Source organism: Drosophila simulans, chromosome 3L, assembly GCF_016746395.2.
Source record: "Drosophila simulans strain w501 chromosome 3L, Prin_Dsim_3.1, whole genome shotgun sequence".
Classification (NCBI taxonomy): domain Eukaryota; kingdom Metazoa; phylum Arthropoda; class Insecta; order Diptera; family Drosophilidae; genus Drosophila; species Drosophila simulans.
The window spans coordinates 10,393,003-10,529,398 of record NC_052522.2 but is presented as its reverse complement, the minus strand read 5'-3'; the positions used below and the strand labels follow the sequence as shown (position 1 = coordinate 10,529,398).

General features: G+C 40.2%; 22 protein-coding genes and 1 long non-coding RNA gene across 29 annotated transcripts; 11 read left to right on the top strand and 12 right to left on the bottom strand.

Moving 5' to 3' along the window:
- Positions 1 to 18,840: 18,840 nt before the first annotated feature.
- On the top strand, positions 18,841 to 19,252 carry LOC120284767. The gene is made up of 2 exons (XM_039293535.2): positions 18,841 to 19,090; positions 19,160 to 19,252. The coding sequence occupies exons 1-2, from the start codon at positions 18,841 to 18,843 to the stop codon at positions 19,228 to 19,230; spliced, it is 321 nt and encodes a 106-aa protein (XP_039149469.1). The 3' UTR covers positions 19,231 to 19,252.
- A 123-nt stretch (positions 19,253 to 19,375) lies between these two features.
- On the bottom strand, positions 19,376 to 26,461 carry LOC120284768. The gene is made up of 3 exons (XR_005544003.2): positions 26,193 to 26,461; positions 20,631 to 22,186; positions 19,376 to 20,330 (listed from the first exon to the last, which is right to left on the bottom strand). It is a non-coding gene; the product is annotated as an uncharacterized LOC120284768 (long non-coding RNA).
- A 12,628-nt stretch (positions 26,462 to 39,089) lies between these two features.
- LOC6737572 (ninjurin-A) lies at positions 39,090 to 41,514 on the top strand. 2 transcript variants are annotated; one of them, XM_016169795.3, is made up of 4 exons: positions 39,090 to 39,405; positions 40,247 to 40,322; positions 40,578 to 40,927; positions 41,153 to 41,514. In XM_016169795.3, exons 1-4 carry the CDS (start codon positions 39,340 to 39,342, stop codon positions 41,351 to 41,353), a joined length of 693 nt encoding a protein of 230 aa, XP_016031360.1. In that variant the 5' UTR covers positions 39,090 to 39,339; the 3' UTR covers positions 41,354 to 41,514. The 2 variants fall into 2 exon arrangements, with proteins under 2 accessions (XP_016031360.1, XP_002084405.1); XM_002084369.4 differs by having other exon boundaries at positions 40,530 to 40,927.
- A 174-nt stretch (positions 41,515 to 41,688) lies between these two features.
- Positions 41,689 to 42,714, top strand: LOC6737571 (NADH dehydrogenase [ubiquinone] 1 alpha subcomplex subunit 5). Its single transcript, XM_002084368.4, has 3 exons — positions 41,689 to 41,843; positions 41,974 to 42,135; positions 42,427 to 42,714. Exons 1-3 carry the CDS (start codon positions 41,823 to 41,825, stop codon positions 42,616 to 42,618), a joined length of 375 nt encoding a protein of 124 aa, XP_002084404.1. The 5' UTR covers positions 41,689 to 41,822; the 3' UTR covers positions 42,619 to 42,714.
- Positions 42,715 to 42,825: 111 nt separating this feature from the next.
- LOC6737570 lies at positions 42,826 to 43,354 on the top strand. Its single transcript, XM_016169798.3, has 2 exons — positions 42,826 to 43,060; positions 43,141 to 43,354. The coding sequence occupies exons 1-2, from the start codon at positions 42,826 to 42,828 to the stop codon at positions 43,188 to 43,190; spliced, it is 285 nt and encodes a 94-aa protein (XP_016031359.1). The 3' UTR covers positions 43,191 to 43,354.
- LOC27206291 (guanylate kinase) lies at positions 43,350 to 44,936 on the bottom strand. The gene has a single exon (XM_016171284.3). It carries the CDS (start codon positions 44,775 to 44,777, stop codon positions 44,058 to 44,060), a length of 720 nt encoding a protein of 239 aa, XP_016031358.1. The 5' UTR covers positions 44,778 to 44,936; the 3' UTR covers positions 43,350 to 44,057.
- A 1,611-nt stretch (positions 44,937 to 46,547) lies between these two features.
- On the bottom strand, positions 46,548 to 70,881 carry LOC6737568 (dual specificity protein kinase splA). Of its 2 annotated transcripts, none has more exons than XM_016171283.3 (9): positions 70,248 to 70,881; positions 49,997 to 50,875; positions 49,644 to 49,935; positions 48,747 to 48,857; positions 48,578 to 48,679; positions 48,315 to 48,513; positions 47,320 to 48,252; positions 47,151 to 47,252; positions 46,548 to 47,005 (listed from the first exon to the last, which is right to left on the bottom strand). In XM_016171283.3, exons 2-9 carry the CDS (start codon positions 50,833 to 50,835, stop codon positions 46,821 to 46,823), a joined length of 2,763 nt encoding a protein of 920 aa, XP_016031357.1. In that variant the 5' UTR covers positions 50,836 to 50,875; positions 70,248 to 70,881; the 3' UTR covers positions 46,548 to 46,820. The 2 variants fall into 2 exon arrangements, with proteins under 2 accessions (XP_016031357.1, XP_016031356.1); XM_016171282.3 differs by having other exon boundaries at positions 48,747 to 48,833; positions 70,248 to 70,880.
- A 288-nt stretch (positions 70,882 to 71,169) lies between these two features.
- LOC6737567 (1,2-dihydroxy-3-keto-5-methylthiopentene dioxygenase) lies at positions 71,170 to 72,255 on the bottom strand. The gene is made up of 5 exons (XM_002084364.4): positions 72,035 to 72,255; positions 71,876 to 71,953; positions 71,686 to 71,813; positions 71,438 to 71,531; positions 71,170 to 71,378 (listed from the first exon to the last, which is right to left on the bottom strand). The coding sequence occupies exons 1-5, from the start codon at positions 72,155 to 72,157 to the stop codon at positions 71,241 to 71,243; spliced, it is 561 nt and encodes a 186-aa protein (XP_002084400.1). The 5' UTR covers positions 72,158 to 72,255; the 3' UTR covers positions 71,170 to 71,240.
- Positions 72,256 to 72,620: 365 nt separating this feature from the next.
- LOC6737566 (ankyrin repeat and MYND domain-containing protein 2) lies at positions 72,621 to 74,153 on the bottom strand. Its single transcript, XM_002084363.4, has 3 exons — positions 73,818 to 74,153; positions 72,971 to 73,744; positions 72,621 to 72,910 (listed from the first exon to the last, which is right to left on the bottom strand). The coding sequence occupies exons 1-3, from the start codon at positions 74,022 to 74,024 to the stop codon at positions 72,668 to 72,670; spliced, it is 1,224 nt and encodes a 407-aa protein (XP_002084399.1). The 5' UTR covers positions 74,025 to 74,153; the 3' UTR covers positions 72,621 to 72,667.
- Positions 74,154 to 74,623: 470 nt separating this feature from the next.
- LOC6737563 (CYFIP-related Rac1 interactor B) lies at positions 74,624 to 95,335 on the top strand. Its single transcript, XM_016169799.3, has 5 exons — positions 74,624 to 74,874; positions 75,974 to 76,275; positions 88,596 to 88,859; positions 93,846 to 94,108; positions 94,169 to 95,335. The coding sequence occupies exons 2-5, from the start codon at positions 76,093 to 76,095 to the stop codon at positions 94,431 to 94,433; spliced, it is 975 nt and encodes a 324-aa protein (XP_016031353.1). The 5' UTR covers positions 74,624 to 74,874; positions 75,974 to 76,092; the 3' UTR covers positions 94,434 to 95,335.
- On the bottom strand, positions 91,121 to 92,181 carry LOC6737565. Its single transcript, XM_002084362.4, has 2 exons — positions 92,021 to 92,181; positions 91,121 to 91,954 (listed from the first exon to the last, which is right to left on the bottom strand). Exons 1-2 carry the CDS (start codon positions 92,177 to 92,179, stop codon positions 91,307 to 91,309), a joined length of 807 nt encoding a protein of 268 aa, XP_002084398.4. The 5' UTR covers positions 92,180 to 92,181; the 3' UTR covers positions 91,121 to 91,306.
- LOC6737564 (putative uncharacterized protein DDB_G0271982) lies at positions 92,596 to 93,827 on the bottom strand. Of its 2 annotated transcripts, XM_016171281.3 has the most exons (4): positions 93,676 to 93,827; positions 93,490 to 93,608; positions 93,050 to 93,459; positions 92,596 to 92,914 (listed from the first exon to the last, which is right to left on the bottom strand). In XM_016171281.3, the coding sequence occupies exons 1-4, from the start codon at positions 93,741 to 93,743 to the stop codon at positions 92,741 to 92,743; spliced, it is 771 nt and encodes a 256-aa protein (XP_016031355.1). In that variant the 5' UTR covers positions 93,744 to 93,827; the 3' UTR covers positions 92,596 to 92,740. The 2 variants fall into 2 exon arrangements, with proteins under 2 accessions (XP_016031355.1, XP_016031354.1); XM_016171280.3 differs by having other exon boundaries at positions 93,050 to 93,608; positions 93,676 to 93,826.
- Positions 95,336 to 95,449: 114 nt separating the features above from the next.
- On the bottom strand, positions 95,450 to 95,886 carry LOC6737561. Its single transcript, XM_002084358.4, has 2 exons — positions 95,736 to 95,886; positions 95,450 to 95,672 (listed from the first exon to the last, which is right to left on the bottom strand). Exons 1-2 carry the CDS (start codon positions 95,791 to 95,793, stop codon positions 95,539 to 95,541), a joined length of 192 nt encoding a protein of 63 aa, XP_002084394.1. The 5' UTR covers positions 95,794 to 95,886; the 3' UTR covers positions 95,450 to 95,538.
- A 70-nt stretch (positions 95,887 to 95,956) lies between these two features.
- Positions 95,957 to 97,451, bottom strand: LOC27207739 (nuclear envelope phosphatase-regulatory subunit 1 homolog). 2 transcript variants are annotated; one of them, XM_016183416.3, is made up of 4 exons: positions 97,248 to 97,451; positions 97,079 to 97,150; positions 96,873 to 97,019; positions 95,957 to 96,382 (listed from the first exon to the last, which is right to left on the bottom strand). In XM_016183416.3, the coding sequence occupies exons 1-4, from the start codon at positions 97,267 to 97,269 to the stop codon at positions 96,228 to 96,230; spliced, it is 396 nt and encodes a 131-aa protein (XP_016031351.1). In that variant the 5' UTR covers positions 97,270 to 97,451; the 3' UTR covers positions 95,957 to 96,227. The 2 variants fall into 2 exon arrangements, with proteins under 2 accessions (XP_016031351.1, XP_016031352.1); XM_016183417.3 differs by having other exon boundaries at positions 96,873 to 97,007; positions 97,248 to 97,450.
- Positions 97,452 to 97,635: 184 nt separating this feature from the next.
- LOC6737560 (histone-lysine N-methyltransferase E(z)) lies at positions 97,636 to 100,981 on the top strand. 2 transcript variants are annotated; one of them, XM_016169801.3, is made up of 8 exons: positions 97,636 to 97,900; positions 97,974 to 98,705; positions 98,767 to 98,927; positions 99,118 to 99,132; positions 99,463 to 99,560; positions 99,619 to 99,808; positions 99,871 to 100,440; positions 100,508 to 100,981. In XM_016169801.3, the coding sequence occupies exons 1-8, from the start codon at positions 97,779 to 97,781 to the stop codon at positions 100,915 to 100,917; spliced, it is 2,298 nt and encodes a 765-aa protein (XP_016031350.1). In that variant the 5' UTR covers positions 97,636 to 97,778; the 3' UTR covers positions 100,918 to 100,981. The 2 variants fall into 2 exon arrangements, with proteins under 2 accessions (XP_016031350.1, XP_016031349.1); XM_016169800.3 differs by lacking the exon at positions 99,118 to 99,132.
- On the bottom strand, positions 100,947 to 104,503 carry LOC6737559 (chromosome transmission fidelity protein 8 homolog). The gene is made up of 3 exons (XM_016171279.3): positions 104,357 to 104,503; positions 101,353 to 101,476; positions 100,947 to 101,288 (listed from the first exon to the last, which is right to left on the bottom strand). The coding sequence occupies exons 1-3, from the start codon at positions 104,374 to 104,376 to the stop codon at positions 100,983 to 100,985; spliced, it is 450 nt and encodes a 149-aa protein (XP_016031348.1). The 5' UTR covers positions 104,377 to 104,503; the 3' UTR covers positions 100,947 to 100,982.
- On the bottom strand, positions 101,560 to 104,249 carry LOC6737558 (general transcription and DNA repair factor IIH helicase subunit XPB). Its single transcript, XM_002084355.4, has 3 exons — positions 104,093 to 104,249; positions 102,222 to 104,032; positions 101,560 to 102,164 (listed from the first exon to the last, which is right to left on the bottom strand). The coding sequence occupies exons 1-3, from the start codon at positions 104,142 to 104,144 to the stop codon at positions 101,619 to 101,621; spliced, it is 2,409 nt and encodes an 802-aa protein (XP_002084391.2). The 5' UTR covers positions 104,145 to 104,249; the 3' UTR covers positions 101,560 to 101,618.
- A 107-nt stretch (positions 104,504 to 104,610) lies between the features above and the next one.
- On the top strand, positions 104,611 to 105,556 carry LOC27207050. The gene is made up of 5 exons (XM_016182802.3): positions 104,611 to 104,867; positions 104,929 to 105,012; positions 105,070 to 105,217; positions 105,275 to 105,355; positions 105,409 to 105,556. The coding sequence occupies exons 1-5, from the start codon at positions 104,676 to 104,678 to the stop codon at positions 105,468 to 105,470; spliced, it is 567 nt and encodes a 188-aa protein (XP_016031347.1). The 5' UTR covers positions 104,611 to 104,675; the 3' UTR covers positions 105,471 to 105,556.
- Positions 105,557 to 105,584: 28 nt separating this feature from the next.
- On the top strand, positions 105,585 to 106,471 carry LOC27207551. Its single transcript, XM_016183237.2, has 5 exons — positions 105,585 to 105,720; positions 105,779 to 105,862; positions 105,920 to 106,067; positions 106,121 to 106,219; positions 106,270 to 106,471. Exons 1-5 carry the CDS (start codon positions 105,589 to 105,591, stop codon positions 106,359 to 106,361), a joined length of 555 nt encoding a protein of 184 aa, XP_016031346.1. The 5' UTR covers positions 105,585 to 105,588; the 3' UTR covers positions 106,362 to 106,471.
- Positions 106,472 to 107,114: 643 nt separating this feature from the next.
- Positions 107,115 to 107,934, top strand: LOC6737557. Its single transcript, XM_002084354.4, has 3 exons — positions 107,115 to 107,275; positions 107,336 to 107,567; positions 107,624 to 107,934. The coding sequence occupies exons 1-3, from the start codon at positions 107,162 to 107,164 to the stop codon at positions 107,866 to 107,868; spliced, it is 591 nt and encodes a 196-aa protein (XP_002084390.1). The 5' UTR covers positions 107,115 to 107,161; the 3' UTR covers positions 107,869 to 107,934.
- Positions 107,935 to 108,195: 261 nt separating this feature from the next.
- On the bottom strand, positions 108,196 to 109,097 carry LOC6737556. The gene is made up of 4 exons (XM_016171278.3): positions 108,923 to 109,097; positions 108,773 to 108,856; positions 108,560 to 108,707; positions 108,196 to 108,504 (listed from the first exon to the last, which is right to left on the bottom strand). Exons 1-4 carry the CDS (start codon positions 109,049 to 109,051, stop codon positions 108,227 to 108,229), a joined length of 639 nt encoding a protein of 212 aa, XP_016031345.1. The 5' UTR covers positions 109,052 to 109,097; the 3' UTR covers positions 108,196 to 108,226.
- A 796-nt stretch (positions 109,098 to 109,893) lies between these two features.
- Positions 109,894 to 110,810, top strand: LOC6737555. Of its 2 annotated transcripts, none has more exons than XM_016169802.2 (4): positions 109,894 to 110,169; positions 110,229 to 110,347; positions 110,413 to 110,563; positions 110,625 to 110,810. In XM_016169802.2, exons 1-4 carry the CDS (start codon positions 110,001 to 110,003, stop codon positions 110,756 to 110,758), a joined length of 573 nt encoding a protein of 190 aa, XP_016031343.1. In that variant the 5' UTR covers positions 109,894 to 110,000; the 3' UTR covers positions 110,759 to 110,810. The 2 variants fall into 2 exon arrangements, with proteins under 2 accessions (XP_016031343.1, XP_044778879.1); XM_044922944.1 differs by having other exon boundaries at positions 110,032 to 110,169; positions 110,242 to 110,347.
- An 873-nt stretch (positions 110,811 to 111,683) lies between these two features.
- LOC27207621 (uncharacterized PE-PGRS family protein PE_PGRS20) lies at positions 111,684 to 112,530 on the top strand. The gene is made up of 2 exons (XM_016183299.3): positions 111,684 to 112,074; positions 112,129 to 112,530. The coding sequence occupies exons 1-2, from the start codon at positions 112,020 to 112,022 to the stop codon at positions 112,443 to 112,445; spliced, it is 372 nt and encodes a 123-aa protein (XP_016031342.1). The 5' UTR covers positions 111,684 to 112,019; the 3' UTR covers positions 112,446 to 112,530.
- The last annotated feature ends 23,866 nt before the right edge of the window (positions 112,531 to 136,396 follow it).

Below are 136,396 nucleotides of genomic sequence, written 5' to 3'. Positions count from 1 at the left end.
CTTTTCCATTTAAAGGCAAAACTATTATTAGTTATAACGATTTGGTAAGCTATATATCCTAACTGTGGACTTGCTGGCATAATCTGCAATGGATATCATAAGTAACGATAACATTAGCCCAAATAGACCCATTTCCCAGACACAAACTCGTATAGAACAACCGAGGAAGTAGAAAGAGAGCGAACCACTTGTGTGTGTGTGCTCGACTTTTCAAAGCACAAAACCGCGCCAGGCTCCATTAAACACCCAAAGAGTGGGTGAGAAAATGTGGGTGGTGTGGGAAAAGTGTGGAAAATGGGTTATGTGGGTGCGATGGGTTGATGTTGGGTGAGTTTCGGGTCGCCAAGTATAAAAGTGTCAAAACTTTCTGTCGGATTTTTGTTCTTGTTGTATCCTTTTGTTATTTGTACACACACATTTGCATATTCCAAAGTGCACTGAGAAAAAAGTGTATTGATCAAATGAGATTTCTAAATTAATTGAGTTTAGAAAATTGACTATTTAACAAAAAGAGTTAACTTAGAATGTCATATATATTTTATTCTTGTTCTCATCAAAATGCAATCATTTTTTTCAGTGCACAGAACAAAAACATAGTTATAAGTAGGAGGAGAAACACCGCCCAAAGGAACAACTAAGGCAAAAAGCATAAGCTTTTTCACTTCTGTTCGGGTTAGAAAAGCAGGATAGAAACAGAACAGGTGTGAAAGAGAGGCCACGCTCTTCGTGCGAAAGAGAACGAGAGTTAGGAATGAAAGAGCGCGCAATAATGGTGTGGTGGGGGGAGGGAAAGTCAAACAAGTGTCGCCCCACTTTCCCATCCCTCATTATATGGCACACATTTTTATTTATAGCGCTTCTTCTTTTTTCGCCGTATATGTAGGATACACATACATAAAGGATATACACGGGAAATGCCTTAACACAATTACAATAACTTTGACACGAAAAGTGGAACAATAAACCAAACCGAACTCGACTCAACTCGTTGGAATGGAATTGAATTGAATTGAATCGAAAGCGGGAGTTGACACCGCGTGAGGCAATGGCGGTTAGTCCCCTTCCTTTGCTCTTCCTCTTGCCACTTTGCACGCGCTGCTCACTTCCGCTTCCGCTCATGCCCGCTCATGTGTGTGTGTATGGGTGTGTGTTTGTTTGAAATGAAGCGACAGCCGGCGGCAAATGTTTCCATAAACAACAAGAATAAACGCAACAACAACTACAATGAGGGCGCAACATTTATTAAATGGAAAAAGTAAACAGTACACGGATAAGTAGCGAAAACCACGAAGGCTGCCAATGCGCTTCGATTGCCTATTTAATAATTTTAAACTATCCTAATAATTAATATCTAATTTTTTAAATATAAATATGGGTCATCTAAAAATCATTAACATACATTATAATAAATTAAGTATATAAAATATTAAGTTTAAACGCATAAAACTAAAGTATGGAAATCAATAAAGGTAAATTATTAAAGGTAAAATAAATCTTTTAAACGTTTTTGTACTTTTCAGATGATGATTATCTGTGAAATAAATTTTTTTGTCTTAAAAATAAGGTGAAATAATAAAATTTTATATTATTTATCTTAATATATATTTTTAATATATTTTTTAGAAATCAAACAACTCTAAGACCAAAAAGTTAGAGCAATAACAGCTGGAACAACTTATGGTTATGCCTCCAGCTGAGTTCTAAGCACGCAACACCAGCCCCTCCACATCGGTTCACCCCTTGCCACCACCCACCGCTTTTATTAATTTAGGTTAGTGACTTAAGTTTAGCATTTGCCGCAATTAACTTAATTAGAAATGCATTTTGTGGTTGGGCCAAAGGAGCAGCCAAAGTCAACGCGTGGATCAATGAGTGTGTGTGCGATTAAGTGGGAATATGACGGTGAGTGAGTGTTTGAGTGTACTATTCGTGGGTGGGAGGATGAAGGGGCTTAGTATGCCCATAAAACATTTTCTGCTGTGTGTGTCATTTGCTCAATTCATTGAGTTACACAAAAAGAAACGAAAACTATTTCAAGAAACCGCTGCAAATATTTCTGAAATTGATATCAAACATGTTGTAATCCTAACTGGATGATTTAAATTGCTTGTAAAATAATTTTTAAACACTTTACCCCCATCACATTTTATGTAAGTTTTTTAAGGTCATACCATTTTGTACCAAACTAGTAATAATTTTTTCCGTGCAGACAAATAATGAATGAACGAGAGTGAATACAAATGTGAGTGCTGCGATGGCCGAATGAGTATGCTTTATTGCCCATTATGGCAATAGCCAATATATATACACACACGTGCTTGTGAAAAGGCCTCCGCTTCGATTCGATTAACTAAATGCGTAATTTTGCTCTATTTTCTGCGGCAACATGGCGTATACGTCATGCTGGAAGGCAAACTTGGGCGGAAGTGAACAAAAAAATTGATATTGGGGGCTGGGGGCTGGGCGCACTGAGTGACACATGGCCCTGTGGCGGGTGTAAATGCGTTGAGCATCCAAGCGAAAACTAATCCAAATCAAGCGAAACAAAACCCCCAAAAAAATAGCAAACCAAAAAAAAATCACACAATATAAAGTTTCAATCCGGTTTCCATGGCAAGCTTTTATATTCGCTGGACTTTTTTTTTCGAGCAGAAATAACTGAATTTTTTCGGTGCTATCCCACGCATGATCCAACGCCCTGCACCACCCCCTTCCTCCAATCCATCATGGGCAACACGTTTCGCTTCAACTTGTCAAAGACTTTTCGATTTTTTCCTCTATATATTTATATATTTCTTTTTTTTCAAAATTTTTTGCCTGCCTGTCTTTTTTATAATCATTTATTTTTATTTGATTTTATTTCTTCCTCCGCATATTTTTGCGGTCGCTCGCTTTGTGGTATTGCCAAAAACCAAATAAAGCAGCGATAAAAAATTAGCGGTATCTGTATAAATCTTTTTAAACCGCATATTGCCGAGAGATTCGAGTGCGAGCAACAATCGTTGTGCAATCGGAATTTTGCCTTTGATCGCAATGTGTCAGAAATGGGCCAAAGATTATGGCAAGAAAAATGACAGAGTTATGGAAGTTTGAAGGATTGGTTTACAATAAAGATTTGGAAATTTTTAAGATTTAAATTAGGTAAAGAAAATGTTGTTAAGTAATATACTTTTAAACGTAATGTGACCACATTGTAAAATTGTTACTAAAATTCAACTTATTCCTTTGTAAACATGAGTTCATCTACATATGTTAAAACATTAATGGTTGTATCACTCAAACAGCCTGATTTGATCCCATTTACAGCTTTCACTTAAGGTATTCATTACCATACCGCGCGCATTACCAAATATCCCATAATTCGGCCACGGATTCCGACACGCCGCCTTCGAGTTTTGAGCATGTCTGATACTCGAGTTTCGGGCCCTCGAGCTTCTTCATCATCCGTTAATTGTAACTATATCTCCGAAAAGTGAAGACTGGGTCACACACACGGCGGCCAACTGAAGTGACTTGAATAGAAGTCAAGTGGAGCCGAACAATGGCGAAGATGAAACTGAAGACTCCCCCGCAGAGAAGCAGCCGAAGGTCGTGGAGCAGCGGGGCGAGGGGGTGGTCGTAGGTGGCTCAACAAATTAGCATAACTTGTCATAAGTTGAAAAATCTCATTAGGCTAAAGATTTGCCTCTTCTTTTGTTATTGCTTATGCACAGAGAAAGAAATCTTACAAGATTTTTAAATTAAGTTAACAATTTACGCTCTATTATTTAATTTAACGATTTGATACACATGTATTTATATTGCGGTAATATCACATTTTCTAAAATTGACGTGCTCAATAAAAATAAAATCTTGTAAAAAGCCAATAAAATGTCCATTAGTTAATTGGATTTTAGGGCATATTAGGAATAATTTTCTCTGTAAATACTCTTCAAATTCTATTGTTTTGGCAGCGTTGAAGGCTGATCAGGGCATTCGATCATTAAGAAATTAACATTTAACATTTATGGGGGGTGAGGAATACCGAAGTTGGGGGTTCCGCTCATTCGATTCCCTTCACTTCTCGAATGCCAATCGAGGCAATTAATTTGCATAACTAAACAATCCGATGATCTATTTCTGTCTCCAACAAATTTAATGTTTCATTTTCATTTACACATTTTCTTTGGTTTGAGAAAAGGCGGGGCGTGGTTTCATAAACCCCTTATGATATCGATTAATTTGCATTTCCCTTCGCAGCTTCCGAGGCAGCGTAACTTTTCCGTTGTAATTAAAACGCCAAAAGGTGCCACACCCAAGTTTTACCCCCCAGTTTCGATATTTTATATACTTGAGCAGGACTCGGATGTTTTAATGTCTGGAAAAAGTTGGCGCAACAGCAAAAAAAAAAAAACACACAAAAAAAAGAGGCAAGCTGGGAAAATAAAGAGAGCAGAAAAGTAGAAGAAAGGAAAGTCAATGGCTGAAGAGGAGGACAAACTTTTATGGAGCCCAAAAGTAATAGGCAAAGACGTTGGTGGAGTCTGGGTCTTTGGGAGGGTGAGAATTTTCCTGCGCCAGTCGTAAGTAGCATTTAACAGCCAACTTATGGCCGAGGAAAAGCGTAAAGAGGCTGAACGCAAGTCAGCCATGAAACCCCATGAAAAGTTATACACGAAAACACTGCCAAACATTTTCATCCCACCGAAACGAGTGGAAAATATCATTCTGGGTAAATCAAAGCCGATTTGCAGTTGATCGGTGAGAGCGGGGCAATTGCATGCCACAAATGAACATGGGCATTATATCTTCAGCAGATCCTTTTTTTCCGGGCACTGAAAATTTCATTTAGTTTCTTTTTTAGTTGGAGAAGGAAGAGAGGTTTTCGAAAACTTTTTTGCAGCCCTTAAATTTGTCTGGCTTTTCTTTCTTCCCCCACCTTTTCCACTTTCCGTATTGCAATCTCGCTTTGGGTGGAAAAACTTTGTCTGCATTTTTGGCTCCTTCTTGCAAGAACGAAAAACTTTTGCCTTTGCTTTTTGTCATATTAACAGCAGAAAATCCTAGGAACCGGTGGGGGTGGTGGGGCAGAGGGGCTAGAGAGATGGTTATCAGACACAGAATGGCGACTGCTAAAAATAATTTCTTGCTACGAGTTTTCTGAAGTTTTCCACCCAACAGTTTCCCTGACCACTGACCTGACTTCATCATCATCATCGTCGTCATCATTGGCAACGCAATCTTTGGTCACTTTAACTTTCTATAGACATATATAATATGTTAAAATCTGTGTACATATAGCTTTGTATGCAGGGAAGCCACAACCACAGGAATCGGAAAGAAATCGCTCAGCAATCAAAAGGGGATGAAAGAATGAAACATTCCCAGCGATTCAAAATGCCGAGCGGTTGACCTCTGCTCTAAAAAATACACTTTCTCAAATGGCGTGCAATGCAGCCAGCTGGAAAACTTATTTAGCATAAATTAAATCAATTTCTTAATAAAATAATGCTGACGGATCTACTTTTTGCTTTTAAATTCAAAATAATTGAAGTGTTTTGCAGACCACATTGAATAAATATTGCAAATGGCAAGCAACTTTTAGAGAAGAATCTCTGTATCACACAGTTAAGGTGAATTTACCATATTTGCAAATCATTTTGTTTAAAGGTTAAACTAACAAAGTTCGTTAGAAAATACTTTTACTTAAATAAGATTTCTAAAAAAAAGAAATTTAAATTTATTTAATAGTCTACATACCATCTTACACTCTTTTTCGCCTTAAAATATTAAACATTTTTCCTATAAGTATTTATTTACACAAGAATATAGATTAAACTTATCATTTCCTTATCATTTTGATTACAAAGAGCATCGATATTGTTTTCTTAAGTTGCTTTCACCAAAATTTATGAAGAGTATTTCCCAGTCAGTGTCTCAGTTTTCTTGTCACTTCTTCAGTCCGTCTTGCTACATCCTTGCCTGAGTGCATTGGCGTCTGTTGTCCTTGCCAGCGCACACACACTCACACACATACAAACTGACACGCACAGTGAAAGAAGATTTTCGCACACATACGCATATCCAGTTTTTGCAGGCAGTGCATTGGCAGCTTCCTTTTGGCTTCCTTCACCCATTTTCTTGCACTCCGAAGATTTCTCCGCCATATATACGTTTTTTTTTCATCATTTTTTCCTTCTTGTTGCCGCTTTCTGGCATGTGAATGTACTTGAAGCATTTCCGGTGCACATTACAGTAAAGAACAGCTCGGAACGACGACGACAACATCGCCCATTGTTGGCACATACCACCCACTCCCACCAGCCACTCCCCCTGCCCCTCCTGTTCTATTTCGCCATCCTAGAAGAGTCAACTTTTTCTGCGCTTTCCTCGCTTTATTTCATAGTGTACTGAAAGAAATTGTACAATAAATCTAGTAAAGGTAAATGCTAACCAACAATACAATTATATACTCTAAACTTCACAGATCATGTAGATAGATAGATAGTTTATTAACAAAATAAATTGTAATAATCTTTGCAAGAGAATAAAAATGTATTAAGATCATTAGGCTATACCATTAAGCTATAACAATATATTAAAAAAATTGATTTATTAATATATAAATGAAATAATAAAATCAATATTGGTATCTAACAATTATTAATTATGCCTAGGTAGCATGCACATTAACTCTGATTTTTATGTTATGTTAACAATATACACTGATTTATGTAAATATAAAATATTTAACGAAAAAAAGGTGAATTGCCAATGGGCAAATAATTTTATTGCTTTTTCCCGTGCTGCAGTAGAAGCAGTTGAGGGAACAAAAACGGGAAAAAATTATCAATTTAATTTTGTAACTCAACTTCCTTGCGCTGGCTTGGTTTGATACCCCCACCGCCCCCTGCCACGCACCTGCTCACTCCATTCAGCAAAAAAACCCCACCTCCCCCCACCACTGGTCTGCTCACTTAGTTGAACTGTTTTCCTTTCTTTACTCTCCACACACACACACTCATTTTTTATACAACTCGTTTTTTTCTGCTCGCTTTTTCCGCCTTGCACACTGTTGACACTGCCTTAACCCCCGGCCACCCACACGCCCAGCCACGCCACGCCCCCTTTTGCACACTTGTGGGTTACATAAGCCAGGAGTGTTTGCCTGCTGCATTTCTTGCTGCGCTGCCAACTTGCCGGCTAAATAGCGAAATGCAGCGAATACGCAATATGCGCAAATTACGTATACGTCGTGTGGGCAAATATGTGTTTTCTTCCCATCACACACATGCACAAGAGTATATATACTTAGTTATGCTATGGCTATATAATGTACGGCTTAAAAATTCATGGAAGCGCAGGGGAATATGGCGAAGTGCATACTATTCTGAAAAACTTGGTGTTAGTTCACTGTCTACATATTTTTCCTAGAATTTGATTGCAAAAATTCTGACTTGTTAAGAATTTTCTGGGAAGCGAGTGAACATTTAATGACTTACTCTGAATATAACTATTCTTGAGTTCTGGTTTTGTTCTAATAATAACTATGAAGTTAAGTTTGAGAGATTTAGCAATGATCAAAGCGCAGTTATGAATCGATTGCTAAAATATCATTCAATGTACTAAGACCCAAATGAAATGCTCAAATATTACTATAAAAACTGCATTAAAACCAAAAAGTTTGGTAACATCGAAATATAAAATTAATGCCAAGTTTAGAGTTCATGATTATAACTTTTTATGAGTCTTAACCATCCAAGCTTTCGTGAAGTACTAAATAAAGGTTATAAAAATATTCAACGTTTATCTAGAGCTTTCTTTCGTGTGATAAACTCCACTTTATGCAGCCATCAAGTGAATAGCTCCCTTATTTGAAGTAACTGAATCTATTCACTTGAATTTCACCAGATTTCATGAGCTATTGGGCTGGGTTTTTCGCAGATTTCGTTCACCAGAGACAAATTTCATTTCTCATTTATGGCGTTTCTTTCTTCTTTTTTTTGGGTGATGTTCTCTGAGGAGGGGGCTGAAAAATTTAACTGCTGGCAATTTTCGAACATTTCGCCATTTTCTAGTTTGCTTTTACCAATTTTCCTTTATTTTGCACGCTGCCATTGTTGTTCTTGCTGTTGTTCCTGCTGCCTTTTGGCTTGGTTTTATGCGTTTGCCAGGTGAGCAGGGTGGAGAAAAGCGGAGCAAGTGGGTGGGAGCGGGCGGTGAAACCACAATAGCAACAACACGCAACGCAGGATTTTCGAAAACCCACAGCATAAAACATCAGTTACCTCCCCCATCACCGCACCGCCCCCCTCCTTTCACCCACTCACTTGGGGATTGCCTGAACAAACCCGGGACGGTGCTCCTGTTCCTCCTCCGCCCGCCGCCCCTTCCGCTCCTCGCTCTCTACTTTACGAGCTCTGAATACAAAATGGGTTTTCTGTGGCTCTCCTACATTTCACCGCCCCTCCTCAGTTCCGCTTTTCATCCCGTTTAGAGTGTGGAAGCTTGCCGCGTGAAATTGCCACTTGCTGCACACGCTTCTCGCCTGTTCAACTTGGCCTCCGCCACGGCATCGATGTCGACGATTGCCCGTCCCTACCGTAGGAGCTCTCCAAACAACCCCACGTACTGTCCACTGATCAACAAATTATTTTCTAGCTTTAAATTATATATTTATAAGGTATAACTTTTACTTAAGTAACAAGACTTTTTATCATAATCATTTCCAATTTTGTTTCATATATCAATAAATATTAAAATGTCATACACAAATATTTTATATAGTTTAATAAATTTGTAGTTTACTTACATTTTAAATATTCAGGTTGGAAAACTTGCTTAGAAAGAATATAAAGTTTAAATATAGTTCTTATTCTTATTCTTGTTAATTTTTTTCGGTGCATTTCGCATCCTCATCTACCCATAAAGTTTATTTCATTTTCGCGCACATTGCGTTCCCGTTGTCACAGCCACTCTCTTCCCCACACCCTCTACACCAACTCTTCTGCCCTGCCTCTTTTCTTCCTCCCCACCTTCCCCAACCTCCGCATCGCCTGTGGAAAACAAAAGTGAGCGAAATGGCAGCGTCATCGTCATCGAAGTAGAAGAGTGGAGAATGTGGTGGGACGGGGGAATAGGGTATAAATGGGTGGGGGGAAAACAGTAGAATAAAGAGAGAAAACCCGAAAATCATTTTCACCAGCAAAACTGCAGCCCCCTATTGTGTGCAACTGTATGTGTGTGGTTGTGTGTGTGTGCGTGTGCACCAAAACGCCTCCCAAAAGAGGAGAACTCGTTTTTGTAGCATACTTTTATGGGCAAGCAGCAAGAGAAAAAACAAACAAGAGAATTTCACTTTATCTTCGCCAGATCAGGCTTCTTCCCTCCAGCTCTCCGCAATATTTAACCCACAAAGAATGAAGCAACAAAATTAAAGCAAAAAAAAAAATATTAAATCCAAGTAGAACATACGCAAATAAAAAACAAGGCAAAAAATAAAAGCAGCACACAATCAGCGGGTGTAAAGAACAACGCAAACAAAGAGTGGAAAAACAAAGCAAAAATGCTGTAACAAACACACCCACTCACAAGCAGGCGGACAGAGGCTATAGATAGCAAGAAAAAAGGAGAAAAAGCGGGAAAGGGAGAAGGGGAGGAGAGGCAGCCCAAAGACAGCGACAGAAAACGCAATCAACGCAGCTATAAGCAAAAGAAAGCAAGTAAAAAACACAAACAGAGTATGCAAAAGATGTCGAGAAAAGTCATTTAATAAGTTAGCTGAAAGACTCTTTTGATCGGCCATAAGAATGCTCTTTTAGAAAATGTAATTTATAAATTAAATTTTAACTATTTATACATAAGTATTAAGAATATTAAATGAATATAACTACCAACTTTATATACAAAGAATAAATATATATGGATCTTGAGATTTCCATCGATGAAGATTACATGTCATTCAAGTGAATAAATAAATATCTGTTTCCATTTCATACTTTCCATCAACTTTCTTACATCAGCTCCTTTCCAATGCTCTAGTAAAAGTCATTTCTCATTTTTCGTTCTATTTTCAAAAAATAGTTTACATACCTACAATGCCACCTTCAACTATCCCCTCTCCATCCTTTAACCATTTGCAGCCTTTCAAAACGAAAGGCAAAAGAAGCTGAAGGAATATAGGATCTCGTTTGCTGGCTAAAAAGAAAAAAAGAGAAGCAACAGCAGCAAAAGTTGCAAAAAATAAAAGGAGCAAGGAAAAGCGGAGAAGCCAAAGCCAAGAGCAGAGCGAAGGGGCGATAAAGTGGGTGGGCGAGGAAAACTGGCAAGAAATGTTGATTTTCTTTTTTTTGTTGTATTCATTTTTGTATATATTGTGCCACACTGGGGCATTATAACGTTATCCTTCTGGTTATGTTTCCGCTTGCCAGTCAAGCCCAAGCGATGACACGAACCAAGGGAAATGCGGGGGGTGGGAAAATGTGGGTGGCGAAATTGTGGGGCCGAGGGGGCAGTGGGGCTGGCGCTGGCGAAGAAGGCAGCAGCAACAATGGCTGACTGACTGACTGCCAAGAGACACCCACACACACACACACATATACAGTTGGAAAACCCAAACGCACACAAGCAAAGCGAGAAAAGTTCTCTTATTTTTATAGCAAAAACGGGCGGTAAAAGTGGGTGGTGGTGAGAATCGTGGCACGAGTGCAACTTATTTTTATGAGCCACACACACATATACACGCACACATACAGTAACACAGACACAGCATCGCTGCCAGTGGCAAGCTCATAAAATTTATAACACAACGTCCTTGCCGCCTCCTGACTCCTTGTGGCTTTAGCTACCACAGCAACAGCACCCAACCACCCACAATCACACCACCCCCCCTCAACCGCCCACAGAATGTTTGCCTCCTATCTCTTGTGTGCCTGTGAGTGTGTATATGTGTGTGTGCTTGTGCGACTTATGTTTGAGTTTCACTATGTGTGCGTGCGTTTGTCGGCGGCTTCGTTTGCTTTTTCATAGCATTTTATGCTTTTTGTGTTGTCGGTGGCTCTTGTTAAAGAAGATTTGCCCAAAATGTCAGAGGGGGTGGCGCCACGAGATGAGAATGCCGCCCACTTAAACGCTAAGTGGTGCAACTTTTCCACGAGAACGGAAATGGCATTGGGATGAGTTGGGTTTGAGTTTTCAGGTGGTTAGCGTGCGGGGAAAGTGGGAAAATGGCAGGTTCTAAAAGTCGCTGTGGCACCTGTCATGTATGCAAAAGAAAGTGGGTGTGGGTGGGCAATACTTAATAATGCAGATATACACACATACGCTAAGATATCTATGTATTGCCACGTGCCATAAAGCCAATGTTCAAGAAGTTAAGAGAGATTGAACATAACTATAGAGCCTCAAGCGAATTTCTTGGATTCTTAGAAAATCACTTATTCAATTAAAGTAGCAGAGATGGATATAGATTTCTAATTATATATGTATGTTACAAAACACTTTTGACCTATAAAAATACGTTTGTGAAACTAGGATATAACATATTTGTATTCTGATAATTCTAAATTACTTTATTCCTCATACAAACCGGAATCAAGTTGGTTTTCCAAAACATCTGTAATAAAACCCAGCTGAAACTCCTTCACCTAATCATTTCATCATGGATATGCCCAAGCAATAGCTTAACACATGAATCCAGCCACTCACCAGATCCTTGCCCACATTATACCCATTTCATAATCACCAACAAAACGTAAACATCTCATTGCGAGTTGGCCCCAGAGAATGAAATAATATCCTTGTTGGGCCCCCATATTCCCCAGCCATTCGACATGACAACACAAACAAATGTGCCACACACACTAGCAGCCGCACACGCACACGGACACACACACACACACATAGAAGAACAATTTTTTCCGAGAAAAGAAAAAGTTAAAAATTTTTGCTTACAAACTGCCAGGCGAACAGCAAACGAGGCAAGCAAACTCAAAACTGGGGACAAGAGAAGTGAGGACACGTGCAGGACTATCAAACAGGTCAGACTGATGTACATATGTATCATCCACGAGCCAACACTCGATTGCGATGCCCCCATTTTGCCCACACTCCCCACTTTCATTCACTTTAACCCCAGAGAATTTTGTGTGCTAGCGTTTCATTCGATGAGAAGTGAAAGAGGAAAAATACGAAATGGAATTCTCTTGGAGAAACTGGCAAATGCAGTTGTACACGAATCTCTGTCAAAGGTCAACGAAGATTGGAAGGTTGAAAATAATTTAAATTCCATAACATACAATAAATAAATAATAAATATGTTTTCATTATTGACTGATTTAAAGAAAGATTATATAAGTTTTTTTCCCATTGAAAATTCTATTGAAATTAATAAAGACAACAGCAATTGGTAACAAGGCAAACATTAAACAGCAAACCTCCTCTCGATTGTCTGCATTTGCATGGCAAATGTTTACAGGGTCCTGCAAGGGGGAAGGGGGGACTTTCAGCAAATGCATTGTCAATGTCTGTTTTACATAGTATGTGCATAAAATGGGGGATAAAAGGGGGGCTTCTGAGATCAACATTTATATAGACAACACTCGACACTTGCCCGAAAAAGGGAGCAAAGGATATTGCGAAAGCGACTATGCGCACACATGGATACGAGCAAATTGTAACTGTTCTGTCCGCCGCATATGTGTGGATGTGGGTGTGTGTGCGTGTGTGGGTACTACTGTCCCTATCTACTCATGGTATCCCTATCTACTCGTCCCCATTCTCTCTTTATTTTCTGGGAAAAGCCATCAACCTGCAAAAATGTTTTGAGCCAGACAATGTGTGCTGCCTTACGTGCCCATATCTCTCCTAGCTCCCCTCCCTTTCTCTTTCTCCATATTTTCCCCACGTCACTCTTTCTCCCTCTCACTCTCTCTCTCCTCCATATCCCTTGCTCCCCACTTGCAGCTGTATGGGTTTGCATAAATAGACAATGAGCAAACAGCTTGCGCACTGAATGATAACGCTGGAGCAACTGAAACGGAGACCCAGCCACAGTCAAACCAGCAAAAGCCAGCTACGGAGCTCCTTCGGCTTCTGCTTCTTCTTCTCTGCATTGTGCCATGTGGCAGGCAAAATGACAGCAACAACAACAATACAGTCACACTCTCATACACACACAAGGATGTCACCAAAAAGTTGCCCGGCCTCGCAAACACACACACACACACACGCGTGCATAATATTCGCATCCAATTCAGAGTCCTTCTCCTTCAGTCGAGCCACTAAAACTTTTGCAGCCTTCAACGATGACATATAAAACTATCACAACGAAGATAAGATGTCCTCAATACTAAAGAAATCGAAAGGAGTATATATGGAAAAAATCTTTATACAATTCCTTCCTTTTTTAATTGCAAAAGTAATCAAGCTCAGCACGCTGAGTTGTCATAATTTAATGAAGGTATTTTTAATATTATATATATAATAATGTGGTATATCTCTTATTTATAAACAAAAAATAATCTTGAATATATTTTATACTTATATATATATTAATATTATTATACATTTATTATGGTAATTCTTTGAAGACAGCCCCATTTTTAATACAGAAAAGAGTTATAATAAATATAGACTTAAGAAACTTTATTTTCCATTCTTCTACGCCAAATATAACTACATTTTCCATACCCTAACTCAGAGCAACATCTGCATCACAGCCCAAATACAGTCCAAGACCCCAATTCTCCATCCCCAAAATAAAAAAAAAACCGTTTTGCTTTAATTTTCATTTTCATAGATTTTTCTTGTTTTCTTGTTGCTCGGCTTTTTTCCTCTTTGTCTTCGTTTTTGGGTGTGCGAAACTTTTTGGCATTTTTGCCGCTCTGCTTAAACTTTTATGCGCTCCGTTCGTATGTGTGTGTGTGTGCATATGTATATGTTTGCGTGGCTGAGTGTGTATTTCCGTGCGAAATTTTGTATAAATGTTTTTTGGCAGCCTCTCTAAACGGCAGCGCAGGAAGCATCACCAGCAGCAGCACCACCAACACCATTTACCACCTAAAAAAAAAGGGCAACAAAGGAAATAAAAACAAACAGAGAAAAAGAGAAGCAAGGGAACTCCAAAAAAGCCTGGCACAATTTGCGCCTTTCCAAGTATGTGTTTGTGTGTGTGTGTGTGTGTGTGTAGCTGTGGGTAGTGGTGAGGGACGAGGGGTCCGGGAAATGGGGCGTTGAGCTGCCTGTGTGCGCAACGGCCTTCGTACAATGTGGCGTATGCGTAATAATTAATACGCTTGAATTCATTAGTTGAGCAGATTTTGCATGCCACAACAAAAACGATGAGTACATATGTACTTGTATGGGTGAAAGGTGGTTGATGTGCACGTGTGTGTGTGACTGAACAGCGGATAAGAATAAATTACTGTGCAATTATTAAAGGGAATTGAAAGTTCTTTGAAATTTAATATCAATTTAATTTATTGGGTAAATATTAAGTATAATTTAATATGTAATATGTTTGTTAGAGTTAATTGTTTTTATCGATAATAGTTATAAGTTTGTTTATATTTATTGAACATATATAAATAAGTTTTTAATCAAAATTAATTTCTACTAGCATTCTTGTTTAAAGAAAGTACCAAAATTCAAATCTTACATACGTATTAATATTTTTACATTTGTATTTTTCATATTTAACTAAATGTTAAGTTTTTATGTACGTAATTCGCAACACCAAACCATTCTAATTAATAAATAGATTCGACTTCCGGCACTTTTACTCGCTTCCTAAAATTATTACGTATACGCATATAACGACGAATTTAAATACATTTTGCCATTGCTCAAAGAGCAAACAACATTTCACTCATTAGCCCTTTTTCTGCTCTTTTGTGTTGCCACACCCACTACCCACCGCCCACCACCCCCTGGCACTACATTAACCCCTTGACGGGCCCCACGGCCATCAGCAAAGGCGTTTTGCAATGAAATTATTATTTAAATGAAAACAGCAATGGAAAAGTGAGGCGTTGGCAAAAGGACGATGACAACAATTGCAATAACAACTAAGTGGAGGGTACGACTGGATTGCCGGAGGTGGGCGGCGGTGGGATGTGGGGGCGTGGCAAGGACGATAATGTCGACGGAGTGACAATGCCAACAGCGAACATAACAGCGAAAATGTTAATAATTACATAAATAACAACAACGGCGGCAGGAGCGAAACAAAGATGGCAAATGGAGAAGGTTTTCAAGGGGTTGGGGTTCATTTCCACAGAAAATGGGTACTCCCGTTTGAATATATATATGTGTTGGAATATATTTATATGTATGTATGGTATATGCAGAGCTATAAATGAAACCGGGGCAGAAGAGGTGGAGAATTGTGTCCTGGGTTTTTTGTCATTGTTCGAGGCAGCGGGAGCGCCAAAAGTGACAGCGCACAATATGTAATTATGTTCCCGACACAAACGCACACACACACAGCCACTCGAGTACATATATACAAACACACTCACACAGAGAAAGTGTGCGGCAGGATGGTGGGGTGCACCAAGAAATATGGAAAAAGGATGCAAAAACGTTGGCAATTTGTGTCGCGCCAAGAAGAAAAAGCAGCAAGTGCGACTGGAGTGGAGGTAGCTGATGCTAATACACTGAAAAAAATGGATACTAAGATTTCAATCAAGAATTTCATAGCTTGTAAATATTTGCTTGAAGCTTGAATATTAAAAACCATTTAAATGTGTTTAAGAACTTTTATAAAGCCATTCAATTATTATAATTTTAATTTTCCTGAAAAAGAATAAATTAATGATCTAATTACTTTTGGAACACATTTTTTACACTATAAAAAAGAATACATTAATTTAAGATTTATACCAAGTAGGAGTAATTTTAATACAAGCCAAGGGTGTTAAATCTCTTCAATATTTTTCCCCCGTGTGCGGGAATCAGAACGGGTGTGTAGGGATCCTTTAAAGGGGTGTCCTTGTGCATTGTGAACTGCTGGCATTGGTGGGGGCCGTCCTTTAATGTAAAAGGCAATAGAGCCCCGAAGGCTAACAAAGGTGAACTGCGTGCGACTTTTATTGCTCGGCAAAGAACGGTCCTGAAGGGTTGCAGATTTTCCAGGTGGGGTAAGGGAAAGGGTACGGGTATGGACTGGCATTCGGTGGTTTTGGGGTAGCGCAAAATTGGCGACAGGTGCTGCATGTGTTGACATAGCCGGCAGGCGTAAAAATTCCATATATGCGGGGGTTGATCTCCGATACCCCAGAAAGTATGCTATAAAAAGCTAACTTCGTTAAATGGCACCACCCACCCACCAACCCTTGATAAACAATACGGCTCGAGCTTGTCTCGCTTTGCCGGTTTGCTAATTAGCAAACGCAGAACGATAGAAATTTTAATTTAAAAGCCGCCACCTGCTGCCTCTTTCCACGGAAAATGCGAAAATGTGAATTGAGCAATCTTCAACCTTCCCAACGGAGTGTGCAACTCGCACCCATTTTCGAATGCAAATTGGTTGAACTTTTTAATGGAGCACAGTTTTAGATAATATATTTTGTGCAAAAATAAGTCTATACTGATTTACAAAACAGCTAAGTATTATTTTAATAAATAAAGCACGTTTTTAAATAAGTTCTTAATTAAAATATCATACATTTACCTTAAAATTCTGTTTTGATTTTAAACATACTAAAGATTAGCAAGGTTTAGCCTTTCAATAAATTACTGCATGTATTAAAGATGTTTTTCTTTATTTTCTGGAAATTAAATTATGCTACAGTCATCTCCATTCCCTTTTAAACGTTCAAAAACGTGTAAAAATGTTTAAGATTTATAAATATCTTCAAATGCTTTCATTTCCAGGCAACCGTGGTTAAATTCAAAGACAATTTGTGTGGGTGAGTGAGAAATGCCATTGGCAACCAATTTCAGCGTTATGAAAAAGAAGTAGGTAGTCGTTACGTCATTGTACCCAAAACCGTGACGTCATTAGGGATAGCTTTTTTTAATATATAAATAGAAGCTTAGATGTACCAAAAGCAAGTGGAAAGAAAATGGAAAACAAATTTTGCCTTTGCTGTGTGTGTTTGTTTTTGTCACGTATATTTATTAACCTTCAACTGCCGCAAGGATGGCGCGCCAGCTTATTGTTAACCTTCGTCAGTTCGCCACCCCCTTTGGAGGCGCCTCACAAGCCCGCGACCTGCGACCTACAATCCAGCGCCCTTCCCTCCTTTCACCATTCCTCCCCTTCCCGCGGATCCTTTTCTCTGGCTGTGTTAGAAGCGGTGGATTCATAAGGAAAATATGTGTGTGCGCGGGCTGAAACAGAGGACAGATATACATAGTACACCCAACATGGGGCAATAACAAGCCACCCACAGCCCGACGAGAACCGTTAGAGTGAAACGACCTCGCCCACCTAGCTGGGCCAACCATTAAACGCCTCCGCCCGCCGGTGGCAACCTTCGCTCTCTTTTAACGGTCTCCGAGTAGCCTCGACCCATAAATACGATAAACTTGCAACCGTCTGTGTGCCTGCCGCCGTGGATGTGTGCGGATTTACTATTCATATACAGAAGTCCATTTGCCAGGGAGCTGCGAAATAACATTTTATTGGGCTGTCCATATTAAAGAAGGGGCAGCAAAGTTACCATCCTAACTCTTGTAAAACTTTTCCGACAGCCAAGTTAGGATTGTGTATAAATATAAGGAATGTCTAGTGATTTTATTGCATTAAACAAATAATTAATTACCTCGAAACTTATAACGTACAAATACGTGTTGAAATGCATAAGTTAGAACTTAGTTTCAAGAGCATTAAAGGGCATTAAAATATCAGTTAATTTAATGGTTTACATGAAGTTCAAATGGTAAATCTACGGTTAACGTTAAGTAAGTTCATTTCCTAGTTCCATTTTGTTTTCTTTCCCAGTTCACAGTCGCATCATAATTTATTAAACTAGAAAACTAATGAGTACTATAAACATACCCAACGACAACGGTGCATATCTAAATGTTCATTATTAAAACTCGCACAGTTCGCTTATCGAATCAGAAGCGCACCAAATCCAATATAGCAGCAAATAGCAGCGATGGATGTACATATCTCTAGACCTGGTCGCTACATATAACAAATGCTAAGCAATATTAAAACCAGTCCGATAACTGTTCATAGCCGATTAACCAAAGCGGCACGCAACACGCCGACCGAACCTGAACGCCATGAGATTTACTCGTCGAGAACTGTGAGATCTTTGAGAAACGCAGAGAACTGAGAGACAAGTATGGGAATCAAGAATTTGTGCCGACAGGTGATGGGCAGTATCGAGATATGTCGCAATGTTTACTTTCGATTCGCACTTAATCCCATCAGTTTTTACTTAAGATAAGCCAATGCTCGAATAGGATTTGCTAAAATTTATCCCAAGGCCGTATAATATTTTATGAGATAATAAAATAAAGGAAATTTAACAAGAATAATAAAAACGTATTAATTTGATTTATTTTTAAATGTATTAATATATAAAATGTACTGGCGCTTAAAGGTTTATTCAAAAAATAACAGTTTATAATTTTTTATAAATAAATAGTAATTGAATAATAATACAAATAATAATTGAATAAAAGAGTAACTTATAACAAGGCCATAAAACCCGAATAATATTTACATTAACACAAAAATCTAAATAAATATTTAAAATATTTTTTTTACTTATATAAAATATTTTTTAAACTTATATAAAATAATTATGGGAATATCCTAAAGTATTAAATAATTTAAATATTTTATGGCTAGCATTCGTAGTTTGCCATCTCTAGACAGATTCAACAGTTGTCGCTGCTCGAATGCCCAATGTTTTTGATGGGCGTGAAACACAACAAAGTCAAGAGCAGCAACAAGTGGTAAAGAGGGCGTGGCACGGAGGGCGTCAAGGGGGCGGAACGGGCGGCGACAGTTGGTCCGAAGGTGACCAAAAGCCACCAAGCCACGAACATCGAACACCGGGACACATGGACACCGGTCGTCGTTGGCCGGTGGTCAGTGGTCACTGGTCGCTGGTCAGTGGTCAGTGGTTCGCTCTGCGGTCCGAGCTCTGTGAGTTCTGGCGTCCAGTTCTTAGCCGCTGACAAAACGATCGTAAATAATTTTTATTTCAACTTCAAGATACCAAACTAGTCTGTCCGGGCAGCGCTGCCGGCGTCGACTGCGAACAGCAGAAGCCGCTGCAAAAATGAATTTTTTAAGAAAGTTTTGCACAAACAAAAGGCGATGATGCATAAGGAAATAAGCGACTAGAACGATTTGGGGAAAAGTCAAGTGCCGACTAAGAAATACGCTGTAAATAATGAATTTTGGGAAAATGATAAAATAAATTATATATACAAATTCTTTGAGTTTTAACATTAAAAAAAGCTGCTTTAAATAAAATCGAAGAAATTATCAAGAGAAATTATTCCAAATATATGGATAAACAGCAAGTACCTATTAGTTTTTCTCCTATAAAAGAAATGTGAAATAACATTGCGTATGACTTCTCTTGTTATCCTTTGCAGGGTATTTGGTTTCCTTATGACCAGCAGACGAAATAAAAAGCCGAAACAGTTTTGGCCCGAGGCTTATGGACTAATGATAGCCTTGATGGGGTTTCTCAGGGGTCTCGATCCGCAGATCTTATTTTGAAAGGCCCCGAACCGGAGGACAACCAGCCAAAGGGGATCAGAAATGTGTCTGTGTGTGTGTGTGGAGAGAGCACAGGTGACTGTTGGCCGAAAACTCTTTGCATACATAGATCATCCCGCCAAGTGACGTTTTGTGTACCTGCCTGCCTGCATGGGGATCAGATCAGAGATCCGTAAACCTTCCACCCTCCCCCTGCTATTGACGGGTTGGCCTTGCCCGGAACGTGTGACCCGAGAGGAACCCGAGCGCTCCGAGCTGTCTTCTGTGTTCTGGTTCTGGCCCTGGGTCTTCGGGATCCCAGTCATCTCCGTGTGTGTATGTGTGTTTGTTGTGTGTCAATGGCCGCAGAAGACTGGGCATCAGAAATGGACATGGAGCCATGGACGGAAGGGGCATTGGAGTGGAATGGCGAGGAGGCTCAATCCTGGGAGCCGTCGCGCAATTGAAATGAAAATATTCGCAAATTGGCTGCGCCCCCTCCTCTGATGAGGCACACTCCCCCTCCCCGCAAGCACCAGCCCCCTACAGCCCTTCATTGCCACAAATCCGTTCTCTTCATTCTGCCTTCCTTTGGGATCTCTCTTTTTAGCCGTTCAGTGTGTGTTTGAGCCACGCAAATCGTCAGGCAGCAGGCAAAATTTTCATGGATCGTTGGCTATAACAGAGGGTAGCATAAGGTATATAAGTTGGGTTTTCAAGAAGAATAATTCGAATTTAAATAAAAGGCTTAAACAAAACATAAGCGTAATACAAGGTGTTTGTTTATATGGACAACATAAAAAAAATATTTATTATCTTATATGGTTTAAACTTTATAAAAATAATAATAAAAATGCTTTATAATGCATGCAATATTAATCAATATTAAATTGTTTAAACAATTTTAAATGTCACATAGAGTATTGTTAGCTTTGAAATGCTTTGATTTTAACAACCGGATAAATTTTAAGCTCACCGTTTTGTCTTGCATTTTCCAGGGTATTCCGCTAGTCGATTCTGTTAAATTCACTCCCCTCTAAACTGATCGTTCCTGCTTATCGTTGTTGTGACTCCACTATGGCCCCACCTCCTGCTCCCCTATTCGATCCCTGCCCCAACCTCTGTAGTTGCTGTTGTTATTGTCTCGTGTGTTCTGTGAATGTTTTCATTTCCAGGCGACCATGTCGATTTATTTGAATTTAATCTCTGCCTTTAACATGTTTCGGGACTCCAACTGGAGCTGAAACTGTGGCTGGACATGGACATGGAGCTGGGAGCCGCAAAACTGGGAGTCTTCATTCGCCGTCTTGGTAGCCGTTTGCATTTGGTTTCGACTCGGCGCTCGTTCTGCTGCCGATCTTCATGCGGCATTCCTCAAGTTTATTATATGGCCTAGGACATCGACATCCACCACATTCACATCCACATCGATCGACACTTGGTGCCATTGGCCAGTAGGTGGGATCTCGGGAGGCGGCACAGGAGGGTCCAAGGAGGTGGTTCTGCTGAGTGGGGTCAAGCTGAAAAGCCAAGAGGCTTTTTTTTAGAGCCATCTAGTCAGGATCCCCGTTTTAAGAGCACCGTGATGAGGCAGTGGGAATTTGGTTCCTCTCTTTCACATTTATAGAGTAGTAATCCCAAAAATGATGTTTTAATTCACAATGGAGATTGACTTTATAAGTCTATATTTAAACTTGAAAGTTAATATTTAATAATATTAAATATTGAAACTCAAACGCATGCATTACAGAGCATTAGTTTATAATATTATTAAATTAATTTAATCTTTATGTATAAATACTAAGCAATAATTACAGTTTAGCTTTGTGGCAGCACTCTATTCATCCTTGGGCGAAAAATGCTCATACGTCTAGTCGACGACCGCTCAGGAATTTGATTTATTTTATTTGGCGTTAAAACAGCAAAGCTGAACAACAATCATGTTTGGTGATCATCGTCGGGCGATAGAACTGCAACTGGGTAGTATGGGTACTAGTACGGCTATGTTGTATGTAAGTATGTATGTATCTGGAGTTGGAGTTGCAGTTTGCAGTTGGCAATTGGACACGGATAGCTCAATAGCCGTTGCTCCGGCCGCAGATTCAGCAGAAGCTCGCCTTGGTCTTTGGAGTTGGCTTATTAGATGAAGGCATATAATAAAAGTGTTGCGGCTGCTGTGTCAGCCTTGGATGGTTGCTTGCAGCGGGGGTAGGTGGGGGGTTAGGTGGTGGTGGGTGAGCCTGGCTTAGGAGAGTGGCCTGAAACCAGTTGGTAAAAGTTGAAAAAGCAAAAGAAGCTAGGCAGCAAGAAAAAAAATAATAAAAAAAAAAAACAAGGAAAGAAAAGCAAAAAAAAAAGCGGCTTAGATGCATTTTTACAGTCAACTCTCAGTCGCTGCATCTCACTCTTTCTTCGGCGGGCAGGTTTGACTGCCATCTCTTTCCCCCTTCTGGCCCTTGCTTCCTCGTTCGTTGGCTTTAATTTTTCCATTTGTTTTGGCATTTAAAAATGCGCTTCCTTGTGAGAGGTGCACTAAGAAAAAAAAAGGATCTCATTAGTCAAAGTAAAGCATAAAAAAGCTGTATAAAAAAAGGGGCAGATTAATGCCATCAGCAAACTTTTAAACCAGTTCGAAAGTATAAAATTATACCTATAAAATTATAATTTTAATATATATAATATTCCTCTTTTTTAAAAAAACATATAAATACAAACAAATCAACTTTACCATTTATAGCCAGCTAAAAATGTTTGTAAATGTTAATTTCATTTAACAAAAAATAACTTTTCTTTCAAATATGTAACTCACTTATTTTCTTGCGGTGTATCGATGGGAGGCTTTGCAAGAGGGGTGGTACGTTCTTTCAGCTTCTGCTTTGGACCAACTTGCCTTGGCCTTAGCTCTTTTCGGCCTGAGCCACAACAAATGCAAAGAACCCATTGAATTCCTTGGGATACTATTGACCCCAAAGTCGTACGATTTTCTCCTCTCTAATAATGAAGTTGTTTTTGCGCCGCTCTTATCTCTCTGTCTCATTTCGAATTTATTAAATTATATGCAAGTCGAGTTCGAGACAGTGAATGAAAGCTACATGTGCACATGTATTTCATTTTTAAGGCAGCAATGTGATATTTCCAAGAATTTTTTAGCAGCTGCTTCCTGTTGTTTCTTGTCTCCTTTTGTGTTGTTGGCACTTTTTGGCCACTCGACACACGCACATTCCTCTTCCTCATCCTCACTTCCATTTCTGCAGCATGTAAAGCTTGCCACAAAAGATACAAAAGGCCACTCAAGAGATACAAAACAAAAGCAAAGATATGAAATGCAATGTGTCCCAACAAAAAAAAACGAAAAAAAAATTAACATGACGCAGCGATAAAGATGATAAAGCCAAAAATTAATAATGAGTTTGTGAATGAAAGGAATTCGTATGATAATTTTTTGACATTGACGATTGTGTATTTAATTGAGTGATGATCTGAATGATTTAATCAAATTCAATTATAATCCATTAAGCAGATATGAATATTATGTGTGGTAATCTAAAGGAAAATATGTATGTGAATGTAACTAGATACAAATTTGTATCAGATAAATAAATAACATTATATTGCAGATAAATGTCGTGCAATGAGGTGAGATAGTTAAATTCAGTTTACATGTTATTAATCGTTTGCAATTTGTAAAAAGAATATAATTATATGCTATTTAAATAGCTTAATTGTATTTCATGTTTTGTTGAACAATTTTTAGTTTAAAAGCTTCTTTTTTATAATCCCTTATCTTAAATTCCAAGTCATTCATCTGATTATAACCCCGCGTTGATCAGCTGCCCATTGCACCTGAACAATTTGTTTTGTACATAAACAATATTAAATGAATAAAAATATGCATGAGACCCTGGCATTGTGCCTGTTGTTATGCCCTTTTTAACTTGTTGAGCTCTTTTGTTGGATGCATTTTGAGGGCATTTAATGACCGATGCCAGGTGAAATACACCAACAGTTGCCAATTCAAAACCGAAACCGAAACGGAGTCAAAGTCGAAGTTCCAGACGGACGACGACGACGACAGGTCAGTCCAAAAAAAAAAACAAAAAAAAATGAAAAATAAAAAACAGAACCCAAGGAAAATATTAACCATGTGCAGAGTGTGTTTGGGTCTTGACCACGGCTTCGAGGATGCGGTCAGAAAAAAGGAAAAGATGGAGGAGTCGCAAGTGGAGGTGGGGGCGAGCGATCGGCAGGAATGTTGCAGATGCAGGAGCGCAACGGGTGGATGGAAGGAGACTTTGTTTTAAATATTTAAACTTGCAGCAGGATCTGCTGCTGAAATGGCGGGGAACGACCAGAGGATATGGTCGCTTCTGGCAGACGGATCTTTGATGTTTTCCTGTGTGCAGCAGCGCAGCCGATTAAAAAAATTTATAATGAGCGACGACGACGACGGCGACGACTGGCAATGGATCGAAGATGAGAAGATCGAGGGACTTATGGGATCTCCAAAGGGGGGGTTATCGAGAGGAACAAGTGGTAGAGGGAGGACAGACGTTGAAGGCGGCACTCGTATCTTATATATACATACATATATGCGTATACATATGCCCTACCTCTTGATATCTCGTTTCGATTTCGCATTTAGTCCCAAAAGTCCCTTTATACTGCACAGCAAAATAAATAATAATTTGCACAGATAACAAAAAATTAAACGTTTAAAAGATAAATACTACATATGTGAGCAAATTAAATTAGATTTTAATGCGATGGCCAAATAAGTTAGTAAGACCATTTAACCAATTGCTGAGTTGCTAGCATCTTCGTATATATACTTTGCATTTTAGTTATGCCACAGATTTTCTTCCGGTGTATCCCTCTTATCCCTCTCTTCACCATTTTGGCACTTAGTCAGTCATTTAGTCATTGGCCCGTCGTCATCATCGTCTCGGTCTCCTTTTGGATTGCGTCTGTTATTATATTATTTTATGTGCTTTTCCTTTGTCTTCTGCACCAATTTCTGCAAAAATTTACTTACACGCATACGACAGAAGAGAAAAGAGGAGCATCTTGCCAGTTGCATTCCCATACATATATGTATATAAACGTATATATGTATTTATATATAAGATATATCCTCCGCTTGTCTGCTCCTCTCATAATCCCCTTTAATTTGTCTTTTTGCTGCCTTTGGCCGCTTTTTCCATTTTTTTTTTTTTTTGTTGGTTTCTCCTCGGTCGGTCGCTTGGTTTGTTTGTTTGCTGCCAACTTCTGTTGTTGTCGCTTCTTGGCCAAGAATTTTAATTGAAACGAGTTTGAGCAGCGGCTCCGCAGCCACGGCCAAACATCCAACCCAGAGCATTGCAATCCGCTTCACTCCACTCCACTTCACTCCAGCCTCTATTTCAATGCAGTTCGGCTTGTCTAGACCTGGGTCAAGTTTTTTTCGGGCAATAGAAAAGAATCTCCAATAGCCCCGAAATGCAAACATCGCAAAATTGGAAGGAAGTTCCAAAACACCTTTAAAAGTTCAAGATATTATGAACTCTTTTTTTTCCTAAGATCTTAGTAGCGATAACTCATACAATCTTATCTATCTTAACTTATTTTTCGCATTAGGAATTTACTTTTTACAATCAAAGTTTTGTTTATAAAATAGAATAGAATAGAATGTGTTATGCAATTTAAAATTAAGTCAAAACCTTTTTTACATATTTTACCATACTTTTATTCACGTGTAAGACCCTAGCTTGCATTATAGATAATGGACCATCTTTGACACAGGAAATCAAAGCAAAAACCCCTGATACTGGCCAGATATGGGATCCTCCCCCTAACAGCTCATGGTCGTAGAAACAAATCCCAGCATTCTCTGCCAGCCGATCACGACATGGCCGGTCGAACAACTTCTGTCTGCAGTGAGGCGGAAAAATCGAAACGCAAATATATCTGACAAAATACACGACACCTGATGGCATCCACACACAGGCACACACACACATGAACAAGTGGTGCACATGTGGAGAGCAAACAGGAACAGGTAAGAGGAGTTGGCCACTGGTAAGCCGCAACCGAATCCGAAGCCTGGTCAATTTGTCTAGAGGGCAGCCCACAGAAAACTGGTCGAGTGCACGTGCTTGGGATCGAACCTGATGTTGGTCTTCGCGTTGGCCCTCAGCTGCAGACACCGAGATTCTCGACAATTGACCTCAAACTGGGTGAGAAGCGGGCTGTTGGTGGTGGACGACATCATCTACCTTCCAGCTTCCTTTCACATACCCACCTTTTTGCTGCTGCATTTTGACTAATTGAATTCCAATGCCAACAATATTTTGGCTTATTATGTTATTACCAGAAAGACTGCCCTTCACTTCGCCTGCCACTGCCACTTAGACACGGCAATTGGGGCGAACTTTCTTTCGGCATCTGTCTGATCCTCTCGCCCAGACCTTTTTTGCTCGTATCATTAAATTCACACCCAAGGGAGCCGGAGAGGGTGGGCGGGGCAATTGGAAATTATGTTGTAATGCGTTGTGGTAATTACAATTTGCGGCCAGGTTAATGCGCATGTGCAACAAACACGTCAACAGCGCCGCTCACGCATAACCCGAAACAGGAGCAAGGAAACGATCAAGAAACAGTTGCTAAACGAGAAGCGACGACGAGGGAGCCGTGGTGCCAAACAGGACTGAAATTTGAAACTGGCCAAGCCATGTAAAGCGGCCCAAACATGCGCCGCACTGGCCACCAAAAAGCGACAGTCGGTCGAGGCGATCGGGCGACAGTTTTGTAAAGAAATTTTTCGGTTTTGGTAAGCAGGTGCGGAATGGAGGTTCATAATTGGCGCCCAAGGTTTTTTTTTTATTTTATACATTAAGGCAGAAGGGAATTAAATGGCGCCCAACGTTGGGTCTATTTTACTCTTATCAGATTTAATAACAATTCATGTTAATAATCTTGACCAAAATTATTAACAGAACATATCTAAAACATGAAAAATATGAACGTTATTTTTTTAATTAAAATTTTTGTAGCCCTTTCACTCACAGCGCCCAACTCTGGTAAATCTTTGGAGCCGCTCATTGGCATCGGGCTGGTTGTCTGGACAAGCTTAAGAGCTGCAAACGAGCAGCTGCAGCGGTAGCGGATCCAACTTGGACTCACGCAGGTGCTGAAAACTTAATTATTGTATAACACACAACGACGCGCCACCGCCGCAGCCACCACCCCTCCATCGAACCAATCCTGGCCCACCTGCTGCAGTGCCAACGGAAGCAAGTTACTCAAAGCGGTTCGAGTTAATTAATATTTCTCGCTGGCTCCAGATACTCGCACAAATGTTTTATTAATTCTGTTAATTAATATTACCAATGAGCTGGGCTTAAATGTCAGCGATAGTTACAACGCTGTCCTGCTCTCTTCGAACATATATTACTATCTCTTTTCTTTAGCTCATTTCTCCAACAAGAAAGAAAGAGAGAGAAGGCGATTGGGAAACCAGTTTTTTAGTAGCAGGCGCCAAAGTGCATGTAAAACTAATTGAAGTAACTGGGAGAACAGGTGGAGAAAAAGAGAAGACACTGTGACAATTAGCACGGGCGCCTAATTAACTTCTCTTCACCGCTCAATAGTCTTTTTTTTCTGTAGCTTTCGAATGATATCTCTCTTTTTCGCGATCTATTGAATGGCTATCGATAACTCTCGATCATATTTTCACATAGCTGTCGACGACTGTAACTATTTACGACTCTAAATTGTCTCCGCTTGCGTTGAAGAATGCGGTTAAGAAACTTGTTTTTTTTTTTCGCTGTGCTCACCATCGAATGATTGGTTGCTGGACTGATTGATGATTGAAGGTCGCGGAGTCTCTTAAGTGACTCGCTGACAAGTGCGATGGGAGTTTCCTTTGTGGTGTTAATTACACGTCCACGCCCTCCGCCCTCCAGCATTGACATTTATTATGCACAAAACGCAACATCAGAAATTACAAAATACAAATGCAAATCGATGTTTTAGCTCTTTGCCGAAATGCAATTAATTTGTAACGGCAACAATACTGTGTCTCTTTCACTCCCATTCCCGCCTGTGTGCGGTTTAACTCCCTCTCTATCTCGTCTACCGCCCACATAAAAACGAAGGCAATAAACTGCAAATTTCATGGCTGTAAAATGCTATCTCAATGTTTGCAGAGGGTGGTCTTCTGGGTATATCAGTGAAGACATTCAATTGAAATCAAAAGTAATGTGATATGTTATACAACTAATGAGGTTAGTGGCGCCCAACGTGGTACGTTGTAACCCCATTTTTGTATTTATTGAATTTTAAGACGTGTATGATTTTAAAAAGCATTGTTTTTCTGTGTTATTTTCTATACTTAATATGATTAAGATGAATTATTTATTTAAATATTAAACAGGATATGGCAAAAGTACTATCAGTGTTAATACTAAAGTATTTCTCACTTGTTTTACGTCTGCCACTGATAAAAGCATTTCCACATATCAGGCCCCGGCACACCCACACACACACACGCAAACACCACGAGTGATGTACTCTCATTCCACTATAAATATACTCAGGCACACACAAACCGAAAAACACATACATATATGAGCTCGCATATCCAAACACACCCACACAAGGACACGGACACGTAGTTATCCTGACACCGACACGCAGTCAAATGTAAAATGCAAACAGAAATTTCATGATTCTCCTCAGCTGCTGTTGCAACCTGCCCCCCCCCGTGCCACGCCTCCATTTCCACAACGCCCCCTTATGTGCCCACTCTACTGTTTACTTGCATGCTGTGTATAAATACGAATTTTATGTTATTTACACAAACGTTGCATCCTCACCTGCCGCATATATCTTTCGCATCCACTCTCCGCTCCCCCGCTCCTCATTCCATCTCGCTCTTAATGCACGAGTGTGTGTGTGCATCCTGCAAACTTTGTCATTTGCATAACCTTTTTTGGAAACGAGGGCGGAACGGGCGTTAAGCTTTTCTCTTTATTTTAAAGCAATTTAAAATATTTAGTTACAATTACATGTCAACAAATATACTGCACAGAGGCAGCAGGGACGGCAAAGGACACGCACGTACGGACAGGACACACTTATTTGTTTGCTCCGCAAGGTGGTACTGCAAGGATAACTGAAGTTTGGGGCAGCCATTGCAATGGCTCAATTCGAACATTTGCTGCCCTTTGAACATCGTTGCCGAACGAAAGGCACAAAAGTTTTGCCAATTTTTATGCTGCACAACGATGCGTATGATTAATTTAAGTTTACAGCAGACAAATATTAAGTATGCGACATGGAGGGTCTGGCTTAAATTTTTAGTATGGGCGCAGCCAGGCTATCAACCCAATAGACAGAAGTCTAGACAATGACAATGGCGGCGAGTAGAAAAGGACCGCTTAAACAAAATTAAAAAGAGTGGGCGGGCATACATTTAGATACGCTTTAGAGATGTGATCGTGAAAATATTGATTCCAGTCTGTGGATTAGCATAACTTATAAAGAATGTAAATTTTAGGTATTTAACTGGTTTAAAATTTTTAAATTTAACTTTTATATGAAAGGGCCTTCCAAATAACCAGTGAACTAAAGAAGTTTTTTATATATTTTATATATATACAAAATATTCGTACTGATCTGATAATCTTAAAACAAACTATTCAAAGTGGAACAAAAATAAGTATTTAAATTTTTAATATGAATTGTAATATTTTATACCAAGTAAATTGGTTTTTTATTTAAATTAATACGTTTACAAAGAAAATTAAATTAAAAGCTAGTGACAAAATGGACACCAATCGGATTTTCTTTCGCGTTTTGCTTCTGGATATTTTAAGCACTTTAACCGTTTTTACCTGATGATCACGGCTCATCTCTAAGCCGCAAGGAGTGGCAAGGAAGATTTAATGGAAAAGTTGCAGCTCCGGCTGTTGTACTCTGTGGGCCAGAATGCTGGCTGACTGGCGTGGCAAGCAACAAACAACCAAACCGAACCCAAAACCGAAGCACAAAGGGGGGCAACAAATAAACGCCAAGCGAGCATCGTTGAGCACCTTTAGCAGCCATCCCAACAACCTACCAATCGTGCCATCCTTTCACCGGTGTCCTGTCTGTTGTCTGCCACATAGAACGAAAACGCAATAATGAAAGGGACTGTAAGGAAATCGAGGAGGAGTAGCAGAGTAGCACGAGTCCTTCATGTTGCATATGCATGCTGTAGACAACTCCTTTGTATATAGTACCGCCCCTCCCCGCCCCCTTCCTCACCCCCAACATGCGCAAAAACACTTACATATAGGACCCAGGTCCTAGGCCCCAACATTTACTTAATACTCGACTGGCGGAGACGAGAGGAGCGGAGGCCGATGGTGGTGCAGAATCCCGGGTTAAAAGGGATCCTGGACCCTGCGTGTATGTGTGTCCTGCCAAATGGCAGGTAACATTCAACGCAATTTCGCTGCCAACACAAGAAGCTGGCTGAAAGAAAGTGGAAAGCGGCAGCAACAGCCGTAGAATGGGATAGATCCGTCTGCAGCGGGAAGTGGAAAGTCCTGCGGAGTTTGTGTTGTAGTTTATTGCAGTTTGCTTTCGCTGCTCTTGTAATTGTTATTGCGATACTATTGTGTGCTTTAAGGCGGCTAACAATAAGTTTTCATACATAGAAGTGTCTGGAAATGTGATAAGTTGCTGTTTCTAAATAAAGCATCATTTTTTTATGTTTTAGAAATATTATTGCCTTTCAAAAGAAATCAAAAACATTTGTTAAAACACAACTAGGATAAACATTTGCTTTGTTCATAACGCAACTGTCAGATATTTTGGCTAACCAACTGTGATTACACATTTAAACAGTATGTTATTTTAATTTATAGCCGAGTAATTTACAATAAACCAATAAACAATAAGCAGCAGCGACACAAAAATGGCTAGAAGGATCAACAAAAACAGCCGCCAGATGGCGTACGGCCATAATAATGCATATGATGATAATATAGGAAGCGCAGAGCCAAAATCCAGAAATATTTCACAATTATTTGCCATATTTGAAACCGCAGTCAAAACAGGAGTTGCGGAGCAGCGGAGGAGCAGGGATAATGACCCACCAAATTGTATATCCCTGGATGATATCCCTGTCATACGCTTTTCCTGTTGCCGTTTTTGCTTTTGATTGTTGTTGTTTTTGTCGCGAATCAACGTTAACAACAGCAACCTGAACAGCAACAACAACAACAACAGCAACAACAACAACAACAACAACAACTGTCGAAAGAGCAGCAACAACACAAGCATCCGCAAACCACAGGAAACCCGACACGGGCGCCAGGACGAAGTACTTATTATGTGAATTTATATGCCCGAGCAAACCTATATGTAAGCACAGTCGTGCTCAAAATAATATATATCAGTAAGTAATTATTATACATGATACATTTTAAAAATATATAGCTTAATTATGATGATTATATTTGTAATAAATAAATCAGAAACTAATCAATAGGTAATAATATTTCGTGGTCTTTTAAAATAAACAATATACAACAGAACAACATCCTTCAGATTTTTTAATCAAGATGCTAGTATTCTGCGCACAATTGTTTGTGTGTGTGAAATGCGGGGGCGTGGTCGTTGCCCCCGCCCTGTGGTCCCTGGCAAAAATGTTATGCAAATTTGCATCATCCGCACACACGTGTGTAAATTGTTGTATGCATTGTTACCTTATAAAAACAGCGTAATTTTTTAAATGGGTTTTATTTACACTCGAACCCACACCCAAAATGTTCGCTGCTTTTATACGAGGCCAGCTCGCTGGCAAAAAGTGATTTTCCATACAAATTAACAAATAAAAGCACACGCAAAAAAGGAGCAAACAGCACAGAAACATTCGCAGGACACTCCACTTACTTATACAGAGACATACACATGACACACAGGACTGACAAATATATATGCATATACACATACATACATACATATATGTACTTCTTTTGTATATATGGTGTGTGGCATTTTATTTATGCGATGGCTGTGCAAAAGATTCGGGAAAAATGTTGAATTTTTAATGCAAATATAAAGCAGAAAATTGTATTTCTCTTACCCGACGATCTATGCGAGAGATTTATTCGGGTGGAACGCATTTGTATCTTAGATACGTTTTGTATCTCGGAGTTATCAACTTAAAAAATTTTAAAGGATTTTATGCTGAATAATTATTAGATAGAAGGCAATTTAATGAAATTGACCTCAATAGACTTAAAAATGTTTAAAGAACAAATAATATTAAAAATATGAAAAAAAGCTAAGCGGTTGTTTTTCTTTTTTACAAATACTATATTATGAAAATCAAAAAGAATCTGCTTATTATTAAGTAATTTCAACATTTGGAAATTTTTTCTAAATAAGAAAATATAAAAATCAAAGAGCACACATACCCTGTTACATCAAAGAGCATACAATTTATTTAAATTCTGCACTTTATTTTTGCTTTTTGGCATAAAGTTGTGCAGCAGATTGCCAATTGGCCAGTGACACACTACACACACAATAACACATTGTAAACACAGATACTCACACGCACAAGCATTTACCGGTATCATTTTTATTTGTTGGTCCTTCACGCCGAGTCCATTCCATGGTCGAGAAACGTTTATTTAAACAAGTGAAATGTAATTATTTTGGAATTTATTATTAAATTAATTTTAATTGTAATAATGTGCATGTTAAAATGGCTCCCTGCCACACAGACAAGCGTACATACATATGTGTGTGCTTTTGTGGTTTTTATTGATTTTAATTTATTTATTTAACCATTTTTTTTTTTTTGGGTTTTATTCATTTTGGTTTCAGTCGTTTGGCCCTTTTTTGTGCGGCCACTGTCGGCCGGGTTATTATGAAAATGTACAAGAGTTTTACAGCGTTAATCAATTTCATTTTCACTCTGGCGAGCAGAAAGCGAAGCAAATTAAATGAAATTAAAAATGCATTTTCATACCTTGCCACACCGCTTACCGTTAGGCCCCGTGTAAGCCAACAAGTAAACAAAAACCCGACCACAATTTACGCCACATCTAATTGGGAAAGGAATGGAATGGCAAGGGGCAAGGGGCAAGGGCGAGGGGTTGTCATTGCAACAATTTCATTTTATTTGCTTGCATATTTTAATTAACCCAAAAAGCCACACAAAACTCTCAACAATTTTCCGAGCATCGGAAGGGCGAAAGGGACGTGCTAAATCCTTGCTCAATTGTTATTAGGTGTGATTTGTAAACATAATACATACAGCACACAATACAACTTCAATGTGCACGCGTGTTTGTGTGTGTGTTTGGGGGCAGTACTTAATGCATATATCCTTTCAAAGGGTTTCATAAGCCTTTTGAAGTGCTTTATACGCTTTCAGAGCTTATAAAATTTGTTAATGAATATATATAAGCTTGTTTGTATTTTAATGAACTTGAGTTATGTTAATTGTATGTTTATTTAAAAGGAAAATAAATTCACTAATACATACATTATTGTTAAAAGCTATTCTTGCTGTGTAAGCTTTAAAATTCCTTTTTCATGTTAATTGAACTTAATGAGAATCGGATTGTTAGAGTATTTTGAATCATTGAATAATCATTACCGATTTGCTTTTGGCCAAGATATTGCACTGTACGCACAAGCAGCTACAATTTGTTGCCTACTTTCGGGCGCTCCATATCCTTGCAACTTGCTCTCTCGCTCACTTTTCGCCTGTCCCACTTGCCATCTCGCTCGGGGCCTGGAAATGGGGCTCGTTAGGCATGAAACGGACGTGCTTAAAATTTCATAGACGCACACACACACACGCGCAGGCACACACTGCCACACACGTCTGCATATCAAATGAACATGTGTGCGTATCCTTTATGGATTTAATCCGCATGCCTGCGGTCGGCCACAAGATCAACTGTTGGCAGAAGTGTGTCAACAAGAAGGCTCGGCCTCCATGTCCGTTTTTGGGGGCGTGGAACTGGGCTTGCAAGTGGGCGTGACAGTGGGCAGGTGGGCAGGGTGGCATGTGGATGTGAATGTGTTGCCTCACAAGTGGGCATAATGGCCCACCCGTCCACCTCTATTCCACTTGCTCATCCCCTCTGTTGTGCTAATAATGACGCTTTAAGTGCGTGTGTGTGTGTGAGTGAACTTGTTTTAGGTTGCTTGTGTCTTCACTGCAACAAATTATTAGCATTCAATAATTAATAATTACGTATAACTAACTATATTTCATATATGTATGTAGTTTCCCATATTTATTTTAATATTTATGAACCTCGAATCACAAGCATTTATTTCCATAAAAATGCCAGAAGATTAACCATTTTACATAAATCACTTTTATAATTGACCATATACAACATTTAAATACATATAAAAAGCAAGTATCCTTTTAAATTAAAATCAAAGCTGTGATAATTAAAATGAAAATAAATGCAGAAGTGTGCATTAATCTTTTTTTCTAAATATAAAATATTGAAATATTATTCCTAATATAGCATGAGTTTATCCATAAGTTCATTAATTATTTTTTTTAATTTGTACAAAATATTTTCAAGTGTTGTGCTTCAAATGTTTCCACAGCAAGGATGCTAGCCGCAATCGAAGTGTTTCGTTGATGGAGTGAATGATGGAGTTGAGGCCAAGTATCAGTCAGTTGCACTCGTCGATACTTTAAGCCTTGTGAATGTGGAAAAGCAACTCCTTTTGCCCGCCTAACCACACATTGTTTTGGCAGGTATCTTCCCACGCCTGAGCCCCATCAGAAAACTCAAGCAAAATGCTTGTTATCAAGCAACTATCAATTTATTTCATTTCCAATCAAGTTAAGATGGCAAATTTGTTGATGACCCGAGAGAGAAATGTTGTTTTACATGGGCAGGTGGGAAAATTAAATATTTGTGATTGCAATAAATCGGCGGGGAAAGGGAAAATCGATTAACAAAGGCAAAGGATAAGTTTATAATTCAATTCAGATACTGTTTGAAGGCTTACTCGCAAGCATTATGCAATTGAATTTGTTTTTGATTTATATTTCTTGCAATTCCAGCTTAAATGTTGAGTGCTGACTAAAATTCGATTAATAATCCTTTGCACATTAAGTTCAATTGATAATAGGAATTGTGGCAATACATTTTAAGCAGACAATATCGGCTGACTATTGTAGAAACACGAATTATTTGAAGCTTATAGTGTGGCTAACTAAAATTCGATGAGTAAAGCTAAAGCCAATATCTCCATTTGGTTATGCAACAAACGGCATTGAAAATGTATGAATCACTGACATAAAATTTAGTTGGTATCTGCCATCTAATTCAACAATCAACAAAGCAACGGGATACCCACAAATACCAAGTCATCCGCCCACACACACACACACACATGAACAGATAAATTCTGGGATTCCCCCTGCCATCGCAGGCAAATACATTTTGTATACAGATCCATTGGGGCGTGCTACTGTGTGTGTGCGAGTGTGGCTGAGTGTGTGTAACGGCAATCATTATTGAGGCAATGATGTGCATTTCATGAATTATACACGGCAAGATGATGCGTTGCGATGTCGAACATCTGCGTGTGTGTGAGTATGTCCATTTCCTGCTCAAGGACTCGTCCTGTGCTATCCTGAACCACCTACTCCTGTTCCAACAATCCCGATCCGAGCATGGTTGGTTGGGCAATGCGCCGAGGTAAGTAATAAACTTATTGGCCCCATGCCTGTCCATTGATTGTCCGTTTGTAATACAGAATATGCGAGGATGTGCCACATGGGGCGGCAAATATCAGGGATGGCCCAGCGTATATGGCTACTCATTTCATTTAAGGAATAATCTAGTTAAAGTGCTTCCAGTTTGACTTAATGCATTGCATTACATTATTAGGAACTATTTTGTAAGTTAGAAAAATTAGTTTAATCTCTTTCCTTAATAAAAATAATTTCTTTGTTGAACTAAATCAAACTATATTTTTGGCTTATCACTTCTAAAACGTTAGAAGAATATTTAAATAGGCAACTGATATTTTAGGATACTTATAAAAGGTAATGAACGAAAGGTATTCTCAACAATTACAAACACTTATATTAAGGTGAACAAAATAATTTTGCGTTTTCAAATTTTTAGCACTGTTTTTCAATAGATTGCGAAATAAGCAACAGAATTTACATATCTATTGATTCACACAAAGTTTTATTGTTTTTGTATTCCTTAGATTTCATAGAGCATTTTACTCCGAAATTTACTTTTTGCTCAAGCCATTTGCGCTTGAAATAAGCCCATTAAAACGAAACCTAACTTACCATTTCCATTAAAACTTTGCTGAATTTGACCATCTCTAGCAGTCGGATTGGCGTAAGGGAATTACGGGAAGTGGGAGGCATACGAGCCATTCTGAGCCGCCCACTCAAATGTGGCCATATCATGACGAGCTGGCAGTGCCAGCGGACGTTTCATCGTTAAATGTGGAACTGTTAAACAGATAATGACCAACCACACCACACCGGTGGACGGCCCACAAAGGCCAGCACCACCCATTCGGAACCCCATCCAACCCAGACCCAATCCCATGCCCAATCCCAACCCAGTGAACTGACCGACCGCAGAACAGCAAGGACTTTCGAGGGGCAGTGCTCAGTGGGTGGCTGTGTGGCATGTGGACGTGAGCTGACCAGGAGGCCTTTGTTATGCTCCCCGGCTTTCATAACTGTATCAATGGCGTTGACGATGACGATGATGCTCCAGCTCCTGCTCCTGCTCCTGCTCCATCTCCAGCTGCTCCAGCTGCTGCTCTTCCTGCCAACGACGATAAACCAATGATGGTGATGATGATGATGATGCTGGTGCTGGTGTTGTTATTATTCACCATTTGTTGTTGTCCGGCGGAAACCAGACAACTGTCGTGCTGAAATTCTGATGCATTGAAATATAATTATTGGGAAATGTGCGATTGTCGTTGGATTTCCGTTTACGTGCTCGCCATTTCGGTTTGGGGCTGTCCGATTATGCATGCATACGGATGCTGGAGTATGGGAACAAGTGTAGGACATGATTGTTTGTCCTTGTAGATACGAGCACAGCAGGGTCCGCAATAATGGGTTGTGGAATATTGGGATTCCGATTAATGCATGTGAAAGGGGGCTTACTAGTAACAATAATTGGGAATTTCTGCTCTCAGCCAAAACTTTATTAAAGAATTATAAACTTCTCTAGCACAACGTTATATAGACTCATTAATATCATAGTGAGTACAAGTAAGCCATCTTAATTCCCAAATATATATAGTTTTCTTATACATATGTTAAATATTTGATGGCAAAAATGCAGCCTTCGCTGTTTCGCTTACATATTTGTATCGATTTGGGCCAAAGGACTTGATGCACACCCACCTGACATTACGCTTATCACACACACACGCACACCCCGCCAACCCACAATCATAATTTATGCAAGCCCAATGACATAACAGTTGCCGGATTATAGCCATGCATTCTCCACTTGTACGCTGATGTATAGTTTCGAATTTCCGTATGCACATTCAATTACCATATTAACCGAAACGACTAATTAACTAAAGTTGTGTATGACTGGAAAGCCTGAATTGAAACCTTAAATAAAGACAGTGAATGTCTTTGAAAGGAGATTTTAAGACAGAAAATGTTAATTTGTGGTGCGGATTACGCTTTCATTTATAAACCGCATTTCACTTCACTTTTTACATTGCTTGTTTGAACTTATTGTTTTCACCACACAACTTTCGCGGGAAAATCAATTGGTGTTCAACAATGTATTTTATGGTTTGAGTCCGCGATAAAAGTCACCACAACCTTTGAACTGCGCAAAAATCGTTAAAAAAAAACGCTTCAAACATTTTTTAATAAAATGGTTTCATTTAACAAATATATATTTGAGAAAAATACATAATAAAGATATTTGTATGTTGATTAATTATATGTATGTGTTGTATTCGAAAATGTAACTCAACATGCCTGAAAAGGACGCAAATTTGAGAGACAGTGCTGTAAAGTGTGCAACCAACAAGCCCGCCATAATTTAAAATTATTCTACAAAATAAAAGTTAATTTACTTTTCGGTTTACTTGTTTGTTTGATATTTGATGTTACTATTAATTACTTGGGAAACACAGTGTTTATTGCATTCATAAGTAAACCATATTTAAAGCTTTAGACCAACTCAGTTTAATTAGTTTTTAATACATTGATCATTTTAGGTGATTTAAATTGTTTGTACTACAATTTAAGTGAAAAATACAATAATATAATAAATAATCTTTGCTTATTATTGACATCAAAATTCTAGCATGACACCCAAAACGCATGTCCATTTAAACAAAGTCAAAAATCCCATTTGCCAAAAATAAATACAAGAAATATTTAATGCCATTTGGTGTCGGTCCCTACAGATTCCCATCGGGAATTTCATACAGATGCTCAGAGTAAAAACTCTTGAAATGTATGTAAATATGTATGTGTACATATATGGTAGCATCTCTCCTCAACCGGTTTTCTTATTCTCAATTTTTTTTATGCTCGATAAGCCAAAAGAACTTGATTGCGATTGTTCTTCAGTTGTGAAAGTCCTCATTGAATTGCCTTCTCTCACTTGATGACTAATTTTAATCGAGGGAAACGTAAATATTCCCCGTGACATTTTCCGGCTAGCTCATTTGGGCATTTTCCAAGAACTCGCGTTTTTTCAAAACGGTAGCAAAAAAAGAGCAGCCCATCTAGTCTATGTATATACTATACTATAAACATATATTAGTGCTCTGGGTTATCGCGCTGAGTGCAGTGACGTATAAGCATTAATTGTGAGCCGAATGCATTTTAATGCGAACGAGGAACTTAGCGTGCTAGACTGCGGAAATAATTCACTAGCAGAAAGAGAGGGGCATATAACATTAGACAGAGAGAAAGCTGAAGGGGAAAAAGAGATGGAGAGGCTTTAGCTTCAAACACCTTGTTCATACAGTTAGAAAAATAAGGAGCTTAAGTCAAATATTTCCTTAATTTGAACTATTTTATAAATATATTTTATTATATCTTTTCCTTATTTATATATATATCTATATTTTCCTAATTTATGTTTTATTTTATAATTTTAATATGATTAGAATATTAATGAAATATTTGTATAGATTTTAAGCATATTTTATAACTGTTATAATTTATAAAGTGTTAAATAATAAATCCAATTTTTTTTAATTTAATGACTCTTTCTGTGTACATATATCAACTCCCATTGTGCTCAGAAAATCTTCATATTACATCAACAAAAAACTTGTTGTAACTCTGTAGAATGAGAACGTGAAATCCCCAATGGCTGATTGTTTGGGGAAACAACCGGCCAAACAAGTGGAGCCAAGAGAATATTCGCCATATCAATGGTGTCTCTGGTCAGTTGTCCGAGAAATAGCGTGCTGAGCGGTCGCAAATCGCGCACGAGTATTAAAAACACAAGCCGAAAAAATAATAATAAATAAGCAACAGAGTGATTTGCACGAGAAGATCTAGATAAAGAGATACAACATAAGAACAAACAAAGAAATTCTTAGAGTATCTTTGCATTGAATTCCTCACTTGTAATTGCCCAAACACATATTAATTGCAATTAATTAATTAATTAATTAATCGTAAAATGAGTAACTTAGAGCATATTACGCTGGAAATGGATAAAGTGCCACTGGGAGATGATAAAACTTTGGTGAGAAATACAGTGAGCTAAAGCTTCATTATCATTAAACTGGGGGAAGGTAAACAAATTCCTAAAAACCGGTGATTTATTTACTTTACGGATAGATCGTTAAAATGTGTATTTACCTGTTCAAAAAACATATATATAGTTTCGCACTGCTTGTTAATTTTTGTGTAAACTACGGAGGGTATTCCCACAATTTTTCGGGAAAATTAAAAGCTGAGGCGGAAAAAATAAAATAAAAAAAAAATAAATAAATTTATGAACTACATTTTTTAAGAGATACGATTTTAAAATTCATATTAAATTGCTGAAGTATGAGTATTTTGACTTGCCTAAAGTTACTAAGTTTTTAAGCAAACAATCATAGCTGGAGTAGCTTAATGTTTGCTGTCTAATTTTTTAGATAAAGAAAAGAGAAATCTCACAAATCCCTCGTTTTGCTGCAGGGGAAATCTATTTTTGTGACTCATAGCTACAGGCAGACTTAAAAAAATCTTTCAATTAGAGCATGATCATAAAAAATAGCTTATTTACATTCTTATCTTTTAAAATACTATTTTATTTATGAAAAATACATGTTTGTCGCAATTTTCAAAGCATTTCTGTCCTTGTGGCTTATCGTTTTTTGTGTTCAAACTTACTGAACAGTTCTGAAACATATTGCAGCTGCATAATCCTACAGATAAATACTACTTAGCATATAATTGCATTAATCAAAACTTGCAAGTTTATCAAAGCTGGCGTACAGAAGCTGTGCTGTTTGGCAAAATGAATTTGCATTTTGAGACAATGGACTTGCAGGCAAAGTTGTTTATATTCCGGAAACGATTTTATTGAAATCTTACAGGAAAACAACAGCAAACACAGCTATGGCGGTGCAATCGACGGACGGACACGTAATGCTCTTCGAGTGCCCAGAGCAGGTTCGTATGCCAACTTACTCGTTTATCTCCGAAAACAAAAAGTTCCATCCTTTTTCTGTGCTTGTCTATATGTTAATTGTGCTTGTGACTAATGCTGCATAAAACCCCGCTCTTTAAACAATTTGCGTAAACCACAATTATGGTGTAAGTAGCTTAAGCAGTTGGTGATCAATTTCAAGTGACTTCAATAATTCGCTTCATTTGTAGTTCCCGAAACCGATGATGATGACAACGACGATCGTCCCTTTGTTAAAGATGGCAGTGACAATCCCGGCGTGGATGACGGTCTTTTTTCAACCGGTGGAGGCCACGGAGGCCACGGAGGCAACGGTAATGTGAATGTAAACGGTTCCAACGGAGGAAGGCGACCCAGTTTCTCCTTTCCGGGATACAATGGATCCGGTTTCGTGACGATCAACGGCGTGGAAACACCCATACCCGATGTGAATGCGTATCAGCACAAGAAGACCCTGGCTCAGGGAATGATGGACCTGGCACTCCTCTCCGCGAATGCAAATCAGTTGCGTTATGTGCTGGAGACGAGCTCCCAACATCCTTACTTTTATCCCAGTCTGCTCTTCATCTCACTCAGCATTATATTCCAGGTAAATTCAGATATTTGTATTAATTCTATACTTCTTTGTATTAAAACTATCAGAATTTTATTAAGATGATAAGAATATTCATTAAAAACAAATATATACAAAGTTATCAAAGTTTTAGCCCATTTAGTATAAAAGCAAAGTAGTTTATTATAGCCAGATTTCACTGTTTTGGTCAATACCCATATTTTCGATGACACACACTCATAATTTCTTTTCCATTTCCAGATTGCTGTGGGCGTGGGTCTGATATTGAATGGCCAGTATAACATCAAAAACGGTCACGATATCTGCCGGGCGAACAGGATCAACAATTATACAGTGATCGGCATTTTTATAGTCACGGTGGTCAATGTTCTGATATCAGCCTTTACAGTGGATAGAGACGATATAGCTACTGCTGCCGCTTTACCTGCCAATACCACATAGTTTAACTTGTATTTTAAGTAGACTTTAGTATTATGAACACACGCATCTTTAGATAATACTCACATTGTTCAGTCCTTGTTAAAGTTCACTCATTTTTCTAAAACCAACAATGAAATGTGATAAATAAAATCCCACGAGCATTTCTCGCCCTATTGAAATTACTTAAATGCTGTTTTTCTTGCTTTTGGGTGTTTTAAGTAACACATTTAAAAACGTCAATACTAATATAAAGTTCTTAATTCTTAATTCTTATTGGGTATTGTTCGTTATTAATATTAAATCCTATCAACTCAAATGCAATTTGAATAATTTCTTGCCGCCAAACTATCGTTTAGCTGCAATAGTTTACGATGTAGTATTTGACAACACTGTGCTATAGCTTCAACACTTCACAGCACTAGGCAACAGCTGTTACAAAATAAAGTCGTGCGGAAAATTAAGCATTTTCGGCTAAAAGTCTATTGCAAACATGGCCAAGATCATTAAGGCGGTAAGTGCGAGGAACTCAAGTGAAGCACCTGCCTGGATATCTACAAAAGGGGAATGACCGACTAATCCCCGCTTGAGTTTCGCTTTCTTTTCTCCAATTGTTATTGTTATGTCATCGCTTCCTTCTACAGTCCACAGGTTTGACCGGACTCGCCGTGTCCACCAATCCCCACCACACGCTTTGTGCCCTCTATGGCAAGATCCTGCGGGCGGTGTCCAAGATGCCACAGGATGCCAGCTACCGCAAGTACACGGAGCAACTGGTTAAGCAGCGCGCCGATTCCGTGGCCCAAGTAAGATTACTCGGAAACTTTGCTAGTTTTGGTTGCCCTAGTGGATGGTACCTTCATTAAACCATATGTACCACCTATATAAGCCATGCAACCAAGATACAGATCCCTACACTTGTTTTTTGGTTTAAAGCTTGTTATTTTCTGTCTCATCCTCCCATTTCCTTTGTATCTTATTCTTTTTTTACACCAAAAACAATTGTGAATATAGTGCAGAAAGAAGCGAATTATTATAGAATAGTATATCTTAAAGTATCTACATTTCAATACAATCTCGATCATTATTACCCGCAGCACAAGGACATCACTGCCCTGGAGAAGGCCGTCGGTTGCGGTCAAGTGGAGGAGCTGATTGTCCAGGCCGAGAACGAGCTGATCCTGGCGCGCAAAATGCTCGGCTGGAAGCCCTGGGAGAAGTTGGTCCAAGCCGCGCCTGCCAAGCAGTGGGACTGGCCACCAGCCCAGATCATGGAGCCCAAGGTTTAGATTCACACTTAGTACTAATTAATCTACAGCAAATCGAAATGAGAAGAGAGCAATAAATCCGTTGATAAGCCAGTCGCTTTATCAGCTAAAAAATAATTGAGCTTTAAAATATAGCGATTTTAATCGAATGAATAAACCTGGAACAGCACCACAAGATCAGCCATATTCAAACAATCGATCCCCAGACGATCTCAGTTCGTTTTCAACATGCGTGCGCTTCAGTACCTTCTGCTACTGCTCGTCATCTCCGTCGGCTTGGCGGCAGCGGTGCCTCGCCAGCGTCGTCAGATCGATCTCACGGTTTCGGCGGAGCACGACGACAACGATGAGGAGACGGAACTGGCTCTGGAGGCCATCGCCGGGCTGTGGAGCAGTGCGGACAGTCGGACGAAGATCGATGGCTCTGCCAGCCTGGTGCATCGCACACATGGAACACAATCGGGTACGGGCAGCACCAGATACCAGGCCAAACTGCATCTCCACCATGACTATAAGACCAATGCGTATCCCTCGTAATCCAAGGTTCGGAGCAGGACTTTCGCGTGGGCGTGCGTATTACATTCGACAAATAGAGCCGGGCATTCCAGACATCAGCAGGAGGGCGGCCGCGGACAAAATCGAGCGATTGCGTGTGGAGACGGCCACTGTATAAACAATCCCACTGACGATAGATAACATTTTGACCTTCTCGGGTTTGGCTTTGTTGGAAATATATAGAAACTTTGTGAAAATACAATATACCCGCATACTGTTCGCTTTATTGATTCTACTTTAATCGCCCTCTCCGGTTTTCTCGACCGTGAAGCGGCGCAACAAATTTCAGCTTAAAATTACAACTAGAACAACGAATTTGCACAACAGTGATGAGGTGGACAGGAGGAGAGTATAATAAATACAAGCCATTTCTTAAGTATAAATGCCATTAGTCAACGTGGTTTGCAGGGTGGGCGCTCCAGGAATCGGGGTCACGAAAAGTAATCTATGGTCCACTTTCATTGGAAACATTGGGTCAAGTTCGCTGGTTGGCATTTGGCGGTATTTCCAGCAATTGTTTACTAACAATATTCTGCTGCTGACAAAGTATTTTTCACAATATAAGCAAAGTTTGTCCTAGAATTCAAAAATAGTCTGCTTCTATATAAAACTAAAATTTTGATATTGCTCTTATATATGCGATTATTAAATGGAGAGTATTATTTCTATTTTATTTAAGAAGACTATTAGTTAAAACGTGGAATTTGCTATTCTGTATCTTCGGAAAGTTTCTGAGTTTCTCTTATATATTAAAATCTTTACAATATATATAAAGAGTACCTGGTTTTCCTATAGTTTCCTGCGGTTTCCAATGATAAGTTTTCTATAATTTACTTTCCCTGTCGTCGATCCCCCACCCCATTGAGGTTAATATCATTCCACATTCGCCCGCAAAATGCTTCGCCTTACTTCAAGTTAACTGATACTCCCTGCTTCTGCTGCTCCTCGAGTTCCTGGACGACAAAGTTGCGGAACTCCTCGTAGGCCACATCGATGTCCACGTTGTTGATGATCTTGTGGAAGTTGCCGGGCGTCAAACCATAATCGATCTCCACCTGGGCGGCATTGAGGCGCTTGCTCAGCGACTCCTCCGTTTCGGAGCCACGTTTGCGAAGTCGTCGCTCCAGCTCCTTGATGCTCGGTGGATTGTTGAAGATCAGTATGGGATTGAGATCAGTACGACGGATCTGCTCAACTCCCTTCTGTTCGATGTCCAGTATGCAGACCCGTCCCTGTGCCTGGATCTCCCTAACCGCCGCCTTGCTCGTTCCATACAGATTGCCCGTAAACTCGGCCGTCTCGATGAACTCGTCGCCGGCGATGGCTGCCTCCATTTCCGGCCGTTCCACAAAGTAGTAGTGCACCCCATGCTCCTCGCCCTCACGCGGCTTCCGCGTGGTGTGCGATATGCTGAAGCCAAAGGTGCTGGGGAATTCGGCGAACAGCCTCTTGAGCAGCGTACTCTTTCCGGATCCCGAGGGACCGCACAGGACAAGGGGGCGTGGGCCGGGGGCGGTCATCTTCTTGTTCGTTAAGGATGCCGCTGCACTGCTGATGCTGCTGCTGCCGCTGCTACTGCTGCTGCTGCTGAGCGCCCGATTTACAATGAACAGAAAGCTTATCATCGCGTGGCCTTTTATTCGCACAGAACAGTACCAACAACACAAATGGGGGCCAAAAAAGCTGGTTTAGTTCTTTTTTCTATTTGGCTTTGGCTAAATTAAGAGAAGTGGGCGTGTGTGTGTGTGCCCCAGGGGTGGGCGAAAGTCGATACATATCGATAGGCCAAGCAGTGCGATAAGTCTTGTGGTCACCCCTATTTTCAAAATTTGTATTGAAATCAAGCTTCCTTTAAAATCAATTTAAATATATGATAATAATGAATAAATAAGTTGAATATCTAATTTAACATTTAAAATTAAGTTACATTAAAGCTGAATAATCTAAAAAGAATTTTAGAAAAAGCTGGAACAGACTTATTAATTTATTTAAACCCCAGTTATTAGCGATTCGAGCCTCCCAAATAAACAATCAATTTAAACATCAGTCGATTTTGGTTTAAAAACTGTTATATTCTTATACTGTTTTACATTTAGCATAGAATTTCAAACACACATACACACTGAAACTGATGCCGACTGAATTACAATGCATTTGTAGTTATTTTTTTTATTTTTATTTGTATTTAGCTTACAATAATTGTGAATTTCTCATCTGCTTGTTTCCGTTTAATTGTTTTCTCATTATTCTCGTTTTCTTACGTTTTTGTAATTTCATATTTTTTGATCACATTTTGATTTCGCATGCCCAAAGTGAATTTGGTTTGTGTTCCGAATGATTCGCCTGAATGTAAACCTACTTTACTGCCGTCCGATAAATCAAAAATATATATATATATATATTATTTTACCTCGTATGTTTAGGGATTTATGCAAGCCTCTGCTTCTGCTAGATTCCTACTAATCTGTGTATATGCTAATATTCAGTCAATATTATATTCATATCTTCAATGGAGGATCGAAAACCTGAAGTTCTGCTCTGCTCTGTTCTGTTCTGTTCTAATGGGAAGAGTATATAGATTTCGGTTTACCGAAGATGAATACCTCATCTGTCAAATATATGTACAAATTATCATACGGTTTTAGCTTTAGTTTTCGATGTTTCTCTGTTACTTTGCATTTGAAGTGGAACAAAATCAAACAGTCCTAGGCGACGATCGTGGTATCATATGGTATAATGATATATGGTATATGGTATAAGGTTGCTGGATTCCTCGCGGTCTCAACTAAATAACAGTACTAACTTCGTATCGGAGCTGTAACATGGATAAGGCATGTGGAGGATTTGATATCGGAAATGAGTGATGAAACGTGAATTTAATTATGTGTTAAGTTTGTGGCTGGCTCTCTGGCAATGCAAGAATTGGTTTAATTGTTTTCTGTAATTTATTGTACCCTAAAAATTTGTTTACAACTAATACTATGCATATGCTTAAAATTGATTAAAAAATATAATATTTATATTTATAGATTTATTCACGATGCTAAGAACTAAACGAATTGTACGACAAAATTGTTGAATAAGACCAAAAAAGGGAGCCATGCAGTTCAGCAATCCCAATCGGGACTCCCAAAAAAGGTTAACAATTAGTTAAAAAAAGGTTTTTAGGGCGGGTAGGGGGGTGGTGGTTGAATGGTTTGTGTGTGTGTGTGTGTGTGTGCCCCTAGAAAAACGGGGCAATCTTCTTACTGGCTAGGATTCAATATTATTCATATTTAATATTCAATTACTAGGAGCTTAAAAGTTTCCATTCATTTATCGGCTGCTATATTCTGGCTGGCAAATTAATTAAAATATGTAATGCAGTGGTTAACAAAAAGGAAAACTACTAACAATTATGTTTAGATCGGCTCTGTTTTGCTTTCATCCGTTTTGTATAATTATGTATAATTATTGTTTACAAGTAGCATAATTAATAGTTACGTGTATATTTGATGTTGGTTTCTTATAAATTGTTTGTTTTTTTTTTTTTTTTGTTGCTTCCGTTTTGTTAAAATTATAAAATTACCTAATCAAGAAAACCATCATAATAATAGTTGTTACTGCTGCTGTTCTGTTTGTTTTACGTTTCTGCCTGTCAATTGTAATCTACGTTAGTTGGATGCCTTTTAGGCCTTCCAGTTGTTCTGCCGACTGCCGCTGGCCCCACTTTGCTGCTGGGGCGGAATCATCTCCAGTAGATACTGGCGCTGCAGCTCCGCCGCCCGCTGAACTTCCGCCATGCTGTTCGAGCTGCTCGAATTCTTCGCCGATCCGGAGGATGAGCTGCTCTTCTTGTTGTTATTGTTGAAGGCTAGCGGAAAAGGAATGGAAAGAGCATTACATTAGTATGGAATCCGCTACGATTATTTGAAAATTATTGGAGATCCACCGACTGACTGAGCCGCATTCCTGGTAGCCAGTTATGAATTTCCCAGTTAAGGCCATTGACATCTCACCTGCCACTTGTGCCGCCTGCGCCATGGCCATTTGGTAAGAGTACAAAAGCGGTGCGAACTGCATCATATGTTGCGGATTGCCACCAAGTCCTTGTCCCAGAGCTGAAAATAAGTATATACAGATAAGTTAAATGTTACCCAAAGCTAAATGAAAAATATAATAACCCACCTCTAAAGAGCTGCTGCTGGAACGCCTGCATGGCTGCCGCCGTGGCAGCTGGCGAGGAACCGCTCAGTCCTGCCGCCGGATTAGCCGAACCCGTCGATGCTCCGCCAAAGTTACCCAATCCTCCCAGCGCAGCCAGATTGCCCAGCTGGCTGAGGTTGCCCAGATTGCCAAGGTTGCCTAGACTGGCCAAGCTATTGATGTTCAATCCGCCCATGCCGCCAAGGGCACTCAGATGAGCAGCCGCCGCCAGCGTGGCCGCCGAGTATTTGTCGTAGTTTTGGGCCTGCTGTTGCGACTGCTGGTCCCGCTGCTGCTGATCCCTTTCCCGCTGATCGCGCTGCTGTTGCTGCTGCGACTGGTGGTGATGATCGAGTCGATCGTTGCGGGAGGATCTCGAGGATGTAGTCGGCTCATGGTGATGCGCTGGCGACGGCCCAGGACTAAGGATACCCGCCTGCTGAGCGGCAATAGCTGCTGCAGCGGCGGTGGCTGCCGCTCGCGAGGATCGCGATCCCCCAGATGACGGCGGTGGTGTGGCTTGACTTTGTGGTGGCGGTGGCGTTGGACGCGGTGTCGCTGGTGTCGGCGTCTGGCATTTGGTGGGTATCACCGTCACCGACGGCGGCAGATTGACCAGTGCAGCAGCCGCCGATGCATGCGACGCCTGCAGCTGTTCCCGTTCCCGCTGCATATGCGACGACGAGGAATTGCTAGACACCGCGGAGACGGACAGCGAATTGCCGCCACCACTCGATCCATGGTTGTCCACCGGCGAGGGACTGCTCTGGCTGGCCAAACGCTGTTCGATCTCCTGCTCCTGCTGCAGCGCCTTAACGAAGGCCTGTTTCAGTCGGTTGGTGTGCTCCGCCTTGAGAGCCTTCTTCACATTCGAGGTGACGCACTGCTCGCAAATCACCTTGGGATCTTTGTTGGCTGGAAGTAAATGGGTTCGTTAGATTGCTTATCACAATTATTAAAATGCAGTGCACACTTACTCTGCTTCTCCCACTTCCACACGGGTGTAAAATCAATCTTGCACTGGGCACAACGGAATGGTGCTGCCACAGCATTGGCCTTCTTGTTGACGGTCAGATAATCCACAACGGTTTCCAAACCAAGAAGATACACAAAGTCCGTGTTGCTGGGATTGGGAATGAAGTGCATCTCTGGCGGTGGTGGCTTTGGTGGCGGAATCTGCAACAGATACTCCAGTATAAAACCAAAATATCTTAATTTTCCTAAGCACTTTTCCACTCACCTGAAGCAGCGTCTTTTCCAGCTGCTTGCGTAGCGCCATTTTAGCCGCCGCCTGTCTTTGAGCTGGTGTCTGGGCATCTTCTCTTGGCGTGGAGCGATCATTCTGCCAAGAAATAAGTTTATTAATCTTTCCGTGAATGCATTTTCTTGTTGTTTTCAGAAGGACTAACCTTCTGATCGTTGTGCTGATTCTGATGCGATTGGGACAGTGGTAGCGCCGGCGTGATGGAAACAGAATTGCTTATGGTCCCAGGTACCTTCGAATTATCCGAAATATTAGGCTGCATGTTTCAACGATTTGGTTGGGTTTGGTTTTTATTTTTTAACAGGATAGCAAATACGAATACAGAGCAAAGTTGAGTTTTTAGTAGTCGGGTGATTAGTTCGACGAGAGAAATGAAAGAATATTTAGTGCCACTTGCACGAAGTCACCTCGGTTTTTGATAAATCCTCATACAGAGGCCGACTTCGGTTTATTTTGACAGGTGAGTAGTGTTGGGTAGCAATGTTTGAAGTGTTGTAAAATTGTTTGTGTTGGATAGTGTTAGGCAGCTGGATTTATCGAATACCTTTTCCAATTAGAAGTTAAATTTTTATATACAAAAAGCTTTTGAGGTATTAATGGAAGTCTTTTAAATGTTTTAAAAAATTTCTGACGCCATGAAATGATTAGCTACAATTTTATTGCGTTCTGCAATGTATATTAAATAAATAAGACATTTTTACTTAGTAATTTTTCTGCAGGTAATTTAAAATCGAATGTCACAACAATGCATTAATCGAATATGAATTTAACTAGTACCTTTTTAATTAAACTATATTTTAAAATACAAACATTTAGTGCTGCTTTAATGTGTTGACCATTGTTAGTATGTTAGTTTTAAATGTGTATTGTATTGGTAAGCGTGAGTTTTTGTGTTCTTCAAGTGTTTGGAATACATGTTTGGTTGTCGAAAATGTTTGTTTGCTTTGGTGGATAGTGAGTTTGCAGTGTCTTTGGTGCTTTTGGGCAAAAGGTGAGAGAAAAACTCGGCGCTTACGGCAACGATTACATTACAATAACTCACATTGCGTGGTTTCAGACTGGAGGGCGGCGCCGATGTGGGCGTGATGGTCACCGATGGCGTGATGGTGAGATTCGGCAGGTTGGTGCGCGGCGGCAAATTGCTCGAGCGGTGCGATGAGGAGGTGGCGGGCGTGATGGTGGTGCCGGCGGCCAAGGTGGCACCAGCGGGCAGCGATGATCGTGGCGGCGGCAATATGGAGTTGCTGCCGCTGCGATGTTGGCCGCTCAAGGCGGCCGCTGCAATGGCCGAAGCAGCCGCTGAACTCGAGCTGCCCGTTCGACTGTTGGTGGCGCTGCGGATTGGATATCATGTTATTAGTAAGATGAGGAACATGCTCCAAAGTATATACGAACCTTATGCTCACTGCCGGTCCGCCGCTGCCGCTCAAGCTGCTCCTGCTGCCTTTGCTGTGGGCAGGCAGGGGTACCGCCGACGTGGGCGTCACACTCAGCGATCCCTTCGAGGTGAGGGCGGCGGGTATCGCCGACAGCGGATTGTTGGGCGATACGCTGGTCGGCGTCACCACCAGATTCTCCTTCATCACCTGCTGCGATTGCTTGAGTTTCTTGAGCAGCATCAGTTTGGTCTCCTCATTGCGCAGATCCTGCCGCAGCTTCCTCAGACTCTTCTCGCGCTCCTTGAGCTCCGCATGGCTCAGCTCCTTGATGGGCACATACGGGGGCATCTCCTCATCATCCGTCTCCGAATCGATGTTCCCGTTCTGCTGACGGCCATTGGTGCGAGCGGGTAGTAACACAATGTCCGGTGCCTCGGCATAGGATTTGGGTTCGGTTCGTGGTCGCAGTACTCTACGCTGAACCTTGTTCTCATCCTGACCGCCGCCTATGGATCCACCTGTCGCACCTGTGACACCTTCACTGGCGTTAATGCTGTTGTTGTTGTTGTTATTGTTGTTTGTGCTGGAGCTATTGGTGTTACTGCTACTGTTGTTGTTGGTGGTGGTGGTGCTGCTGCTGTTGGAGTTGGTGTTACTGCTATTGGAGGTGGTGCCATTATTGGTCGCCGGCGATGCTGACGGAGTGATGGTCAGACCAGCATTGTTGGCCGTCAGCGCACGCAGATCCCGATTACTGAGCGCCGCCGGAGGCGGAGCCGGCGTTATGGTCAACGCCGGGTCACGACCGGACCCCAAACTCAAGTCGACCACATCGTCGACCTCCATTTTGGCCATTTTCGCTCGTCGCGTCGTCGTGATTCTGTATGTTGATCAACTGCAAGGAGCCAGGAAATAAAAACTTATTAGTTAGGTTCAGATGTGTAAACATTTGTTCTTGGAAAACTTTAATTTAGTTTTGTGTGCTTAAAAAATAAAAAGGATATATATGCAAAAAAAAATGTTTTCCCCTTTCTAGTAACAAGCAGAAGAAGGAGCTGTGTTTAAATAGGGGTTAGGGGGGCGTGGCCGGAAAAGAGAATTTTGTGGCCGGCCTTCGTGTCTTGCCAAGGGTTGAATTCGGGTTTCCTTTTCAGTGTTTTTATTTTTATTCCCGTTTTGTTTTCCTTTCGCCATAACGACACTTTGAAAGCGGAAGTACGAATGTCTAACCCCTAAATGTGTATCTGTATCACCTTTTCTCCCTTTTCCGTGCTGGTAAATAATAAAGATATCCTGATTTCAATTTATTAAGGCGACGACCTTGTTGGGGAAACCGATACAACCATCCATTCTCGAGCCAAAGATAATGAAAAATGAAAAGAGGGGAGAAAGCTGCACTAAATCACAAATCAAATCGGATTTGATCGCAGATATCCCAAGTGTAAGTGGATTTGGGGCGCTTGTGTGAGTGTGAGAGCAGTAAAGCGAAAAATTTCTTTCGATTCGGACATTTTATCTTCCACAAACAAGTCACGTTTTCGATTTAACAAATTTTCGCATACAAAGCCGCTGGTTTTGCGGCTGCAAGAAAATTTACATGAAAACTGAGCTAGTCGGTGGGCGGAGAAACGTGTAGCAGTCGCCGATCGCTAAGAGGAACCCTGAACTATCGGTAAGTCACTAAAACTAACTAGCTTAATTCCGATTAGTTCGTTCACTCAAAGGTACTTCAGTTTTTAAAGTTCTTTATTTTTTTTTAATTTGTGAAATCTTTGAACTTCACACACTTGAGTGTTCACTCTTTCAAGTGTTAATGGTGACAAAATTTGCATAAAAGGCGGTTCGAAAGACAACACAAATTCAAGGCCATTTGGTGGTTAACGGGTTTTTGTAACAAATTCGCTTTTCCGAACACGCAATCGTGTTTTAGTGAGGCTCCACTGTACATAGTAGCAGAATAACTAGCTGAGATCCAAACCAGCAAAAACAGGCACACACAATCGCAGCCGAAGCACAACAAAAACAACAACAGCTAACCGACACGTGAGAGCGAGAGGTGAATAAACCTTTCAAGCAACTTGAGCTGCACCAAAGCACAAACAACAAAGCCCAGCAAATACGACAAACATTCACCTGCTGCCGCTGCTGATTTCGTAAAGCGCACACAAACAATATCAAAATGTCAATAAAATCAGTTTAACAAGACTCCATCAGCGATAAAGAAGCAATAAGCGTCACAATTAAAATGAAATATACATAAACGTAGCATCGTAAAATAAATACATAATTCATTCGAGCAGGTGGCAACCCTGGCAAAGCTGAGCTTGAAGATGAGGATCTACACTTTTGCAGATTTCAGCCGAAGAAGAGCGAATCAAATGGCATACATAATTACACCGAGTTGGGGCAAAGAAAAAAGTGAACAACAAAATATTAAACAACTTGGCATTGTTGTCCCCAATGTTGTATAAATTAACTCGCTTTGAAAGCTAGCACACAAACAAACACGCACGCTTACTCGTTCGTTTTTCATTACTTTTTTCTTCCCTCCGCTCTTTCTCTCGCCCCCTCATCCACAACCCATCAACGTGGAAACGGCGGCTGTCGGCAGAGTCTCGTTACTTTCGACACTTGTGTCGTCATCAGATTGCGCTGCCCGCTATCAGTGCACAGTGGGTCGCATTCGCGGGGTGTACCAGATAATAGGTGGCAAAGCGTGCTGTGCGATAGTGGGCGACGATAACGTCGAGCGGAGGGGCTACAGTGGTCAACAAGTACAGCGACCTGAACAGTTTTATTTTTTTTTTTTTGATTTATTAGATAATCCATTATTTACTGGCAATTTTAAGTGCCTAATTTATGCAGATAGTTTCTTTGTGCGATTTTATTATAATCCTTAAAATGATATTAATTAATATATTTATATTTAATAATATCGCTGAAAATCTATATTTAACAATTATTTTTAAAAGCCTGTTAAAATATTTATTCAAAACAAATATTCAAAAAAAAACAATTATTTCACTGCAATTGCTGTTAGCCAAGTCCCACTGTGCCTCGAATTTGTTGGCCTGTGTGTGCGAGTTAATTCCACAGCGCGAGATTGTGTATGTTTGCTTGTCACAATGTGTGAGCTTGTGTGCTTTGATGATTGTCAGCTATTCCTTATTAAATTAATGCAAACATTTTTAAATTTTTATAGATGCTTTTCAATGCTGGCGACCATTATGCGTGATGAGTGCCACTTCACCCCCCTTGGACATGGATATGCTTACCGCACCCCTTACCCTTTAACCCCTGGCCGCCTGCAAGGGCGAAAAAAGCGACTTTATCGATTTGTTGCGACGTTTGGCATTTGTGTGACTATTATTGTGCTTAATAGCGCGCTAAATGTGCTTAATTAGCGTTTGTGAGTTGCTCTGTTTGGGTTCACAATGGGTTGTGGGATATGCGAGTATTGGATGATCTTGGGCGGTCTCTTGGGAACAGGTGTACCCAATGCTCAAGTTCAAGTTTAAGGGTCGTTGGCAGCACAGAAGTGGTAATATACCGATTTTCCAATGCAAATTCGATGGGATTTTACGGGGATTACACCGAAGATATCCATATCAAAGTGGTCAAAGGCGATATTGGGGTTATATCAAAGTGACCAAAAGGAGATAAAAAGCGGATGGGGGGAAACGAACTTAGAGGCGAATGACAAGCGACGACGACGCAAACAAGCAAAAGAAATAAGGTTAAATCAAAAGTACAGTTGTGTACATAGCGCGGCCAGCAGCAGCACCAACAAAAGCAACAACAACAACGGCAACAGCAACAGCAACAGCAACAACAACACAAACAAAAGCGAAGAGCAACAGCAAAGCAAGCGAAATGTGTTTGAGTGTGGCTGCGGTGAGAGCGACAGAGAGAGCGCTAGCGGCGAGAGCGAGAGGAGGAAGCGGGAGAGAGCGAGAGTAAGATGGAAGAAGAGAGCGCACGTCGCACACACGAGAAATGAGAGTAAGAGGAGAGCGGGCGGCGGATTTTGGGGTCTGGCCACCCAAAAGCACCAACAACACCCCCCTCCACCTTCCATACCACCCACAATCACCACGGTTACACCCACCCAATCTCCAACCCATCGATTTGCATATTAGTTTGTTATCAGCCTTGCAGATAAAGATTTAAATTAAATACTTTCTTTATATTGTAGAACTATGTATGTTCATTACGAACCAGTCATACTTTGATTACATTAAAGAACCATAAATATCTTTAATCTATTACTCTATTAAAATTATAACTTTCAAGATTCATAGCGCACAACGTTTGCCGATTTCATACGTACATACATATGTACATACTTACACATATCTAAACTCATATAAGAAGAAAAGATTTATAAGCACTTTAAAACCTTAATCTACCCACTTTTTCTTCTGGCAGCCCACTAAGATTTGTATATTTATTTTCATGCACTCATAGAATAGTAGTAAAAAGTTGCTGTTTTGCAATATTATCAATAGAGCCCAAGGTCTTTGTCAATAACTCTTGCACAATCTTAATAAAAGCCCAAGAAAGTCTGTCTGAATGTTTATTAAAAACCGCCTGTAGGCTTTAATACACCTAAAAGTCATTTGGTGGGACAGAATAAAAACGTTTTAAATTATCAAAAGGCAAGACGCAGCTTAGCAAACAAACATTTATATCGCCACGTTTCGGTTCGACATTATAAGAAATGCGCATATCTTATATCTTATGCCATTGTACATAGGCAGCGCGTCGGGGGAGGGGAGGTTGCGGGGGGTTGGAGTGCACGGGTGTACGAGGTTTAGTTGAGTGGATCGCCAGGGGTAGGGAGGAGGAGGAGGGGGGTAGGTCTCTGCTTGGCTGCTGAGAGAAAAAGCGAGAGAGCAGGCGAAAGAGCACGACTTGTTGTACATGGTTTGGGGTGGAGTGGGGTGGCGTGGAGTGGGATGGGGTGAAGTGAAGTGGGCGGGGGGCGGCGGCAGTGGCGACCGACCTTCGTACATATTTACTCATCCATGCTGGGATTTGGAATCGGAATTGGGAGGGTGGTTTATCGGGTGCTCAAAACACAATCCCAAACCCAAAACCATACGTAGGCCATTCGACAACTGCAGTCAAGTGATGTCATCGAAAACTATAGAGAACTATCGAATCGCATCTAAAGAGTTCCATGCACTGGCTGTTGCACCATAATGCGAAATATGCACTGGTACCTAAAAACCAATCCTTAACTAACAACCTCAAGTTACAAATCAAGTTACTTAAAGTTAGTTAAAGTCAAGTTAGTTAATAATAACCCAAAAAGAATTATACGATACTTGCGTATGCGAATGGGTCAACAATATCAAGAAAAATGAATCAGAGTTTCATATACTTGCTATAATAGACATATAATGCTAGCTATAGGAACTGTAATCTAGAATATTCCAAGATAACTAAAGAACTGGACTGTCTATTTCCCATTGCTCCGAAATCATATTGCTTATCTCTCACAAAATAATGCCTAAAAATCTATACAAGCAAAGTAGTTTGGAAAATGTGCCATACTAAACTAATCTAATCGAAATATCTGCCTTATATTCTTTCAATGCAGCTCTTAAAAAGGGCTTTGCTAAATATTTCCCATTTGATGCAATTAACTTAAGTGCTCTATGATAGCTCCCTAAAAAAAAAGCACACTGTACCTCGTCGCTTTTCTCGTTGCGTTTATTTATAACAACCGATAAGCAGAATTGAGCAATTCGCTAGCACTGAAAACAGCGAAACAAACGACTATGTACACAAAAACCAAAAGTTCTAAATGGGTTAACTGAACATTGGGCACAAATTAATTGCCTGCACTGTATGACAAACTAGACAGAACAAAATAAACTGAAACAGATTCTTTACATTCTGATTTGGTTTTATTTTCCTAGCTTATCAGTTAAGTATACACAAAATGAAAATGTCTGCTGAGTAATTGGCAAGTTAAAAAAAAAACTTTTGTGGGGGGTGTTTAACAGCTGTTTTTCTTCGTGCTCTTGACCAGTGTTGCCAACTAAATAAACAGTAAATACAATACATAAGGAGCAATAGCAACAATGCAAAGACAAGCTAAAAATTAATGACTTTCAAACTGGTTTTGTTTACTGTTGCTGTTGTTGTTGTGAAATGAGAAGAAAAAATTGAGCGGCGAAGAAGAAGCAAGGTAAGTCGATGCCAAAGCATCATTTAATGCTTTGTTCGCCTCTGTCGTCTGTAAGAAAAGCTGTTTCTACTTTATTTATAATTCAACATATTTTGTTGTTCTCCAGAGATAAGCTTTGCACGCGGAAAACAGATGGAGAAAGTGTATCAAAACTACAATGACAATTGTCAATCTGAGCAGCAGCTGTTTAACTAACTTTATATAGGGTAACCCTGCACTAACCAAATAAACCTAATATTTACCTACCTAAATCCTTTTTTTTCTTACAAGTGGTAACCCTTTAACTTGATAACCATTTTAAATAAAAGCAAACTATACCTTAATCAATTTACAAATAAAGATGGTTACCACATTCAATATTTCAGTTTTATAAACTAACCAAACTTTAACAATTTACATATCATGTCAATTTGCAATTTTGCCCAATTGCGCAGGTAGGGGTTATATACAATACATGTATACGATGTTATATATAAATATTTGATTGCATATATATGGCGAAATATGCAATTGCCCACCTCTCCACTCTTCTTCTTGTTCACGCTGCGTCTTTGCTGTGTTTACTGTTGTTGTTACTTTTGTTGTACATAAGCAGTCCGATCCATGAATGTGTATGTTGTTTTCCACTCACACTCCCGAATTTCACATAGGCAATGGGTTCAACTTGTATATGAAACCAAACGACCGACCGACTCTGCCGACGTCGCTGCCAACGTCACCGTCTCTGCTTTTGTCTATCCAACCATGCGCCCCTCCACCCCTCTGTCATTCTTTGTGTACGTGTGTGTGTGAGTGAGTGCTAGTACACCTGGGGTCAATAAATTGGGAGTAAGCAATCGACTTCAATTAAATTGGTTCATAAAGTCGGGTGTTAATTTTTCCTTAATCATTTATTTATCTTAAATTTTAATTTGTCAAAGTATTATCAATTAGTTCTAACAAAATAATTAAATATTTAATAAATAAATAATTTAAGCTTTTAAGTAAATATATTTACTTTAAACACTTAAAACTTTTAATCATTTTCTCGTGCTCTTTAAATTGCAATAGACTATCCTAATTGGTTGCCCACGAGTGTGCAGCATGTATTTTATGGCATTCGGTGGCCGTTGACTGTTTGGCTGAGAAACGGCAAGGCAAAAAGGCAACCGATCTATTTATTACAATTCAGAATTCACAATTCACCCTGTGCAGCGTGTACATCATTACGCATTTGCATTTGGCACATTTAAAATTTCAGCGTGCTTAATTCTTGCTGGCTTCCTGGTTTTATTTTGCTGGCGCTTTTTTTCTTTACTTTTTGTTATTTTGCTCGCCAAGCAATTGACGCCTGCACTTCGAATGCTTTGGAAAAATTCCACTTAATCAAGCAAATTACCAACGCGTTGCTATGCTTTTCTCATGTTTTTTGTTTTTGGCTATTTTTAGGCTTTGTGCTTTACCTTTTTTCGGTTTTTGGTTATTTGGTTTTTCGGGTTGGCAAAACAAAGATGGCATGCTGCACGATGGGAATGAAAATGGAAATGAGAGAGAAACGTTAAGAAGCGTTAAGAATAACCCCGAAAAGTAACGCGTAAAAGCAGCGCCCAAAAAGAAATAACAAAAACCAGTTAGCCGATACTTTTCTCTCGCGCGGACACACACACACACACACACACACACACACATGCATACACGTGCGCAAAGTTAACCTTTTTTTTTATGACATACTACGATGATAAGTGCGAAAAAAAGCGGAAAATATTCGTGAATTTCATTCAATTTTGCGGAGAGATTTCAGTTTCGTTTGCCATTAGTAAATTAAGTGAATATATCAGTCTATAAATAAGCTTATCAAAGTCATGGCATTGCAATAATACTAAACTTTAGCCTTGAACTAACCACCACAAATGAAAACATGCCAATATACGAGTATATATAAAGCGGGACCTATATAAATATGCAAATGTTGTTTTTTTTTATTTTATTCGCTTATGTACACAGACGTATTAGCTTGTAATTGTATCTTAGCACGCGTTTTTCGCCTGCAAGCTGCATGCTCGGTGGGACAGGTCCCAAAGTCTTTAATTGTGTAGTCGAGGGGTACATACTATAGTACATATACATATAGGTATATATATACAAGCCGCCTATCAATCCGCATAAGGTGTGTATAGAGTACGTTCTCATAAAGGTATGTACATATGCGGAAACAGTGGGGCGAGCAACCTTCGAGATACAAAATTTTAGGAATTTATGAGATACTTTCTACCTGCTCACTTAACATCTGCTAAAAGTATCTCAACTTAATATCATACGAATAAAACTGTAATATATCTTTAGTATATTCTAAGATATCTACGTAGCTACTTAATTTCCCACGAAGTTGGTATTGTGGAAAGGCACTAAGAACATGTGATAAAGAAGGTTTAGTAACACAAAAAAATCCCATTTTAATAAAGAATGTTAATGTTTTAATAATGTTAATATTAAGCAGCGAAATATTCCATGCCTGTTTTTAGATTATACGTATGATTCAATATTGCAAAAAACCATCTAAGCAACCAACCCCTTTTCCATTTATCGAACGACCACTGTTGAGATTATTTACTCAAGCCAAGCGGCATACATAATTACATCTGAGCCACGTCACTTCCTGCAAAGAGTCGCAGCAATACCGATAAGTAGTATCCCCACCAATCTCAAGATTGGCTATTTGGCAAATCGAAACCTTTTGGATCTGCTAGGTTCGCTTGGCCATGTGCGATTGAATATATGTACAATATGCAGTCTTGTCCAAGTACTTGTACATTTGTCTGTGCATATGCATGGCGTATAAAAATAAATGTCAGCGAAAAAAAAAAAAAATGGAAAAAGAGAAAACATTTTTTCTAGCTCTCTAGCTGATAAGCAGGGCGACACTTACAAATTTGTATGTACAACACATATACATGCACACAAACGGACCAAGTACATAAGTGTGCGTGTGCTTAGGGTCTGAAGAGTACGTAATACTTTCAATTTGACTGTTGTTAGGAGGGCTGATTCACAGTTTTCATCTTAATCTGGACAGATTCGTTTGCCTAGCTACTACTAAACTTAAACTAAACATAAGGTTTATGACAGATTTGAGGTATTTCTCAGAAACAATACAAATATGTGGTTATATAAGTTTGATTGTATACATGCACATGTTCATTCAAATTTATTTAGGGACTTGTTATCAGTACATTCAAATAGTATCTAAAAATAACCTACATATATGTATATGAAATGTTTGGCATTCTATAACCAAACTCTTGATCATCCAACTTAATCAGTATTTAATTCAAGTTGAAAGTATCTATAAAGTATCTACAGCACCATCTTGTGGTATCGCGTGTATCTTTATCTGATCTTGGCGAATAAAATAGTATTCAAGGTCGGTGAACTCCGCATGAAAAGAGAAATCGCTGGATGCAGCCAAATAACGGTAACGAGCTAAGTGATGCTGCAACTACAGCCACTAGTCCGAGCACTAGTGGCTGCCACTAAAACTAGTATTAGTTGTGCTGCCTTCTATGTGCGGCACAATTCCTTTTTTTATGCGCTTGTTCTTATTTTTGCACTTAATGACGTGTAACGAGCTCGCGCGCGTGTTTTGCGCTCTCTCTCGCTCTCTTTATATATATGTATATACATATGTACACCATATAAATGGCCAGCATACACACAAACATATGTACTAGTGGCTGGGTTGTGCGTGCGAGGGAGATGGCGCTCTTTGAAAATAAACAGGTAAAAAAAGGTAAGCCAAAAGAAATAACAACAAAAAGTAGCTTTGCCACTTTTTTTTTTTTAGCCGTCTGCCTTTTGTTTTTTCTCGTTTTTTTGTTTTATAATTTTTTTCTTGAGTGAAATGATCGTCAGCAAACAACAAAATTGGCCTGGCGGTTTTTCTTCTTCTTGTTTGTGTTGGCCAACAATAATTATCGCCGATACCTTTTAAATAATTAGTCAGCAAGAGCTGACCATGAAAAATCAGCACAAAGTGAGGAAATCAACGTAGGCTTTTGCAAACTGTTTACAGCAGCGCTTTATCTTTCGTAAGGTAAACAATACATAATGTACAACGCAAGTACGTGCATTGAAATTAATCACTAACAATTTTCAGTTTTCAGTTTCATTAGAACTGTGCTGCTAATTGATAATTACTACCATGTTTCATTACCATTGTATTTGCTTAACAGGTTACAGCGGTTATTATAGCAGTGCATAAATCGCTAGCAATCAAATATGGTAAATAATAATATAACTTCGGAAGTTTCGCAACTGTACTTCATTTTCCATACCGCTGCAACTTTACGACCATGACAATCGTAAATAAGGCCATAAATAATAAATTATTCATAATCAACGATGGCAACTCTGTTTTAGCTTTTAAAGATAAATAAGAAGCATTTTCGAAAAACAATCGACAGAAAAGTCATTTAAACGGTCAATTGCCTCAAGCGGCCAAAAGCAAATGTCCGAACGAGAGGGCGATAGCAGAAAAACACAAAAACCAAACACAAAACTAAATGAAACTGAGAGGCAATGCATAATGTGCGAGAAAGGGAGGGCGAGCACTGTGCGAGAGAGAGAGATAGAGAGAGAGGGGGCAGAGCAGCTGACAGCTGCCCATTTAAATAGCAGCGAAAAAACTGCAGGTCGACAATGAAAATGTATTTTACGGCCAACAGGATGTATTTAATAACAGATATCCTAACATCTTCTAAGCATAAAAAAACAATTATTTTTATATCTAAGTAATAAACTTTAATCTTGAAAGTTTATACGACTATGCAATTGATTTCATTATGTATGAAGAATATTTTTTTAATTGGTAATGCACAAGTAATTCTTTGTAATTGGAGTATTTGGTATATTTCCCAACAAAGATTTATGTTTTTAACAAAAATAGATAAATATAAAAGAAACAACAAATGCGTGGAATATAGGCCATTTAAGCACGTAATCCAGAGACAAGTGAATAGATACTTTCCCATAAGATATGAGATAAGTATCGGGATAAGTATCTATCTAAGCTACACCAAAGCAACAGCAACAATCACAACATGTGAGTTATGATGAATATTTAGCAGCTGAGTGTTGATGCCTTTCAAAACTCTTCAAATGTGCTTCAGTATCGGCCATTAAAAAATGTTAACCACATCGGGATGTGCATAAATTATAATTTACCGAAGCGCAGCAGCCCCAAGATGTCGAATCGGCGGAAGAAGAAGAGCGGGCGGGAGGTTGACGTATAGGTGGAATCGGGGAGAGAAGGCGACAGACCGATACAAAAAGCGAGAGAGAGTGAGTGCGAGAGGAAGCGAGGGAGCGAGAGAGCGAGCAGCCTTATATACACGGGCATGGAATGTTTGCCTGTGTGCACACGCAACACACACACACACACATAGATTCCGCCGTTTGGGTTCTACTTTCGTGTATATATATATACACACACCATATACCATGTACAGTGGGCACCACTATGTACAGCTGTGTGTGCAAGCATCGGGACAGCTAATCAGGCAATTAAAGAGCCACCAAATAGCCCAAGCAACAACAAATGGTTTCAAACAAAAAACCAAAAGAAAGAGAAACAATTTGAAAACTGAGGTGGAATCGACAATCAAATGTGCCAGCAGCAGCAACGGAAAAAACTTTAGCATCAACTAGTTATAATGCTGTTTGTCATGTTGCAAGAACCGTCGATGGAAAGCAACTGCTTTGTTGTTTACATAATGCTTGCAAAATTAAGAAAATCCCAACGATTCTCAGAAACAAGCTGGGTTGTCACACGCAGACAGTGGGTGATATTTTCTGCTGCCCCGCCCCCTTTTTCGAGTTCAAACACCCACCCGTTGCCTTAACCAGCAAATGCCACGCACTTTCCACGTATTTCAACCACCGAAAACAGCGCAAAAAGCAGCAAGAATAACACGTATTTGTTAGTTAAGCTGCACGACTAAATGATACCGGTTATTCGTTGTTTGTTCTGCAACCCTTACACATATTCAAATATTAAAAAGTACAAACAGCAAGTGATTATAATAACTAATCCTTGTGGGAAATCCACCAAACCAATCGTAACACTAAATTTATTTAATGAATGCATTTTCATTAAAGCTAAGAACCAATTTAAATCATCTATTATATCCTATTAAAATGGATTAGTCCAAATAATTAATTCTTTTGCAGGGGTGAACTGATTTTAAATACATACCCATATGATATGTTTTAATTAAGGTTCATGAATTACGAAATAAAAAGGGAAAATTGTATTAAAAGTATGAAATATTATAGAGATCTTAGTCAAACTTACACATATTTTAATAATACTACGAACAATTAGTTTTCTAAAATGGGTATGACTAGTTTCAAGAAACTCTTCTCAAAAAAACGTTGGAAAAGGCTTCCCAAGTTGTTCTTAAGTTTTCATGATAATAATGCAACCCTCGAGTAAAAAAGAGCCATTAGGAAACAAGAAGAAAAACAGATTCGACAAGTTACTTCACTTAATGCGGTTCCCCCGCCAAGGGGGAGGGGAAAATCCGCCGCAAAAGGGGGTTGGGAAAAACCCAAAGTGGGCGGCTGCTGTTCTAGAAACTTTTCGCGAACCTTTAAAATGGGCTTTAAAAAACGAGAAAGGAAGGAAGGCAGGAAGGAAAAGAGCGTGGAAAGCCTTTACGTCTGGGCTCCCTTATTCGCCACCCCTCCCCCCCCTGAGGTTATGCCCACATAGCAACACAGCCCGATGCCGCCACCCCCTAAAAACCCTCCACCCCCTCCTCCCCTTTTGACCTGTCTGTATGTTGGGTAACTTTTTTTTTTTTTTTTTATTTTGCCCGCTTCTTCTTTTGCCTTTTGCCCTAACACAAAAATGTGTATCTAGAAATATTTTATGCAGGCAACTCTTCAGCGAGGGGGGTGTGGGGCATTTGGAGGGGGTGGCAGATAGGCGAAGTGGGTGGGGTTGGTGATGGTTCAACCCCCGCAACCCCGGCACCCAACAATGGTCGCTGCTCTGGTTTCAGTTGTTGGTGTTATTGCCTTTGGTTTTGGTTTTGGTTTTGGGCGTGTTTCTGGTGGCACAAAACTATGACCGAAAATCGGGGTGGGGAATGTCGCTACCTCAGCACACATATAAATCTTTTCACGAGACATACAGTCGAACTCCCATAACTGCGACGTGTCGAAACAACTTTGGCAGGAAAATTCAATCAAATCTGTCATCATAACTTAAAAACTTTTGTAATTGAAAACTTCGAAAAAAACACACATCTCAATAAAGTAAATATGCACATTTTACAGAATGTAAATGTAGTATTACATAATAGTTTAAGCAACATGCTGCAAGTATTTGCAATTGAAGTATAACTTTTTGACCAACTGAACTATGCCTAAACTAATTCAAATTTAAAGAAATATTTCCACATGTATGTAATCCCTGAATCGCCCTGAAATGAAAGTGCAGATGCTAGTGGTTGGAGCTATAGAAGTGGAGCTGCATATATATATAAATATATATATATTGATATACATAGACGGCACATCAAGACACATGTCCACATAATTGCCAAACGCGCAAAATCGAAGTGGCGACCGGCCCACTCCACCCTAAAATTCGCCACCCCCAACCACCCACAAATGCCCAAACGAAGCAACCCAAGCCACCCAAACCACCCAAACCATCTAGCGCCCAACCCCTCGGCTTAGGATTACTCACCAACAGTCTGCATTTGCAGGTGGGTGGTACAGTTGCGCTTTCAATTTATAGTTGGATTTTCGGTGGCCTGGGTAGACTACTAAGCCAGTTTCATAAATAATTGCAGAATATTGAATTTTGAGGTGCCCAAAGCCCAGGCCAAAACAATTTCCCCAACTGCCAATGATATTTGCGCTAATTGCCATTGCCGTCGTCGTTGGTATTTTCATTAAAATTGCGTAATATTAATGGTCGCTCGTATGCAGCGAGTAGTTTGGGCCTGGGTCACTCACTCGCTTTACTCTATGTGGCTAAAACTAATTTCCCGTCCAAGGTTTCATGTTCACACACAAACCAAACGAGCAGAGTAGCATCAACAAATTCGGATTTTCGGCATTACAATTTGTGGAAATTTGCATATTTTTGGGGGGTGGTGCTGTGACCCCGAATCACCCGAATCAACGAGAACGAATAAACCATATTCGCTTCGACCTGCAGCAGCAGGCAAGTTCAACGATATACAATGGTGTAGGCATATCATCGCATAGATTACGCAACTATTCCCAGGATATCGCCAGGAGCTGCAGAGGGAGAGGGGAGGGGTTTTGCGATGAGGTGAAGGGAATGGAGTTGGTGGCTTCACACATTCGCGGCGACACATTTGTGCCACTCGACTCCACAAGGTACCACCACCGGCGTAAGCCACCCACACACGCTGGCCACCCGAAAACGGTAGGAAATCCACTCAAGCACAGCGAACATGGGACCACCATTCACCACCACATATAGCCATCCGACCACCACCCCCTCCCTTAGTTTTGTGCACCCACCAACTACGCCACTGTACAGCTGGTATCAAAATAATAACACGGAATACCCGGCCCATAAATTAGGAAAGCCAGGTTATCTTCCATTTAAATCGGTAGAGTTTGCTTGAGCTTCATTTACTATTTTCCATATATGTACATATATTAGCTCTTATCAGCAAGCTTCCGAGATAGAGTTCACTTTAAGTATATGTAGCTTCTTAGCAATCAAGCAGATTTCAAAGAAATTTAATAGAATTCTATTAAGAAACGCGACTTTGGCAAAGGAAATTCTTATGAAACTGTGCATATTATAAATCAAATTAGAACAAGATACAATATTATGTAAGTACATAACTAAGTACCGATAAATTGAATACGAATTGGTTACTTACTCACATAAAATGCTCAAAAGTTTATAATTTTCAAGTTATTTGCCAAACTTTAAAGATTTCTCTCATTTGAGCGATGACATTTGCTATAATCTCGACCTCAGCTGTGCGTAGGCCTTCGTTGGGCGGCGATTCGGGGGGTGGTGGTTCATCGGATGATGCTGCTGGCTCCTGCTTCCGCTGTTGTTGTTCTTGTTGTTGCCTTCGTTTTCGGGTAGCGACGAGCCCGGATATTATATGCATACTTGAACTATGCGAGGAAGGAAGCCAGGCGACCAGACCAGCATCGCCAGCAGCAGGAGCAGCAGGAGCAGAAGGACCCCTTCTGTCGTGCCATTCCCAATGGCCCCCTAGACCAGCCCCACCACGCCCCCCTTATCCTGTTTTGTATATGTATCTGTTTTTGCATGCTCCTCTCTCTCTTGCTCGCTCTCTGCCTTATGTGTGTGTGTGTTTATATACATGTGCATGCACAGCTGTACCGTTTCGGGGCATTTTACAGCCACAGAGCCGCCGCCACAGACCACCCGGCCACCACCCAAGCACCACCCACAGCCAACCCCGCACAGGACCACCCACAACAACAATGCAAAACGTCTGCATTTCAACTAACGCCACCCGATACACAAACAAACGTCGAGGGGAAAGGGCTCCGCACAGCCCCTCCCTTTTCAGCCACCCCCTCGAAAAAACCAACAATCCAACCCACCCACTCAACACCCCCCCACCCATCCACTGCAGCAGCAGCCATCTCATATTCCCATAGTTGTTGTATTCTTCTTCTTATTGTTGTTGTTGTTACTGCTGGGGCTGCCGAAAAAGTTTTATACATAAGCGGAAGCTTACGAAAATCCCCCACCCAGCGAGGGGAAAAAAGGGAAACCCCCTTGAAATGCCAGAAAAACAGAACTCATTACAAAATCAATAAGTTAATTTTACTTTTTTTTTCTCTCTCTTACTTTAGCGTGCACTATTTACGTGACATTTTTATGACAAACTTCCTGCATATTAAATCAATAATACTTTAGTGAACAAAGTTGGGGCAGCGTTTTCCACCAATTAGATCTTAAATAAAGTAGTTAAAAAAGAAATCTCACTAGTTAATAACACAGCGTGCTTTAAATTTAAGTTGCTCGGCCTTCTTGGTCGCGAATAATCGATTTATTCAGCAGCAGCAGCGCCAAAGTTAAAACCACCCACTCAGCCCCAACACGAAAGCAGAAAGGGGATACCATAAAGAATATATGTATAAGTGAAGTAAAAAAAAAAAAAACAACCGAAGAGACAGGAAAACAACTTCCCGAAAATAAGGGGGAGGTGTGGAAAATTCGTTTTGGCTAAAGGTTGGGCTAAGGTGGAAAGTATGGAAAATCCAAATAAACGAATTCCTTTGGCTCGCCCGCCCTCTGACCTTTTCACTCCGCTGGGGGATTTTTATTAAAATTCTTAGACTTATTGCTAAAGTATTTACAAGAATGCCATGATTTATTGTTTATGTTCTTGGAAAAGGCATAAATTCTTCGTACGAATGCATAGCACATTTGTACATTTTAGTAGCAATATCTTTGAGTTTACTTAGACAGACAAAGAGTATGGTGTTCTTTGCATCGATAGGTGACCGAATCTTCCCTGGCTTCTGCTGTTATCGTAATCGCCATCACAATCGCTCTTGAATCGCTTGCGAACTTTGATTCATTGTTCTCGCTGCTTGTTGTTGCTGTTGCAGCTGGGCTTTTGTTTTACTTGTCAACAGAGAGTTTAGTTTGGTGCATCGGCTTGGGCTTAGGTACTGCAGAAACCCCAACCCCTTCGCCACCTCTGGCAGCAATCACCCTCGAGCCCTCGCCCTCCGCCCTCCCTCTGCCCATCCAAACAAAAACAACAATGCTGCGGACGCTGCATGCAACTATTGAGGCATGAACATGCAATTTATGTACCTCCGTATGTGCATATGTACGTATATACCTACGAACTATGAAATACAACAACAGCAGCAATAAGCGACTGTACTTTTGATATAAAATCCACTACACTCCACACTCAACACTCGCCATACATGGGAAAACCAAACCAAACACACACACACACACACATTTCCGATGTGTACGTATGTATGTATATAGCACCGAAAATACCCCCCATCGCCCACCACCCACCGCCCACTTTTAGAGACACCCACTTGGAGTGGAAAGCTCTGTTTAGTTTTAGTTGCGCTTTAAACTGCATTTCGGCTTGCGATGCCTTGTTGTTGCAAGCTGTACATAGAGCATTGCATGAGTGGCGACAGGGGGGAGTGGCGGTGGGCTGTGTTACTTGTGCAGCAAACGAAATAGAAAACACAACTGCAATATGTTTGCTTCCCCGGAATGCAGAATGGAATAGCCAGAAAACACAGCTCCACTTGCATTGCATTCGGCAGATTGAGCCCAAAAAACAGACACTACACCCGAAACATGCCCAATTGCCAACCAATTGCAGTTGTCATCTAAAAATTGCAACTTTTACAGAAGCCTATCTATATGCATTGGGTGGTAACAACTTTGAAATGGACTGACTTGTATCAAAAGTTTCGATGAGCATGGGAAAACCAAAAGAAATCGATTAGAAAACGGGCAGTTGTGAAAGTTATGTGAGCAATTAAACAAATTGTTAACTTAACGCTATTTTAGCTTTTGCCACAAACTAACCTATCCTAACTATCATAACTTTACATTGATGTACATTGAAAAGAAACCATGTTAAAGTTTATGTGCTTGTAAGCATAAGTAGTACTTGCTGAACTTTTGACCCCTTTAAGCGAAATTAGATGAAAATTTCAGATATCGATATCAAGTGCCAGGGGTGGGGGAGAGAGGAAAATGAAGTGAAAAGGGGCAGGAGAAACGAGGAAGAGGAAGAGGAAGAGCGCAGCGGTACTGCAAAGCCGTCGACTTTTGTTGCTCCACTTGCACAAACAAAAACGCACGAAAAGACGAAAAGAGAATTTCGGCTATCGAGCAAGCTCCCACAAACACACACACACACACACACCGGCAAACTCACCTGCAAACTCAGGTAAATCGACGCGCGCGTGTGTGTGTGTGTGTGTGTGCGGGTGAGTGGTACCTGTGTGGAGCTGACACGGCAACAAACAAAGGTAACGCTAAAGCCAAATCTACAGCGATAAATCTAGAAACCGGGCATTCTAGTTCCCAACCTACCAGATATATTTTACCTCTTTCGATTCAGCACTTTTTTAATGGCTAATTGGTTGGGGCTACTAATTATCAATTAATTACATTACCATTTTATAGATACTTACTATTTGCATTCTATTTGATTTTGCGTCATTGAAATTCATAGAAATTCAAAATTCTTATTAATCATTGATTTTACTCGCCAAAGATAAGCATTTCCATAACTACAAACTAATTTTCTTGAATTGAATTGAATTTGCGATGGTTTAATAGTTTGTGAAATAGGTTCAGCGAACTTTTAACTCCTCTTAACTTTCGGATTTCACCTGATCCGCTGTGAACTAGTTCACATTCTAGCCACCCCTCCCCCACCCACAGAGCAACCAAAGCAACAACAATTGCAATTACAGCAACACCAACTAAACTATTGCAACAAAAACAACAACAACTACTAGAAATGCGGGTCTGGGTCGTAAAATCGAGACCAAAAGCAGAGAGCAGAGGAGCGGAGAGAGGAAGAAAGGCGAAGAGAAGTGCAAAGCGGTGGCAGAGGATGTGGAGACTCGACGAGACATCGAGAATGCAGTGCACATAAAGAATGCCAAAATAAGTTTAAAACTAACGACGAACCGGGTTTTAGTGCGTGCGTCTGTATGCGTGTGTGTGCGTGTGCTTGTGTGTGTGAGCGAGACAGCCAGCAAGGTGGTTTTTTGTATGGCTGTGTATTTGTATTTTGGAGCATGCAACATTGCCGAAAAATGCGTGCGCTGCGGGATGGGAGAGAAAGAGAGAGGGGGGGGGACCTCCAAAAATGAGAGAACCGAATGGGAAAGAGAGTTGGCGAAACAAGTGCATTTCTGCATGAGTGTGTGTGTGCGGGGGGTAATTTTCGAGAACTTAACAAGTGTTGCAAAGCTCCAAAAGTGCGTGCGGGTAATTAGCAAGCATAAATATGTAAAACAGAAATCAAATACAAAACGAATGGGGAAAAGTTCATTAACACAGTTAACATAAAAGACCGCCAACAAATCTCATTCATAAGCGAGAAATGTGTGTATAGATAACGGGAACGGAAAGAAAAAAACGAACAGCGGCGACAACCCCTTCCGATTATAAAAAGGAAAAACCGCGGCAACTCAGTCGAGCGACACAGGGAAAAAAGTAGCAGCTGAAACAAGCTCCTAAGCATGGCGTCCCAACAACAACAGATAAAAGCTGTAAAAATTGTCAATATAGAAGAAAGAAAGCCAGGCAGGCAGCAGCAACAACAACAATAACAGGGGGCGCAGAAGAAGCAGCAGCAGGCTTTGGAGCTTTGCGAATAATGCGCGAGAGTTAAAGAAGAAGCCGCCAACGCCAACTGCGACGTCGGCAGAGCATTTTTAACGAGCCGAATGACAAGCGCACACAAACAGAAACACCAACACACACAACGGCACTTATGCAGATGCATACAGTCGAGGGCGGAACCGTAGCAGTAAGATCAGCTCATAAAGATTGATCAAATTAATAAATTAAAATTATAAATTTGGGTTAAATAAAGCAATGGAAACCTATTGAAGTGTTTGTTAAAAGTAGTAATTAATATTATTATTAACTTTGATTACAAAACATATACGTATTTAATTCTAGTGACAACCATTAAGCTATCGTACATTCTATAGTTTGTTTTAATAACCAACTTTTGTGTTTTATGACTTTTCTTAATTGCCACTATTGCATTGACCTCGATTGTCCAAACACACACACACGCACGCAAGGAGGCGCACAGATGGGCGACATGCATACGAGACGCCGCAGCAGCAGACCGGTTGAGGTTAAATTGGATAGTGGCAGTGAGAGAGAGAGAGAGCGGGGCGAACGAGAGAGAGCGATTGGAGATGGAGCATACATATACATATTGAATTTTTCTTCTTTGGCGTAATGAAAATTTTAGCACTGTTTTGGGGCAAGAAAACGGGGGAAAAAAAATAGAAAACTTACCCGCGTGTGAAAATCCGTTAGTCGGTGGCGTCTCTGCCGCTGCGCTGCTGCTGCGGAACTCCTCTCGATTTTTCCAATTTCGCATGCACAAAACTATATGGATTTCACTTAATTAAATACACTGCTTATGTACCACCTTATATATGCACTTATGCGTTGGTATGTATGTATATACGCCTCACCAACACACTTGCAGCACACGCTCTGCTGACGTCGACGCCGCTGCCTTTTTGCGGCTACTTTTCGAAATATTTTACACGCACTGCAGAATATACTTTGTTTTATATAAATATTTTTGTTTGTCTTATACTTTGCTGTAAACTTTATACGCAATTTGTTTACTATTTCAAAGAGAGAGTGACACACACAAAGACACAGACACACACAGATAGGCCGCTTTATGCACTCGTGTGCGGCATTTTATTAATCCACGTCGATTTGTTTGTAAATAGATAACGATACGATATTGTATTGTATCCGCCGAATCCACAGATAACGACTCGATTTAATTTGAATTGTGCTTTTTCGCCGCTCCGCTCACGCACACTACCTCACACACACAGACGAGACCGCGTAGCACGTCCGAACGATCCGAGAGATGAAAAAGTAAAAAAGTGTTTGTTTTGTTTTCCTCCCTAGCGATGGCACGCGCATCGATGTTGGCTCGATACTTTCGCTGGCGTTTGGGATTTTATACTTGCGCTGTTTTTTCTCTTCGGCGCTGGCACGGTCATACCGCGAATTGTACTCTCTGAGATTCGAGTTCGAAAGTACGTTTAGCATGTGCAGCAACCAATTAAGAGATAACATTCGAAATTAAGTTTTTGGCGGGTTTATTGATATAGAAATAAGACTTTGAATTCTACATTAAAACTAAGTTAATCAGCGAAAACTGAGGTTTAAACAAAGAAAACGTTGAAACTATTTATTACGCTTAGCGATTTTTTATTTCAAAATATCAAACTTGATAGTAAAAGATAAGATTAAGGGTTTTTAAACCTTATTGAATTGCACAAAGTTTTCCGACTGATGCTTGATGTACGATTTGCGACAGTCCATATCATCAGCAGGACGATTGTGTGGAGCCCAGACAGGTTCGCCCACAAAATAGCGACGAGTTCTGATAAAGTTCTAAGGAAAAACAATACATATAGTTTAAGTTTGTACATAAGATTGTCAAAATAACTTACATTGGTATCCAAAGTAAAGCGGTGATAGATGCCAGCGGGTATAATGATCAGATCTCCCTTCACAACCTTAATGCGCAACCAGTTGTCCTCATTGCTATAAAGAATAAATAGTTTTTCGTTTTCAAAACGATTTCAAAAATTTTATTATTGTGAGGAAAAACTTTAGTTATGATCAGTAAGAAGAACTATTTAGTTGGAAAAATGTGGCTGGGATACTATAAAATGCGGTGTAAATAAACAAAACTTACTCGCGAACATCAAAGTAACCAGATCCATCCAATATCAGGCGAATTTCCTCATCCGTGTGCAGGTGTTCGGTGAAAAAGGCTTTCAACTTGTTGGCATAGTCTGGAAGGCACTTCTCCGAGCAGGTGATCTGTCATAAATCGAAGTTTACTTAGGTTCGTTGGTTGTTTTTTAAGGAAACACCGATCTTGCCTCATCATCGTAGGTGTAGCCACGTTTTGCCCTCAGTTCCGTGAGGGTATTATCGCTCTGGTACTCGTCCGCGTTGATCTGCAAATGTGAATGATCAAGATAAGCTCGCCCCCAAGGTCACTTGAGGTTTACAAAGTCGCAGTTTCGCTTTTCACTTGCCTTAAAGTATTCCACGCCGGTCTTCTGGTACAGATCCTCCAGTTCCAAGTAGGCAGGCGGATTGCGGTGGTGCTCCAGGCGCTGATCGGTTTCCTCCGTATCCATATACCAAACCTGCACCATTTTTGGACTGTTTTAAACGGGTTTTCACGAGCAACTAGCAACAAATAGATTAAACAAGAAAAATTCAACGGCCATCAGCTGTTCGTTTTCGAATTTTCGAACTAGATAACAGACGCTCAGTCGAATGCCGCTAATGCTGTTAACTTAACATTCGAGAATGAATGCTGTTAGCTTATTATTCGAAATTGTGCTATTTTAAAAACTACCTTTTTGAAATATTCGATTTGAAAACACAAAATAATCATATTTTTAATAACCTTCAAAGTTTTTGTTTTGATTCAATATTACTCTTTATTATTTTAAGATATATATAAGATTTTTGGGCAGTTTAATTTTTGTATGTTTTGACTTTAATTGAATCTGTGACGTGCAATTTTGCCTCTCGGTTCTATTATCTAGTTTAATTTTTGTAGTCAGCTGACAGTTTGGTACTAACAATCATTTAGTACGCGAAAATGCTAGGTTTCTGGTTTTATGTTACATTTATTGACGTTACAAAGAAGCACCGGATTACGCAGTCAGTTTGGACAGCTCCTCGCGCAGCTCGGCAGTGTCAATGGCTCCCTTCGCTTGCGATTGCGGCTGGGCTTGGGCTTGGGCCTGGGATTGGGCCAGGAGGCGGGCACAGCTCTTCTTGTGCATGAACCAATGCAGCCGCTGGCACTCGCGATCGCAATACTGCACCGCCTTGCACTTGGAGCACTTCTTGTCCGGCTTCTCGGCGCCGCAGGTGCTGCAGTAGTTGCCCTCGTCCTGAAAATTGCATTTCCAGATTAGAAAAGAATCATTCGATTATGAGATCATGAGACCCACCGTAATCCACCTCATCCCATTGATGGCATTTCGCAGGACAGTCAGTGCTGGTGGTGCATCTTTGGCGCCAAATTGCGTGGCGATTTGCCGGAAGATGGTGCACTCCCTCACTGGAAACTCCCTGGCGCACTCGCGCAACGTGTATTCCACATAGTCCAGCTGGCCCAGCTTGTTCTCCTTGAGCACCCGCTTCACAAACAACTCGATGAAATCGTTCTTGTTCGCATCGCCCGCCTCCTCGCCACCTTTCTCCTTGTGCTGCGCCTTGAACTGCTCCTCGCAGCGTATTAGTTCGGCCAAAATCCAGCCCTGATAATGGAACTTGAAGGCCAGCAGCTCGTTGAGGTCATGCGACTTCTGCATCTCCTTTTCGCACATCAAAGCCAGCGTCTTGCGCAGACTGGACAGGATCCTAAGTAGTCCCAAGGACTGCACATTCAGGGCAATCCTCACGGGATGCAGGTTGATTTCGGTGACAAAGGCGTGGAACGATTTGAGTAAGCTGGGTGGTATATGCGGCTCCGTCTGCTGGCCATGCACTTGGGTGTAGTACTCCAAGCTCGACTGGGTCACATAGTTGTTGATGGTCTCCACACATGCGTGGTTGCCCACAAAGGCGGCCATTTGGGCGGCGGTCCTGTTGACACTATTCAAGCTGCCCGGTTTGATGCCCGCATCCAAAAGCAGCCGGCACACATGTGTATTGCCCGATAGAGCAGCGAAGTGCAGTGGCGTATAATCAGCTCCATGCTGATTGAGGTTTACGTCGGCACCCTGTGGAAAAGAGGCGGTTAGTACTATTCAATGTTTGGAGCCCAAGCGGTGGTTGGCTGGCAGATGTACCCACCATGTCCAGGAGCAGCTGCACCGCCTCGCGGTTTCCCTTGTAGCTGGCGTAGGCCAAACACGACATCCCGGTGTGGTCCACGAAATTAACATTCCTCACTCCGCCCAGCAGCTGCTTGAATCCACTGGTGTCGTTCTTGGCCAGGTAATCCAGCAACTGGCGCTGCACGTCGTCCAGCTGATCGATCTTCTTGCTCTCCTCGGTCATTGTGGTTCGATTGTTTGTTTTTGTTGGGTTTTTTCAAGTGCTCTTCGGAAAATGGAAATCAAGAAAACTCCACTGTTTTCGGCGTGCTTACAGCGATAGTGGCGGCGTTTCGCAACACTGTCCGCCGGTTGGCGTGCGATATATCGTTACAATATGGTACAATAAGAAACTAATAGATGGTACAATAAGAAACTAATAGAAATAGCATATGTACCTTGAGTTTTACAAAATCAGAAAACATGGAAATTGGCATGCATATATGAAAAAATTATAGGAGACAAGTTAGAAAGAATATAAGTATTATATTCTTATATTTTTTTGTATTGTTATATTATAATAGATAATACAAGTTTTTTAAGACATTTTAGTAAGTTTCAGTTAATTGGTATAATAATTTAATACTTAGAAGCTGTTTCTTTGACAAATTTGTTTTTTATGAACCGTTGTTTATACAAAAAAGTTATATAAATTGAAACACACACTAATTTATTCATACCTTATAAAATTATTTTTTATTAAACATGAAATTGTGTGTTTCTTAATTCCCATCACTAAGTTGTTGTTTTAGTATTTAGTTTCGGTATATTTTCGAGTGCGTTTTATTCGACTAACCCAGCCACGGTCAGTCTGCTGTTTTGTTGTTGTGTTTTTTGTCGGCGGCGTGTGTATCGCATTCGCATCGCATCGAATTGAATTTGATTGGATTGAACTGAAATCGTGTGTTTTGTGTTTTTAAAAAAAACTGATACAAGCATTTGCACCCCGCGAGCTGCCCATAATGTTGAAGGCGCCCTTGCGCTACTAGGCAATTAATTAAAAATATAACAAAGTACCGCTGTGTGGAAAAAAGGTGATAAGCGTGGTGAAGAAAAATGAAGAAAGGATGAAATTCCAATGCAGACGAAACCCTTTTGCATGGGGAAATGTATAAATAATATAAAAGTGAAGATAAGCGCGCAAAATAGCGAAGCAAGCGGAAAGGGGACGGCGAGAGAGCGAGATAAGGAAAAGCCAGATAAACAAAAGCCGTACACACACACACGCACACATGGCCACAATTCTTTAACAAAAACAAGCCCGTTTTTGTTGCTCCTCTTTTTTTCGCAATATGTGTTTACATGTGCTGCTGCTCCGAGCAGGAAAATGGCCTTTTCCCACTTAGCGCGATGTGTGAAAATTGGCCTTGCCGATTTTCCTTCTCCTTTTTTTGTTTACCGATTTCGATCTGTTTCGATTTCGCAGTATTTCCTGCGAAACGCACATTGCCAAGAAAAGAGATAGAGAGAGAGAGAGCGAATGGCCTTTTCATCATCCTCTTTCCCTCGCTCTCCTCTTCACCCCCCGCAGTGCAATTTGTGAGGTCGAAAAAATACAGTAAACATTGGTTAGAGATGAAACAAAGCGGAAAATCGGCGACATTCCTTTGATTTCAATATATAAAAAAGTTGTTCAAGGGAAAAACTAATTTGTATGCTTTCTTAAAAGTAATTTTTGAGTATATTAAAGTTAAATATATTTATTTAAATCAAATGAAATTATCAGCAAAATATTTTTCCTGAATAATTAATTTAAATTTAATCTTAGATGAAGATATATTATGTATTTTCATTTGTAAAAAATGAAAACCATTGTTAGTTCAAAGTCAACATTCAAGAACTTCCTTGAACCCCAACCATCTGTGTTATTTTTTCCCATCTTCGAAGGGGGCTGAAAACATAGAAAACGCAGTGTTTTGCTGTCACCGCTTTTCCCACCCTTGAAACTGCCCTTTTCCATTGTCCTCCGAAAGATGAAACAAGTTCCTGAATTGAATGCAGCTTCCCCCACCATCAACTATCCCTAGCAACTTTTGCAGCTGCCTTTTGGGGAACCAGCCCATTATTTTTCGTGACAACAGGTGCAACAGCTGCTATATGATCTTTATTCTTTGTGTTCCCACTCCCTTTCAGTGCTCCAAATAAATAAAACAACAAAACCCCAAAAGTGCTAATTAATAACGCAACAAAATAGAAGGAAAACCAATACTACGAAATTCCCCAACACTACAAGTATTAGTTAATCAAAGAAAATGGGAAAGCTGCTGAGCCTGCTGTCACGCGACGACTCCAATTGTTGCGCCGCCAAATCCTACGATGTCTTCCTGGATTTCGAGAACGCCGCGCCCACGGAAACGGAGCGGGCGGTCTACGACGAGGTGGAGCGGGTACTCCGAGAATCGGAGGTGGTGCTCGACGAGATACAGATCTATCGGGTGAGTCTCAACTGGCCATATGCGTCATTGGCCACGGGCTAAACCGCAACCCCTGCCAACCGGTTATTGGCCATTTGTCCGATGATTCCTATAGTTCAAGTCACTAAGTGGTGATCAAAGCGATTTTTTTTAAAGAATTATTAGTACCTTATATTTCTATATATTGTATATATTAATGTAAAAATTACTTTTTAAGCATTATAATATTTCCAAGGCATTTATTCATTATTTTCTGAGATTAAGCTAAAGTATATTTTGAATGGCTTATTTATTAAGTAGTATTTTAAGTAGTTTGATTATGCCTGTGCTTCCCCGCAAAAGGGAGGTACTGTAAAAGACTGATAATTTCAACAACTTGCTAAAAATAACAACAATCGCCGGGAAATTGAAAGCAACAAATAAGAGCAGCCATAAACGAGCAACAAATTGAGTATTTAACCTTTGGCAGGTTGAGAAAAGAGACGCACTGAGCAGAGCGCTATCTTTTGCTCTCTTTAAATACTGTTACTCTACTATTACTATAATAATAAACAAATGATTGTCATTATGTACATGCTATTTTGGTAATAAAACCTAGCATTTTATGGCCGCATTAAAATTAGCAAGTCAAGGCTATAAGCGTAAATATTTTGTTAACTATAGATCACCAGGCTTTAGGCGTATATACTTAGAATCCATTTATTAAATAAATATTAGTGCACAAACATCAATAAAAGCAATTCCTCAGAGTAGTAGATTTAAGTAGTTCGCTCTGCAACTGATTAGATAAACTGGTCATTTTCCGATGGATCCAATGTGGCGCCTCCAATGTGGCATGCCCCCCACCACCATGGATCTCTTTGATGGCCTGACTCACGCACGTGCCCACATGATCCGATCCGGTGAGCGGACTTCTTTCATTATCGTCGCTCCACTGACGTCATTAACCAACTTTTGCCGCCGCTCTTCGCACTCCCATGATTCTCCTTCTCCGTCTCTCTGCGGGAAGAATTAGTCACCCCGTTCTTTGTTACTCACACAGAAAAAAAAAATGTCTATGATGGGTTTGTAACTACTCTTTTTTCAAAAATAACTTAGTCTTTTAACGGATTTTTTAACTGATTAGCATACTTTTTTTTCTGTCAAAAAAGCTGACTTTCTAATGCTGTCATTAAATAGTTTGGACATCGTTGATTTGATATTGATAAGAAATGATAAACGTATGCGGACCTGATAAAAATATTGTAAAGCAAAAAATCCAAAACTAAAAACCATAAAAAATAACTGCCATAAAATACGCAATTTATAACGATTTAAATCGATTACAAAATACCATTGAACATATATATTTTTTTCTGTGTGCATTTGACCTTTTGGCGACAAATTCTAACTCACATTGGTGTGTGCAAATTATTAATTGGGTTTCAGACGCAAAAAAAAGAAGACGGTCAAAGCGGAAAAAGGGGTTGTGGGGGGCGTGGCGGTTGTATTTGGAAATGAGGGGCGGCAGACAAACAAATGTCAGGCCGAAAAGCTTTAATCAACGCAAATGAACTGGAAAATGTATACCAATGAGCTCATTTCCTTTGTGTTGACCCACTTAAATGGGACCGAAAGCAACAAAGACGACCTCGTGGGGCATTTAACCCTTTGGTGCAGCGATTCCCGTTCGCATTTATATCTTTTTTCTAGTCCCAACCAGAGGTATTTAAAATGCGCTTAATTTGCGGACTGCATTTTATTTTCATTGCAATTTTTATTGGACTGCTCTGTGCGCGTTCATTTTGTTAGCCCCAAAAAAAAATGAGTGGGTGGCTTTTGGGTTGGCACAACTGGTTGTCAAGGCAAACAAACTGGTTGTGGACTAGGTGAATCTCCCCTCACCCCCTCCCCCTCCTTTTCCACCCAAACAAAAATAGTTGGCCAGGCGCCAAAAGCTGGCAAAATGGCAAAAACTTCATGTTCTGTTCGGTTGTTTTTGTTGCACTTATTCCTGCAAGTCGGTTGCTATAAATAGAAAGAAAAGTGCAAAGAGGAAAAATCAAAGCTTTTCTTTTCTTTTTCTTTTTGCCCCCCGGCATTTCTTGTTCCTTTAAGTTGAGTTGGTAATTGACATGACTTTAAAAGAAATCGTTTATTGCGATTTCAGCTTATAAATTTTCATTCGTTTTTAACATTTCACGCCTTTATAAAATATTAGTGATTTGTTAGGATTAGGGTACTAAAATTAGCTCAATCCTAAAAATCATCTACAATGGCATTCTTTTCATTCGGCGCAATCATTGTGCGACTTTTTCCCAGCGGTAATAGGCTTTTCTATCTGATTTATCAGCACTTGTTAGTGGCGCTTTTGTTAAATATTGGCCTAGACTAGATATGGCATACAAGGCGCCCCATTGTGTGTGCGTAATAAACAGGCGACAACAGGGTCAACAAAGGGCCGCAAATAATAATAAGAGTAACAGAAAAAGTCCCATTTCGGTGCAGCAGATGATAATCATGATGATAATGCTTACGCACTCACCTGGCGGCGAATGGGAAAAACAACAATAAATGTGAAATTACTATACTATATTAACAAGCAACAACGTGTGGGTGCTGCACATGTAGTAAAAGTTTATCGGGTTTGTGGGCCAAAGTCATTGAAATCCGATGAATTGCTTTGAAATATATGTACATATACGTATATACTATGTGAATTAAGCCATTAGTTTTGTGGTTTTCCATACCGCTGACAGTCTGGGCTAGATAACGATTACATATGGCCCGGCAAACATATGTCGAACACATGGAGTAATCCGATACACAACCTTGGATGCCCAAACCCCCATGAAAAACAAGTGCAAAGTGCTCCATATCAGCTAGGTTTATTGTGGTTTGGTTGGCAATATTACGTTCGATATGGCTTTAGATTTGATGTACATACATATGTACATCACATATGTACTTACTCTCAGTCGAAATGAGTTTGTCCACAATTGAGTCATTATGCGAATGTTTTTTAAATATTTAAAGTATATTTATCCAACCGTTTTTGAGTCACTAAAATGTTATCCGCCCTTTTTGCGTTACCCAAACTTAAGATTACAAATTTATCAACTTTAAAAAATAAATATATATTTTATGCTGTAAATTCTGTACTAAGCAACTATACCAAAACATAACTCATATGGATCATTTCACTTTTTAGCCCAAAGCAACTGAAACTTTCCCATCGAATAACATAATGATTTGTGATATATTTTCCCATTTCCCCACAAACTCAAAACTCAGTCACAGCTGCTTTCACTCAAAAGGGGAGAAGCCCCACTTCAAATTGGCGACCCATTTCAAAAGATTGCTCCACATACAAATAAAGAGAATGAACGATTTGGCATCGCATGAATAAAAATATATGCACATTTAAGTATTTAATGAGAGTTATACACTCGAGGGCGAAAGGCAGACAGACAGCCAGCGGCAATCAGAATAATCACAGAATCGGAATGAGCAGTCATTAGATAGGCCCCCTACCCCCCTACCATATAGAATACCTCTCATCTCGGCACTCCCACCTCTTCCAGTTTTCAGTTTCCATTCCACGAATAACTTGAATGATGTGCGCGAATGCAAAAGCACAAGCGGGAAATAAAAGCCAACTTCCGGTTGGTCATTCAGTTGGTCAGTCGATATAATCGCTATAATGTGCGTGCCAGAGATCGGCATTTGAATATTATAAAATTATGATATGGCACTCGAAATCTGTTCTGTTCAAAGGGAAAGTTATCAAAACTGCAGTTTATTAGTATTTATTTATTAACTCAAACTATATGGAGATATTTTATGTCAGCTATAATATTTAATTGATTATCACTCCAGTGCTGAATAAATTCACAAAAAAAGGTGTAATAGTCACTTACCCAAAACTGAATATCCATTGATATTCACAATTGCATTTAGCTTCACTAAACCATTTTTAATGACGGTTATTATAAAAGTTGTTTAGCTTTTCACTGTATAAATGTTTTCTCTTTTATTTCACGTCATAAACCACAAATCAATTTCGACGAAAATAGAAAAAACCGCCGACATAAACAAATCGAAGTGTAAACAAACACGTAAACCGCCTTTTTAAGGTCAGCAGTTTAATCAATCTATTAATTTGAACAAATTTCCTTACAAATCAACTTCCGCATTTGAAATATTTACAACACTTCCCCAAAAAATAAAGTGGGCCAATCCGCAAATGGAAATCCCCGCGAGGTTTAATTTTTACAATCAACATCATAAATGCTTTCCAAAGCACTTGAATTTAATTTTGTAATGCCTAACCTTTATTGTCCAAATTAGCCGCAATTTAAATTGAAATTCATCGTTCATTGCATTTCACTTTTTCAAATCCGTTTTTGATGGTTAGCCACTCGCAAATTGTTTATAGCCCACGTTAACATATTTATTTTCGAATTTCCGACGTCATCAGCCGCAAATCAATTTGCGCCAAAAATAGAGAAGTTTAAAAACGTAAACAAATGGAAGTAAATTAAAGTGTACACATTTAAAGTGTAAAGCTCAACGAGGAATTTGTTTCAACAGCTACGCATCAAGTATCATTTTCTCGAGTTTTTCGAGTGCACTTAAAATAATTTCGTGTAGCCGGGAAATTAAGTCGCAAATGTGGCATTTCAGTGCCGCCCACACACTTGAAGTGCGTTTAAAAATTATAGGGTAATTAAATAAATATTGCATGCACAATGAAAAATTAATGAAAATGCAAGGTGCACGTGTGAAATTAAATAAATTTATTTTGCTTTTTCATAAGTGAATTTTACAGCACTGAAACGCACTGTATGTTTGTGTGACACATTTTTGTGATTTATTAAAATGGCACTGAGCTGATTTCATTTAAACGAATTTAATTTAATTGAATAACGCCCCGACAATCGTTGTTTATTGTATTTTACTTGATTTGATGGCTTTGACCAAGGGTTATGCTATACTAGCTTAAACGACTGACTAAAATATGGCCTCGAAATTGAGTTTCTACGCCCGTCTGTATAAGGATGGCTAATTATTTTAGATACGCCCCTCGTTGAAATTGCCTTAAAGTTGCCAAGTGAGCCATTTACGACTTCTGGGCAGGATCGTGCGTCCAGGTCTGGGTGCATCCCTCTAAGCAGCTTAGAAGCCCAGTGCATTGCCATCCACAAAGTGCAATGGCGAACGACAGCGAAAAGTTTTCAGCAGCTTTTTTACTGCACGGCGTCTGTGCTGCAGAAATGTATTTACATTATTTTATATCTTTTTTACGAGCAACTGTTTGGCATCTCCGTTTATGCGTGTAATTTGCACAAAATAAATACGCCTTTCGGCCCGGAGAAATGTGCTGTTTTTTTCAGGAATTTCTTCGATTTATTTATCTTGTTTTTTTCAGAAGGTTTTTTATTTTTTTACGCCGCTCGTAACCCAATTTTTAACAGCTGTTTATGAATTTTCAGTTGTGGGGGTAGTTGTGAATCGATAAATAAAAAACCTCGTGGAAGAGAAATGTGATTTACTCGAGTTAATTGAGAACGAGGCAGTGACACATGTTGTATGGGAATGTGACAGCTATTTCCCCCACTCCTTCTGCCAATTTCCACATGGTTTTTACCCACTCCTTCGCCCCATTTCCACACACAATTTTTCCCTGGGGACATTGACATTTGTTTGGCTGCCCGGATGAAGTGCGTCAAACTCGGGTTACCGATAAGCGAACTTTTGTCGATAATTAAATGCTATTTTTTTTGCATATCGTTGCGTTTGTTTTACGTACTCAACACTGGAGATTAATTAATGTCAACTTTATTGAAGGATCACAATCGAAGGTATTGTTAAATGGACTGTATAATACAATATATAATATTCCTCATAAAAATCCTCTAAAGGCTTAAGATCGTTAAAGTTTTTCTTTAAAATATAATGAAAGCAATGAAGCTAATCCCTTGGATTGGTATTTCATATGCCCATGCATTTTCCATGTTTTCCAGCGAAAAACCGCACATTATCCCCTCGCGTTCTCACCTGACATTGATAATGCCAGGTTTATCTTATCTTTATTGCAATCGCAACGGACTGTTGTAATTGCTGCTGTTTTTCGACTCTTTTTTTCTGTTTTCGCTTCGATTATCTTGATAAATTATGTCCGTGCTCGTGACAAGTAAAATCGCATTGGTCGTCGAGGAAATAAAGCTATTATGTTTTATTCAAATGTAAATGGTAATTGAATTTACGACTCACGCACCAGAAGAAGTCGAATGTCTTTAGTTTTATTGTTTTTGGTTTATTATATGGTTCTTCTTAAAGCTCCTAATGATTCACACCGAGCTGAGTTCCTCCCGTTTCTGTGTAATGTCCAAATATGTCGAGAAGATTGCTTTCACGGGAAATCATAATCATTTGGGATTTACTCAATATTGGTTAGACTAGCAAATCTCTATTTATAAAGCGATGCATCAACTGAAAGTGATCGTTTTAATTGTCAAATGCTATTGTTTTGCAAATGACTTTTAATGATGCACAGCATCGTCGCATTCTTGTGAAAATGAAAAGTTAAACTTGCACCTCTAGTTTTCTATCTCTATAGTGCCCTCTCCCTCTCACTTCTCCGTCTCTCTTCCGCAACAAAAGCCGCAGTCAACGATCGCTCAGATTTAAATAATGACTCACAAAAGCCATAGTTGCGAATTCTTGTCCGAGTCAGCAGTTTTGCAAGTGTAACGCAACATCAACAATAACAAAGAATTTTGCAAGGCCTACACAGGAAAAAAATTTGTACAATAATCCTGGTCATTTATGCTTAAATTAAGCAAATATTTGCTTAATATATCTGCTTGTAGAATGAACGAAAAGGAATGTTTAAAAACATTTTTAAAAATACATCGATCTAAAATCATTCATGTACATTTTGTTATTTCATAATTTGATAAAGTGCTTGTTTATTCATAAATAAATATGTATAAAAATGGATATGACCTAATTTTTAATAACTTAATGACTTAATAATATTATAAACCAAATGACTGAAAACAGCTCATATCATAATAATTTGTTGTGCATATTTAAAAATTTAAAACTAATCTTTTTGACTGCATGAACTATAAACAAAGCCTAATGTATTCAACATAAAAAAACAACAAAAAATAAATATAATATAATAAATATGCTGAAAGTGAAATCAGCATTAAGTAACTTATTCATAGTTTTAAACTACATCAGTGTTTCAGGAATTTGAAATCTTATTTTCATGTTAAATTTAAGAAAGTGGCTTTTAGGCAATTAAATACATATTTTAGCTTATTTATAAGTTCTCTGAGATTCCAGTTTAAAACTAGAGCAAAACATAGAAGAACTCTTATTTTCCATGCTCAACATTGAATTATTAAAAGATTTTCGTCACCGGAAGGCGCAGATTCAAGCAGCAGAATTTGTTGAAAATTATGAAACATTTATGATTAGGTTAGTCATCTGAGTGGCTCTATAAGAAAATTGTATACTCAACATGTCATCGTTGTCGCCATAATCTTCATCGTCATCATTGCACTTGCACTTGTTTATTTTTTGTTTATTTTATTGTGTATTTTATTTATACCCTTTCGTAATTCATGGTTGTCATGGTCGGCGACCGAATGTCTGTGGAATCAGCTTCCTTTGTTCTGTTTTTCCTACTTTTCATTTGAGTTTTTCTTATTAAAAACAAAATTATGAGAAATTATCGGTCATCAAAGAGATATGGTTTTTGTTTTTTTAAAAATTCAGGGAATTAATTTGCATTGATTTGTGGCTCGCCAAGAGTGAATATTTTGTCATTTTTGTTTGTCTGCGGTTCATTCATCGATTCATTCACTTCAACGTGATGGGAATTCGAATGCGGTGTTGTGATGATGCAAGCAAAGCATGGGGAAATTAGAAAAGCGAAGTCATATGCGTTTTTTTTTTGTGCCAAATGAAAATGTCAGCAAAAGCCAGCAAAAAATGTGCGGCATGTTTGGCATGTCTGTCTTTCCATCCCAAGAGCACTGTATTTTGTTGTTTAACACGCTGCAAAAGGGGCTGTAAACAACTTCTGTGGCATCCACGAAAACATACCCAATTCGCCTGCTGTTGCAACACCACCCACACTTTTCCGGCGATCCCCCCTTCCCCCCTCCGCGTCACAAACGCATGACATCAACTATTTTATAGCGTCACGCGTTTCCATTGTGGGCGAAAGTCCAATGGCAAGTCGGAGTTGCACTTTAGCGCCACTTGGGATAAACACTTGCACAGTGAGAAAATACCAATGCAAAACATAACATTTATACTAAAATAAACATGTACTAATACCAAGGATTTGCATTAAGTATTTAATTGTTTAACTAAAGCAGACTGTTTAACCAAAAGCTTATAACAGAAATAAACAAGATTGTGAATAACATAATAAGAAATTCAGTGGATATTGAATAATTGATTTACTTATTACATTATAGTATTGAATATCCTATAGTTTGTTAAATACAGATTATTAACATTATTTTATAGACTAAATTTCAAATAGGGTGTACTATTTATAAGTTAACATCCATGCTGATTCTGATATAAAAATATCTTTTGAAAATTACACCTTCTCTAAAAATAAGTCATACCTTACTCAGAATTGTAGCTCTGCAAGACCTACCCCTTTTTTCTCTCAGTGCTGTAGCTGCAAGATAAAGCTGGCGCTGTGAAGCAGGTTCGAAGTTTAGTTAGTCAGTGAGTGGAGGGGGGGAGGCTGCGATTAAAACACGATCATGTTCGCTAATGCTAAACAACACTTGCCAAGTGTCAATGGCAATTATCTGGGGCACAACGACCACTCTCTGCACAATTCACAATTTCTGCATTTCCGCATTGCTGCCTCCAATTTCGATTTCAATTAAAAACACTGCCACATTCTGCGGCAGATGCAACACTCGCCTAAAGTTAATTAGCTATTCATCTAAGTGTGGTGTAGTATGCATTATGTGGTGGTTATGTGTGGTTGGCATTGTGAGTGCTTGGGGTTTGGTTATTCTTCTTTCATCCGTTTGCTGCATGATGGAGCGCAAATGAAACGCTGACTGATTGCGCTGCTATGCTGCTCGCTGCTGATGAGCAGACGGGCGCAAGTGTTTTAATTAAACCCCAAACTAGAAACAGAAACAGTTACGAAACGAGGCAAACGGTTCTTGGCTTATTATGATTACTTTTCAAGCGAGCAAGCGCGCGCTATAAAAGTCTTACAAGTTCAAGTTTGTTGTGGTCTTGTGGGTGATTTCCCTACGATTTCCCCCCATTTTCTTGGCAGACAGCACGTGCTTATCCAAATGGAGCGCATCGGCGTTTTGCTGTGAACTCAGGATGGTGGGTTGCGGGGATGAACCAACGCAATTGCTCACTGGACAGAGAATGCAATGCAGCATCTCGATGCCGTTTCCTGCAACTTGGCTTCCAGCTTAAGTTGCTGGTTTCCCCCCACAACAAACACCTACGCCTTTTGTTTTGACTCTGACATGCACATGACGCAAGATAAAATGCAGGCGACATTTCAAAAGGAGGTGGAGAAAATACACTTGCACACTGAATGGAAAATTAATCATAGAATTACAAGAATTTTAAAAGATTTTTAGTGGAATGTGCTCATTTATTCAATCATCTACCATATTTGTATGATTTTTATGAGTTAATTGAGTCCGCCAGATTTGAGTTACAATTTTTCACTATCAGTACTGAATATTTTTACATACACCATCAATTATTATTCCCCCAAGAAACGGATGAACTTGCTACCCCTAATCATAATGCCCCCCGCAAGGGTAATAAACAAAAGTGAGCTGCCTAACGACACTGGGCCATATGTGTGTAGGAAACCCCAAGAAGTCCTCCTCTGCTCCGACAATCTCAGCTAGCAATCTCTGGAATGGAATGCCAGCCGAGAACAGTCCGCCCACACGGGCCACGTTTATTTCAAAACCAGACACAATTTTTCCACCAACTCAAAGGAGAAGTGAGCAGAACAGACCTGGCCAGAACCAGACCAGGCCAGAACCAGAACCAAAGCCATTTCCGTTGCATGACCGTGCGCTTGGTTGGTGGCATCAAGAGTCCTTAGAGAGTCGCTGGCGTAAACGAGACAATGCCGGTGAATAAAGTGGGATGAACACTGGGAAAAATACTTATAAGCAAGATAAGGGTCCTTTAAACATACCCAAAGCAGCGTTAGTCTTGCAATAATGTAATATATTAAGAATTATTGGAAGATAGTTCCATATTCCAAGAGGACTTTAGACAGTCATACATTACACATTAAACATAATTCTTAAGTAAAGGACTCCAATTAAAAGTGTTATTTCCTTTTCCTGTGTATAATGGTCCATTGAGTCCAAGTCAACGACAGGAGTTTTCATTCTTCTAACTTGTATATATATCTATCTTTTTTTTTAACTCCCCCGCACATTTTGTTTACTTGTTTGCGCGCGTTAAACATTCTGGGCCGCTTGAAGAGCAGCGGCCAAGGACGTGGGATCTTGACTTACAGACAGGTGTAAATTATGTAGAGTGAAAAGAAATGCCAGCACACAGAGCCCGAGATGGAAAAACAAGAGGCCAAACATCACAGATGTTGTGTGTTTTTGCTCGGCGACGAGCTGCAGACAGTTGCATTCGTATTATTATGATTATGCCAAAGAAGTCGGTGTAGAAAGCACGGCAGCTATATCACACTCAAAGAAAAATATATGTCTTGAACTATAATATATTTTATAAAATACAGAACGTGTGTTAAGATGATATATCTTTTAATTTTCTTAGCTAAGTAGTCCAATTACTGCACTGCTCCAGTTGTGGCAAACCTAATCTTTCAGTGCAGCGTTGCATTTTGCCATCCACTCAGACTGTTTGTTGATATGCGCAGCGATTTAATTATAAACACACAACACGTGCTAGTCCATTACAGTACAAAGAGGTGTGCAAACCAAAAATAACACGCGTTTGCTTCTTTATAGAGTTACCCACACTCCGACATCCATGAGCTTGAACTTTTGCAGGCCACTGAGCCGTGTGTAATCCGGCCATCCAAACCGGAGTTTTGGGTCGAATCGAAGGCGGGGTTTTGGCTATATTTAATTCTACATAATGTATGCCATAATATGCTATAATCGCTTAGACACGCGAGCCCATCAGATGGGGGTTTTGATATATAATTATCTATTTATGTGCGTTGTTTGACCAAAAGAAACTGAATCGAAGGCCCATAATTAAGTTAACTAACTTTGTATAGGAGCACCTTATACATTATAAGTAGCAATATTTTGTATAGTGGTAGAAACACTTCCAACAGCATATATTTCTGTTTAAATGGAATAATTAATCCCACCGGACAGGCAATTCTTGAAAAATCATTTACTCAACGGAAATATGACTTTTGAAACTGTTTCATGGAATTTAACAAATTTTAAAAGCGCAAAAAGTATATCAGACTAATAATCATGAAAATCTACTCATAAGAGAGTCGAGAAAACGTTTGCACTCATTATTTTCATGCCATAAATGATATCTTCAACAATAATTTCGCTGACAATTTAGTTTAGGCCGTCTGAAAAATAAATATTTACAGTATTATTAGCCACTTAAAATGCATTTGAAAAAATGCCAAAAGACCTCAATTGAAATAATCAACGCCATTTGCTGATTGCGCGACTGCGAAGTGAACTCTTCACAACATGCAATGACCGTTCGTTAGCTCCAGTTTAGTTTTCCGCTGCCGTGTGGGTTTTCATTCCACTGTTTTTATGTTATTTTATTATTTTTTGTAGATCATAAAGCATCGATAAAAATCGCTGCGCCGGTCAATGGACGCGGCTTGCCACATCGTTATTGTTGCATGTGCCGCTGAAATAAAGACGCCGAGTTTTCCTCGATGAAAACTCGCCGGCCACAATGGCTTGGCACGCAGTTCGCTGATTGTTATAAAACAAATGCATGAAATGTGGTCAGCAGGCGTAGTTTTCCTCCAGGGTACCGTAAAAACTAAAACCCCTAAAAGAGTGCACTGTGAGATAAAAGTAATGGGTATTTTAGATTAGTATGTAATACTAAGATCTAGTTTACCTTTCAGAGGTTAAACTTTAAACAAGCTCAGGAAACTAGTGTATAATTATATATTAGAAAGTAAATCTATAGATATTCAATTAAAATTTTTGTTTTAATTGCAAAAGTTTTTGAGTGTATAAATATTCTAATGTTCGCATGCCAAGCTCGCATTTAATCCTTCTTAGAGTCGAATGTATTGACTTACGTTTTTCCGCCTTCGTTCCTGCGAATCTTTGCAGGGTGCCGGCAAGGAAATCCGAGAAGCCATCGCCGATCCCTCGCCGGAGGTGACCGCCAAGGCCTGGGCGGCGGTGCTGCCGCTGGTGAACAAACTGAAGCGCTGCTACGAGCACTCCATGGAGCTGGACAAGATTGTGCCCAAGCTGCTGGGCCAGCTGGTGGGCGGCAAACTGAATCCGACACAGCATCTGGAGACGCAGCAGGCGCTGGTCAAGCAGCTGGCCGAGATCTTGGAGTTCGTGCTGAAGTTCGATGAGTACAAGGTGAGTGAGTTGCGTTTGGTTTGAGTTTGGTTGCTTTGACAGCTGGGTGTTACAAGCTTCGTAGTCCATATTTGGATGTGCGACGCCCACCTCGTTAACCCATTAATGGCTGGAGGTGGGAAAACCAGGCACTGGCAGCTTGACATTGCTTGTGTTTCACACGGCAACATTAGTGGGAATTGGTGGGTTATTAAATTAATAAAACATAAATGTGATTGAGGGGTCTCTTTAGTTACAAGTAAACATTTTGCAGTGAAACAAAAACGTTTGCAAATACATTTTCAATCAATGGTACTTAAATTTTAAATAACAAAGCACTAAAAATGGCATAAAAACTTAAATGGCTTTTTAAAGAAATCTTAATAAATCTTAACTCTGTAAACAAACTGGTAATTCCTGTAACTTTGCAGATGCCACAAACAGCAAAGAGTTGCCAGTGTAGACAACGTCTTATGAAGACTTAATTTAATTTAATCTCCGTCTGTTTGCAAAAATGTTAGTGGGTTAAATTCAGTCTTCTTCACTGCCAGTTTGTCTGTTTGTTTGCCTTATGTGGGCGCTGTCGACAGCCGAGCCAAAGCAAAGCAATATCTAAAAGCCGAGTCAAATGAAGCCAAACCAAGTCCCACTGCCAACTCATTGTGCGCGTGGTTGCATTTTTAATTGACTGACTTTTTTTGCCCACCGACTACTGCCTGTTTGCTTGTTTGACTGACTGACTGACTGGCTGGATGGCCAAGACGAGCGCGTGCTGCGGCCCATTGATGAAAAATCTTTGGGGCCATCCGTGCACATTCGTTGGGGCCACAGTGGAGCATCGCTGGCACTTACGCACACGCAAGCCAAATGGCCCACGACAAACGACCGATGGCCGGATGAAGTTGTAAAGCGTATTATGTCGGCTCCGGTGGCCTGACAGTGCTGGTCATTAAAGTAGAATATCTCAGGTATTATACAAATTATAAAAATATATATCCAAGACGGGAAAAATAATTTGAGAAAGATTTACAAGGATACAATTCAAAAAGTTAACAAGATGTTATTTTTAGGGCTAACAAATGTTTATTTAATGTGTGAATAAAAGCTATACATTGTTTGTTTTTTTTTTAATAATTATAAATTGACGTTGAGCTTTCCTGTTTGTTCAGTATTTTTTCAAATTTTAGTTTTATTATTTTAAATTACCTTTTCCGTTCTTGTTTGATTATAAATTACTCATTGCAATTAACGCACAATAACCACACTATTTTCCTAGCATAAACACTTTAAAAAAAGACCAACAAAATCGATATGTTTTTTAATGAAATTCAAACACTTAATTATGTTGGTTAACCTGAAGTGTTTGGCCATAACAAAGGCCTGAAATATGCAAACACAAACGTATCCGCACTGGGTTAAAACATTACCCATGAGCCACGCCAGTTTCTGTGGCAGTTGGTTATGTCGGTTGGATTGTCCGGAGTCAAATAAAATCGATTTGTTTAATGGCAAATCCCTGTGAATGGCGCATTTCCCATGGCTCGCTTCCGTTTGGCGAAACTTTCATCAAATCGATTGGGGAAAGGGGGGATCTAGGACAATCGGGTAAATGGGTGGAGGTAGGGATGGCGAAGTCATCGCCATCGTCGGTTTCTAGTCTCTGATGTCTAGTGTGTCTGCAACTTTGTGCTCCCGACGATAATGGTAATGATAATGGCGATGATGATGATGTTAAACGCTGCAAACTGCACGTTCATTGTGTGCTCAAAGTGTCAGCCGCCTGGCGCTCACAGAGTTTCCCATGTAAAAAGTTGCATATATACACCGATATATGTATGTATGTACATACTATATAGCCCAAACGTGCTTCCCAACTAACTGCCACTTCCGTTCCTCGATGAAGAGCATTGTTTCTGCGCCTTTGTTGCCACCAGTTTCCAGTGCGCCCCAAAGTATGCTGCACAATTTATTGACTTTGCTTGTAACTGGCTTCGTTTTAATGTTGAGTTTATTGCGAAAAATCTTTGGGCATCGGGAAGGCACTTACACACAGTGAGCTTGTATAGAGCACAATAAACTTGGCTTTATTGCTCTATGTAAGTTAACCACTGATATTTAAAGTTCATGTCAAAGAAAACCAAGAACATGCTTCAAAAAATGCGTATTTCTCTTTTAGAACAGTTTAAAATTAATCTACATTTTTTAAAAATAACTTTTATTGTTTTGCATATCTTAGGGGACTAACTAACCTTAGTTGTATGACATACAATAACTTTTTCTGCTGCCTTTTAAAGGGATAAACCAATATTTACTGTTTCGGGATGTTGACTCTACAGTAGCAGCTGCATCTGTATCTTTATCGGATGCAATTGATCTGTTCCGAGTGCAGACAAAATTGTTTTCTTGGCACGCTTTCAACGAAAAGCCTAATGGCTCTTGAGGGGATTTATTCAATTTGGTTTATTCCCCTACTTCTCAACGAAATCCTCGTTGGTGTTGTAAACTGGCTGCAGGCGTCTTGGATATTTACGCAAATATTCGGCGAAATGTTGGGCATATTTGGCCTGGTAATCACGACGCCTCCAGGGCTGAGCGGGTTCATAGAAATTCTCGTTATTATTGTACGTATTTAGATAGTTATTTGTGGCCAGTGAGCGACTGCCGCCAATTTGGACCACTTGCTCCTCCTCGCGACGCGAATCGCTGGTCTCCAGCTCCGGATTCCTTTGTGGATATGGCTGAAGTTGAGCTGGAATAGATTGGGGATAGGGCAGCGATGTTGATGGAGTAGTCTCCTGTTGCTGATAGTAAAAGTAGCCCGGCACATTGTTGTAGTTGTGATTGGGAGCACGTGTTGGTTCTTCCCTTCTCCAATTTGGATATGGTTGTCTAAACGAAGGTTCCGCGCCATAATAACCATTACTTTTTGGATACTGCTGCTGTTCCTGGGCACTGTACTGATTATCATTCACTATGATCGGCGGACCCGACCATATCGATTGCACATCTGGTTGGGGGTAGTTGGATGTGGTAATTGCATAAGCACTGCCATAAGGTGATGCATACTGAGCTCTCCCGCAAACTGCATCGATCATCAGCGGCATAAGTGCACATAGCTTCGAATAATCATTAATAGATTAATCATCTCGGGTGTCCGAATGGAAATCTAATGAAACACTCACCCAGCTCGGCGAACTGCTCTTCACGATCCGTCCTGTTTGCGGCTTCATTTCTGACTGTTCAGAACGATTTATGCTAATAACGTATTTATATGAGGTTTCACAACAGTCTCTCTGGAAAGCTATACTATATACATAGTATAGTATTGTATAGTAGTGCATGATGTTCGTTTGCAGTGCCTCTGTCAAGGTGATTGGATGAGCAAACCCCACTTTACCTGACTCAAAAATTTAGCAGGCGGCATTTCTGTAAAGTTTGTATTTTTTCTCACGCACGTTTTTTTGCAGCCCTGACAGCTTAAGTGCGGCATCGTTGTTTTGGGCCTGGCCCGAAGTGGAAAACCGTTTGGAAGCATTGGCAACACGGGCGGCAGGCAGGCAAATTGCGGTGTCACGTACCGCGTAATTACTAATTAGATTTTCAAGTCAAACTTAATTAGAGGTTAAAAAGTGCGAGTGTTGAAAGCAACCGATAGTTGCACACCTTATGATCTTGTGGGTAAAATGGCTTGCTATAAGGAATACTAACAAGTCCTTTTCCCTATATATGTATATTACCTAAAAATATGGCTGAAAAGTTTAAAATAAGAAACAATTCGAGCTAGCTTTATTTACTATAGTAAAGGGTATCAACATTTTCCTACTAACATTTTGTATAAAAAGTACAAATTGAAGATTTACGTTTGAAATTTAGCTGGCGTTCCTTTAAAATCCAATTCACTTTTATAAATTTGGTTGCATGTAATAGATAAAGAATGCCCCATCACGTGGCACTGGAAGCTGGCTGAGGAACTCGCCACCATCGTATGAATCGCTAAACAATTGGGTTAGATTGGCTTTGGGTTCCATCTGCTTGGAACTGTCCATTCCATGGCACTTACTCTCGCGCGTTAAGATCTAGAAAAAAGAATAAAAAATAATTAGATTTCAGTGAAAAGGAAAAATAGCAAGTAAATTGTCTATATCAATGGAGGCTTTAAAATTGTCTTTATATGACTATAGCATCTGAAGAACGACTTGCTTTAAACGCACCATCGTCTCCCTTATGGTTGTCAATTTTTGTGGTGGCGGAGGATGATTGAATGGCTCCTTATTGAATACGTTATCGCCACAGCACTTGAGCAGGTGGGATGTTATTATGTTCCTAGATCTGGCCTCGTCTGCATTGTGTGGTGGTTGGCGCAGCTTGTCCATCCACATGGTGGCCATCGTTTTGGAGCGAAAGTCAAGCTGGCAAATGTTTTGTTCCAACTTTTGAATGTCCCGCTCGAAGTCCTCGTCGAACTTGGTGATTTCTTTATTTACCCTTCTGGAGGAGGTGGATGGATCCTGCTTCAGATGTTCCCGCTGCAATTCCTTTTCACGCTGACGTTCCTTCTCCTGTTCCTTGCGCCACTCCTGCTGATGCTTTTCCTGCTTCTTCTCCCGTTCTTTTTCCCGCTCGAGTTCCTTTCGCCGCTCCAGTTCCCGCTTGCTTTCCATTTCCTTCTCCTTCCTGCGCTCCTTGCGATCCTCCTTGCGCTCAGGACTCGGATTCATTTCGGGCTTCTGCGATTCGGAATCCTCCATGACGTAGGTCTTCTGCCTGTTTCTGCGAGCGGTGCGAATCAACATCCCAAATGTTGTTTAGAAAACTAACTAAATAATTTTCAATTTACCCTTTCATGTCGCGTTTGTAAATATTTTTGAATATGTTCCTAAATCCCGAAGTGTTTTGCTTGCTCATTTTGACGGATGTTTCGAATCTGATGCCAGATAATATTTCATTCCTAAAATGATGTTCAAAGTTATAAACTTTTTAATTGTATTGTATATTTCTATTTTCCAGATGAAAACCCCCGCCATACAGAATGATTTTAGCTACTACAGACGCATCGTCAGCCGACAGCGTGTGGATTCCACGGAGAACATGCTGGTCAGCACGGAACTGGCCAACCGGATGTCCCTGTTCTACGCCCACGCCACGCCCATGCTCAAGGTGCTGAGCGAGGCGACCTCAAAGTTTGTCAATGACAATGCCGATGATGTCCAGAACACGACGGAAACGCTGGGCACCATGGCCAAGGTGTGCCTGAGGATGCTGGAAAATCCGTGAGTTTAAATGAAACACTCCTAGTGATAATATTCTAATCGATGGACAATTGCTTTCAGAAAACTCCTGCAACAGATCGAGCGTGAGGATACGAAAATGCTGGTGCTGCGCGTGATGGTCGGCCTGGTGATCCTCTACGACCATGTGCATCCGGAGGGAGCCTTCGTGCGTGGCGCCCATGTGGACGTGAAGGGGTGCGTCCGACTGCTGCAGGCGCAACCGGCGATCAAGGCGGAGCCGCTGCTGAATGCCCTGCGATACACGACGAAGCACTTGAATGGGGAGAACACGCCGAAGAACATACAGCGTTTGTTGGCCGCATAATATTGGAGGGGATCGGTGGGCGCGGGCGGAGTGGGCGGAGAGTTCATTAACGTTAATTTCTATGTGTATGCGTATCGATTTAAATGGTTTTACTTTATTTATGTAATTAGTAGGCTTCTGTATTATTTGTAAAAATTGTGAGCGAGTGTTGTGCTAGCAGGAGGCAGCCTCTAGTTTTATTTTTACCCTGTGTGCATTTCCAGCATTTGTTTCGTACTGTTTTAGACTCCAGCCTCCACGTAACGTAGCGAAGAAGTCGGACAAAAAGTGGGACGCATATATCAGCAGCAACAATATTTAGTTGATAATCTAGCCCTAATTTTAAGTAATGCAAGGAACCCAATTAACCTAAAAACAAATTAGCGCAAAGTTTAAACTGATGTTTTGGGTAGAAATGTATGAGATAAATCCTAAATTCCACTAATGCAGAGATTATAAATATAAAACAAAACACTTTTAAATCAAATCTAGAGTATTTTTTTGTACATGACAATGTGTTTAGAACGTGGTGTAAAGATCTAAAGAATGCATAAACTAATTGATTACTATAACAAACGAATTGTACGACCTAAAATGCCTACACACAACTGAACCACAAGCTAAAAAGCGGATGCATTTATATATTTTCAAGCCGTCAACTTTGATAAACGTATTTAAACAAATCTACAACAGAATAAACTTGAGCTGCGCAATAATAATAATTTTTAAGATTTACAAATAGAAATAAAGGATTAATAAAATGGCAAAACTTAACGCATACAATTTGTACCAAAAAAAAATGAAAGAACAATGAAAATTCACACAAACTAATTAAAGATTTATATATGCGATAAGAGCAAGAAGAAAGTGAAGAAAAAACTATAGAGAATGCTGAATCAAAATAAATATCACGCAAAATCAAACACATGAATTTTTGTTTTATGGTGCAAGTTTGTAAATCTTGTATCATTCTAAAATTGTAAAATAGATTTGAACTCGTTCAAAACCGAACATTTTGGAAAATGAAAACATTTATATTCTTTGTTCAATATTGCTCTTTATTAAAAGTTAAAGGCGGTTAAAGATCGATGAAGTTGCCGTCACGCCTTGCTCCAAATGGAGATCTCTAGCCGCAGCAGGCGACGTCATCGTGCTTGTGCGGAGCCTGCACGTCCTCGGCGAAGTGAACGCTGCGGACCACCGGGTGGTGGTGGTGGTCATCGCCGACCATTGGGGCCTCGTTGTTGAGTTGGGGGAGGGCTAGAATGTATGGGAAGCAGTTAACAAGAGCTGATGCCGAGCGTTACCCATTGCAATCCTTGCCAGAGGCCATGAAGAAGGCGAGGCCCAGGATGAGAGTGCACACGAGTAGGAACTTCATGGTAAAGCTGGCTTGTTGTACAGATGGCTTGATTGCTTCTGATGCCTTGGAACCGCTCAGACTCCCTATTTATACAAAAAGCGGCTTGATAAAAAACCGCTCTTAATACACAAAAACACTTGCTGTTGCACAATCTGCGAGCAACTCGTTAGTTATAGATGAATTGATATTGAAATGTCGCTTGGTGTATTTGGCAGCGATGGGTAACGCCGTTAACGAAACACATAAAGCTTAACAATTGATTTCTTCTCTTTTTGTTTTTTGTACAATGGAGCTTCTATAATTAAACAAAAGTGTGGGGGAGAAATAAGAGCTACTTTAAAAATACGCTTACAAAGCGAGGGTGTCCGAATCAACATGTAGGCAAAATGAAAAGGGTAAGGGTAAGGGAACTAGCAATTAACTAAATAAACGTCCTGGAAGCTGGCCGGTGCTCATGTACTGTTGTTGTTACTCTGCCGCGGCTTGAGTATCAGCTTCCCCGTGTCGTCACAGCTCATATTGAAGTCTCCCAGTACCATTCGCGTTCTCGATGTAATGATTTGCGGAGCTATGACTAGTTTCTGTATGCCCAGGATGAACAGGATGACTGCGGAGAGAAAGTAAAAGGTAATCAGTAAGTCAGTTTGAAAAAAAAACAAGATTAGATTAAGTTTATTGGAAGTGTTTGCTAGCTGGAAATTCTTAATCAGTTGACTATCAATATTGCGGCGATATGGTAGAATACCAGCTTAATAAAGGTATTAGACCAAATCGAATTTGATAAAGCGAAGAGCTATGACAAGTTTAAAGGCAATTTTGCTAAAATTTGGAGAACGTACATACATATGTAGTTTGCCATGTCTTAACTAACATCTTGTGATTCAGTTGTTTTTCTTTTAACCGAATATCTGAGAATACATAGTATGCTCTATGATATGAATATATGGATTTAAATGGTATGTTATGGTTATGGTACGGTTATGGTATCAACATTTTTTCCCCATACTAGGTAGAATATCCAAGGTTCAATGACCGCCGCCTTGACTACAAAAAGTGACCTATGTACGGAGTACAGTAGTGGCTACGCCGATTCTTACCCAATGTCAGGGTGGCGACTGTGAAGACGGGATGGATCCAGAGGGACTCCGTTAGCGGTACGACGGTGGTGCGCGGATCGCGTAGCCAGTACCAGGCGCTGATGGCGGTGCACATGGACATGGCGGAGAGGACAACTGCAAGAAGCTCTATGGTTATTACGGGCTGTACTGCTCGCTGGTGTTCTCATTATACGGATGCAACTTACTGCGCCAGCGGAACGTCGAGGGACGGTACGATGAAACCACTTCGGTGAGGCGCCGCTCGAAGGCCTTGAGATCTGCAGAGGAGCGAGGAAAACAAACCCAGTTATGGTTGGTAAACATAGTCAGTGGCTTGCGCGTTTTCCGGCTCTCTTCTGCCGGCGAGTTACATACCTTCGCAGGCTGACGGTTCCATAGCAGCTATTTCCTCAAAGCTCGTGGCCGTCTTAATGCGATTAAATTTGTCCAGTTTAAATATTATTGTATTTATTATTATTATTTGATGAGGTTCTCATAGCTTTCTTTTCCTCTTTTTATGTTTTTGATGACATTCCACGTTTGGCAGCACTGATACGGGCTGCGTTACACAACACTAAAAAGCAGAGTCGTACCAAAGAGGGGTTAAAAGCCATTTGTTTATTTCCTACTTTCAGTACAAAATGGTTTTATATGTATGTTTGATATGTATTGTAATACAAAAATATTTTAGTTTTTATTATAATATAAATATAATTAATGATATACCGTAAAAATTTAAGTCCCCACAAAATTGTTTTCTGCATACACACATGTGTTATAGTTGTTCTTCCTACAGTACAACGGTCACACTGCGGCAGCTGTAGCAAAAAAAGGCGGAAAATAATTGTAGCAAAAGCAGTGTTTTTATACGTAAAAACAACAAATATAAAGTCCCTCGAAGGCATTATGAATAGCACTAAGGTGCCACCCGAGTGGAAGAGGCGTGTCAAGTCGGAGTACATCAAAATCAGGCAGCAGAAGCGCTACAAACGTGCCGACGAGATCAAGGAGGCGTGGATAAGGAACTGGTAAGCGCGGGAAGGAGATGGGGGATGTCTGGGAATCGGAAACAACTAAAATATATGTACACATATCCTCCAGGGACGAGCACAACCACAATGTACAGGATCTGTACTGTGAGTCGAAGGTTTGGCAGGCTAAACCCTACGATCCACCGCATGTGGACTGCGTGAAGCGGGCGGAGGTGACCAGCTACAATGGCATTCCCAGCGGTCCCCAAAAGGTACCCATCTGCGTGATCAACGCGGTCACTCCCATACCCACCATGTATACGTGGGCACCAACACAGCAGAACTTCATGGTGGAAGATGAGACGGTGCTGCACAATATACCCTATATGGGCGACGAGGTCCTCGATAAGGACGGCAAGTTCATAGAGGAACTGATCAAAAACTACGATGGCAAGGTCCACGGCGACAAGGATCCCTCGTTCATGGACGATGCCATCTTCGTAGAACTGGTGCACGCCCTTATGCGCTCCTATAGCAAGGAACTGGAGGAAGCCGCTCCGGGTACATCGACTGGCATTAAAACAGAGACGTTGGCGAAATCAAAACATGGCGAAGATGATGCGGAAGTGGATGTAGACGTAGACGGTGTATCTCCCATAAAGCTTGAGAAAACCGACAGCAAAGTGGATCTGACTGTGGCTGAGAAGAAGGAAAATGATGAACTGGAGGAGACTGAAGATGCGGATATTAAGCCCGCTGTGGAAGAAGTCGAGGACAAGCTGCCCTTCCCTGCCCCCATTATTTTTCAGGCCATTAGCGCCAACTTTCCAGACAAGGGCACTGCTCAAGAGCTCAAAGAAAAGTATGTAATTTGATAAGCAGGGTAGAAAATATTTATTTTTACAGCTAATTGTCTTTGCCAGGTACATTGAGCTCACGGAGCACCAGGATCCGGAGCGTCCACAGGAGTGCACACCCAACATAGATGGCATCAAGGCCGAGAGCGTTTCCCGGGAAAGGACCATGCACTCCTTTCACACGCTCTTCTGTCGGCGTTGCTTCAAATACGACTGCTTCCTGCACCGTAAGTTAAACGATGGGAACTGCTTCCAGCTGGGTTACCTAATGACTTTACGTTTTGTTTTTGCTTTTCTTTTCTTGTTTGGAAACAATATTATCTTGCCAAAAAACACAAATCTGTACCATTTCTTAAACCCCCCCAAAAACAAAAAAACGAAATTCCAAAATGTTGTATTGAATTAATTGCAATTTAGGTCACCATGTGCAGGGTGAGTCGTTGTTGTAGTTGTTGTTTCGATAACCACACGCACACACTCTCATGCCGTTTGCCCGTCAACGCCTCCGCATCCTCATCTCGCTGTCTATGAATATAATTTTAATAATCCCCCATACCAGTGGATAATTGGCTATGTTTGTCATGTGTCTAAATTGACCCCTCGGTGTTTCTCACCTCATTTCGTGTGGCTTTGGCTTGACCATTTCTCTCTATCTCTTCAAATGTAACCGATTACCCTCATGCTAATCCAAAAGCGTTTCATAGACATCAAGTGATTTTCTCCCGATTGAGTTATTCTAATCCCGCTGCTCTCTGTTCGCAGGCTTGCAAGGACATGCAGGTCCCAATCTGCAGAAGCGTCGCTATCCGGAACTGAAGACCTTCGCCGAACCTTGCAGCAACTCCTGCTACATGTTGATCGTAAGTTGGATGCACTTTGTAGATTTGAATGGTATTGTAATTCTGTGATATGATGCAGGATGGCATGAAGGAAAAGCTGGCTGCCGATAGCAAGACACCTCCCATTGATTCCTGCAATGAGGCCAGCTCCGAGGACAGCAATGACAGCAACAGTCAGTTCAGCAACAAGGACTTTAACCATGAGAATAGCAAGGATAATGGCCTGACTGTAAATAGCGCCGCTGTGGCTGAGATCAACTCCATTATGGGTCAGTCTTAAGTTAGCAGAGTGATTGGAGCATGTGTTAAATATTTTACTTTTCCTCTCCAGCTGGCATGATGAACATCACCAGTACGCAGTGCGTCTGGACTGGCGCTGACCAAGCTCTTTATAGGGTCTTGCATAAAGTGTATTTAAAGAACTACTGCGCGATTGCACACAACATGCTGACAAAGACCTGCCGTCAGGTGTACGAGTTTGCCCAGAAGGAGGACGCTGAGTTTAGTTTCGAGGACTTGCGACAGGACTTCACACCGCCGCGCAAGAAGAAGAAGAAGCAACGTCTGTGGTCGCTGCACTGCCGTAAGATTCAGCTGAAGAAGGACTCATCCTCGAATCACGTGTACAACTACACTCCCTGCGACCATCCCGGACATCCCTGCGACATGAACTGCTCCTGCATTCAAACGCAAAACTTCTGCGAGAAGTTCTGCAACTGCAGCAGCGATTGCCAGAATCGTTTCCCAGGCTGTCGCTGCAAGGCTCAGTGCAATACAAAGCAGTGTCCTTGCTATCTGGCGGTGCGCGAGTGCGATCCCGATCTCTGCCAGGCCTGCGGAGCGGATCAGTTTAAGCTGACCAAGATCACATGCAAGAACGTGTGCGTGCAGCGGGGACTGCGTAAGAAACTTTCTTATATAACCCTATTTCATGGTCTTCAATCAACTAATTAAATCTTCAATTGCAGACAAACACCTGCTCATGGCTCCCTCTGACATCGCCGGCTGGGGCATCTTTCTTAAGGAGGGTGCGCAAAAGAATGAGTTCATTTCGGAATATTGTGGCGAGATCATATCCCAAGATGAAGCCGATCGCCGTGGCAAGGTCTACGACAAGTACATGTGCTCGTTCCTTTTCAATCTGAACAACGATTTTGTTGTGGATGCCACTCGAAAGGGCAACAAGATTCGGTTTGCCAATCATTCCATTAATCCCAATTGCTATGCCAAGGTTATGATGGTCACCGGCGATCATCGCATCGGCATCTTTGCCAAGCGGGCCATTCAGCCCGGCGAGGAGCTATTCTTTGACTACAGATACGGACCCACGGAGCAGCTGAAGTTCGTGGGCATAGAGCGTGAAATGGAAATTGTTTGATAACGTGTCTACTTCTGAAAATCGTATCATACAAATTGAATAAAACTATATTTTCGAAAACACACTTAGACGGATTTAGCTACATTGGCTATTATTGGTTTGGGTCGCGATTTGAAGATCAATTTTTTGGTGCAAACGGCGCGCACAGTGTACTCCGTTCTCTGGCGACTCTTGTGCTCCTGGGCAATCGTATGATCCAGCACTGTGCGCTCCGCTCCCGTGGTGGCATTCAGCATACTGACATCCTGCGAGGCCATGCTCGTTTCCAGGAGTCGTTCTCCCTCATTGGTCTTGGACTTTTCCAGCACCGCAAATGGTTTATCCAACTTTTGTTCACGTCCCTGAAGAATGTGATGGCCAATGATGAGAATCTTGGGATATGAAATCAGATTATTTAAGGACTGGTTTAATTATAACTTTATAATTACAACTTACAGGTTGGCCATATTTATTGTAGTAGAGATCGCCAATAAACTGGTCGTGCATATCCTGGTTGCTCCGCACCTCCAGGTCGCCTTGCAGCTCTATAATGGCCCAATCGCCTTTGCCAGCGTTTTGTCTAAAATAAAAGCATTGGTTTGGGTTACTGAAGTGTTAAAGGGGTACATAAATAAATATTGTAAGCCCAGTTTCCACGGAAAGTTTTTAAAGTTTGTTCAGAATTTTATTCATGTTCACAGTAGTTTGTGATATTCTTAGGTCTATCCCCTGAATTTCTTGAAGAGCGGATGCACGCTGCCAACGTTCTTTTTACGATGTTCGTAGTAGATGGCATCATCTCCGCCAGACATGGAGCTCAGTCCGCCGACTCGTCTCACGGTGCCGCCCGAGCCACTGGGACGGTAGCCCGGCTCGCCCGGCAGCTTCTCATCCTCGCAGTCCAAGTCGGAAGCGGATAGGACCAACTGCAGCAGTTGTCCCTGCTCCTCCTGGGTGCCATACATCAAATCCGAGTCCGTGTCCATGCCCTTGAGATGCGTGATAACCTTATAGCTGTAGCCCTGGTTGACCAAGAACCGCTGTCGCTTGCGGGAGTAGCTCATCTCCATGGTATCCTGCGAGACGAGTGTGTAGAAGAAGGCATTGTACTCCTCGGCAATTGCTCCCTTTTTGGCACGCAGAATACGACCCAGACGCTGGGCCTCCTGACGACGAGAGCCGCCATGCGAAGAGATCTGGATAAGCACATTGGCCTCGGGCAAATCGAAACTGGTGTCTGCCACTTTGGACACGAAGATTGTATTGACCTGAAATGGGAATTGTTTAATAAGTATTTAAAAAATTCATGAATAGCCGGCACTCACCTTGGAGTTAAACTTAAAGTTCTGGAGGATCTGGATACGTTCGTTCTGCGAGGTGGGACCATAGATGAAAGGCTTGTTCATCTTGATCGCATAGTGTTTCAGTGCAAACACATTATCCGAGAAGACAATCGTTTTGTCGCCTCGTTGCTCGTGATATTTAATAAGAAACTGGCAGCTGCGGAACTTGGAGGGATTCATCACATAGAGCAACATCTTCTTGGAGGTCTTGGTGGTCAGGTACTCGCGATAGAACTCCGGTGACATGGGACACCACACTTCGGCGCACTGCACGCGTGCAATATATCCCTTCTTTTGCAGCTCCAACCAGTTGGCCTCGTACAGTTTGGGTCCAATGAGAAAGTTGAGATCGGCAATCTTGTCATCTTCACGCAGTAGTGTGGCCGTCAATCCCAGCTTGCAATGAGATTGTACGATAGTGAGCACGCGTCGGAACATTTTGGCTGGAATGGTGTGCACCTCGTCCAGCACCATGATGCCCCATTCCTGCTCCTGCAGCCAACGCATGGTCTGCTCTGCTTCCCATGATCTCTTCTGAGTGTGCGTTATCATGGAGTATGTGGTCACTAGAATTCCACAACCCATGGGTTTGTCTTTTGCTTCAGAGGTGAATCGACAAATCATGCTGTCGTCAGCTGTGGACCACATCTTAAACTGCTGCTTCCACTGCTCCACAGAAACACCGCTGTTGCATAGAACTAGGGCCCTTTTTCGCACGGTGCAGCATGCTGTGACACCCACTAGGGATTTTCCTGCACCGCAAGGAAGAACAATAACACCAGAGCGGGCTCTTCCATTGCCGAACATCTTGCGCAGACTCTTCTCTTGATATGGACGCAGAACGGCAGCTGGTTTGAGGTCAATATTAATGTCTGGATTGTTCGTATCGTTGCGGAAATCGTATTCCGCCAATAGAGGATGCTCTATCTCGATGCATCGCTTCTGAATCACTTCGATCTTTTCCTGGGCCACCTCAAACGACACGGTCTTCAGATTGGCCTCATCCTCGTCCTCCTCCTCCTTGTCGATCTTCTCGTAGAAGTCTGTGATATCTTCTGGCACTGCCGTGGTTCCATCAGCGGCTACAACAGCTCCTGCGGCTGCTGCAGGATCTGCTGCCGGCTTGTCCGTGGCTCCTGCTGGCAGTTTGGTCCCGAATTGAGTAATAGCCTTACCGTCCAGAGTTCCCTGAATGAAATCCTCTCCCTCGCTGCGTATGAGGCGGCATTTCTGGATCACTGGATCCTTAAGTAACTTTTGCAACACCTCAGGATGTGGTGACTCGATAAAGTACTTGTTGTGCTTCAAGACCAGCTTGACCTTGCCATAGGATAAGGTGCAGAGTCGTATAAACTCCAGTATGCCTTCGGGAATGCTGGTCTTGCTCAACCTCTTCAGGTATTCCACAATGTCATGGGTTTGCAGTCCCACCGAAACGGCGGCATATAAACTGTAGGCGGTGAGTTTGTACTCGTGAATGTGTTCGGGTCGGCAGACGGGCTCCGAAATGGCGATAAGAAAGTCGTGGGCATGCTTATAGACGGGCGAGAATGATTCCAGGAAGACGTGACCATTGGGCGCAACCCATAGTGGTCGATTTCCGTGATCCGTACGCAGTTGCATCTGCGACCGATAATCCTTGGCCCCGTACTCATCCGTATTGATTTGCTCGTCATTGGTCTCCGCATTCTTGGACGCTGCACCCGGAATTCCTTCCGATTCCGTGGCATCCAAGCTATCATTGTCGTCCACCAGTTGGGTGAAAGCCTCATCCTCGGCACGCCGCTTTTTGCCTGGGAATAGTTCTCAAATTACACCGAAGTTCATTGGTTTTCCATGTGCGCCACACTCACCGAACTTGTCCCCACCGCTGCGATCCTTTCTCGACTTTTTCGGCGGTCCCATTTAAATAAAACACGAGCAACAATTTCACAACAAATCCGCGAGCTCAAGAAATTAAACAAAGATATCGATGGAATTCGATAAATTTCTGTAAGCTGAAGCAATAAAGCACGTATGGCAACGTCGGCAGTTGAGTGCCTCGTAGAATACTCTTTGTTTTCACATGTTTTTATCCTATTTAAATAGTTACTTTCACTGCATTTCAAACTACTTACGTTTTTACTACAATGGGCATCTTGTTTTTGTATTTTGAAATGCAAATAGTTCGTAAATCACGTATAAACACAGACGAGCGCCGAAAGCCGCTTTCGTCTCTTTTGCAACACTGACTTATCGGTGGTCGATAACTATGAAGACCACCTTGCCACCTTGTGTACCGTCAGCTGTGTACGGTTTTAGAGCCACTGGATATTCAAACTGAAATTCAAATAACAAAACTATGTGTTTTTATCCATCTTTTTATTTATCTTTGCAATCCTACTTGCCTTGATCTAATGATCATTGGATGTAAGAAATTAACCTTGTGCTTACACAATGGGCGGCGAAAAGAAAAAACACCCGCCGAAAAAGAAGTCGGAGAAGGAGAAAAAAAAGAGCGGTAATAGCAAATCGAAGAACAATTCTTTGAATTCCAATCTGCCGAAGATATGTTTCGGCATAGCAATTTCCGATCTGCTGCATGCGTTATATTTTACAGTTCAAACAATGATTCTTCTGGTTAAACAGGTAGGTATTGTTCCATTAAAAAACAATATTCTTAATAATTATTATATTAAACCAATAATAGTTCAGCGTGTTTGCTATGATGGCGCTTTTGGGTGTCATTTTCTGGGTTATAATGGTCATCCTGTTGATGGTTGGCCTTTACAAGGTGAGTTTGAATTCATTTAGTTAGTGGTATTAATTATTAAAACTATAAACACATTAGCGTAAGCCAGTTTTCGTTAGGTATTGGCTTATATTTTCCTTAGTCGGCTTTATCACCGATATTCTGTTTCTACTCTGGGGCATTGCGACCTCAATAACTGTGGACTGGGACCGTCTTGAAGAATTTTCAATAATCTTCCTTGGAATATGTAAGTGAAATTTAAATTTCAAATCAAATACAATTCTAATTTTGAGTACCATTTTAGTTGTTGAAAGCACCTGCATCTATTTCATACATCGGTACTATCAGATTATGGATGAAACGAAAAAGAAGAGAACCCTTTGTTGTAAGATAACTTTAAACTAATGTTACATATTACTACTAATCGATTTTATATAGGTGGCGGAAAAAATGAAAAGAAAAAGTCTAAAAGCCCAAAAAAGAAAAAACCCAAAAAATAAGATCATATGCTGTATCTGAAAACATTAGTTGGCTTTGTATTTCCGTCCTAAATAAAATATATATATTTATTAGATTGTTTCAAAAAGTTGTGTATCGAATAAATTTATTTCTTGCAAAATGTCTATTGAGTCGGGAGAGCTGCAGTTGCCTAAGGATAATCTCCTGAGGACATGCTTTGTTGTTGGTGCTTTTGAACTGGTGCGTTCATTGTATTTTTCATTTAGTTCAGTTTCACTCATGGTTTTGCACGTAAGTATTCAAAAAGAACGTTCTTTAAAATTTTTAGTCATTTATTGTTTTGCTTTAGACGAATTGGTATACCATAATGGCCTTTTTAAGTACAATAGCTTGGATTGTAACAGTCGGTGTACTGTTTGTTGCTTTATTGACAGTAAGAATTTAAAAAATCTAGGAAATATTTACATATTTAAATTTTTGTATTAATTAGGGTCGACCAACTTTGCTCGTATTTTGGTTACTATTTACTGCCTTTGCAACTGCTACGGATATTGTTTATCTAATATGGAATGTTACTTCATCTCCTATTTTCGACGCAGAACATTTTAAGCGCTGGACCATTTCATATTTGGGAATCTGTATGTTTTTATTTTAATTGTATTCTTAGGCATTGAATTATAAATCTTTGCAGTTTACGAGGTCACTTGTTTATACTTGGTATTCAGATACTTCAAGAGATTATATTCCTACGTCCTTTTGGAGGGTGATAATTATGATACGACTACTAAAGGTGAATAGCTAAAGCTCAGATTTATAACATATACTAAATATAAATTTCAGTTAGAAGCACAGAAGATTACATAGATGATGAAACTCAAACCCAATCTCCAAGCTCAAAATACAGGACTTCTGGAAAGTCTTCTAAAGGATAAGAAGCCAGTTTGGACCAAAACAACAAAAAGCTTGATAATAATAATCATTTATGTTCGTTTCATTATGTTCAATGTCCACACGCGGCTAAGAATCCCTTTTGGAGTTACTAAAATAAATTAAAAATGTGTTTTTTCATGTTATTTGGATTTCTATTTACCGGAAATAAATTCCCGACCCCCCATAAGCAATGATAATAATTGACTTATACAGTTTTCCATCTATTTTGCGATGCCTGCGAGGACGATAGGTGGTCACGTTGCCATCGAGGGACCAGGAAAAAGGACAATTCAATCTCCAGGACCTGCTGACAAAACAAATGCCATAAATGAAGAGCGAACTTTGCCAGCAAAAAGCAGTTCACATTGGTTTAGATTGATTTGTTAAACCACTTGGCATCTTTTTTTAGAGCCTAGTATTTTAAAGAAGAGGTTTTATATACTTTGTGTATGTAAATGTATGTAATTTAGATTTATAAAATGAAACGGAAAATACAAAAAATTCATGGAAATAAATATGTTGAATTCGCAGGAATATTACTTAGCTGAGTTAATTTATGTAGATATATATATCGAACATTTCTATAGTATATTGTATTTTTGGCCATCGTATTTCCCACATTCCCATGCTTTAATACCACTGTGCTGTGTCCATGAATGTTGGCAATCAAACGGCTTTGATTAACAGGCCGCCAAGACCCGAGTAACCCCCTTCTCCAATCGCCAAGTACGTGCTTATCATCATTATAGCTTTGATTTAGTAGACAACATTGCCAGTGATGTGATGAATCTTAGCCTGGGCGATGGGGTCAAATTCTGATGGATATTTAGTGCCCTGTGCCTATTGCATCGCCTTGCTGGACTTCATATCCGCCCTGCTATTCGCAATTATCTCAGGAGTGGTATTTGCCAGGCATGTAAGACAATTAGCCCACAGTCCTTTCAGGGAAATTGTGGTTCAATTTTGGTATTTGCAGGGTCACTGGACCGCCTTGGTTGCCCTGATCTTCACCATTTTCTGGATGGTTATAATCATAGTTCTAATGGCGGGCATCTATAGACGAAAACTGGGACTGATTCGATTCTGGTTGGTGTTCACCTGCTTGGGAATACTCCTAGATGGATTTATACTGCTCTACGGCCTGACCTTGGCCATATCTGTGAACTGGGAAGGTGTCAAAATCACAGTGCTGCCCTTCGTTGGACTGGGTTGGTCTAAATATTAGCTAATTTCATTTACTGAATATAATTGAAATTCTTTTTAGCCGTGGAAATGACTTTTGTCTATATCATTTACCTACTTTATCTGGATATGATTGATTACACTGCACAAGAATCGCCTCGTGAAGAGAAGTATAGAGAAAGGAGTGGCTGTGATGTGAAATACGCTGAGGAAGAGGAAAAACCCCTGGATCGCAAGGATCTAAAAAGGATGGAAAAACAAGCCAAGGAGCGAATGAAAAAAGATAAAGCCGTTCTCAAAAAACTTCAGAAACAAATGCGAAAGTGAAGAAATTATGTGTTTAAAGTATTTATTTATATATTTTTAAAATAAACATGAAATTGAATGCCTTGATTAGAGTTTTTTCCTTTTGTCTGCGACAAGCTCTTTAACTTTTATCACACGCAGGATGCGGCCCACTCACACCTACACAAGCCACACACACACACTAGAACGCCAATGTTAAACACAAAATCCTTTTAAAATAATTTGCTCAGCAGTGAGTAAAGAAGAAATCAAGAAATATTCATGGACCTAAGCGAATTCGAAGAGTTTCGTGCCCTGTAGATAAATAATATATTTTTTATTATTTTTACAAACTTGTATTTTACTATTTTAGCTATAAAATAAAAAATAAGCCTTCATTTTACGTTGTCGAGCTGATGTCTGAAGGTCTGAAAAGCCCCATCTTCATTGGTTGTGTTGGAGCGTTTGGAACTATTTTTCCCCTGCGGTTTTGGTTTTCAATAGGCCTTTTGGTTTCGCCCAAGTTATAATGATGCTTTTGGTGACCGTATTCTGTTTCCAATTCCATACAAGACTGCTGTTGTGCTATTCTTGAGGCTATAGCTTTATGACAGGCTTGGCAAAAGGCCAAAGTCACGTAGAACCGCTGAACGATGTACAGAAAAATGCACTCCACAACTGATAGAAAAATATATAGTTAATTTGAAGGTGATTTTTCTAATATTGCACTCACTCAATCCCACCATGAGTAAAAGTCCATTTTTGATCAGACCCATTTGGAAGGTGCTCTCGTTGAAAACGGCATACAACACCAGGCACATCTCGACCATGATTCCCACGCAGGAGAAGATAATCCAAGCACGAACACATCTGGGATGGCGCTGTAATTAAGCGGAGGATACCATCACACTGCCAACGTGAACCACCTTTTCAAATACGAATATACCCCATGAATGCCAACCAGCAGCATCACAATCATTGTTATCCAGAAAAGGCCAAAAACAGCGGCAAAAATCGTCAGCCAACTCAGCTGGAAAAGATTAAAGATTTCTTTACGATTTTCTACTGTATATAAGGATTCAAAGGTTAGCCTTACGTGATCGCATATTGTCTTCAAACTGACCATGGAAAAAAGCAATGCGCTGATCAGATCAAAGCATCCTATAGCATAGGCCCATATCAACAGCGATTTCTTGCTGGAGATCATATCGAAAAAATTAAACATTATTTGTGGCAGTTGAAGATAGGAACATATGATCAGTTCAATAAGTGTATAAATAATGAATGTGAAAATAGATAATACAAGTAATTTTTTCTTCAAAGTTGCTAGTACATTTATGATTATTTTATTTTTAAATGTATAAATAGAGCATACTTACTACTACTATTAATTACTACATATTTAGGGTACATTTAAATATAATGTTTAAGCTCAGCTAATTAAATTAATTCGTTGTTCGATCACACTCCACACACGGTATCAAAGCGGAAACGGAAATGACAGTCAAGTCTCGCTGCTATGGTTGTCGCATCTATTTATGCAGGGAAAAAATGAGACATACCACCGTATAGTGTACGTAAGTACATAAGCATATACCCATGCATATAATGCCACGCTGATGAAATACGTGCGGCGACGGCTCACACACACACTCTTACCCTGTGTGTGAGTGAGTGTGTGTGTGTGGTAGTGAAAACGAGGGGAATCCCCGTTGACAAATATAATTTACTTTTTTCGCGCTCATTTGCAACTCGGGCGAAAAAGTGGGAGCACATTTTGATCCCCGGGGTGCGACAAAGCCTTTTTAAACATCTCACTTCCAGTTCAAGTTTTTCCAACAGAAGCAACAGGAAACTTGAGGAGAGATGGAACCGTAATGGTGGCTCAATTTCTTTAAAATAAGTTATGGCACTTTAACAAGTGTATTTCTCAAACTTAATAATAAATAAATGAAATCTATCAATCCTAAGATTTTTTTTTTAATTTGTTTAACTCCAGCTTCACATATTTCATTTTTAGCATCTGTGCAGATAGCAAACAGTTTATTGAGCAATCTTATTTCAGACTTTATTTATTTTTCGGTACACTGCTAAATTTGTCATATAAAATGTTTTTAAAAACCCTTAAGTATCAACTAAAACCATAGTGATTGGGCAAGAAAAAGCTGAACGTGATGAATGCTTTGAATGCATTCGGAATGGCCATCGGCTGGATGGACATTTTGGGAGTTCTGTTCTTCGAAATGGTAATGTTCTATATGATGCGACGTCGTCGATTGGCACAAAAATCAGAAGTCGCATCGATTGAAGCGCAAGAGAAGTGCCATAGAGATTCATTGCCCAGTAAGTGCACTCAATGAAGGTACTCAAATGCAGTGTTCTAACCAATTTATGCCCTCGAGATCTCTTGAGCAGGAAAAAGCTGAGTGAAAGCGAAAACATTTGGATATTCTGGGGCTACCTGTTGATGCTGAATGTCTGGATTGGGGTCACACTGCTCATGATAGCTGGCATCTCATTGGTGGGTCAAAAGTATCCCGTGGAGTCTCATCAACTCCGTTTCATTTATTCTATTTTTATTTTCAGCAAAAGCCGGAGCTTATGACATTATGGTTGATATGGTGCGCCTGTGGTTTGGTCTTCGATGTCTTCCTCATTTTGTGGTGGGTCTACGAACTTTTTGTGGGCGACGCTATTGAGGCACTGACCAACATTTTGATCTCCCTGCTGACCATGGGTACGTTTTCTGCCTTAAATTGGTTACTAACTTTATTGTCTTTGTGGCTTTAATTTGGTAGCAATTGAATTTGGCTTCATCTATGTTATCTACACCATCTTCTCGAACTTGTCCAATGCCACGAAAAATGAAGAGACCAATGTGGCAGAAAACTCTATATATCCTTTTATGATGATTTCAGATCAGAGGAGATAAATTGAAATATGTTTGTGTTATATTAATAAATTTAATTTTAAAACTTCAAAAATATAACGACTAAATAAAGATTTAAATGTATAAATATCTTCATATTGACATGATTTAATTACAACAGACTAAAATATCATTATGAAGCGGCTTGCCCGGGTCATAGGTCATCGTTCATACGACGCCAGACAGAAAACCATATTTTGTATCTGTTGTGCCGACTCTTGTTTCTCGTTTTCCTGTACTTCATCTGCTTCTTTCGAGGGCTTTTGTAGTTTTTAATGGTCTGCAGCACGGAAATTGATTCATTTCCGTTTTATGCTCTGCGCTTCCGGTCTTGTCTGCTCTCGTTCCTCCTCCGCCGCTTTAAGTTTCCCAGATCTCAGCTGCCCGTACTAAAATCAAATTCAAGCTGTATTAGTCATAATTCGGCATCTAATTCCATTTGTCCCGGCTTTGGAACAAAGTGCGTGGATTGTCAACTTGTCACTTGCAACGCGATGCCAAAGTGAAAAGCAAAATATTTCTTCTTTATTAAACATTGCTGGAAGTCCGTTTATTTTTCACTTTTTTTATTTTTTATATACGTATATTTCTGTTTTTTTGCGGGTTTCTTTGGTCCCCAAGCGCTCACAGTGGTCGTCCTCGAAGGAGCGACTGGCTGCTCAAATTTATTGTTTGCAAATTGAAATTCTTGTCGACACGCACGAGCAAATCCATTGGGAATGCACAGCATAGCGCAGAATTTCAGCATCTCAGCTCTGCTCAGCTCGTCAGCGTCATAGTCATAGTCAGAAATTTCGGATTGGGGCGGCTGAATGGTGGGGGCGTGGCACTGGGACGGGATTTGATGGCTTTTGTGCTCGGGCAGCAGCTCATCATGGCTCTTTAGTATTTATTAAGACTGCGATGTGCCATGAAACATATTTCGATAAAACAAACAAATATTTTAGAGCAGCGTTGACAAACGGAGAATGGGTCTTGGGTGCAGAATAGCTGGATGGAAAAATCGAACAAAAAATCCAGTTATTTTCCACAGCATGGAGAGCTCTTCCAACTCATGTCTAGAATTTATAGTCAATCATTTACTTATGGAAAAATCAGTCAAATATAAATATAAATAAATAGGTGCTGGCTTAAACAGAAGTGAGTAGTTCTCCCCACTTTCGAGGTGAGTTTTCCTCTCCATTGTGAATAGAGAGTGACTAAAGTTTCCCGAGTGCTATATATAAAACATTTTTCTGGCTAAGTGGATCAGTCAACTTGAAAAATGCGAACGGTGCCCATCTTGTTGCTAATTTGCTGCCTAGGCTGGTTACACGAAGGTATCTTATAAAAATAACTTTCTAATAAGATTACGTGAATAATATTCTTCGCAGGCCAAGCTGACGAAAGGAAGATTGGCGCTGTGGGTCCGCCTATGAAACAGCGGAGTCTCCGCCATGTAAGCTCCTTTGCTAATCCAGGGCAGCCGGGTAGACCTGGCAGAGGAAGACCAGGACGACCTGGTCAGGGAATGCCTGGCCGACCTGGGCGTCCAGGAGGATCAGGTGGAGCTGGAGGAGCAGGTGGAAGTGGAGGTGATGGAGGAGCAGGTGGGGCTGGCGGGCGAGCAGTCAGGGGGGGATACTGGAGGAAAGGAATTTCATTGGGTCAAAGGCGACCAGAGCCAAGGTCAAAATATTATTTGTATTGAATCAAATTTTAAAGTGTATGTATGTAAACTATTATTTAAAAATGTATATCATTTTATAAATAAATAAAAGAATACTTAAAAAGAATTAAACTTAAATTAAATAAATAAATTCTACGACTATTAAATTAAACTAATTTTTAAACGACTAAAATATTTACAACAAATTTTATTTTTTGCTCAAGTAGAACGATTTTGGGAACTACTAAAACTAGGAACGCATTTTAAAGTCATACCTAATAATTCGATTTTTAAATGAGGGCATTTATTACACCAAATATTTAAAAACTAATTATTTTAACAAATTGGCTTTGCTTATACTCTACAAAAAACATTTGTTTTTTGAGATTTAATTTACCTTGTACACACCGTTAATGCAAAAACATTCTGTGATTACTCACTAGCCATAAATATTTCTTCTTTATTGTGAGTTTCTCCCTACTAATTAGTTTTCTTTGGTAGAATGCCTCGGCCACATTCCACCTGACATACAAAGCAGAGAGCAATTTTAATTAAATTATATAAGAATTCCCAAGCCCAGCCGCTTGACTCACCTGCCGGCATAATCAATTCCTGTGCTCAACTATCCAGTATTCAATACATTTCATTTACAGGACGCCGAGTGAAGAAAAAACCCATCATAATGGAAAAGTCTACGCAGGAAATTGATTGATTTCCGCAACGTACAGGTAAGGAAAAGCGGAAAAAATATTACCCATTGTAGTGTAGTTCATAGGGAAAAGGGCGGGATTATACTTTAGCAGAGGGGAAAGGTGGGCAATTAGTTGGCTGAGGGGGCGGCAAAGGTGCCACTGTATCACCAACACACTCCACCGAATATTTTCCCACACCAAACACCAACACTAAACGCACGTGTGTGTTACCCGCTGTTTGTGTAGGTGTGTGAGGGTCCTGCAGGACTTTGAACACAAGTCCTTGTGGTGGCAAACATAAACATGGTCGAAGCATATACACGAGTACCAAAACGCGATGCACACATATCCTGTCTGGGCGATATGCTTTTGGGGGGTTCGGTGAAATTTGGCACAATTCTAGGGGTCTTTGTGTGCATATCCTTCGTCCTGCCAAAGCATGTGTGTGTTTGTGCAAGTTAAAAGCTAAAGCTATCCTTGTTACATGCTCAATTAAACTGGAATGACGCCGCTGGAAGCTTAAGTCACGGTTTATATAGTTTTGCATTTCGACTATCGCTTGAAGCTCCAAAAAAGGGATTTCTATTCATTTGAGTTTCAAAGAAACAGGAGACTAAAAATATTTTAGTAATAAACAAAATAATAAGTTTACAAAATGTTTATGGGTATTTAAAACTATTACAATATTTTTAATTTCGTTTGTCCCGAATTCTAAACTGTATTTTAAATTTATAATTACAATCCAAGCTTTTATATACTTTGTATAAATAATAAGCAACTTTTCATATTTTCGTAGACTCTGTTACCTTAAATTAAATAGCGACCTCTATTTATATTTTTTATAGCCTTTGTCACCTGTGCCAGGACTCATTGTTTTCCAGCAAATGGAACTCAAAAGTGCCTTGCAAAGGAGTCAATTTGTTCAGCGAACCCCTTGCTGCGGTGCATGTTTATTAAACCATTTAAAAAGGAGCACTGCACTTAAGCGTGCATGAGGAATACACTGAGCGAAGCGGTTATGCTGAAGGCCACAGTGTTGCACTTTGTGTCGCATCGCCTTGAGCAAATTATCGAGCACGCGAAATTGCTTTAGGCGAAGGCGGTGAGCACAAAAGCGGCTGCCAATTAGCGCCGGGCTGGGATCCACCATAATGCGCTTAGTCATCGAGGGTCCTTTGTGGGTGGACGGCTGTGCAAGGCTACAGGACACGTGCCACACTCACACGTAGATTCAGTCAGCTGCCGCTGACGCCGATGAAGTCCCGGCTTGCAACATTGTTTTTCGGGCCCATATAGTGGAAAAGTTGAGCCCGAAACAGGACATGACACACTCACTCACACGCGGGCGGGCACACTTGGAATTGCAAATCAGTCGACTAATGTGTACATAATCAGTCATGTCCCAACATGTGAATTCCATTAGTGATACACGGCCATGCAAACAAACAAGCATTAATCAGGGCAGGATTGCGGGGGCGGCGGTGCGAAGGAGCGATGTCCTGATGTCTGGAGGGACTAGGTCCTGGATCCCAGCCAGATTCCCATCTACGGCATGGTCTCCGCCTGCCAGTCAGAGTCAGCAAATTCCAGTCCACTCGCTGTCTATTACAGCTGGCATCCCATCCATACATATGCCATATTCCACGCCTGTGTTATTTATGCTTATTGTCTCGGGTCACCAGGGCGGATGAAAAAATATTGTTTCCCACTCGACTTACAAATTACGGCGGCAACTGAAGCAGGAGCTACAGCCACAGCCGCAGCCCACCTTGATTTATCCTCACATTTCAATGCAGCCACTGAGCAAAAAAGAAATTAAATAAATTTAATGCACTTGCTGCTATAATTTATAACTAAAGATTGCATATGTATATATAAAACTGAATATAAGGCTTTGGCAAAAGTCTGTATTGCTTTTGAAAAGAGGTTTTATAAAACTTTAATATTAAATATAAATGCAGGTAAATATTATAATATTTGTGTAAGGGGTGTGAATAATTTTATATATTTTTTATTATTATAAATACATATATTTTAAATTAATAAATTGTATTTATAGGTTACACATGCAAAAATTGCAAATGCAAATATTGAATGTAATTTATATATACTTAATATTTAACTAATATTTTCCGATATTAAGGAAACAGAAATATTTTATAAAATAAAAACTTTATTTGATTGTATTTTATGAAACGAGAAAGTAACTCCAATTGAAGCAGGTCGAGATTGATATCTGCTAGGATTTTCTGTCTCTGCATTTGAAGGCGACGTTCGCTTAATACGCCATTCATTTGGTCGCGTTATACTTCATTAAAGCAGGAACCATCAGAGGATCCTGGTGCAGGGAGTGGTGGCGCATGATGAGGGCTGGGGCGTCCTTTTCCGGCGCCTTGGCCGCAAAGTGCAGTCGGCAAAAATTATGCGGCTCGTTTGCGATGCCTGGAAATGCGACGGACTGCGGACGACGGACGACGGACTACGGACTGCGGACTACGGACGATGGCGATGGCAAAATGGCAAATAGCAAATGCAGTGCCAACTTCAACTGGCTTGGGCCATTCGTTTATCCCTTTGTTCTCATTTATTTGCATGTCATTTGCTTCGACCGGCATCTGTGTCGCCCCCTCTCGCTCGTCACGCACGCTCTCGCCCGCTCGCACATTTTCTTCAGCCTGCTTTTCCTGCTTTTCCTGCCTTTCCATTGCCTTTCATGGTGGTTTTGCTGGGGTCACGTTTGTCTGCCTGGATGCCAGTTACTTATGGCTGTTATGTGCATTATCAATATGCATTGTACGGTTCGCCCTGCCGCTTTATATTTTGCCAGCGTTTTTCTCCTACTTTTCATTTGGACAACACAAAAAGCTCGTGATGTTCGGCGAAATGGATCGTGTGATATGGAAATTTTAATTATTCGGCAATTTATGTGTGCATTTTAAGGTACGTACAGTGCGTTCAAGAAATTGTAAGGAAAATGTGTCAATTATTATAGGGGAAATTAATGAGAAATCGATTTATGGCTAATATAATAAACAATATCTTTTGTGTTTTCAAATTGGTTAATTTTTTAATATTGTTACTTTTCAATTGTATTGAAAAAGCTTATTATTATTCAAGAATTTAAAGACTTGATAACATATCACTCATCCGCCATGTTGACTTCATATAGCATTTTCTTCTCTTCAATTTCCTCAAACTGTAAGGGCAATTTCACTTCGATTTGGATTTCAACTTTTTACCTTCTTTACCCGCATTGGATATTTTGCCTCTCTGTTATGCAGTTTTAATAACGAATTGCTTTTTTATGGTTTCCGGCTTATAGAGCAGCACAGAAATTGGCAAAGAACGAAGTTGCCAAGCAGCAGTAGCACCAAGGCGGATTCTTAAATCATGTCTTGTTTTTTTTTTCATCTTATTTATTTTTAAAGTTGGATTTGAGATTCTCCGGCACATTTTTTTCTTTTTATTTTTGCCGTACTGCCTTAGCCGGTTCTTTGTTAATAATGTTGTTGTCGTTGCTGCCGTGGTGGTGCTATTATTTTTGCTCGCGCTTTGTTAACCAAGTCAAGACTGCGCCAGCTGCAGCTTCCGTTGTCGCCACAGTTGCCATTGCCGCTGCCATTTGTTCGCCGGGCGTAATTAGTGCTCGTGGCATAGGGCGCACTTCCCCCAACGAGCAGCTCTATTCCGATCCGCCAAGCACCCCCTTTAACTCCTGTCCCAACGCCCGTTGTTCCAGAAATACTGGCAAAAAAATAAGTCACTAAATTGGTCGTTAATTTAATGCTTGTTATCGCTGTATGCGTGTATATGTTTACATGTAAGAAGCAATAGAAAATCTATGATATTATACATATTATTATCACAAAATACCTAAACAATCGTTTTGATATTTACAAATTTTTAATTTTTATTTTATTTATCACATTATTTTCCCCATATTGAAATGATTATTTTTGCAGTGTTCCCGGCTTCGCCGCTCTTCATTTGTAATCACTTTCTGTGTGTGGCGCTGCCAACGTTTTGTTGTAAGAATTTGGCCCGGCCCTAAGAAAGCTTTCACAATTACTTTGCCTTGGACTGCGAGTTAATTCTGTAGCTGTATCCTGACCCTGCCTCCTTGTAGTTTTCGCGTTAACAAATTCGTTATGTGCCAGGCATTGAATTTCCGTTAATTACGATCATAAAGCTGGCTGAGATTAGTGATGAGTGGGCTACCACTGATTATTAACTAATCCGCCAAATGGGCGGTTCAAGTGGGCCAGTCGTGACTTAGTCAGTCGATACCTTGATACCATAAATGTTAAAGGGAAAATCGCGCTTGGCTGCATCGCGAATTTCGTAATATATATATATAAATATATCCACCATACCTACCATATCAACTTCCTAGCCGGCTAATTGCCATTTACAACTTTTCCTGTCTTGGCTAAAACTTTTCAACTGCCCGATGATTCCCATTGTGGCTTGCAATCCAGCGACTCGATTGCTGTTGGCTTTGTGGCCATTGTTTGAGTTCACGCAGTCCGATCATTAATTTCGCAATTAGCAGGCCAACCACCTGCTTCACCCCCAAGAACTCGACTCGACCCACTCCTTCAGTTTGGTTCTTGACAAAGTCGGGGCGTAGCTTTAATTAATTCTGCACAGCAGCCACAAGTGAACCCAGAACAAAAAATCTATATCTGTCAGAAAAGTAGAGAAATGAATAATAAAAAATAATATAGAGGACCACTATTAACATATTTATAATTTTCTAAAAAAAAATTAATCATATAAAATACACTTAGTGGTTTTAAAGTATTTTATTGTTTTAGTAAGTTGCTTATAAAAACTCGATTTGAAAACCATTGATAAGATTTAAAATTGCATACAACCCGTTTGATTATCTAAACCCATTTTTTAAGTGCACATATCAGCGGTGTTTGAGTATTTTTTGCACCGGAAACTTTTGAATCGGAAGTTGTCTGAAGAAACCTGTCAAATGAAAAAAAAAAAAACGGCAGATGTTTCGCAACCAATTGCATTTCATGGCGACCCATGACTGGATCCTTCGCACTATCCTGGCTCTTTCCCACACTTTTCTACTTTCCCTGCTGGCAATGATTTTTGCTGACTAACTTTTGCCGACGGACTGGAAATCAAGGAGAGCGAAACGCGCAAAATTTAAATTTATGTAGCTCAATATTTTATTTATACATACGAGCTGGGATATCTAGCACATACGCAGATGTAGCTATGTGTCCTGCTGGCTTTGCATTTTGCCTGGCATTTGCTTTTAGCGGCAACAACAATAACAAGTAAAGCAACATGTATGAGATAGACATATATATGTAGATACATAGATACATGTGCATATATATGTAGTGGAAAACATGGCGTCATTGGCGTCGCGTGTTAGTTACGTGAGGCCAAAGCGAAATTTTCTGCTGACGCCGCGTTGTCAACTTTCACTTCACCTGCAGCTGTGGCAACAGATTCCTTCCCATATTCCACCCATATAGTATGTATAGCAGCCGATTTTCTATGCCAGCCTGACGTGCATTAGCAGCGAATAGTCAAATAACACTCATACGCCATGCGGTCCCTCGTTTTCAACATTCACGTAAATTATGTCCTTGCTGAAAAGTTTGTCACTTATTTCTATTTTGCTCTCTCTTTTTGCCTCTCTGTTTGGGAAAAAGTTTTTCTCTCATTTCGCTGCCTTTTGCCGTTGATGTAATGAAATTTGTTGAATTCTAAAGACCAAAATGGGAATCGAGAAAAACCATTAAAGCGTATTCTTTGCGTCGATGAAGTTTGCACTGAAAGCTTTCCGCAGATTGATTGGCATCAGTGGGCGTTTTTATCCCCGCCCAACTGGCTACTAATGCGGCCCGAATTTTCCGAGCGTGTGTAAGACAATAAAAGTAATTGAGTGCGTAGCTCGTTGTTACACTTCTCCCCACTGAGTTTTTCCCTCCGCCAATATCACAACGTGTTTCCTCAATGTTGTGTAAATTGTGTCGCTATATATGTGTGTGGGCTCGACACTTTGCAAGGAGGGAAAATTGGCTGCGATGGGCGTTTGCAGATTGGCCATCAGATAGGCCCAAGCCATTACCGTGTTCCTGTACATCGCATCCAGTCGAGTACTGCTCCGATGTGTCCGGCTTGTCAAATTGCCGGCACCGGACAATGAAGATGAAGATGGAGATTACACACTGGCTATTTGTACGACAAAAAGGAAGGGAATAAAGTTGTGATTATCATTTGCTCGGTTCAAGTAGGCGAATGAAACTTTAACTCAGGTGTAGAGGGGGAATTTAGTAGAAAGTACCAGGAAATCTTATTCTGATTTATTTTGCATTGCACAATCATATTCTATTCACGCTTAAATCCTTTGTAACTGCTCCCAACAGAATCATTTTACTCCGCTCGCAATTGCGTGCCAAGCATACACTAAAAAAATTATAGCTTATTTATTGAAAAGGGTTTTCAAGGGCACTTTTGTAGATTTTTTAAAGAATAAAACATGCCTTGAAACCCATGAGATTTTAAGTTATACCTATTCATACATTGGGAGCTAGTAAATAAATTTTAGTATATTATATTATATAAAGAGTTACAAAACTTATTACTCATTGTATTTTCTTTGTTTTTTGTTTGTTGTTTTTAAACCATCAAATTTACATTTATTGACATTTTTCTTATATTTAATAAGACCAAACTAAATAATTTTTGCGACTGTTTTGCAACCTCTTTTATACCCTATCATCTTCTTTATTGTCAGTAAGCCATTTCCGCTCTTTTTGCGCTATTTATTTTTGCCGCTTCAACAAACAAAACCCATTGCGTACTGCCCGTCCGCAATTCGTTCATAATTTGCATAGCCAAGTGGCGTCCAGAGTCGTCAAAGAGGATTGCCTGCTCTGCCTCAGCTCGTCCAATTTTCCCTTCTAACGACAACATTTGGCCAAAATGTGCGCCCGTTTCATAACTTCATTTTAATTGAATTATGTAAATCACATGCTAAAAATTAGCAGGCGCAAACTATTTTTTTTAATGAAGCTTTGTTCGCTTTTAATTAAAAGCCAACTGCAAATTAAATTTAACGACGGTGCTGGCCGGACAGAAATGCTCAGTCTCAGTCCCCTGGGAGTATTTACATGCCCGGCTGGACTGAGCGATTTATCATCGTTGCCTGGCCAAGATTAGCTGGCTGGCGGCTAAGCAGTTCACCATCACCGTCATCATCTAACCCCCGGTCCAATCTGCACTTGCAAATGATGTTCATTTTAGCACAGCCCCCTCGCCTGCGTGTGCCCCCTCTGGCCGAATGGAAATTATGCAATAATCTATGGGAATGCATTGGAAACGGTTGCCAATGGCTGCGTTGTCCGTCGGAAGTTAGTCAAAAGGAGCCACACAACAGCAGTTTCGGCCAGAGCATCATCAACAACTACAATGCCAGCTGGAACAACAATGTCAGCAGAAATAGCATATGAGGGCATAATATAATAATAACCATAAATCAATTAGTTGTGCTAAAATATACAAAAATGTGTAATAAGTTTTATAATTATAAATAAACAAGAAAATAGATTGCAAGTCAGTGTTGCCATTGAGGTTAGTATTATAATTTATATTTACTTATAATATTACTTACTAAAATTATTAATATTTAAAATTATTTTAATAACTTTCTGATATTTTCTGTTTATATTTTAACAATATATATTTAAAAACAACAGAAAGCCTTTTCTTAGGCATATTTATAATGACTAAACCTAGTGAAACCTTTTCTTTTTGGTTGTCAATTTGATATAAAAATTGGAATTAATTTAATGGGGAAAATTATCCTATCTTATATTTTTTACCGAAGTTAAGTATTATATTTTCACCCTCAATTGTTTGCAGCGACATCCTCACAGAATATGCTGCATACGTTACGGCGCTGATGTGTGTGCATGTGCGTGTTAAGTTGGCCAAGTGTGTGGAAGTGTGTGCATGTTAAGTTGGCCAAGTGTGTGCAAGTGTGTGTGTTGGCGTGGCTCCTTTGCCGTGACAATCCGTTTAAGCGTTTCAGTCAGTCGTCCGTGAAGTGGACTGCAGTTTATCCCACCAGCAAGTGCTTTCAAAGCTGGACAATGACCCGAGGCATTTAATTATACCCCCAGCGCTTAACGCAAAATAATGCGAACAGTGTTAATACAGATTTTTAATGCGCGTTTTTTACGGTTTTGCTTAAAATAGCACTTGCAAAACGATTGCATAAATATGCAAATTGTCTGTACTGTGAAATGCATAAAAAATGTAGGTGCAAAGGGCTTGCAAAAAAGTTTTTAATTTATGTAACAAGATTAAACTTTTTCCTAGCCAAATTAATAGCCTATAAATTGTAACTATATGTGGCTTTAATTATTTCTCTTTGTTTCCTATTTTTGTATAAAACGAAATCTATTTCATTTAATAATTAACTTTGTCTAACTTTTTTTTTTGCGGTTGCACGCAAATCATATTGTGTTTAGGACATAAGGCACCATGCGAATATAAATCAATTAAATCTTTTGTTCTCAAACAAATTGAAATTGAACCACAAGCTTTTCACGTGCTAATCGCCTTAATGTGGCAAAATAAAAATAAACCGAAATATGAGAACGAAATGCAAACACATTTTTACGACCAGTTAGACCAATCAAATTTGCATATCCCTATTTATTGCTATTGCCTGGATGTGTGTACATTATCATTTAATCATTGCAATGTAGCAATTATATTTGAGGTATTAAATTATCCGAATTGAACCTGAATCTATTCTCGATGGCTCTTTTTATGCTAATGCCAGGCTCATTTGCATACAGAGACTCCCACTCAAGTGGAACATGAACATATTTCATTGGATTGCTGGCATAATTTAAATTACCTTTTGTTTAATTGAGCTACTGTGTTCGAACTACAATTGCAAAACATTGATTTGTGCAATAGGATAAATCGTTCAAGAAATGGCAATTGAGCAGTTCACCTATAAATATGTAGAGAAACTATGCTAGTCGTACAAATGTGACTAATTACGTATGTAAAATTCTTACATAGTTCCCAAGACTATGCAAAGGAAAGCAACGCACACATTTATTTAACAAGACAAAGTCTAGTTACTATGTTTACCTATGTTTTCCAGTTAAGCGGAAACACATATATTTAATATTTTCCTAACCGGACCAAATGCAATTAAAAAACCATAACTAATTTCCTGATTTCAACAAATTATTTGATTTGGCAGTTAACTGAAAGCTACTAATTGCGCATACGCCATGTGGTATTTTGCCTGTTATGCCACTCAAAAATCAGCAAATTATCCCCAGAGTCGAAGTATTTTTCTCGAACTATGCACATGTTGTTAAAACGCTATAAAATGTCCAAGTATATACAAATACCAAAACCATGACTGCATAAATCGTACAACTGCTTTGATTAGGGCAGCCAGCTAAATGTGACTAATTACGTATACGCCATGTGGTCGATGCTGCTGCTGCGTTTTTTGTCCATAGAAAAATCCAATAAACTGCAGGGCAATACAAAATGACTAACATAAAAAGCACAATGTAGCCCACATACATCAATATATAAATATTTCACATTGCCGGAAAGCCGGGGAGTGTGGGAAACGCTGGTTTATGGGAATATGGTTATTCAGGCTTCATGGATTTAGTGAACCACAGACGGTTTGAGTGGCTGCCGTGGCGCATACGGATTTGACGATAAAAATGAGAAAAAAAAAACGAATATCGGGTTACAACAATGCACATAAGACCACATAAAATAGCACCCCACCCAGATTTCCAACGCATTCGCGACAGGAAGGGGTCAAATGGAAATCATGCTTTATTTATGATCCCCAACGCGTGGCTCGCTGGCCTAAAGGGCCACGAATCCCGGCGCCGGGAAGAGAATATTCCGGAAAGATTGACATGACATGACATACCAATCGTGCGGCGAAATGTGTTTTTTATTTATTGCCATCGGAAAAGCATCAAATAAAAAATCTGAAAGTTTTTAATTTATTTTTTTTTTTTGTTGCACTACTTTTGTCCAGCTGGCAGCCGAAAAAAGTAATTTCCAGCGGCATTGTCAACTTTTTGCAGCACTTACAAATAATTGCAAGCACTCAAGTAGCGCCTATTGTGATGGGGGTGCCAAAGGGGGCTGCGACGTTTTAAAATAATTTAACAGCATTTTGAAGCGCATTCAAGTCGACTTCCGCTGCTGACTTGGCTCCTTGGCAAGGAATTGGAATGGCATTTGGCTTCCTCTTTCAGCACGACGAACACGACGAGCGACTGCGAGAACGTTTGTGCAATTTGTCATTTGGGCAAATACACACGGAGACGAATGGCGTGTCCTTCTGCGGCGTCGAAGAAACGGGTAGGATGCAGGATCCAGGATGCGGGATTCTGCGGAGCTGGAGCAGTTGAAAGTGTGAACATTGCACATGTGGGGGCCACAAAGGACAAGCCCCTGCCAGCTGATGCACTTCAACAGATTTTCACAGGACTTAGCCCCCGGATTTCGGCTAATTTTTCATTCCTCTCAGCCGATTCACGTCGTCGCTCTCCATCATTTGATTTTCCGCTTAGGTGTGATGTATATTCTCTTATATTGATTTTACTATATTTTTATTTTATTTACTGAATTGTAAGAATATAATCAGAATGTATCATATTATACTCCATTTGTTTGTTATTGTTCTGCAAATATTTATATATTTGATTGCTGGCATACTTATTACGTATGTAAATTTGAGCGATAATGAGTTTTTTGTTTGTGACAAAGTTATATGATACCTCAATGTATATATTTTATTTAATCTTTATAGGGATAATAATTAAAGAGGTTAATAAATTCCTTTTGTAAGTAAATTCCGAACGAAATATGCCTCTTTTTCACTTGGACTGTGAGTCAAACTCTTCAAATGAGGACGAGCACTCTAAAATCTTAAGAAATTGCGTGAAAACTCTCCTGTACTTTACCACTCAATTTTGCTCATTGTGGGCACAAAGTTTTGCTCTAAAACAATCCACATTGTGTATTGAGATCCGCCCTGAGAAAGGTAATTAAGTACAGAAATTTCTCATCTATGCTTGGCTAAAAGTTTTGCACAATTTAGCGTTCAATTAAAAGTCACTTCCCCCAAAAATCGAAAGAAATCGAGAAATCCAGGGCCAATGCAGTTTCAAGTGCTCGATGGCAAATTGGCACTCGAGTAGATATATATTTTTTCCAAAACTAATTGCTTTCATTATCGTGGCAGTGCAGTGCATCCGGCGCAGCGAGCTCATCATCGTTATCCTCATCATCCTCACAGTCGGAGAGAGAGTGGAGAAGGGGTCCTAGTCTTCGGGGTCCTGTTTAAATATTCATTGAGTGGCCGCCTTTTTCCACCCAAGCCCATGCAAACAAGTTTTGGGGGCATACAAATTGGCCAGGCCAACGGGGAGTGGGTGTTTCTTTGCCACCCAATTGCCACCCATTCTGCCATCCAGGATTGCCGTCTCTACGTGACCTTGCCAATTGAAGGGGTTTAAGCTGTGCCATTGATTTTCGTTTGCCTTGTTTTCCCGTTGTATTTTGCACTGTTTTCCCTTTGCAAACAGCTCAATTTCATTTCGCTTAGTTTGCGATGAATAAACTAAAGTTGCAATGTCGAAGTGCGGAGTTTTTCGTGGAGTGTGGGGTAAGGAAAAGGCTAGCTGATTCAGCACAACTGTACCTGTACCGATGCCATTTCGTTGCTCGCCTAAGTGCTTCATAATATTTTAACACGCTTGTCTCTGGAGCTGGCTGGTCTCTGGTTTGGTCCTTATTTTCTCCCCTCGAATTCCGCAGCCGACCCTTTCAGGTGCTTAAGTTTTTGAAACTTCTTGGCAACTTTTACGCTGTCTCACAGCTTCGGCTTTGGCGCCATTGTTTCCATTTTCGTTTTTTACGCTTTGTCTTTGGTATTTTAATTAAAAAACTGTCGTTAGTTGCGTTGCAAGTTTAAATTAAACAGGCCAACAACTCTCCGCGGAGCTGCCAATGGCCGCCAACGGCTCTAAGTTGCGGCTGCCATCGGTGAAACCCTGAAAACTGAGCTGAAAACCATCGCAAAACTTTGAATATGCCATTTGGCGAGAGGTATTTTGGGTAAACTTCACTCTTGACTTTGGTAAACCCAAGATGAGAACGATTCCAAAAATATTGTTTAAACTTTAAAATGCCAAAATATATATATTACTTGAAATCAAACCATTTCTTAATTAATTTATTTCTTAATTAATTTTTGATTAAGATATTACTTCGTTACTTACAGGCAAAACAAATTCACTTAAAAATGTTTGATTCCAGGACTTCGCTTTTTTGCTGTAACAGTTAAACATGTTAATTTTAGTGTCGTAAATAGAAATCGGAAATTATCAAGCCTGAAAATTTCCTTTTAGTTATAAACTGTTAACCCTATCGACCAAAAGTTCTATCGAAACTTTATCGAAAAAGTCCTGCGGCAATGATTCGTTGATTAACTCCCCGGATTTAACGTGCTCCGATGTCTGACTTAATGGCTACTAATTATGGAAAGTATTGCTAATCACTGCGCACAAATCGCTTTATTAATCAGATTATGTGCAGCTCGTCCTCTACGCAGGCGTTGGCAGGGGGCGTGGTCTGCCGCCTTCTCTTGCGCTTGATTAGCCATCAGACGACTAATTTGCACATTGATGGCGTCTTTTATTGAGGCATCGAGTCGAGTCGAGGCGAGCATTTCGGCTGGCCAAGGCGAGCATGTTGATTGGCATAATTATAGCCAAGTTAGTGCGCTCGTACGTGGCATTATCCGTCTGTCTGTGCGCGTGTGCTTGTGCTCTTGTACAGCTGTGTGCGTGTCTGTCCTATAACTCTATTTCATTAGTTGTGCAGCCGGTGCTATCCCAGGATAGTCCCACATGGAGCCAGGAATCTGCCAGGATGGATCTGCATTATTCTAGTGGAAAGCGTTCGCCGCGCAAGCACCGCATGTGCAGCTTAACTCAGGACAACAGAAGCAATAGCAATCCAATTAGAAAAGCCGAACATACCAATGCTCTTATTAATTGTGAAATATTAAATTAATAAAAACATCATTTTCATATTAAATAACAAAAAATGTGTACCTCATCATAGGTAATTTTCATAGTTAACAATATTTTAAATAAGTGTAAAATTCAATGTTTTAAAACACAAGGAATTGAAATATAAAAAAAAATATAATTGAAGAATTTTTCCAACTTACTATTTCTATATTAATTTTTACATCTTACAGCTTACATTTTACACATTACATTACATTACACAATACACACTGATAATATCAACATAATTATATTAGTAATTTATAATTATGATAAAGGAATTTTTATAATATAAAAACTGAAAAGATAATGTTTTCATATTCACATAAAAAGTAAGCAAGACCATTGGAAAATAAAAGCTCTTTTTAGAATCGATGACACAACATTAGTCGGAATTTCTCCCCCCAAAATAGATTATCTTAATTAGGCAATCCAGAAGTAAGCACCATATACCCCCAAAAAGGGTATATAAACAAGAACAGGAACCTAATGAATACATGGTAATAAAAGATAAGCTCCTCGTGTGCCGGCATGCGTGTTTTGGATCCCCGGTTGAGTGGGGGCTAAGTCGAAAGCCAGACCATTGTAGCTCCTCGCTCTAGATAAGAAGCGAAACCCGACTCATTTGGCTAAAGTGCCAAGCGCAAATTGTATCGGGCTCTATCTTCATCTGAAGCAGGAGCACCCCGCCCATCCCCGATGTCCTTGGCTCCTCCTGCAGCGCATGAATGAGACGCATATTAACTGAATTTCAGTTCGAAACTAAACTCATTAAATGATGTTGCTTGCCTTCAATAAGCTCCGGGCAAAAATCCCAGGGGGATTGGCATCGTATAGAATGGAGAATGCCATGGGTATGGTAATAGGAGCTAGGATCGCAGGATGCCAGTACACGACTTTTCAAAAGCCCGTTGTACACGATTGTAATCACACCTGCAACTATAAATTTGCTACCGGGGATTTGCATGGCCAACAATTAAATGAATGGAAAACTTCGCATCAGTTGAGAGCGCAGAGAAAAGCTCTTGTTTTCATTTATGTTGCTCTAGCATTTTAGCTTCGATGGGAGATACTGCGTTTATACGCCAAAATAAAGCATACCTTTATATAATATTAGGTTATTAACATTTTAAAATATGCTTATATATAAATGTAGAAAATAATATAGAACTGTAACTTATAGAATTTAAAAAGAAGTTAATTTTTTTGCCGAAATTTCTGTGATGTTCAAATAGTACAGGTGTAAACTCCGCACTGGAGATTGAAAAGTAGAAACTCGCCTGCAGGAATTTGACTGATTAGCCAGTTTGAAATGGCGTTGCTGCAAATGGAGCACGTGACTGTTTGAGAGAGCAATGAATGCTGGCAGGACGAAAAGGAGGAAGGAGTGCGGAGCAAAGCTTGGGGAATTCGCTGATGCCGCTGCCGATGGCGATGGCGATGGCAATGGGTATGGGGATGACGGAGATGGAGCTTCACTCTGCATGGCAAGTGCACGTTTTGTAACGAATTGAAAACATTGTCGTCGCTGTACACTCACTGCCACTTTCCTCCTGCCACGAATTCACTGCACTCCACTCTACTCCATCCATTTAGTCATTCATTCATTCATTCACTCATTTGCTGCAACATTGTTGCGAGGCAGCCAACAATGATGCCATCTAATGAATGTGGCAACCGTTTCGACAGCAACCGAAATTCAAAATGACTTTTATCGCCTTTAAGGGACCAGCGGCCCAAAAAAAAAAGGAGAAAAGTAATAAGTATTCACTTGACAGCCGCCCATCAAAGCCTTAAACAAACATTGACTGCATCAAATGGCATTTGCAATGAGAATTTCTTTCAATTAAATTGACATTTCGGCATTTGAGCTTGAATGAGAAGACAGCTTGCAATTCCACTTAAAGATGAAAATTCTGTGAATTTCAGAAATTGATCTTTATTTAAAATAATCCTATATTTAAAAATACTGTAATTTAAGTGGAATTAAATAATAAATGTATTTAAACAACAGAATTTATGGAAGAGAATATTAGAATTTTGTTTTAAATCGATTTGATAACATACTAAAGTAAAACGACATATTCTAATTAGAAATGTAAAATAAGATGAACAAATATTTTTAGTAATGATTAGGAGTATATATTTCAGAATAAAGTGTAGAACTAAACACCAACTAATTTTAAGTGTGTCCTATATATAAATAAACTTGGTGATCAACTATCTTGGGTATTAAATACAAAAATGAATATCTAACATGGCCCAAAGGGATTCCTTCTGTTGATTGCACTGCCATAGATGTGAAGCCAATCCAATTCAAATTTTCCGACTCGGCTAAGTAGCGCAGCGGCGGCAACGAAAAACTGTAGCGAAAAGTTCAAACAATGTGCGGAGTGGAAGGGGAAATGGCAGCGAACCCACGAGTCAAGCATCAAGTTTTGTTGATTTTGGCTCTGCGACTTGAATGCCAACCACCGCCCATTTCCACCTACCACCCCACCCACTGCAATCCTTTTAGCCTTTCCGACACTGCATTCCGCTTTTTGTTAATTTAGCATAAGTGACGAGTGAGTGACTCTTGGTAAATGCTTTTGGGCAAGGGCGCGAAGATTGATTAGAGCGTGAAAATTGTTGGCATTCCGCGGGTTTTTCGTTTTTATCACCCCGCCAACAGAGTTTTACGGGTCCAGCTGAGCCAACAATTGATGACTGTCAATGGTACATAATTAATTAACGTTTAATTCGAAAAGTGCTCTGCATAATTAATAGACTTGCCTGGCAAATAGGCGTGATAAATATATGGGTATCGGAAAAAATTGTATGCATTAAATATACATTTTTAATAATTATGCTTTATGCATGCGGCAGTAACAGTAACACTGATTGAAAGTTTTATGCTTTGCCCATATGCGCAATGAATATATAAAATTTAAATTATATTCATGTAGGGAAAATGAGTATTCCAGAGAGGCGTTTCTGCAATTTTAGATGGGTGTTTATCATCATTTTATATGAATATTTATTCATTTTTATATATTTACTTACAGTGAGAATTATATATTGTAAAAGGTCAATCGTTTAGTTAGATGATCCTGATCGTAATCGAACATTTTATCTCTTTTTGAGAGTCTTAAAGCTCACATAAGCCCAAACGAGCTGCCATAGATGGAATGCTGTTGTGAAAACTGATTGCTTTTGCATTGGCCAGTTTTCCATCCAATAGCCAGCAGGTCACAGACGAGTTGGGTACGCTTCTTTGCAGGCATCTTATTCGCATTGCACTTAATGCTGGCTAATGGCCCAACAACCTGACAACCATGAGACAACAGCACTAGCAGCAGCAACAACAGCACCAACATTTGAGGGAGGGTGGCGAAAGGGGCATCAATCATACGCCACGTAAACCGCAAGCCGAAAGCCGCCAGTCGAAAGCCATTTTAAGCTGCATATTTATGGCTAAGCAGGGCGCTGCAGCGGCAGTAGCACTACTAGCTGCAACTGAAGCTATATACATAGCTATATAGCTTTAGGAATCGGGTTGGCGGAGGACGGACGACGGAGGACGGAGGGGTCACCCGGAATTGGTAGCAAAAAAGCCAGCAACATGCAAAAACGTTGCAGCTGCGTGTGCAGCAGACGATAAGCGAGCCGGAGCGGAGCACAAATGGTAAGTTGAATGTGGAAAGAGGAGCTGGGCCGCTGGCGTGGGATCCGTTTTCCCAGGGGGATTCCCAAAGGATTCGCAGCCCGACGAGATATGCATGTTAAGTTGCGACGGGCAAAGTTATGCCCGATCCGGGATGCTGGGGCCACCCCCCAGTAACTGTAACTGCGGTTAAGTCAACAAATTAAAACTTTTTCCACTCCCAGCCAAGGAAAATGAGATGGTTTGAGTTGGGGCTGCAGTTGGAGTTGGCGAACTCCCCCAACTTATGCACGAGTTTTGCGCATAAGCGGCAGTAGACAGCGCAAAGGAATAAAATACTATTTAATTAAACTTTTGCACGTGGCCGTTGCGTTTGTGTTTGCTCAGAAATGTATAATAATTTTAATTCAATTTATGCTCACCAACCAACCGGGTCCAACACAAATAGAGTAGCTTTCATTTCAAAACTAATTTGGATATGGCACATGATTTTCAGGGCATAAATAACCGTTTGTGGTCCGAGAATGTTGCTCATTTGTATGGGGGATTGTGAAAATGGGGGATGCCTGGCAAAGGGGTTTCAGTTATATAAATTGCTTGTGAAATTGAATCTTTATGGTTCAGCTGGAATATTTTGGCAGATAGTCTATAAATTATGGCCACCAAGGGCATACATGCACGCAAAAAGTTGTTGCGGATTTTTCCTCTCTCTTATTTTCTATATGTGAGTATTTTTCCTCTTCTTTTTTTTTATTTTTGTTTTTGCCCTGGGAAATGGCTCGCATATGGTGTTCTTGTTTGGGAGCAGCCTTTGTCTGCTCCTGTTGTTGTAAATGATTATCTTGGGCCGTCGTCTGCCGGCTCATCGCGTTGAAGTGGCACATTTTGTGGCCTGGCAATGGGGAGAACATTTCGAAATAGTTTCTAAATTAGTTTGCAAATGTTTTTGACGTCTGTTTGCGGCAAAGGGATTGCTACTCGTCCGCAACATGTAACATGTGCCGTATGCGTAATATTATTTTAAACCTTTCGTAGTGGTGATATTGGGGTGGGGCAAATGAATGATGAGTGGTTGGACCCAGTGCGAATGCCTCTTCAATTTATCGAAGCTTGTCCCAGTTCCTGTGGCTCCACTTTAAGCATTTACTATTTTCCCTCTTTTTACGCTGCGCACTGTGGCGTATACGCAATATGCTAATCAAGCTTTCATTGCATACTTTGCAGCTCATTTGCATAGCGCTCACCCACATATAACAACACACATACACACATTGCTTTCGAAAAGTTGGCAGTTTGCTGTCAGTTTGCACATTTTAAAAAACATACATTTTTTACGAGTCCGTGGTATATTCCACGAATTCCCTCCGCCGCACATATGATTGATCGGATCTCTGCACGACTTTCACCTTATCATCCATTTGCAGAGCACCGGAGTTCCTTGGCCTGTGATGGCTGTCATCTCCTAGCTGCTACGGCTTAATTCCCTAAAAGGACCTGGCCGCATGCCCTCAGCTTGTGGCCTTCCATTTAGTTACTGGCCTGGTCCTGCAATATTCATGCAGCTCTCGAGTCCCCGGTAAAGTCAAATCGAGCCTTGGGCCGTTCGCTCGTTTACAGCTGTAAGTGTTGTAATAAGTGAAGTGTATTTACCCAACAACAAGCCCACGTCCTTAAAAGCTTCTCATCGTAAGCCCCTCTCACCCTTCTTTATGTTTCCACGGACCTGTGCATCGGTACAAAGTTTACGAAACGTTGGAAAATTGTTTGCGGCCATAAAACTGTGTGCAACCGAAGGTCCGAAAAAGGCCCCCGGGCTGAAGTTGTAATTGGGAATGAGCTCGAACAGACATCGCCCTCAGCCGCTCGGCATTTTGTTGGCTCTTTTCGGATTGCCTCTGCTCTCCAAGATACACGTTAAATTGTTTTACCTGTTTTAAGTCTTTCGGACTTCAATTTGCATGGCAATCCTCTTAAAACAATATTGTATACTTTTCAAACTCGATTAATCGATATATATTTTTTGCATTTATATTTTATATACACATATATACTTTTAAAACTCGTTTAATCGATATATTTTTGCATTTATATTTTATATACACATACAGAAATTTTCATTCGACTTTTTTATGCACTTACAAAAAACGCGGGCGTTGAAGAAATTTCAATCGTAGATTGAAAATGTAATAAATTGACAGTTAAATATTTAAACAATTGTTTCAATTGTTAAAGAAACAAGAATATAATTAAGCAATTTTTAACATTATTAATAAAAAGTAAAAAGTGTATTACTTATTACTTACTATTTTTTTTTAAGTTTTTAGAACTATTTTTTTTCCAGTGCACTCGTTTCCTTGTCGTGCTTATCTTTCGGGGCTATCAAGTTATTAAGTTTATGTAATTGTTGTTCCATACCGAACATTTGATTTGGAATGGCTTATGGCAGCTTACGAAGGCGTTATCTTCGGATAACTTGTCCCCAGGCCGTCTCGACTGACAAGTTACCAGCTCGGAACTCAGTTTTTGTTTTAGATTCTGTTTCCGCTTCCGCTTCAGACACGGCATAAAGTTTCAAGTTCAAAGTGAGTGCCAAGTGTGGGCTCTAATCAGACTCAGATGTGCAGTGCACTGCAAAATCAAGTGTCAATGTGTTGACTCTTTGTTATTTGTAATTCAGGAGGCGAACCTCCACAAATAGAGAGATGCGAGTGATGAACGGCAGTCATTTCTATACGTATTCCTATCCCGATTCGTATTCCTATTCGTATACCCATTCCTAGCCAGAGTCAGCAATTTGCTCACATTCCTTTGGCTTTGTCGATGCGCCTTGTCGGCAGTTGATTAATGATGACAAAAGTGGGTGCTCCGTGAAAAGCAGAGCGGAACGTGGAAACTGGGCAAAAGCTTAATCAACAGATGCGACAGATGAGGAGAAACTGGGGAGTGGGTATTGGGCATACGGAATAGAAGCATCCCGGTCCCATGTCAACCCCAATTTCTGGGCCTCACCTCATCAGCGTTTGACGTTGTTTCGCATCTCCGGAAAAGTGGGCGCGGCTCTCGGTTACTTTGATGTTCCTCACGTAACCGACCCGCCTAGGCCACGCCTCCATCGCCCCCCACCACCGCAGCTTGTTTCGGCCGTAAGCATAAAAATTCCGGAGAGACAAGCTTTAAAATTTCAGAGGACAGCGTAGCCAATTTTATAAAGGGGCCAACGAATGCGAACACGATTGCTAATAAAAATTGTACTAGGAAATGGTCATTGTTTTCGAATCGATTACCAATAAAAGGGTTGACCATAAATCTTGCCTCGAAAGCCATGAATCATTTCGGGTGCACTCTATATAGGCCTTTCCACTTGGCATAAATGTCAAAAATTTTGATAGAAATGCCAATCAATTTGAGGATCTCCTGGCCTCTGGAAAATATCTCTTTTTGCGTATTTAATTTCGTTTTATGGCATTTTATGGGCGGCATAAGTCAAAAGCGGCCATAAAAAAGCGTCTTGCGAAGGCATGCGCTTGTATTACGCATACGCCGTGTTGAACACGCAATAAAAATACCAATTGCAGCGTGTTCGTCCCACAGCCACGCCCACACGCTACGCCCACGCCTCTGTTGCCCATGTGCACAAGTGAGGAGGGCATTCCCGTTGGCCATTGTTTCGTAATGTGGCTGCATGCAAAATTTATTGTTGATTTTATTTTCACCGTCGTCCTTTTTACACAACACATTTTCCGCTTCCTTTTTGTGCATTTTTATGGGCATAAATTTACAAGCAGCCACCGGTATGGAATCGTTTGGTATGGTAGGTTCGGTTAGGTTCTCCGAGAGGAACTGCTGGGCACTTGGGAACTCGAAGGCAGTCGCCACTCTTGGCTGGGACCCCAGGTGCGTTATTCTGTCAGCCTTGACCGACAGTCAACGGTGGACGGTGCGAGGAGGGGGGAAATCTGTAGCAGGCATAAATTCAACTGCAAAGCCACCAGCTGGCTCAGGACAGTTCCAAGTTGAAAAGTTAAATATACACACAAGGCGTTTGTCAGGGCACTCGGAGAAATACAAACTAAAGTGGCAAGCAAATTGCATTAAATAAATGCAATGCTTATATAAATAGCCACTTAATCTATTTAATAGTTAATTTAAATCATTTAATCTAGATTTATTTGAATTGGTTAATTGATATGCTACATAAATGATTTTCACTTGATATTTATTCTTTTATTAAGACTTCTCGATTTAATAGTAAATTTATTATTATTAGTCGTTAACTTATTTGCTCTTAAATGTTTTCAAAAATTAATTTTTTTATTTTTAGCTTTAACAATATTGGATTATACCTACATCTGCAGTTTCTTTCTTTGGTTGATTTTTAATACATTTGTTTAATGTTCAAAAAGGTTGTAATTTTTCTGCAGTGCTCATGCTTGATTACATGAATTTGTGCTTGGCTAATCCGACGAGTAAGGACCTCAAGATGCTTGTCTTTTGCCAGCAACTCCGACCCAGCTCCAAGTCGACTTGAGACTCGGATTGGATAGGGCTTTGAACGTGGGCTTGCGTGCAGGACACCCATTAGGCGAGGATAGCGGCAACGAGGACATCGTGGCAGGGAGCTGCGATTCCCGGGCACGTGGCAACGAATTTACTCACATGTATCCTTGCCTGCCTTGAAACGAGCGTGAAAGTATTTTCAGCATTTTTGGCGTAACGCTGAAACGGCCAATTAATATTCCCCTACTCCGAACTTCGTCCTTTTTCTTTTTCGCTGTTTTGAGGCCTATTGATTTTTTGTTACCTTTGCAAACTTGTTGAGGCGCACAGTCGTTTGGCCTGTTGGAGTGGGCGGTGTGGGTGGAAAAGTGGTCGTGTGCCCAACAATTAAGCCATTTTCCTTGGGGGCGGCAAAATGGCAAAGTGTTCGTGGCATTGGTATTGGTATGTGCATGGGTGTGTGTGTGTGTATGTGCGATGTCCGACTGCAATTGATATCGCACCATTGCATTTGGTTTCGTGTAATTGCAATGCATAATTCGGACTTGGCGGTTCAGCGGTTTGTGAAGCGTTATAATGCGCTTATGTCTCGACATGTCAGGGAAATCGGAGGCAGCCAACTAATATAATTAGGCAGATAACGTGTCCACGCAAATCAAATGCTGCCAGTCACCTGACCAACTGCTTTGTGTCCATTGACTAATCGAAAAGATAAACATCTAAGCGGTGACTTGGTTTTGAATTTATGGCTCTTATGGCGTGGCTTAAACTTGAGATGAACATTGACTTAAATTTTTGAAAACCATATTTGATTTGTGGATGTTCTGGTCTAAAATCTATTAGAAACGGATATTTAGTGGAGGAAAGAAAATGTAGTTAGAAGCTTAGCTTGTATTTTAATTTGTATGACAAAAGTAATTATTGCTTGGGGAATTTAACAGATCCAAAGAAGATATATTCGTAATTGCCCAATAGAATTACAAATTGCACATTTTCCGGCACTCAGATATAATAACTACTCAGGATAAAATCTAAGCCACTTGTTGCGTGCTCCTGGCCGTTGGCAGTCGCCAAGGTTCTGAAAGCCAGAAAGGCTCGCCAACCCCAACACCACTACTGTTGTCACAAAGTGTTCGCACAATTATTTTAAATGACTCGACACAAAAATTAAAAATGCAATAATTGCATAATGAAAGCGTGTGCCAACAAAGCCGAGCTGGCCGACTGGATGGCTGGCAGCAGAAATCGTTTCGGGCAAGTGGCCAAAACGGATGAGGCATGCCTCCGAAACTCTTGTGTGCATAATTCAAGCCAAGGGTCGACAACTAACGCCTGGAAGGCGGATCCGTGGGAGGACAAAAGGTGCGGCCTCGCAGGACTCACAGGACCAAAGGACCAATGGACAGAAAAAGGTCTCAGAGAGCGGTTGGCATTGGTGTGAACAAAGAGAGCAAATCCAAAGCGGCTTAAATGTGTGCTAAGTGCCGTTGAGCTTATAATGAAACACCACACACTCACTCACTAACACATACCCACTTACACCTGCGCCTACGTATACACATCTTCATGCACGGAGAAAAATATTTGCGAATAGTGACATTCCAATTTTTATGCATTTTTCTAATGCTCTAATCTTTGTTTTAAGATAAAAATTAACTTTTGCTTAAAGTTTTATGCTTTCTTTGACATCAAACAGCTATATGATTTTTAAGTTATCATATTTATAGTTTAGAAAGTACTTTTTTTCCCTGTAATATATACAAAAGAAGGCTAGAAACGGCGACCGGGGGACACGTAGTGGAGCGCAGTTCCCGCACAGCAGCCACACCCACTTCCGGTGTTTGTCCAGGTAAAGCTGGGGGCCAAAACGCAAACCGCAAAAACCGCCAACACATACACATATACAGACACCAACACTAACTCACCAGCAGCAACACCCACACACATACACAAACGGACTCTGGACGCCGAAACAAAGTAGTAAACTAGGCGCAGCCTCAACCACAAGGAACCGCCTCGTTTGTTATTCTCTTT

Coding starts and splice junctions, on each gene's coding strand:
- LOC120284767 (XM_039293535.2), top strand. CDS start 18,841: ATGCCCAATGTTTTTGATGGGCGTGAAACACAACAAAGTCAAGAGCAG. Junction 19,091..19,159: donor CGCTCTGCGGTCCGAGCTCT/GTGAGTTCTGGC, acceptor TTCAACTTCAAG/ATACCAAACTAGTCTGTCCG.
- LOC6737572 (XM_002084369.4), top strand. CDS start 39,340: ATGAGTAACTTAGAGCATATTACGCTGGAAATGGATAAAGTGCCACTG. Junction 39,406..40,246: donor TGGGAGATGATAAAACTTTG/GTGAGAAATACA, acceptor GAAATCTTACAG/GAAAACAACAGCAAACACAG. Junction 40,928..41,152: donor CACTCAGCATTATATTCCAG/GTAAATTCAGAT, acceptor TTCCATTTCCAG/ATTGCTGTGGGCGTGGGTCT.
- LOC6737571 (XM_002084368.4), top strand. CDS start 41,823: ATGGCCAAGATCATTAAGGCG. Junction 41,844..41,973: donor TGGCCAAGATCATTAAGGCG/GTAAGTGCGAGG, acceptor TTCCTTCTACAG/TCCACAGGTTTGACCGGACT. Junction 42,136..42,426: donor GCGCCGATTCCGTGGCCCAA/GTAAGATTACTC, acceptor TATTACCCGCAG/CACAAGGACATCACTGCCCT.
- LOC6737570 (XM_016169798.3), top strand. CDS start 42,826: ATGCGTGCGCTTCAGTACCTTCTGCTACTGCTCGTCATCTCCGTCGGC. Junction 43,061..43,140: donor CACACATGGAACACAATCGG/GTACGGGCAGCA, acceptor TCGTAATCCAAG/GTTCGGAGCAGGACTTTCGC.
- LOC27206291 (XM_016171284.3), bottom strand. CDS start 44,777: ATGATAAGCTTTCTGTTCATTGTAAATCGGGCGCTCAGCAGCAGCAGC.
- LOC6737568 (XM_016171283.3), bottom strand. CDS start 50,835: ATGGCCAAAATGGAGGTCGACGATGTGGTCGACTTGAGTTTGGGGTCC. Junction 48,253..48,314: donor GTGGAAGTGGGAGAAGCAGA/GTAAGTGTGCAC, acceptor ATTTACTTCCAG/CCAACAAAGATCCCAAGGTG. Junction 47,253..47,319: donor CCAGCAGCAGCTCTTTAGAG/GTGGGTTATTAT, acceptor ACTTATTTTCAG/CTCTGGGACAAGGACTTGGT.
- LOC6737567 (XM_002084364.4), bottom strand. CDS start 72,157: ATGGTGCAGGTTTGGTATATGGATACGGAGGAAACCGATCAGCGCCTG. Junction 71,954..72,034: donor CCGGCGTGGAATACTTTAAG/GCAAGTGAAAAG, acceptor TCACATTTGCAG/ATCAACGCGGACGAGTACCA. Junction 71,379..71,437: donor GCTTTACTTTGGATACCAAT/GTAAGTTATTTT, acceptor GTTTTTCCTTAG/AACTTTATCAGAACTCGTCG.
- LOC6737566 (XM_002084363.4), bottom strand. CDS start 74,024: ATGACCGAGGAGAGCAAGAAGATCGATCAGCTGGACGACGTGCAGCGC. Junction 73,745..73,817: donor TGCAGCTGCTCCTGGACATG/GTGGGTACATCT, acceptor TCTTTTCCACAG/GGTGCCGACGTAAACCTCAA. Junction 72,911..72,970: donor ATGGGATGAGGTGGATTACG/GTGGGTCTCATG, acceptor TGCAATTTTCAG/GACGAGGGCAACTACTGCAG.
- LOC6737563 (XM_016169799.3), top strand. CDS start 76,093: ATGGGAAAGCTGCTGAGCCTGCTGTCACGCGACGACTCCAATTGTTGC. Junction 76,276..88,595: donor ACGAGATACAGATCTATCGG/GTGAGTCTCAAC, acceptor GAATCTTTGCAG/GGTGCCGGCAAGGAAATCCG. Junction 88,860..93,845: donor TGAAGTTCGATGAGTACAAG/GTGAGTGAGTTG, acceptor TCTATTTTCCAG/ATGAAAACCCCCGCCATACA.
- LOC6737565 (XM_002084362.4), bottom strand. CDS start 92,179: ATGCACTACTATACAATACTATACTATGTATATAGTATAGCTTTCCAG. Junction 91,955..92,020: donor AGAGCAGTTCGCCGAGCTGG/GTGAGTGTTTCA, acceptor GATTATTCGAAG/CTATGTGCACTTATGCCGCT.
- LOC6737564 (XM_016171280.3), bottom strand. CDS start 93,743: ATGAGCAAGCAAAACACTTCGGGATTTAGGAACATATTCAAAAATATT. Junction 93,609..93,675: donor TACAAACGCGACATGAAAGG/GTAAATTGAAAA, acceptor CACCGCTCGCAG/AAACAGGCAGAAGACCTACG. Junction 92,915..93,049: donor CAACCATAAGGGAGACGATG/GTGCGTTTAAAG, acceptor TCTTTTTTCTAG/ATCTTAACGCGCGAGAGTAA.
- LOC6737561 (XM_002084358.4), bottom strand. CDS start 95,793: ATGAAGTTCCTACTCGTGTGCACTCTCATCCTGGGCCTCGCCTTCTTC. Junction 95,673..95,735: donor CGCCTTCTTCATGGCCTCTG/GCAAGGATTGCA, acceptor CATACATTCTAG/CCCTCCCCCAACTCAACAAC.
- LOC27207739 (XM_016183416.3), bottom strand. CDS start 97,269: ATGGAACCGTCAGCCTGCGAAG. Junction 97,151..97,247: donor GGAACCGTCAGCCTGCGAAG/GTATGTAACTCG, acceptor GCTCCTCTGCAG/ATCTCAAGGCCTTCGAGCGG. Junction 97,020..97,078: donor CTCGACGTTCCGCTGGCGCA/GTAAGTTGCATC, acceptor TAATAACCATAG/AGCTTCTTGCAGTTGTCCTC.
- LOC6737560 (XM_016169801.3), top strand. CDS start 97,779: ATGAATAGCACTAAGGTGCCACCCGAGTGGAAGAGGCGTGTCAAGTCG. Junction 97,901..97,973: donor GAGGCGTGGATAAGGAACTG/GTAAGCGCGGGA, acceptor CATATCCTCCAG/GGACGAGCACAACCACAATG. Junction 100,441..100,507: donor GTGCGTGCAGCGGGGACTGC/GTAAGAAACTTT, acceptor CTTCAATTGCAG/ACAAACACCTGCTCATGGCT.
- LOC6737558 (XM_002084355.4), bottom strand. CDS start 104,144: ATGGGACCGCCGAAAAAGTCGAGAAAGGATCGCAGCGGTGGGGACAAG. Junction 104,033..104,092: donor CAGCGGTGGGGACAAGTTCG/GTGAGTGTGGCG, acceptor AACTATTCCCAG/GCAAAAAGCGGCGTGCCGAG. Junction 102,165..102,221: donor ACTTTAAGTTTAACTCCAAG/GTGAGTGCCGGC, acceptor TTCCCATTTCAG/GTCAATACAATCTTCGTGTC.
- LOC6737559 (XM_016171279.3), bottom strand. CDS start 104,376: ATGCCCATTGTAGTAAAAAC. Junction 101,477..104,356: donor ATGCCCATTGTAGTAAAAAC/GTAAGTAGTTTG, acceptor CTTTTATTTTAG/ACAAAACGCTGGCAAAGGCG. Junction 101,289..101,352: donor ACAATAAATATGGCCAACCT/GTAAGTTGTAAT, acceptor TCATATCCCAAG/ATTCTCATCATTGGCCATCA.
- LOC27207050 (XM_016182802.3), top strand. CDS start 104,676: ATGGGCGGCGAAAAGAAAAAACACCCGCCGAAAAAGAAGTCGGAGAAG. Junction 105,218..105,274: donor AATAATCTTCCTTGGAATAT/GTAAGTGAAATT, acceptor GTACCATTTTAG/TTGTTGAAAGCACCTGCATC. Junction 105,356..105,408: donor AAAGAAGAGAACCCTTTGTT/GTAAGATAACTT, acceptor GATTTTATATAG/GTGGCGGAAAAAATGAAAAG.
- LOC27207551 (XM_016183237.2), top strand. CDS start 105,589: ATGTCTATTGAGTCGGGAGAGCTGCAGTTGCCTAAGGATAATCTCCTG. Junction 105,721..105,778: donor TTTCACTCATGGTTTTGCAC/GTAAGTATTCAA, acceptor GTTTTGCTTTAG/ACGAATTGGTATACCATAAT. Junction 106,068..106,120: donor CATTTCATATTTGGGAATCT/GTATGTTTTTAT, acceptor AAATCTTTGCAG/TTTACGAGGTCACTTGTTTA.
- LOC6737557 (XM_002084354.4), top strand. CDS start 107,162: ATGGGGTCAAATTCTGATGGATATTTAGTGCCCTGTGCCTATTGCATC. Junction 107,276..107,335: donor GAGTGGTATTTGCCAGGCAT/GTAAGACAATTA, acceptor TGGTATTTGCAG/GGTCACTGGACCGCCTTGGT. Junction 107,568..107,623: donor GCTGCCCTTCGTTGGACTGG/GTTGGTCTAAAT, acceptor AATTCTTTTTAG/CCGTGGAAATGACTTTTGTC.
- LOC6737556 (XM_016171278.3), bottom strand. CDS start 109,051: ATGTTTAATTTTTTCGATATGATCTCCAGCAAGAAATCGCTGTTGATA. Junction 108,708..108,772: donor TGCTGGTTGGCATTCATGGG/GTATATTCGTAT, acceptor GCTTAATTACAG/CGCCATCCCAGATGTGTTCG. Junction 108,505..108,559: donor TTTACTCATGGTGGGATTGA/GTGAGTGCAATA, acceptor TTTTTCTATCAG/TTGTGGAGTGCATTTTTCTG.
- LOC6737555 (XM_016169802.2), top strand. CDS start 110,001: ATGAATGCTTTGAATGCATTCGGAATGGCCATCGGCTGGATGGACATT. Junction 110,170..110,228: donor CCATAGAGATTCATTGCCCA/GTAAGTGCACTC, acceptor TATGCCCTCGAG/ATCTCTTGAGCAGGAAAAAG. Junction 110,348..110,412: donor TGATAGCTGGCATCTCATTG/GTGGGTCAAAAG, acceptor TTTTATTTTCAG/CAAAAGCCGGAGCTTATGAC.
- LOC27207621 (XM_016183299.3), top strand. CDS start 112,020: ATGCGAACGGTGCCCATCTTGTTGCTAATTTGCTGCCTAGGCTGGTTA. Junction 112,075..112,128: donor CCTAGGCTGGTTACACGAAG/GTATCTTATAAA, acceptor TATTCTTCGCAG/GCCAAGCTGACGAAAGGAAG.